At 43.1% G+C, this 139,980-nt stretch overlaps 2 protein-coding genes across 4 annotated transcripts; both read left to right on the plus strand.

Moving 5' to 3' along the window:
* Positions 1-66,634: 66,634 nt before the first annotated feature.
* agtr1a (angiotensin II receptor, type 1a) lies at positions 66,635-106,208 on the plus strand. 3 transcript variants are annotated; one of them, XR_012098436.1, is made up of 2 exons: positions 66,635-66,937; positions 70,714-71,769. XR_012098436.1 is itself a non-coding variant. In XM_073041553.1 (2 exons), exon 2 carries the CDS (start codon positions 101,740-101,742, stop codon positions 102,868-102,870), a length of 1,131 nt encoding a protein of 376 aa, XP_072897654.1. In that variant the 5' UTR covers positions 66,635-66,937; positions 101,722-101,739; the 3' UTR covers positions 102,871-106,208. The 3 variants fall into 3 exon arrangements, 2 of the variants coding, with proteins under 2 accessions (XP_072897654.1, XP_072897656.1); XM_073041553.1 differs by lacking the exon at positions 70,714-71,769 and adding an exon at positions 101,722-106,208; XM_073041555.1 differs by lacking the exons at positions 66,635-66,937; positions 70,714-71,769 and adding exons at positions 98,906-99,008; positions 101,722-106,208.
* Positions 106,209-109,970: 3,762 nt separating this feature from the next.
* LOC140725715 (carboxypeptidase B-like) lies at positions 109,971-130,295 on the plus strand. The gene is made up of 11 exons (XM_073041552.1): positions 109,971-110,116; positions 113,495-113,570; positions 113,661-113,785; positions 113,928-114,030; positions 116,026-116,127; positions 116,755-116,859; positions 119,505-119,615; positions 125,173-125,263; positions 126,441-126,643; positions 127,921-128,005; positions 130,075-130,295. Exons 1-11 carry the CDS (start codon positions 110,046-110,048, stop codon positions 130,260-130,262), a joined length of 1,260 nt encoding a protein of 419 aa, XP_072897653.1. The 5' UTR covers positions 109,971-110,045; the 3' UTR covers positions 130,263-130,295.
* The last annotated feature ends 9,685 nt before the right edge of the window (positions 130,296-139,980 follow it).

Genomic DNA, 139,980 nt, shown 5'->3' on the forward strand with positions numbered 1-139,980 from the left:
AACGCTGGTCTCAAATCTCTGCCGCCTTGCAGCTCTACCCGCTAATGGGGAGGGCTTCGGGAGTAAACCCCGAGGAAGAGTCCTGGCTGGTGTCCATAAGGCAGTTCAATGCTGACTGCCAACTTCTGCAACGCCGCTGGTGAAAAACTGTATCAGCCTCTGCCGTCTCTTTGGACTCATCAGCTGAGGGGAGAGGGGGAGCCTGCTGTGTGGGCAACAGCGTACTCTCCATGTCATACTCCCCTAGCATGTGTGTCAACAGTAGACGGCTAGATAGCTAGGATGCAGATCTGACCTATGGAGGCCTCCAAAAATGATTTGTAATGTACTGCATCTGCAAAATAACAAATTTCATGATATATACCAGTGATTTTAATCCTGATTCTGATTCATAACCTCTTGAACAAATTGAGATAAAACAGTGCCATTACCTCTTTTGATTGCGTAAGTACATGGAAAATTGAGAAGAAAATATACATTTTCATTAATAGCCCACTAAGTCAGTGTTACAAGGAACTAGAAGACCAAATTATAAGCAACAAACACAAAATGGTGGAAGAACTCAACAGGCCAAGCACATCTAGTGAAGGAAGTGGACAGATGACATTTTGGCTGACGCCCTTCATCGGGACAATTCCATTTCCAGCATCTGAAAAATAAATAAAAAGCTAGGCTAAACCTAAACAACACACATAAGGTGCTGGAGAGTCTCAACAAATTAGGTCGCTTCAGGGCAAGCCCAGAACAGCACCTGGTTATTTACCTCCATAGATGCTACTTGTCTGCTGAGTTCCTCCAACACTGTGTGTGTGTGTGTGTGTGTGTGTGTGTGTGTGTGTGTGTGTGTGTGTGTGTGTGTGTGTGTGTGTGTGTGTGTGTGTGTGTGTGTGTGTGTGTGTGTGTGTGTGTGTGTGTATCTGTTGTTCAAGATTTTCAGCATCTGTAGATTCTCTTGTGAAAACCAAGCTATACTCTGAATTATTTTAAAACAAGAACATCTGAACCAAGTCACATCAGGACTCAAACTCATTATATTCCAGATATTCCATTGCATCATAGTTTGCCTTGTTAATTTATTCTGTCATTTCCTGGTGGGGCCTCGTTAGTAATAGGCAGATAAAGGATGAGGTATTCTTTAGCAATGAGGCCCTCATTACTCTCAATTGGCCTTGATGAGCAGGCCCTGTCACTTGTGTGTCTGGCACAAGACTCTGAAAGCAGACACTCTGTTCTGAGACCTGCCGTGGGAGGGGGTTACCAGATGGACAGTGTTGTGGGTTCTGGAGATGATATTGTCCAGAAGCTTCTCTGAGAGCCAAGAATGGATCAAAACTCTTGTGCCATTTTAATAGATGTTGATAACAGTAAAACACATCAGTAAGTAACCAAATCTACCGGTAACCAGTTCACTCTATTGTAAGTAAGGAGGAAAGAGAAAACAAATAAAATAACAAAGAACTGAACAAGGAAAAGAACATACAACCTTGCCTCATGGTTCAGCTTTATACTGAAAACTACCTCAAGCTATAAGACCAGCCTCCAAGACAAGAACAGTCGGATGTATGCTGGCGTGACACAAGCTGCAGACACAGAAACTACAAAGATCGACAGAACCAGCGATTCTACAAATGACTGGAAATCCACTGAGCGTTTACAGAGAGACAGGTGATTAGACAATCATATAACCAAGCATAAAGAAAGTGCAATTACAAGAAGATGACAATTTAGGCCCTAATCCAAAATTGTCAAAGATTTAAGGAAAATGAAATGATGTATGTTTATGGAAAGGCAGAAGAAGCTCAGAGCAGACATGAGGTAAATGTTTTTTTCACTAGAAGATGGTGGAATCTCAATGCTCTGAGTGTTCGGGTGGTAGAAGTGAGCACGCTCACAACCTTATCTGTCTCCGTTGCTTCTCTCCGATTGAGGCATCGAGCAAGTTTGAAGTTGGTGAGGTCAAGAGCGGAGGATGGGCGTGCATTTGGTGCCATCTGCCTGTGTTTGACTGGCCTCCCTCTCCCTCTCGCTAGCTGCTGTCAGAGGAGAGAACAGGAACCTTGGGATTCACGTTACCATGATTGATCAGCGAGGCTGTGGACTTGTTTTGGGGGACTTTGAGGTTCATGTTGCATGTGTTTCTGGATTTTGGTTACTTTTTATTCGCTGCTTTTGAGCAGTTTGATCGGGGCAATCGATGCAGACTGGGGCGCTTCAGCAAAGCTTGTCCCTACGGCCTGCATTGGAAGTGAATAGCACGGGGCTGAGCTCAACTAAGCTGAATACCACTGGTTTTATGTTTGATATTCCATGTTCACCTGCTTTATGTTGTTTGCACAACTTGTTCGTTTTTTCACGTATTGGCTGCCTGATGTTTTCTTGAACGGGTTCCATGGCGTTTCCTTGACTTGTGGCTCCCTGCAGAAGGACGAAACTCAGACGTATATTCCAAATACATACTTTAATAATGAATGTCCTTGAATCTTTAAACGATCATTTAAAAGACGAGGGCATTGAAGGTTAAGGAGCAAGTGCTGGTATGTGGGATTAGTGTTGATGACAACCAAAGGTCTGCACGAACATAGTGGGATGAAGGGCTTGTTTCTGTGCTTTATGGGTCTAAAGTTACGCCTTTGTGTCCTCAAAGCTTCTTTGCAGAAGCACAACATCCTTACTGGCTGCTGAGAGTCTCTGACCCAATTCTTCCACTCAAGATGACACCAACCAACAATGATTCCTTGGGCAAAATTCTGGCTTAATTGAAAACTAAATAAACAAAAATATCCATGTTTACATGCAACGTGACTTTGATAGTTTGTAACATTCAAAGACCGCTGGCAAGTCATGGTTCAGTATTATTCAGCTTGCACAACAGCCCTCATGAAGAAGCTGCTTTTTAGTCTAACTATCTTGGCTTATATGATACTACTGGCATTGCAGTGAGACGTGCCTAGCACATCAGGCCGAACTGAGAGAGAGAATGAAAAACGTATCACGACAAAATAATAACTGGCTGCAGAAATTCCCATTCCTGACACAGAGAGAAAAAGAAGTTACCTGCCTTTGAAGAATTTAATATTAAGTTCAAACATATTTCAAAGTAAAAAGTTCAAAGCAAATTTATTATCAAATATGTAAAGTTATCATCTATTACCTTGATCTTTATTCACTCCCAAGCATTTACAGAAAAAAAGAAATACAATAGAATTTTTTGAAGAACTATACACAATTAGGCAGACTGACAAACAAGCAATGTGCAAAAGAAAAACTGTAAATAAAAATAATATTGGGAACATGAGTTGTAGAGAGTCTTTTGGTTGTAGAAGCAGTTCAAAGTAGTGGTGGGTGTCAAGAGCCTGAATGGTTGTAGATTAATAACTGTTCCTGAAGCTAGTGGTGTGGGACCTAGAGTTTCTGTATCATCTGCCTGATGGTAGTAGCAAATAGGGGACTTGGCCTGGGTGGTGGGGATCATTGATGATGCATGCTGCTTTCTTGTATATAGAAGTACAAAAGGCTAAAAAATGCCTTAAGGAGAAGATGAGATACTGTCCTTCAAACCAGCACCAGGCCTTGTTGCCACAGTGGAGGAGGCCACGGACAGGAAAGTCAGGGTGGGAGTGGGATAAAGAGTGGCCAACAGAACGGTCAGGGTCACACATGCAGACCGAACGTAGCTGCTCCACAATTTCCCCATCTGTCTGTGGTTTCTCTGCAGTCTAGAGGAAAGATGTAGACCTGACCTCACTCCTATTTTACTCTTCTTCCTCTTTCTGAGAAACCACAGACAGATCAGTGACCTGAAACAATAATTCTGTTTTTCTTCCTTCACCCAGCTGAGTGTTTCCAGTATTTCATTTTACACTTCCAGCAGCAGTCGATTTTTGACAAACATTTACTGGAAAGGAAGCCAGCTGGACAATTAAAGGTGATTTGTGTGCACTAAAGATGAGAAATTCACTGGACCGCTCTCTCTCTTTCACACACATAACAGCTGAGTAAACTCACTTGCTCACTCACTGCCAGTGAGGCTGGCTGGGGGCTACTCTCCCATGACTGCTCAATCTTCCATCCCTTTTGTTTGCGGTCATAAGAGCATAAGGCACAGGAGTGGAATTGGATATTCAGCCCCGCAGGTCTGATCCAACATTCGACCATACGAATTCAGTGTCTCTCTCAAACCCTTTGATGCACCATCAATAACTCTTGGAGACGGGAGGCAAAAGATAGGCTTTTATTAGCTGCAAACATGACCACGACATCTTGGAGACTGAGGGAGGAGCAGTGCCTCCAATCGCCTTTATACAGGGGTTTGTGGGAGAAGCCACAGGAGCAGTCAGCAGAGGGGGCGTGTCCAGACAGGTATACATATAGTTTACCACACCCTTCCTCCTGCCTTCTCCCCGTCACCTTTGAAACTCTTACTAATCAAGAACTTATCAATCTCCAGTTTAAGTACACCCAACAACTTGGCCACCGCATCCATCTGTGACAATAAATTCCACAGATTCATCACTCTCTGACTAAAGAATTTCCTCTTCATCTCTGTTCTAAAGGGATGTCCTATTCTGAGGCTGTGCCCCTCTGGAAACACCTCCCCCCCCCCCCCCCACCGCCCCTATTTAAATCATCCTCTCCCTGTCCAGGCCTTCAATATTCGATGTTTTAATGAGATCCTCCTGATTCTTCTTAAATCCAGCGAGTACAGACCCAGAGCCATCAAACATACGTGAGTGTGAAGCTCCCCCATGCACTAGGTTTGTTCATTTCCAACTTAGAAAAAGTTTGGGTTTCAAACAGTACTCAGGAATACATTGTGAATCTGCAGATGCTGGAAATAAATAAAAACACAAAATGCTGGCAGAACTCAGCAGGCCAGACAGCATCTATGGGAGGAGGTAGTGACGACGTTTCAGGCCGAAACCCTTCATCAGGAGTGAAGTAACATGGGATGGCCGAGGGGAGATAAGAAGTAGGGGGAGGGATAAAGTAGAGAGCTAGGAAGTGATAGGGTGGAGGGAAATGGGCTAGGGGGGGAAGGTGGAGAATTATGGGAAATAAAAGAGAAAGAAAGGTAGGGCTGGGGGGAGATTATAGTGAGGGGGGAAAGAGAAAGAGGCAGGGGTATCAACTCACAGACCTCCGTTGATACCCCTGACCCCCCCTTACCCCCATCCCTATCTACTATTTTAGTCTGGTTCTCTTTCTCTTTTCTCCCCCCTCACTATAATCTCCCCCCAGCCCTACCTTTCTTTCTTTTTTATTTCCCATAATTCTCCACCTTCCCCCCTAGCCCATTTCCCTCCAGCTTATCACTTCCCAGCTCTCTACTTCATCTCTCCCCCCACTTCTTATCCCCTCTCAACCATCCCATGTTACTTCACTCCTGATGAAGGGTTTCGGCCTGAAACGTCGTCACTACCTCCTCCCATAGATGCTGTCTGGCCTGCTGAGTTCTGCCAGCATTTTGTGTTTTTACTCAGGAATATATTCCCCAAAAGGAAAATATTTTTGTACAGGAAAGCAGATTTTAGTGGAATTGCAAAACTTTTTAGTGATTTTGACCAGTCACTAGCTAAGGAATATCTAGCTTCGGTCAGTATTAATATTCTTTGGTCTAACTTCCAAGGAGTCCTTTGAGCAGCAATTGACAAGTATGTCCCCTCTAAAATGAGCTCTTCCAGGTTCAACTTGCCATGGGTAAGCCAGTCCATTTGGCGTGCGATACGCAGAAAACAAATATTCTATAATAAAGCTTGGAAATCCGGTCATAGTGAAGACTGGCAAAAGGTCAGATCCTCACGCTGACTTATTGATAGAAACATCAGGAAAGCTCACCATCAGTATGTTAATGAGGTAATAGGTGAGAGCTTAAAGAGTGACAACACCAAACCCTTCTGGAGTTTTATTAAATCTACAAGGCAAGAAGTTTTTGGAATTTCTTCTCTCTCATCCGGGGGCCACGTTGTATCTCTTGCTGCAGACAAAGCACAAGCACTTAACCAGCAGTTTTGCTCTGTGTTCACAAGGGAAAACGTGAATGAACTCCCCACTTTAAATCCCAGCAAAATCCCAGACTTGCCAGATCTCATTATAACTGTAACAGGGGTTAAGAAACTTCTTGAGGAATTACAGCCTAAGAACGCACCAGGACCTACTCAAACACCAGCCATGATTCTGAAGAGTTGTGCTTCTCGTCTAACTCCTGTTTTGCAGAAGATATTCCAGAAGTCTATTGATACTGGGACATTACCGGACGATTGGTTGAAGGCGAATGTCGTTCCAATTCATAAGAAGGGCAAGCGCACAAATCCGGGAAATTACAGACCGGTTTCACTCACTTCCATCCCTTGTAAAATTCTTGAGCATATTATTCACCATCACATTATGGACCATCTAGACAGACACAATGTTCTTACTCACCACTAACATGGACTCCGACAGGGCAGATCTTGTGATATGCAACTTGATCAATGAATTAGCAAAGACCCTTGACAACAGAAGCCAAGCAGACTTGATCATACTCGACTACAGCAAGGCATTTGACAAGGTCCCCCACCAGAGATTGCTACATAAGCTTAAACATGTGGGCATTAACAATAGCCTTCTACATTGGTTAAACATGTTCCTTACAAACAGACAGCAACGTGTGCTTCTCGAGGGGGCAGAGTCCCCTGAATCACCAGTAACATCCAAAGTGCCGCAGGGGACCGTGTTGGGACCCTTACTTTTCTCATTTACATCAACAACTTGCCAAATATAGTCAAGCCCAAGGTCAGACTCTTTGCAGATGACTGCATAATCTACCGTGAGATAAAAAATGACTAAGATGCTCAGCTGCTGCAAAACGATATTGATTCATTATGTCAATGGGAGTCTCAATGGTAAATGTCCTTCAACTCATCCAAATGTTATGCTATGCATGTCAATCACAAAGTTAAACCAATCAACACGACATATAACATGAAAGGAAAGATTCTTGAACCAGTCACCCACCACCCATATCCTGGAGTTGAAATTAGCAAGGATCTTAGTTGGGCATGCCACATCAATCAGATTACAGCCAAAGCAAACAAAATGCTGGGTATCGTGCGAGGAAACCTCCACTCATGTGGCAAATCCGTCAAGGTCATGGCATACAAGACACTCGTCCGTCCAAAGCTTGAGTATTGCGCAGCCATACGGGACTCCATCAAGCTAACAATGAGAAGTTCATCGAAAAAATCCAACGCTGTTCTGCTTGCTTTGTGCTAAACAAATACAGCAGGAAATCCAGTGTCACCAACATGCTCTCTAACCTTCAATGGGAACCACTTGAAAACCGACATATTAAAGTACGGTTAATCTCCATTTTCAAAGAAGTACACAACAGCACTCCATCAAGCATCCAAATTCGTCACAGGGTCAGTTCAACTCAACGGCAAACTGGACCTCACATACTGGAAACCCCTTCGTTCAACAAGATTTACTACCAGTACTCCCTCCACCCAAGGTCAGCAAGAGAGTGGAGCCTTCTGCCCCCAGACCTGCGCAGTATTTCTGACATTCATATTTTTAAAGATAGACTCAATCAAATCAATTTAAGGGGTCTAGTCAAAAAAGCTCACTTTACAATTTAACTCTCACACCGTTCACACCGACTGCGTGTTGTAACAGCCATCCGGCAGTGCTGGCACAGTACCAAGCAGAAGAAGAAGAATATAGAATGCTTTTGTAACCAGGAGATTGCCTGTAATAATCATCAAGACAGCCACATGATGCTACAAATCAGCAATGAGAAAACTAAAGCAGTTTCCGTCTTCATCTTAGCGCAATCTTTCTCAAGGGTCACACGTCATCAAATGGCCCATATGTTCAAAGAATAAGATTATTGTCAGGCAGCTGAAGCAGCAATAAAAACTTGCTTGTAAATGGCACAGTGGCTGCTCCATAAACTCCTACAGAGCAAGAGATATTGTCACTGAAGTATAATTAGGATTAACACAGGGATTTAACTTGGTCATTTTGAATTTATTGTTGCTGGAATTGCTCATAACACAGAGATAAGTCAAAAGGCAACACAGAGACTCAATATGTTTTACAGTGCCAACTGTAAGATCAGGGTTCAATTCCCATTGCTGTCTATGTTCTCTCCATGATTGCAAGGGATTCCTCTGGGCGCTGCACATTCCAAAGATGTATGAGTTCGCACTAGTGAATTATGTCATGCTATGTTAGCTTGGAACTGTCGTGATACTTGCAGACTGCCCAGCATAATCCTCGCTGATTTGATTTGACACAAATGTCGCATTTTACTAGAAGCTTTGATGTGCATGTGACTAACAAAGCGAATCTTAATCTTAAAGTCCTTGAAAATATAGACTGTCAGCAGATCAGGCAGAATATGTGGGAGAGAAACGGAGTTAATCAAGTCTGAAGGCTCTTGATCAGAATGGCGACATTGTGCCCAGGAAGTACAGATTTGGACTGAAATAGAGCATGGGAAGGAAAGAAATAGAAAATAGAGAATACACTGCCCAGGTTCTCAGTGTAACCTGCATGGCATCATTGTAACCAATAAGGATGACAATGAACTTCTCCAAAATGTCAAGACAATGTTAAAAAGATTAGATGATTATGGACTCAGAGCATGATGCAACAAGTGTGGATTCTTTAAACCAAATATCATTTATTGTGGTCACACCATTGATGCATAAGTCTGCTGAGAAAATTCAAGCAGTGGTGGATACCCCAAGGCCAAAGGACATGTCATAGTTGTGATCCTTTTTTAGGATTTATCAATTACTGTAACAGGTTCCTGCCCAACCTGGCCACTGTGCTCCACCCCTTGAACTCATTAACACAGAATTGGAAGAAATGGCAATGGACAAAGCAGTCTGAGTTGGCCTTCCATGAGGCAAAGGAAATGATGGTGTCAGGCACTATAGGCCAAAAAGACCATAAGATATAGGAGAAGAATTAGGCCATTTGGCCCATTGCTTCTGCTCCACCATTTCATCATGGCTGATCCATTTTCCTCTCAGCCCCAATCTCCTGCTTCTTCCTGTATCCCTTCATGCCCTGACCAACCAAGGATCTATCAACCTCTGCCTTTAATATACATAAAGTCTTGGTGTCTACAGCTGCCTGCAGCAAAGAATTCCTTCAGATTCACCACCCTCTGGCTAAAGAAATTCCTCCTCATCTCCATTCTAAAAGGATATCCCTTTATCCTGAGGCTGTGTCCTCTGGTCTTAGACTCACCCACCACAGGAAACATCCTCCCCACATCGATTCCACCAAGGCCTTTCACCATTTGACAGGTTTCAATGAGGTCATCCCTCATTCTTCTAAATTCTAATGAGTACAGGCCCAGAGTCATCAAACGATCTTCACGTGACTAGCAATTTAATTCTGGAATCATTTTCAAGAACTTCCTTTGAACCCTCTCTAATTTCTAAGATAAGGGGGCCAAACCTGCTCACAATACTTCCCGTGAGGTCTCACCAATGCTTTATAGAGTCTCAGCATTACATCCTTGCCTTTATATTCCAGTCCTCTTGCAATGAATGCTAACGTTACATTTGCCTTCCTCACCACACACTCAACCTGCAAATTAGGGAATCCTGCACAAGGACACCCAAGTCTCTTTGCACCTCAGTTTTTTTTGTTATTTTCTCTCCATTTAGAAAAAAGTTAACAGTTTTATTTCTTCTAACATGACCATACACTTCCAAACTCTGTATTCCATCTGCCATTTCTTTGCCCATTCCCCTAATCTGTATAAGTTCTTCTGTAGCCTCTCTACTTCCTCAAACCTACCTGTACCTCCACTTATTTTCAGACCTTCCAGTTTCCAAGAAAATTCCGTCTAATTATGGTAACCACACACTTCATGCCCTGTGACACCTGGAACTTCTACCATACTGCTAGTGTCTCCCAGAGTGAAGTGTCATCAGCAAATTTAATTAGCAGATTGGAGCTTATTCAGTCCATTCGCCATTTTCTTGTACCCCATTAATACCTTTCCAGCATCATTTCCCAGTCGCCCTATCCATTCTAGCCTCACTTTTATACTTTATGTATCTGAAGAAACTTTTGTTATCCCCTTTAATATTATTAAATGGCTTGGTTTCATACTCTACCCTCTCAATGATTTTTTAGTTGCCTTCTCTTGGATTTTAAAGGCTTTCCAATCCTCTAACTTCTCACTAATTTTTGCTCTTTTCTATGCCCTCTCTTTGGCTTTTATGTTGGCTTTGACTTCTCTTGTTAGCCACAGTTGTGTCTCTTGCCTTTAGAATACTTCTCTCTCTTTGGGATGTATATATCCTGTGCCTTCCAAATTGCTTCAAGAAACTCCAGCCATTGCTGCTCTGCCGTCATCCCTGCCAGTGTTCTTTTCCAATTAATTCAAGCCAACTCCTCTCTCATGCACCTGTAATTCTTCTAACCCCACTGTAATACTGATACATCTGACTTTAGCTTCTCCTTCTCGGATTTCAGGATGAATTTGATCATATTGTGATCACACTCCCCTAAGTACTCTTTTACCTTAAGCCCTCTAATCAATTTTTGTTCATTACACAACACCCAATTCTGAACAGCTGATCCTCTAGTGGACTCAAGTTGCTCTAAAAAACCATCTTGTAGACATTCTAGAAAATTCCCCTCTTGAAATCCGGCACCAACCTAATTTTCCCAATATACCTGCATATTAAAATCCCCCATGACAATTATAACATTGTTTTTTGTATTTTATATATCCCATTGTAATTTGTAGGCCACATCCTTACTACAGTTTGGGGTTCTGTATACAGTTCCCATTAGGGTCTTTTTACCGGTGCAATTCCTTAGCTCTATCCACAATGATTCAACACCTTCTAACCTTATGTCACTTCTTCCTAATGATATGATTTCACCGAACAGTGCAACATCACCCCGCCTGCCTTCCTGCCTGTCCTTTTGATACAATATGCATCCTTGGACATTTAGCTCCCAGCTATAATCTTCTTGGACTACAGTTCAGCATTCATGATTACCTCACTTTTTAATATATATATCGTTTCTGTTTTTACATGATTTTTAATCTATTCAATATATGTATACTGTAACTGATTTATTTATTCATTATTATTATCACTTTATTTTATTTTCTTCTTCTTCTATATTATGTATTGCATTGAACTGCTGTTGCTAAGTTAACAAATTTCACGACACATGCCGGTGATAATAAACCTGATTCTGATTCCATAATTCCCTCCAGGCTCGACATGAAGCTCCGAGACCTCGGCTTTCTCCCTGCCTTGTGCAGCTGGATTCTGGACTTCCTGTCAGATGGTGGTAAGAGTGGGCTTCCTCACCTCTGCCCTTCTGACCCTCAACGCAAGTGCCCTTCAGGGCTGTGTCCTAAGCCCCCTCATTTACTCTCTGTTTACCCATGACTGTGTCGCCATGCACAGCTTCAATCTGCTAATTAACTTTGCTGACGACAGTACACTGATTGGCCTAATCTCAAATAATAATGAGGCAGCCTACAGAGAAAAAGTCATCACCCTGACAACCTCTCCCTCAATGTTGCAAACACAAAGGAGCTGGTTGGAGGAATGGAGACAGGCTAACCCCTACTGACATCAATGGTTCTGGGGTCAGAGTGTGAAAAGCTTCAAGTTCCTCAGCATACACACCACCAAGGATCTCACGTGGTCTGTACACACCGGCTGTGTGGTAAAGAAAGCAAAACAGCACCTCTTTCACCTCAGGCGGTTGAAGAAGTTTGGTATGGGCCCCTAGATCCTAAGAACTTTCTACAGGAGCACAATTAAGAGCATCCTGACTGGCTGTATCACTGCCTGGTATGGGAACTGTACCTCCCTCAATCACAGGACTCTGCAGAGAAGTGGTACAGACAGCCTAGCACATCTGTAGATGTGAACTTCCCACTATTCAGGACATTTACAAAGACAGGTGTGTAAAAAGGACCTGAAGGATCATTGGGGACCCCAGACACCCCAACCACAAACTGTTCCAGCTGATACCTTCCAGAAAATGGTACTACAGCATAAAAGCCAGAACCATCAGGCTCCAGGACAGCTTCTTCCATCAAACTGATTAATTTATGCTGATACAATTGTATTTCTATGTTATATTGACTGTCCTGTTGTACATACTATTTATTATAAATTACTATAAATTGCACATTGCACATTTAGACAGAGACGTAACATAATGATTTTTACTCCTCATGGATGTGAAGGATGTAAGAAATAAAGTCAGTTCAATTCAATTCAGCCATGATTCAGTGATGCTTACAACATCATAACTGCTAATCTGCAACTGTGCTGCAAGTTCATCTACCTTATTCAGTATATCACGTGCACATTCAGATACAACACCTTCAGTCCTGTTTTCAGCCTTTTCGATTTTGTCATGCCATTCTCAACCTTTTGTTTCCTAACTTTGTCTGAGGTCTTACTAACATCTGCCTCCACAACCTCTCCACTAACTGTTCTGGCACTCTGGTTCCCATCCCCCTGCGACTCTAGTTCTAACCTCACTGTGAAGCATTAACAAACCTTCCCACTACAATATTAGTCCCCTCTGGTTCAGGTACAAAACGTCCCTTCCATACAGGTCCCACATTCCCTGGAAGAGAGTCCCATGATCCAAGAATCTTAAGCCCTCCTCCAACACCAACTCCTTAGCCAAATAATAAACTGTATAATCTTCCTAATTCTGGCCTCACTAACGTGTGGCATGGTTAGACATCCTGAGCTCACAACCCTGGAGGTGCTACCCTTTAACATAGCATCTAACTCCCTGAACTGCCTATGAGGAGTGCCCCAAAGAATGAATGACAGTTAAAATGTTAGAACCCCAAAACTCCCCCCTCCCACGCACGAGCAGCAGTAAGGCAATGACCCCCCCCCCAGACCCCACCAGCAATAAAGCATCAGCACCCTCCACCGAGCACTCAAGCGTGCAGCAAAGCATCAATAAAGACACAGACTTACAGTACCCCAAAGACTACTCGTTCACCCAATAATTTGAGAAACCATAGGCTCTGTCTCTCTCCTTAATAAGGAAAAAAGAGATGTCCCCATTTCACAGCGAGAGGGGAGACATAAAAAACAACTTGCTGATTTACGATGTTAAAAGTTTGTTGCGTCACTTTTTCTGAGCTCTACGCCCAGAGAGTTGGCACCAAAAAAGGCGCGGATCTCTGGACACAATGCCCGGCAGCTAATCCGCTGCTCCCGATGTTCTGTATTCTGTGACGCTTCAGTCAGGGGCACTGGCCTAGAATCAACCTGTCATGTGGATAGTTAGAGGCTTTTTCCCAGGGCTGAAATGGTTGCCACAAGAGGACCCAGGTTTAAGGTGATGAGGAGTAGGTACAGAGGAGATGTCAGGGGTAAGTTTTTCACTCTGAGAGTGGTGAGTGCATAGAACGGGCTGCCGGCAACAGTGGTGGAGGAAGGTATGATAGGGTCTTTTAAGGGACTTTTGGATAGGTGCATGGAGCTTAGAAAAATAGAGGGCTATAGGTAAGCCTGGTAATTTCTAAGGTAGAGACATGTTCGGCATAAGTTTGTGGGCTGAAGGGCCTGTGTTGTGCTGTAGGTTTTCTATGTTTCTATGTCCCCAGAGCCATGAAATTCTGGAACCCTGAAGGTGCACTAGTCTTCGAGGCCACATCCCTGGGATATCAAAAAGCAGCCAGTGGTGAGGTCCTGAGAGCAGCTCCCATTCACGCAAAGAACCAAAGTCAATGAGTAACTTCAGCTCAGGGTCTTCAAAAGAACCTTGAAAAGGAATAAAAGAGATATCAAAGGTAAAGATAGAGCTGTTTCTGAAGGAGTTGCTGTTTAGCGCCATCTTGACTTGGCTCAGCCTCCAGTCATTGAGTGCCTTATGAAAAAAAGGGGTGGGGGGAGAAACTAAATAGACAAGCTCCTGTGCTTTTCTTTCAATTAGTTCTGGAGTTGCAAGTCGAATTGATGGGACTAGGCAGATTAATAGTTCAGCAAGGACTAGATGGACCAAAAGGCCTCTTTCTATTCTGCAGTGTTCTGTGACTCTATGACTCTAAATCAGGTCAGAGAATGAAAGAGGCTGCAAGTGCAGATGAGGAGTCATGGGGAGATCTGAGGAATAGGAGAGGCAATTCTACATATCAGCAAAGGAAAATATATTAACTAACAAGACGGAAGGGATTCCAAATTCAGTAAGCGGTAGGAGTGGAATTTCTTGCAGAAAGATCCGTGTTGTTTTTTTTGGTGGGGGCTGATGGGTAATGAGTGTTTGATTATCAATAGAAGGCCAGGTGCTCTCAGTAATGAGCTGTGTTTCAAAGGTTAATCGTATTTGGTAACTGAAGTGAGTTTCTCAATGTTCTCACAATGTGATTGTAATGTTTTTAATTCAATACTCTCTTCCCTATCGTGTGATTTAAGTGACTTATGCCGCAGCTGTTTGCCCTCGTGACTTGTTACTGGTAGCAGGTCTGCTCCCCTGTAATGTGATAAATCTGGAGAAGGATTTCACCGGCACTAATGTGAAAAGAAATGCTGCTTTTTCTCTTCCCTCCCTTTGTCGTTTTCTCCTTCTCTTCTCCAAATGGTGCAAATCTCCGCAGAGTGCACACACTGTGGGGTGGGGTGGTGTCATGACACAGACCGATGAAGTGGCAAGACAGGTTTAGTAAGCCTCTCAGCAGAGCAGATGGGACCAGGGCTGAGTTCAAAGGCAAGGAAACTCTACTATTCCTTCACCTGTCACTGTCTACGTCTCATATGGAATACTGTGTCCAGTTTGGGACAAATGGCTAAACATTTAATCAATGAATTGGGTTTTAACAAGTATCTTCAAGGAGGAATGTCAATGGGGATGCAGAGAAAGTAGACATGGAAGAACGTCAAGATTCGGGAGGGTTATGTATCGAGAGGAAATTACGATAATAGCAAGGTATGGAAAATTGAGGAGGTAGTGGAAGATCTAGCAATAAGAATGGGAGATTTTTAAAGTGAGGCATGACTGGACTGGGTCAGAGGGAAATGTGTGATGAATATTTCAGGACATAGCAGAGGTTCAGATGAGGCTGATTTATGTTAATAAGTTTGTAATGTATTGTACTGTTGCTGCAATTGATGGTTCTGGGCCTGTACTCACTGGAACTTAAAAAAGATGAGGGAGGAGCTCATTGAAACATACTTTAATTTTGAAAGGCCTATATAGAGGAAAGATAGAGAGGATATTTCAAGTAGTGGGAGAGTCGAGGATCAGAATGCAAAGATGTCCCTTTGGAACAGAGATGAAGAGCAATTTCTTTGGCCAGAAGGTGGTGAGTCTATGCAATTTCTTGCCACTGATGGTTGTGGGGGCCAAGTTATTGGGTGCATTCTAAGTGGAGGTTGATAGGTTCTTGATTAGTAGGGGTGTTTAAGGTTACAGGGAGAAGGCAGAAGGATATATCTGAGAGGGACTAATAAATCAGCCGTGATTGAAAGACAAAGCACACTGATTGCTGAATGGCCTAAAATCTGTCTAACCATCTCCTATGGTCTTATGGTCTAACCTATCATCCAAGGGGGCAGTGAGTTCAGCTGGAGAAAAGGGTTTCAGAAAAAACACACAAGATTTTTGAAAAAATTGACTCAAAGCATAAAACTGAGAAGTCTATATAGTAACTCCTGGTGACTGTTGAAATAAGTTTTAAAAAAAGCTCTTTAATTCTGAAGATTCTGCTGTTGACATGAATGTTTATTGATCAGTAAACACCTCTTTGTAAATTATACATAAACGTTCACCTGCTCACAGAACCACACAGCACTGACACAAGCTCTGAGCCCCACAAAGATTGGGCCAACCTTGAATTGCCAATAAAATTCATTTCAGCCTAGAAGACAACACCTTTTGTTTTAAGAGGACAGAGTGAAATATGGGAAAGCACTTTTTATAGAATTTCAGAAATTACAATACATGCCAAGGTGTGGGCTTCCAGATTAATTAAACACAATTTAACAACTAATGAAATTAATGTTACCATTCTTTTCATCTTTCAAAAAACCAAAACTACCTTCCATATGGAAATTGTACTTTAGAGCTTATGTAAAAGAACTAACAGTTTTAAATACTATAATTTATATTGTTGTCTGTTGAGTGGCGGGGTGGAGATATGTCTCTACCAAAAGAGGTATTTAGCAATCCTTACCTTCGCAGGTCTGAAAGTCACCCTTGTTAGGTGCCCCACCCCCCAAATCAGGGTCACGTGAAGCCATGGAGCAGGTGTTAGATGGTCGTATGAGCAGCTGGTACATATCTCAGGTCCTGGTTATGCAACACTGACACCAGGCAGACAATCTCTGAAGAAATGATAATGACTGGGGTCACTGTCTCATTTTATTTATTTACTAATTAATTTATCCATCGAGGTACAGCGCAGAACAAGCCCTTCCTGCCCTATGAGCAGCGCTGCCCAGTAATCCCCGACTTAATCCTGTCCTAATCACGGGACAATTTACAATGACCAATTACCCTACAAAACTGTTCGTCTTTGGAATGTGGGAGGAATCTCACGCAGTCACGGGGAGAACATACAAACTCAGAGGTGGGAATTGAACCCAGGTCGTTGGTAGTGTAAAGCGTTGTGCTAACCACTACACTAGTAAAGACACTGCCCAGGAGAAGACAATGGGAACCCACTTCAGTAGAAAAACTTGCCAAGAACAATCATGGCCATGGGACCAAGATCGCCTCTGTCATTCAACATAGCACATTCTGATGATGATGAATCCTATGTATGGTTAGATGACAAACCGGAACTTGCATATTTCAGTTCTACATTTGCTCTAATAAATAAAAGTCTCTATTCATTTACTGCCTTCCACTATCCCAGAACTTCGATGAGGTATATTACAAAGTAAGAAAATGTTAGTTCCTGCACAGCAAGATCTCATAATGGCAGTAGAGTACTTTTCAGTAAAATTGATGGATGCCTACCCAATAGTACCTTTCACATACCGCGATGAGGGCAGAATTCTCAATCTGGCTTTGACATTGGAATCATATGTCCTGCATACCACACAGCTGAGTTGGATCAGTAATGAGGCATTAATATGTAAAGATTTTAGATGAGAATTCAATTCAACTGTTGATCAGAACATGCACCATTTAAAATAAAGATACTGATTTTTTTTGTATTTATTCCTTTGTCAGTATCTGAGCTAAGGTACATGTGACAAGTTCGGATATTCTCATTGTTTTTTTGAGAGAGACAATTAACCCACCTACATGTGAGTGGATAGATAGGCCATTTTAGAGTCTAATTTGTAGTTGTATATAGACCAGAAGAGGTAAAGGAAACAGATTCCCTCCCTTGAAAGATGTTTCTGAACATTTTTAATGCAAACCCTCTGGCTTTTGTAATCACCGTTTCTCTGACTAGTTTGTTTCCGGATTATTTTCGACTAGGAATATGTTAGACTAGACTAGTTTCCAGAATATTTACTAAATTTAAATTTCACAGCTTCCGTGATTTAAATGCAGATTTCTGGATTATTCATACAGGTTTCTGAATTACTAGTCCCATATTTAATCAGTCCTCCTCTGCCATACCTTAACCCCATAATGTAACTACTAAACTGAATACTGATAGCAGACATACAGTTAAAACAGAAACCAAGATCGACATTTTATATCCTGAGTTATAGGGAAAGGTTGAATAGGTTAGGACTTTATTCCCTAGAGCACAGGAGAATAAGTGGAAATTTGACAGAGGTATACAAATTTATGAGAGGTATAGATAGAGTAAACGCAAGCAGATTCTTTTCCACTGAGATTATATGAGACTAGAACTTGAGGTCATTGGTTAAGGGTGAAAGGTGAAATATTTATGGGGAGTCTAAGGGGAAACTTCTTCACTCAGAAGGTGGTGTGAGCATGAATCAAAATTCCAGCAAAAGTAGTTGATACAGGTTTGATATCAACAGTTAAAGGAAGCTTGGATATGGACATGAGAGGGTGGGAGGGCAATGATCCAGGGGTGAGTCAGAAGAACGAGGCAGAATAATAACTTGGCATGGTCTAGATGGGCCAAAGGACCTGTTTCTGTGCTGTAGTGCTCTATTACTTTATGACCTCTTGTAATGCGAAGGAATGGTGTGGTATCCATGATCAGCAGGGTAGATTCTTGGCTAGAACAAGTAAATCACAAATTCTAAGATCAAAGTAAAAACTACAGATGCTAGAACTTTGAGATGAACACACAACATGCCGGATAAACTCAGCAGGCCTGAAGGACCCTAATGCATTGATTGTTTTTCTTTCTCCATTTTCCCACCATCTTTTATTACAGAGTTCCAAACTTATTTGTACAAGCCTCCAGGACAGGTTCATACCCTGCTCGTCATTGAGAGCACATTTCTGGATGTCACTCAGTGATTCAGACATCATTTGCTCGGTCACATCTGTACCACGCCAGATGATCTCCCCCTCTCCCACTCACCCGGATGCCAATCGCAGCGCACGTTGAACTGGAGTACCAGAACTCAGCAGCAAAGAAGAACAACCATTTCCCATATCTGCAGAGAAATTATAAATAACGCGGAACGGGAGTATCAAGGGACTGCAAGGCTAACAGTTACAAGAACACAGATGCTTTTAATGCATTTGAATGGGACATCTGGCCTAAAATCAACACAGGAAATGGGAACAGTGCACGGTCAGCAGGACATACTCAGTGACCGACCAATGGAAAACAAATCATATCTCCGAAAGGCTCCAGGGAATAAATTTGTTTTCTAAGTTTAACAATGCTCTGTTACACAACCTCCTACCCAATTTTTCAATAGTTTTAGTTAGTGGAATATATTCCATGAACTTGAACAACGTACCTTCAGTATATTACTTACTTACTGCCCAATACACCACAGGCAGTTAGGGCAGCAATGAAGGTCCTCCGTCTCTGTATAGAAGGATTCTTCATTGCTGTTTCTGTAACAACTGTTTTTTGACTAGTTAGTTGTTAGGCCTGGGCTGAACCCCCAAACCTGGAGAACCAAACCGGTGGACTACTCTTTTGACCGGTTTGGTATGGGTGACCCTACCAAGAGCCAAAGTACAAGGCCCTGACTCCAGCCAGCAACTCTCTCCAGGTCATTGAAGCACACACGCCTCCAAACCCTACGACAAGGTTGTGGTCCTCTTGGAGGTACCTCTGATTGTGTGGGTGTTATTTTTTATAAATATACCTTGTCAAATCAATTGGCTAAAAATACTTCAGTTAGTTCACTCGAAGGTACGCCTGTAAATGTTGAGAAGTCTCATGTGGAAAACAAAGTCTGGAACTGAGTTGTTGTGCTATACATGGGGATCGCCCAGAGAGTTGAGGAAATACGTAGATAAGCTTTGAAGTGTTGTGGGTGAAATGGTATCACAGGCTAATTATCCAGGTTTGTTCCAGAAGGTGTTAAAGGGAGACATTAAGTTCCACTTTTTAAAACTTCCGTTACAGGGATTTCAGTTCAATGTTTTCACAGCAACACAATTTATGAGAATTCAGTGCAAGCTGGGGAAGTAGAAGTTACACTAATCAGCCACTTCGATCACTTACTGCTGCCTCACAGTTTCAGTAAACAGAGTTCAATCCTGCTCTTGGGTGCTGTCTCTGTAAATTGTGTGCAATCTTTTCGTGGCTACTTGGAATTCTTCCGTGATGGTATTAGGGCCTAAAGCCCTAAACTCAGAAGAAGACTTTAAGTCCTATCTGATATAAATATCTACAGCTGCCCTCACTACAGTGAAGTTATAAATTATCCACCTACTCTTCAGGAACTTGCTTACTTCCCTGCGGTGAGGTCTAGCCGCCAATGCCCACTGCTTGAGTGGTGGGTCACCCCTCCCTACCAAGGAGGTGGTACGTCCAGCAAAGAAGTCGTTTAAACACTTTTTATTTTGTTTTTAACGATACACATTTAAATTTAGACAGATAGTTCTTAACAAATTTTTAATACTTACAGAGGGTTTTAATTTATAAAATATTTCTAATTTTAAAAAGATTTAAAAATTACAAAGGATTTCCAAATGTGGGTACAATTCTTACGAAATAAAATAATCTAACAAATTGCAGATGAATGAGTTGTCCATCGCAGAAACCAATGACTGAGGAATGGATTTTGTTCTTTCTGTCGTTTCTAACAATCCTCAATACTTTCTAATATTTAGACACTTTTGCTACTAAAAGACATCATCTGTATGTGATGCTTACCAGATGCTGGAACAAAGTAACTTACACAGGTAGTCTCAAAGATTCTGGAGACAATGGTGCAATTTACACAATGGTGCTGTAGTTACCTGATTTAAAGCAGGAAAATTAACACAGCCCCATTGTCTTGCATTTGGCTAATGCAGACAAGGAGTTTCGTGGTCACTTCACTTTGCAAACCATATCCGACAGCAGCCAGCCCAGACGTCCTTTTAAATTCTTGCAATTAACATTAAGAACTGAAGACTGGTTCTTGTTTACAAAAAGAAGCTGAGCAAGGAACATTTGTTAGAACTTAACTTTGTCACAAACAACTCTGACCCTTTGGAAAGGCCATGTTGCTGTACTGGAAAACTGAGGTGAGCAATAAGCCTCTGGGGCTCCGGGAAGTGAATATTCATCACATGGCTGGTTGTATTAGGGCTTGTTATGGCAATTGCTCAGCATGTGACCATTTGGAGTACTGTGCTCAATTCTGGTCGCCACACTACAGGAAGGATGTGGAAACCATAGAAAGAGTGCAGGGGAGATTTATAAAGATGATGCCTGGATTGGGGAGCATGCCTTATGAAAACAGGTTGAGTGAACTCGGCCTTTTCTCCTTGGAGCGAGGGAGGATGAGAGGTGACCTGATAGAGGTGTATAAGATGATGAGAGGCATTGTTCATGTGGATAGTCAGAGGCTTTTTCCCAGTGCTGAAATGTCTGCCACAAGAGGACACAGGTTTAAGGTGCTGGGGACTAGGTACAAATGAGACGTCAAGGGAAAGTTTTTTTATGCAGAGAGTGGTGAGTGCGTGAAATGGGCTGCCGGCAACGGTGGTGGAGGCGGATACTAAGGGTCTTTTAAGAGACTTTTGGATAGGTACATGGAGCTTAGAAAAATAGAGAGCTATGGGTAAGCCTAGTAATTTCTAAGGTAGGGACATGTTCCGCACAACTTTGTGGGCTGAAGGGCTCGTATTGTGCTGTAGGTTTTCTATGTAAGAATCAGAATCAGAATCAGGTTTATTATCACAGATATTTGACGTGAAATTTGTCAACTTAGCAGCAGCAGTTTGATGCAATACGTAATATAGAAGAAAAAAATAATAAATAAAATAATAATAAATAGGTAATTAAATAAATAAATTACAGTATATGTATATTGAATAGATTAAAAACATGCAAAAATCTGAAATACTGTGTATTAGAAAAAAGTGAGGTAGTGTTCACGGGTTCAATGTCCATTTAGGAAATGGATGGCAGAGGGGAAGAAGCTGTTCCTGAATCACTGAGTGTGTGCCTTCAGGCTTCTGTACCTCCTACCTGATGGTAACAGTGAGAAAAGGGCATGCCCTGGTTTCTGGAGGTCCTTAATAATAGATGCTGCCTTTCTGAGACACCGATCCCTGAAGATGTCCTAGGTACTTTATAGGCCAGTGTCCAAGATGGAGCTGACTAGATTTACAATCTTCTGCAGCTTCTTTCAGTCCTGTGCAGTAGACACTCCCCCCCCCCCATACCATACAGTGATGCAGCCTGTCAGAATGCTCTCCACAGTACATTAATAGAAGTTTTTGACTGTATTTGTTGACATGCCAAATCTCTTCAAACTCCTAATGAAGTATAGCTGCTGTCTTGCTTTCTTTATAACTATATCAATATGTTGGGACCAGGTTAAATCCTCAGAGATCTTGACCCCCAGGAACTTGAAACTGCTCACTCTCTCCACTTCTGATCCCTCTATGAGGATTGGTATGTGTTCCTTCATCTTACCCTTCCAGAAGTCTACAATCAGCTCTTTCATCTTAGTGACATTGAGTGCCAGCTAGTTGCTGCGACACCACTCCACTAGTTGGTATATCTCACTCCTGTACGCCCTCTCATCACCACCTGAGATTCCACCAACAATGGTTGTATCACCAGCAAATTTATAGATGGTACTTGAGCTGTGCCTAGCCACGCAGTCATGTGTATAGAGAGAGTAGAGCAGTGGGCTAAACACACACCCCTGAGGCTCACCAGTGTTGATCATCAGCGAGGAGGATGTTATCACCAATCTGTACAGATTGTGGTCTTCCGGTTAGGAAGCAGAGAATCCAATTGCAGATGGAGGGACAGAGGCCCAGGTTCTGCAACTTCTCAATCAGGATTGGGGAATGATGGTATTAAATGCCGAGCTATAGTCAATGAACAGCATCCTGACATACGTGTGTGGGTCAGGAAAACGAAGTGGGTTGTGGACACAGCTCAGCACATCCAGCCTCCCATCGATGGGCTTCATCTACACTTCTCACTGCCTCAGTAAAACCACCTGCATAATCAAAGACCCCACCCACCCCAGACATTTTCTCATCTCCCCCTCCCACTGAGCAGAAGATACAAAAGCCTGAAAGCACAAACTACCAGTTCCCTATGATTAGATGGACTTCTAACCTCACAATCTACCTAATTATGGTCTTGCACCTTTTTATTTACCTGAATTACACTTTCGCTGTAGCAGCTGCGCTTTGTTCACATTGTTATTGTTTTACCTTATTCTAACTCAATGCACTGTGTAATGATTTGATCTACATGAGCAAGACAAGCTTTTCACTGTATCTCCACAGCACCATAGGACTATAAGACATAGGAGCAGAATTAGGCCGTTCAGTCCATTGAGTCTGCTCTGCCATTCCATCATGGCTGATCCCGGATCCCACTCAACCCCATACAACCTGTCTTCTCACCATATCATATGATGGCCTGACCAATCAGGAAACAATCAACTTCCGCCTTAAATATACACCTGGACTTGGCCTCCACTGCAGTCTGTGGCAGAGCGTTCCACAGATTCACTACTCACTGGCTAAAAAAAATTTTCCTTACCTCGTTCTAAAAGGTCAACCCTCAGTTTTGAGGCTGTGCCCTCTAGTTCTGGATACCCCCACCATAGGAAACATCCTCTCCACATCCACCCTCTCTAGTCCCTTCAACATTCGGTAGGTTTCAAAAACATTCTCACACATTCTTCTAAACTCCAGTGAGTACAAGCCCAAAGCTGCCAAACGCTCCTCATATGTTAACCCCTTCATCACCAAAATCATCTTCATGAAGCCCTCTGGACTCTCTCCAATGATGACACATCCTTTCTGAGATATGCAACCCAAAACTGTAGACAATACTCCAAGTGCGGCCTGACTCGTGCCTTATAAAGGCTCAGAATTATCTCCTTGCTTTTATATTCTATTCCCCTTGAAATAATGGCTAACATTGCATTTGCCTTCTTTACCACAGCCTCAACCTGTGAATTGACCTTCTTGCACGAAGACTCCCAAGTCCCTCTGCACCTCTGATGTTTGAACCTTCTCCCCAGTTGGAAAATGTTCTGCACTTTTGTTCCTTTTATCACAATGTATTATTGATACGAAGTATATCCTTTGATGTTAAGTTCCCAACTATGGCTTTCTTGCAGCCACGACTGAGTGATGCGCACAATGTCATACTGTCCAATCTCTAATTGCGCGACGAGTTCATCCACTTCATTCTGAATGCTACACATACTTAAATGTAGCATCTTCAGTACTGCATTCTTTACCCTTTTTGAATTTTGCCACATTTGTACTCGATTGTTTGCTTGTCCTTACTTACATTAATTTTACATCCATTATCTACTTGTAAACCTGCTAACTCATCCTCAGCTCTATGTTACTCATTCCCATTCCCCTGCCATATTAGCTTAAACCACCCCCAACAGCTCTAGTAAACCTGCCTACAAGAATATTGGTCCCCTTCAGATTCATGTGTAATCCACCCTTTTTGTACAGGTCCCACCTGTCCGAGAAGAGGTCTCAATGATCCAGAAATCTGAATCCCAGCCCCTGCTTCAATTCTTCAGCCACACATTTATCTGCCATCTCATTCTATTCCTATCCTCACTGTCATGTGGCACAGGCAGTAATCCTAAGATTACTACCCTTGAGGTCCTGCTTCTAGGCTTCCTTCCTAACTCTCTGTATTCATTTTTCAGTACCTCCTCCCTTTTTCTACCTGTGTTGTTGGTACCAACTTCTACCACAACTTCTGGCTGCTCACCCTCCTTTTTCAGGATATTGTAGATGCATTCAGAAACTTCAGGGACCCTGGCACATGGGAGGCAAACTACCATCCATGTTTCCTTTTTGCATCCACAGTATCTGTCCGCCTGACTTCTGAGTCCCCTATTACTGCTACCATCCTCTTCAGTTCCCTAACCTTCTGAGTGCAGAGCCAGACTCAGGGCCAGAGGCACAGACACTGTTGCTTCCCCCAGGTAGGGCCACAACAGCACTCAAAATGGAGTATTATTGTTGAAGGGACGGCCACAAGGGTGCTCTCCACTATCTCCCTTCCCTCACCCATTTATCAGTCTCCTGTAACCTTGGGGTGACCATCTCCCTGTAGCTCCTGTCTCTCACTGCTTCACATTCCCTAACAAGTCAAAGGTTATCGAGCTGCAGCTCCAATTCCCTAACACAGCCTCTAAGGAAACAACGGATGCTGTGGTCAAATCAACACGTACAAGCAAGCTGGAGGAACTCAGCAGGTCGGGCAGCATCCGTGGAAATGAGCAGCCAACATTTCGGGCTGAGACCAGTCCTGACGAAGGGTCTCGGCCCGAAACGTTGACTGCTTGTTGTACGTGCTGACAGTCTCTAAGCAGCTGCATCTCAATGCACCCGGTGCAGATGCAGCCATCTGGGAGGCTGGAAGCCTCCTGGAAATCCAACACCTGACACCCAGAACAGAACACTGGCTCTGTAGACTTGCCATCTATTCTCTCAAGGGTTAAATAAGAAAAGAGAAATAAGAAATAAATAAGGAACTTACCTACTTACCTTGCCACTGCCTGTTCTTGCCGAAGCCTTGTTGAACCAAAGCCTCACTACTCTGACTAAAGACTACTCAAATGATGACCTCTCCCATAATGATCGCTTCGCTAGGCAGTATTTTTTCCTAGAGACTGGGTTTTTGAAGTGCTTCCCCTGTGGTGGGAGTGCACTGTTGTCTCTGCACGGTACTCCAATCAATGGCTCCTGTCGAAAATCTTCGTGCTTCTTAAAGCACTTTGTCAGACCTGCATGGGAACACTTCTGTTATGACCTGCACAGTACTCCAATCCCCAACTCCCATCAAAAATCTTCCTGCTTTTTCTTGGTACTTGCGACAATAATGAACCATACCAATACACCCAACTATGTCAAAGATAGTGACGTTAAGTTTACTCGCCAGTATTGATATCAAGTTGCAACTCCTCAAGTTCTACAAATTGAACTGATACTATTTACTTACAACCAATGTTGTTTTATGTCTATGTCCCTTTAATCTGTTTGCTCTAATTGTAGAGGAGAGGAGAATTCTAACCCATCATCCCAGGATGAATCATTGTCTGAAGTTCTGAGAAAATAAGAGATCAATCGTATAATTTACAGCATCTGCCAAGATCTGCCTTCCTTCTTAAATGGTAGAGCAATCGTGCTTTTAGTGTTGGTGCTTTTATTCCAGAGTGACTGGGTTGCTACACTGCTGCAAATGTCTGAAAAAAAATTATTGAGAGAGATCTCTGATATTTCCAATTCCTTTGCCACTTAAAATTTCTTCTTACTATTTTATATTTTTCTTTTGACTTACAATATATATCTTCTTGTACTCTGTATTCCTTTATGCAGAAACTAATAAAAATATTGAAAGAGAAAATTTATTCTGTGTTTGCTATGATCCAAACCTCCATCTCATTGGTTGAAGTAGTTTTCAACACTCAAAGTTCAAAGTAAGTTTATTGTCGAAGTGCATATGCTGTATTTCACTATTGAGATTCATTTTCTTGCAGGCATTTACAGGAATATAATGAAGTACAATAGAATTTATGAAACACTATGAGTAACAAAGATGACAAACTACAAACATGTAAAAGAAGATGAATCATGCAAATAATAAAAACATCTAAATAAATAATACTGAAAACATGAATTGTAGGATCCTTGAATGTGAGTCTACAGGTTGTGGAGTCAGTTCGGTGTTGGGATGAGTTAAGTGAGCAATGCTTGGTTCAGGACCCTGATGGCTGTAGGGTAATAACTGTTCCTGACCGTGGTGGTGTATCACTTCTTGATGTAGAAAGGTCAGCACAATGTTATGGGCTCAAGGGCCTGTGGTGTGCTGTCCTTTTCTATATACTATGTTCTAATAATCTAGAAGAATGTTATCTTAAGGGTGACATAGAAGTCCAGATCAGGACAGCTTTCAGATACAGAGCAAGAGAAACATTGCTGTTATAGTGAGGTCAAAAATATCTGTGAATGCAAAGCGTAGCACTAAGGCTGGATCTCAGAATGTGATGAGACACACTAGGTAGACATGAAACATCAGCTGTGTTTCTGATTTCACAGATGTTACCTGATCCTCCTGACTATTTCCAGCTTTTACTCTTCCCAGGTTTTCTGAGGTAGGTGTTAAAACACAACCCATTTCTCTAGACTACATTTTGAAGGGACAGCTGGACTTTATAATATCTACTACTGCAAAGAAAAAAAAATAGCTCTATTGATTCTTTATGATGTACTTTCAGATTTGCAAGACATTAAAGTATAAAGCACAGATGAATCAAAGCTCTGGATTACAATCCAAGCAATGCCTAATGACTATTGCTTGTACAAAGTCCATTTTTTCTCTGAAGGAACTTAGCAAAAATAATTTATCAGCTAATATCCTGATGACATCCTGTCATCAGCCTTTAAAATGCTTTAAAAATCAATACACTGAAATGTATCCACGTGTATTTAGAACTCAGAGTGAACCTGGACCAAGATCACTCATCACGTTGGATAAAAAGTGGAAAAAGTGCAGAGAAAATTTACCAGGACATTGCTGGGACTGGAGGACCTGAGTTATAAGGAAAGATGGAATAGGTTAGGACTTTATTCCTTGGAATGTGGAAGATTGAGAGGAGATTTGATAGATGTATACAGAAGTATGAAGGATATAGATAGGGTAAATTAAAGTAGGCTGTTTCTACTAAGGTTGGGTGGGACTACATCTAGAGATCATGGTTGAAGGGTGAAAGGGAAAAGTTTAAGGGGAACATGACAAGAACTTCACTAGAGGTCGTGAGAGTGCTCAGCAAGCTGTTAATGCAAGTGGTGCATGTGAGCTCAATTTCAACATTTAAGAAAAGTTTGGATGGGTACTTGGATGGAGGGCTATGGTCTGGTGCAGGTCGATAGGAATCGGCAGATTCAATGGCTCAGAATAGGCTAGATGGGCCAAATGGCCTGTTTCTGTGCGGTACTTTTTTGTGACTTTATGACTTCATTACTAAGAAAATCACTTCCCCACTGTGACCCACTCCTCCAGGAGCCCTTCCAGTATTTATCGTATCTTTCAGTAAGTGATTCAAGGCAATTGACTGTTAATTTAAATGTCTTCTGAGTTGTATGGAGTGGTATTCGGACAGGAATTTAAATTTGCCAGCATCTGGAAGGGTGCAAATGTGGCCTTAAAGTAATGGAGTGTGCTGTATGCATAGGACTGTAATCACACTTCATACATTTGTGGCTGAAGAATGGCTGTAGTTGGGAGCTGAATGTCCAAGGTTACACATTATATTTGAGGGATAGGAAGGTAGGGAGAGGGGGTGGTGTGGCTCTACTGGTAAAGAATGCCATTGAATCAGTAGAAAGATGTGACATAGTATCATAAGATGATGAATTGTTGTGGGCTGAGTTAAGAAACTGCAGGGGGTAAAAGGACATTGATGGCAGTTATATGCAGGCCTCCCAACAGTGGCTGGGAGGTGGACCACAGATTACAACAGGAAATAGAAAAGCCGAGTCAAAAGGGCAATGTTACGGTAGTCATGGGAGATTTTAACATGCAGTTTGATTGGGAAAACCAGGTTTGTAATGGATCTCAAGAGAGTGAGTTTGTTGAATGCCTATGAGGTGGCTTCTTAGAGCAGTTTGACATTGGTCAGCTACACTGGATTGGGTGTTATGTAATGAGACCGAGGCGATTAGGGAGCTTAAGGTAAAAGAACCCTTAGGAACCAGTGATCACAATATGATTGTGTTCAACTTGAAATTTGATAGGGAGAAAGTAAAGTCTGGTGTAGCAGTATTTCAGTGGAGTAAGGGAAATTACAGTGGTATGAGAGAGGAGTTGGCCGAAGTAAACTGGAAGGAGCTGCTGGCATTGATTTCAGCAGAGCAGCAATGGCATGCATTTCTGGGGAAAATGAGGAAGGTACAGGACATATGTATTCCAAAAGTGAAGAAATAGTCAAATGGTAAAATGGTACAACCATGGATGACAAGGGAAGTCCAAGTCATTGTAAAAGCAAAAGAAAGGGCATACAACAATGGAAATATTAGTGGGAAGATAGAGGATTGGGAAGTTTTTTAAAAACCTACAGAGAGCAACTAAAAAACCAATAGAAGGGAAAAGATGAAATATGAAAGCAAGCTAGCAAATAATAACAAAGTGGATAGTAAAAGCTATTTCAAGTATAAAAACAAAAGAGAAATGAGGGTGGAAATAGGACCGCTAGAAAATGAGGCAGGAGAAATAATAATGGGGAACAAGGAGATGGCTGATGAACTAAATTAGCATTTTGCATCAGCCTTCACTGTGGAGAACATTAGCAACATGCCTGATGTTGTAGTGTGTGGAGGAAGAGAAGTAGGTGCAGTTATTATTACAACAGAGAAGGTGTACAAAAAGCAGAAAGACCAAAAAGTACATAAGTAACCTGGACCAGACGAACTGCATCCTAGGGTTCTGAAAGAGGTAGTGTTAGAGATAGAGACACTAGAAATGATCCTTCAGAAATCATTGGACTCTGGCCTGGTGCTCCACTCTTTAAGAAAGGAGGAAGGCAGCAGAAAGGAAATTATAGACCAGTTAGCCTAATCTCAGCGGTTGGGAAGATGTTAGAGTCAATTGTTAAGGATGAGGTGATGGAGTACTTGGTGTCACAGGACAAGATAATACAAAGTCAGCATGGTTTCCTTCAGGGAAAATCCTGCCCAATGAACCTGTTGGAATTCTTTGAGGACATTACAAGTAGGATAGATAAAGGGGATGCAGTGGATGTTGTATATTTGGACTTTCAGAAGACCTTTGACAAGGTGCCACACATGAGATTGCTTACCAAGTTAAGAACCCATGGTATTACAGGAAAGTTACTAACATGGTTAGAGCATTGGCTGATTGGTAGGAGGCAGCGAGTGGGAAGAAATGGATCCTTTTCTGACTGGCTGCCAGTGACTAGTGATATTCTGCAGTGGTCAGTGTTGGGACCACTTCTTTTTATGCTGTATATAAATGATTTAGATGATGGAATAGATGGCTTTGTTGCCAAGTTTGCAGATGATACTAAGATTGGTGGAGGGGCAGGTAGTGTTGAGAAAACAGGCAGGATGCAGAAGGACTTGGACAGATTAGGAGACAGGGCAAGAAAGTGGCAAGTGAAATACAATGTTGGAAAAAGCATGGTCATGCACTTTGGTAGTAGAAATAAATGTACAGACTATATTCTAAACAGGGAGAAAATCCAGGAATCTGAGATGCAGAGGGACTTGGGAGTCCTTGTGCAGAACATCCTGAGTTGAGTCGGTGATGAGGAAGGCAAATGCCATGCTAGCATTCATTTCAAGAGGTCTAGAATACAAGAGCAAGGATGTGATGCTGAGGCTTTATAAGGCACTGGTGAGGCCTCACCTTGAGTATTGTGAACAGTTTTGGGGCCCCTCATCTTAGAAAAGATGTGCTGGCATTGGACAGGGTCCAGAGGAGGTTCACAGGGATGACTCCAGGAATTTAAGGTTTATCATTCAAGGAAAGTTTGATGGCTCTGGGTCTGTACTCATTAGAATTCAGAAGGATGGGGTGGGTGGGGGGGGAGGAATCTCATTGAAACCTTTTGAATGTTGAAAGGCCTAGACAGAGTAGATGTGGAAAGGATGTTTCCCATGGCGGGAGAGTCTAGGACATGAGGGCACAGCCTCAGGATAAAGGGGTGTCCGTTTAAAACAGATGCGGAGAAATTTCTTTAGCCAGAGGATGGCGAATTTATGGAATTTATTACCACAAGCAGCTGTGGAGGCCAGCTCGTTGGGTGCATTTAAGGCAGAGATTGATAGGTTCTTGATATGGCATCAAAGTTTAGGGGGAGAAGGCCGTAAACTGGGGTTGAGGAGGAGAAAACAAACAGATCAGCCATAATTGAATGGCGGAGTGGACTTGATGGGCCAGATGGCCTAATTCTGCTCCTATGTCTTATGGTCTTATACTTATTAGGAAATGAATGGAGAAGAGGCAGAGGGGTTTGAGATGGCGGGTTTGATAGGACAGCCAAAAGAAGGAGGCTGTGTCACTAATGCACAAGATTGCTTTATTCAAACCTGTTCAGTGTTATTTTCAATTATTCATTTTTCCACCTTCACATAATGGCCCTAATCTACTGATATGCTATGTTTTAATTTATGATGATATAAGGTATTGGCAATGAATAAGATCAAAACTCCCAACACTGCATTTACTCCACCCATAATTTTAGTCTCCTATTTGGGTGACAAGGTGGAGATAAGTTTCTACCAAAGAAGTTGTAAGGCACTTCTCTCCATTAGCCTGCAGGTCATCCTTGGATAGGATGTAGTACCTGCTTAGTTCTCACCCCCCCAAAAAAAAATCAAAGCCACATGAAGCCATGGGAGCAGGCGGTGGATGGTCACATGAGCAGCCGGTATATATCACAAGTCTGGTTATGCAACCACTGACACAGGGAAAAACAATCTCTGAAGAGTATTGATCATGACAGAGATCACCCATCTCGTAAAGACACTGCTCAGAAGAAGGCAATGGCAAATGACTTCTGTCGAAAAGTTTGCCTGGAAAGATCATGATCACCAATGATCAGATAACAAATGAATGATATTGTTAGGTGGGAGGGTTTCTTCAATGTGCTGTCTGCTTGATAAAACGCAGACTTGTCTGAGAGCCTGCATGCAATGTCAAAGAATGGAAGGAATCCAGCACCAACCTCTTTCAAGACTTTGCCCAGAGCGAGGAACCCATCCATTCTAACATGGTACCGAATGCACTCTAGACTGGCGTGCAGTTCCCAGACTGTACACAAGTAAGCTAGCAATTCTCTCAACTTTATATGTGCACTTCGGCGAACAGAATGAACTGCAAGTACTTAGAACACTCAGTGCCAGTGATATGAACAAACTGGCTCTTATTCCAAGCCCAAAACTTAAGAAATCAACTGCAACATAATGTTCCATTTCTTGAGCTCAGTTCCCTGAGTGATGAAGGCCAGCATGCCAAACTCCTTCATCACAATCCTGCCTACCTGTGAAGCCACTTTCAGCAAAACCACGATGACAATTAGTAGGCAATCACTCAGTAACAGCACTGATGAATTGCAGTTTAACGTCAAGGATAGATTGGTTTCATTTTCTTGATTTTACAATCAATATCCAATCTGAAAGTAGATTATTTCTCCAAATAGTGTCTGGAAGAGGTTTTTGCTGCTGAAACTATATTCAGTAGTGGTAGAATAAGTGTAATAACCTCAGCATTTGGCTCTGAGGTTTTTAAGAGCACCTGAATTAGTTAATTGTTATTTAACGAAAGTCATCAATCGTTTAGAGTTCCTTGGTGTTTTTTATTGATCGGCTCGTTCTTTGTAATGTGTTCTCTTGGTGCTCTCTGTTTCAGATTGTTAAATATATTTTGATAGGCTTGGGGATTCCCTTACCGGTATTAATTAAGCAGACACCCAATCACACTAATCACGGGATCCTGGTTTTGAGAATGTTACTTCTTGCACGTTCGCTCAGCTGAGCTGCCAATGTTCATTTGGAGTTATCATGAACTATTTCTTGTCGCCGTCTCTGCCTCACAGTCTGTCTTTTCCTCCGTACTTGGGTTCTGATATTGTCAGCACCCATTGTGACAATAAGAGTGGGTATTAGCTGAGATGTCAGTCTGCACTTCAGCAGTGCTGCTATAAAGTGAAGTTAATTTAATGACGATAGTGCGTAAACATCAGACGATACAAAGCAGAATGTTGTGACCTTAATCTGCTCTCAAAGGTTACACGAGCTTTGGGAAGATAATATCAGGTTTAATATAATCAGCATATGTCGTGGTGTTGGGTGTTTTGGGGGCTAGAATAACTTCACCAACTAACTTCAGCCACCAGACTTCAGATCTGAATATGGATTAAATTTAAAATGCAGCTTATTCTAGAGCTGTGAAAACAACAGTTGATGGAAGGACGAGACAAAGTTGGTCAACATTGTTTGGAGTGTGACTGCAGAGAGGGGTGTGTGAGAATTCTGTGTGGTTCAAAGAAAGAATTGTAGATCCATTGTAAATATAGAATTGTCTTTTGATCTTTAGCATATGATGTGAGGGTAATGTGTGGTTCAAAGAAAGCTTTGTAGATGCATTGTGAATATAGAATTGTCCTTTGATCTTAGAATATAAAATGTCATGTAGTGTTGGGTCAAATAGGCCTCTTCCTCCTAAAGGGTGTCAGTATGCTGTTGTGTCTCATTTTGTCGAACAACGTGACTACTTCATACTACCAGCTGCGTCTCCCCAGAAACTTTGTTCACGTCATATCATTTGATGGCTCATCTACGATACCTTCTTGCGACCCATCATGTGGCCGGTGATGTCAGTGGTCTAAGTGAGTGAGTATTTTTAAAGTAGCACTCACAATTAGACCCTATTTGCATTGGTGGCTGCGTGATCACGAGGTATCATGAACACAGCGGAAAACTGCACTGGTAGGTATAAAAGTAGTATCGTGTGTGTGCGTGTGTGTTTATAACTAAAAGCCTTATGTGTTAATTTGGTCAGATGGGGCTAGCAGGTGTGAAGGGTGGTTGTAGAAGGCCCACGATGCCAGTGGGGGGCATGTACAGTATACTCATTCCAGGAACTGTATTTTAACATACGCGTTTGAGAGTGTGCAAGTGCCTTGGCATAACAGTTAAATGCAGAGGAATACAACAGATATCATGAATTCAGTCGTACATAAGTGGCAGATTACAGAATATATGCTCTGCGATTGTAAGTGTAAACTGTTTAATTTGTATCCTTCATTTTAATTTTGCATAGTGTGGGAATTAGCATGGAAATATTTCCGGGAGAGGTTTGACCCAGGTATAAACATCAGATGGCACCAACTGAGGTCTAGCAATGTCAGATCGAGAACCCTAATGACCCAAGAGAGCCCTTGACTTTGATTACGCCAACCCATTAGCCCTCTACCCCCAGGGAGAAGCAGGGAGAATCCACAGCAGAGCCCTGTCTTTCCGGTTTGGCTGCTGACCGATCATAGAATTGGTGAAGTCAGACAAACAGCCAATGGCAGGCTCTGTTGCCAGTGGTAGCCACCCACAGATCGACACAAAAAATTTTTTAGGGGGCCAGCAAAGCGAAATGTTAGTCAGAATCTGAATCAAATTTATTATCACCAGCAGGTGTCATAAAATCTGTTAATTTAACAGCAGCAGTTTAATGCAAGGAAGAAGAAGAAGAAGAAAATCATAATAATAATAAATAAGTAAATCAATTACAGTATATGTATATTGAATAGATTAAAAATCATGCAAAAAAACAGAAATAATATATATTAAAAAAGTGAAGTAGAGTTCACAGGTTCAATGTCCATTTAGGAATTGGATGGCAGAGGGAAAGAAGCTGTTCCTGAATCGCTGAGTGTGTGCCTTCAGGCTTCTGTACCTCCTACCCGATGGTAACAGTGAGAAAAGGGCATGCCCTGGGTGCTGGAGGTCCTTAATAACGGATGCTGCCTTTCTGAAACACTGCTCCTTGAAGGTGTTCTGGGTACTTTATAGGCTAGTAGCCAAGATGGAGCCAACTAAATTTACAACCCTCTGCAGTTTCTTTCGGTCCTGTGCAGTAGACACCCCCCCCCCCCCCCCCCCCATACCAGACAGTGATGGAACCTGTCAGAATGCTCTCCACGGTACATCTATAGAAGTTTTTAAGTGTATTTGTTGACATACAAGATCTCTTCAAAATCATAGAAACATAGAAAACATACTGCACAATACAAGCCCTTCTGCCCACAGAGCTATGGCAAACATGTCCTTACCTTAGAAATTACCTAGGGTTACCCATACCCTCTAGTTTTCTAAGCTCTGTGTACCTATCCTGGAGATTTCTAGAAGACACTATTGTATCCGCCTCCACCATCATCATCGGCAGCCCATTCCACATACTTACCACTCTCTGCATAAAAAACATACCCCTGACATCTCCTCTGTACCTACTTCCAAGCACCTTAAAATTGTGCCCTCTCGTGCTAGCCATTTCAGCCCTGGGGAAAAGTCTCTGACTATCCACACGATCAATGCCTCTCATCATCTTATACACCTCTATCAGGTCACCTCTCATTCACTGTCGCTCCAAGAAGAAAAGGCCAAGTTCACTCAACCTATTCTCATAAGGCATGCTCCCCAATCCAGACAACATCCTTGTAAATCTCCTCTGCACCCATTCTATGGTTACCACATCCTTCCTGTAGTGAGGCAACCAGAACTGAGCACAGTACTCCAAGTGGGGTCTGACCAGGGTTCTATATAGCTGCAACATTACCTCTTGACTCCTAAACTCAATCCCATGATTGATGAAGGCCAATGCACTGGATGCCTTCTTAACCACAGAGTCAACGTGCGTAGCAGCTTTGAGTGTCCTGAACATTTGCCACATTTCTTCTGTACATCTCCCTGAGAACATTTGCTCCCAATTTATACTTCCAAGTTCATGCCTGATAGCCTCATATTTCCCCTTGCTCCAATTACACACATTCCTAACTTGTGTGTTCCTGTTCCTCTCCAATGCTTTAGTAAAGGAGATAGAATTGTGATCACTATCTCCAAAATGCTCTCCCACTGAGAGATCTGACACCTGACCAGATTTATTTCCCAATACCAGATCAAGTACAGCCTCTCCTCTTGTAGGCTTATCTACATATTGTGTCAAGAAACCTTCCTGAACACACCTAACAAACTCTATCCTATCTAAACCCCTTGCTCTAGGGAGATGCCAATCTATATATGGAAATTAAAATCTCTCACCACGACAACCCTGTTATTATTACACCTTACCAGAATCTGTCTCCCTGTCTGCTCCTCGATGTCCCTGTTACTATTGGGTGGCATATAATAAACACCCAGAAGAGTTATTGACCCCTTCCTGTTCCTAATTTCCACCCAGAGAGACTCCGTAGACAATCCCTCCACGATTGCATCGTTTTCTGCAGCTGTGACGCTATCTCTGATCAACAGTGCCATGCCCCACCTCTTCTGCCTCCCTCCCTGTCCTTTCTAAAATATCTAAAGCCTGGCACTCTAAGTAACCAGCCCAGCTCTGAGCCATTCAAGTCTCTGTAATGGCCACAACATCATAGCTCCAAGAACTGATCCCCGCTCTAAGCTCATCCGCTTTGTTCATGATACTCCTCCCATTAAAATAGACACATCTCAAACCATCAGTCTAACCAACCCTTCTCTCTCACCTGCCTATCCTCCCTCTCGCACCGTCTCCAAGCTTTCTCTATTTGTGAGCCAACTGCCTCTTCCTCCGTCTCTTCAGTTTGGTTCCCATCCCCCAGCAATTTTAGTTTAAACTCTCCCCAATATTGCTTTATTTGCCAGATTTGCCTCAGCAATTCTATTCGCCAGGATAATGGACCCCCTGGGATTCAAATGCAACCCGTCCTTTTTGTACAGGTCACACTTGCCCCAAAAGAGAAATCCAGAAATCTGAATCCCTGTCCCCTGCTCCAATCCCTCAGCCACGCATTGATCCTCCACATCACTCTCTTCCTATACTCACTGTCACGTGGCACAGGCAGTAATCCAAAGGTTACTACCTTTGTGGTCCTGCTTCTCAACCTCCTTCCTAACTCCCTGTAGTCTGATTTCAAGACCTCCTCCCTTTTCCTACTATGTTGTTGGTACCAATATGTACCACAACCTCTGGCTGTTCTCCCTCCCACTGCAGGATATCTTGAATGCGATCAGAAACATCTCAGACTCTGGCACCTGGGAGGCAAACTACCATCTGTATTTCTTTCCTGCATCCACAGAATCACCTGTCTGACCCCCTGACTATAGAGTCCCCCTGTCATTGCTGCCATCCTCTTCCTTTCCCTACCCTTCTGAGCCACAGGCCCAGACTCTTACTCCTAATGAAGTAAAGTCGCTGTCTTGCCTTCTTTATAACTGCATCGATATGTTGGGACCAGGTTAGGTACTCATAGATCTAGACACTCAAAAACTTGAAGCTGCTCACTCTCTCCACTTCTGATCCCTCTATGAAGATCGGTATGTGTTCCTTTGTCTTACATTCCAGAAGTCCACAATCAGCTCCTTCATCTTACTGACATTGAGTGCAAGGTTGTTGCTGCAACACCCCTCCACTAGTTGGCATATCTCACTCCTGTACATCCTCTCGTCTCCATCTGACATTCTACCAGTAATGGTTGCATCATCAACAGAGTTATAGATGGTATTTGAGCTATACCTAGCCGCTCAGAAATGGGTATATAGAGAGCAGAGCAGTGGGCTAACCACACACCCCTGAGGTGCGCCAGTGTTGATCGTCAGCGAGGAGGATATGTTATCACCAATCCGCACAGATTGTGGTCTCCCGGTTAGGGAGCAGAGAATCCAAATGCAGAGGGAGCTACAGAAGCCCCAGATTCTGTAACTTCTCAATCAGGATTGTGGGAATGATGGTGATAAATGCTGAGCTATGGTCAATGAACAGCATCCGGACATAGGTGTTTGTGTTGTCCAGGTGGTCTAAAGCCGTGTGGAGAGCCATGGAGATTGTATCTGCCGTTGATCTATTGTAGGCAACAAGCAAATTGCAATGGGTCCAGGTCCTTGCTGAGGCAGGAGTTCAGTCTGGTCATGACCAACCTCTCAAAGCATTTCATCACTGTAGAAGTGAGTGCATTTGGGCAATAGTCATTAAGGCAGCTCACATTATTCTTCTTAGGCACTGGTATAATTGACTGGAGAGGCGATTTACATTACCAGTGCAGGAGTGCAGAGAGAAGTCAGCCCCAGGTACTTGAGATTGAGGGAGTGCAGCTTCCTACAGATTTTCGGGTGTGCCCACACAATGGAGGTACTATCCTGGGAAGAGACACACTGAGAAAGGCAGGGATAGTGAACATGCAACCTGCAAAGCAGCAAACGTGGCTCACAGAGAGACAGCAGTCCCAAGCAGGGAGGAGAGACAGGGCGATGTGTGGGAATCGTGTCAGCAGGTCCCAAGCACAGTCAGGAACGGTTAGAAATAGTGCAGCTCCCTGAGGTGATTACAGTGAAGGCTCACCAGAAAGGGGATAGGCAGGAGCAGAAAGGGAACGAGTGGGCAGACATCAGTGTGAGAAGGGCAGTGGAAGAACAAGAAGCAACAGAAATTGCAAGTGTGCATACAGAAACTACAACTGCCAATTCAGTAAGATTACATGGAGATATGAAGGACCACTGTAACCAGGGTAGCACATTGAGGGTCCGAGCAAAACAACAGCAGCATGTTGCTGATCAGAGAGAGCCGGAGAGAAAGGAGATAATCCTCCCACAGCCAGGTGAGCAAGTCATGGTGAGGGTGCTTCCTGAAAAAGCAGGGTTTGCTCCCAGATATTACTTTTAACACGTGAGATTTGTGTCTGTGTGCAGACTCGGTGAGGCAGCTAGTGGAAACATTGGACTCAGGTTAAACCTTTTTGTTGCCCCCACAGACAGAGTGGAAAATCAACTGCACCCAGTAACAGGGTAACGTACTGCCTGAGTCAGTGGTGGAGGCAGATACATTAGTGAAGCTTAAGAGACTACTAGACAGGTATATGGAGGAATTTAAGGTGGGGGGTTATATGGGAGGCAGGGTTTGAGGGTCGGCACAACATTGTGGGCCGAAGGGCCTGTAATGTGCTGTACTATTCTATGCTCTATTCTATTCTAATTACAGAGAACCTAAGAGACAAACCAGGCCTGCCTACAGCTGATGGAAGCAGACCCCCAGCAAACAGAAAGGCACAGGATACAAGAGAGTGCTACAGAAGTCACGAGCAGCATGTTAGTGTGATGGTAATGCTACTCTGTAATGAAGGTTAGTTGCTGAAGGTTTATAGATGATTAGTTGTCTGGTATAGAATAGAAAAGATATTGGGGAAAATCGATGGGAAGGGATCTGAGCTACGGTAGGGACATCAAGTTGCACAGCTTCGATGGCATGGCAGACTGAGAAAGAGAAGGAACTGCACACGGCATCTGAAGGCAGTCACCCCAGCCTGAATGGGGAGAGACTACAAATAAGCCGAACCCCTTTCAGCAGTTGGGCCAGCGATCGACCGGACAGCTCGGAAGAGGGTGCCACCGGGAGAAGTCCTTGCAGTCATTCAGTTAGAGATCACCCCAGCCCCTTCCTGTATATCGATGAGAGGGCCTGTCAGCCTGATACATTTACTTTGCTGTTGCCCCTGGAAACAGAGAGTTTTATTTATCGGAGAATGAAGAGGCGAAGATGAAGAAAGTGATTAAACTGCAAACGGCTAGCAGGGAAGGAAGCAACAGGCATGTGAATGACAAAGCTACATTTTTAAAGACTGTTGTTTAAAGTTCTGGAACAATCTCTCCGAGTATCCTGTAGCTAGCTTTTAGGGAAAATAGGGTAGATATGGATGCAGATAAAGTAATTGAGGGATTCCATAGCAGGGTATTTCTGCTGCTCTGTTTGAGTAGATCCTCCTTAAGGTTGGCCTTTCCTGTGACAAATTCATTTTTGTCCAAGGGGACCAAGAGGAGAAACTGTCTGGGATTTTTTGTGGTTAAGACATAGAGCAAATAACCCCAGCAACTAACTTCAGCCACCAAATCAGATCTGAATATGGAATGAACAATGGGATTCCACAGCTGTGAAAACAGCAGTTGATTAAAGGATTAGATAATGTTGATTTACATTGTCTGCAGTGTTGGTACGAGGAGGATGTATGAGAGTTATGTGTGGCTCCAAGAAAGCATTGTAGCTACATTGTAAATATAGAATTGAACTTTGAGGGGCTGAGCGAAATGATGATGATGATGCTAACGACAACTCCTTTGCTTGCATCTTTGGAAACAGCTCTATTTCTGTCTTTGATATCTCTTTTTTTTCCTTTTCGAGGTTCCTTTGAAGACTCTAACCTGAAGCTACACGTTAACTTCGGTTCTTTGCAGAAATGGGACCCACTCTCAAGGCCTCACAACCAGCCGCTTTTCGATATCCCAAGGACGTGGCCTGGAAGACTAGCATACCTTCAGGATTCCGGATTTTCATAGTTCTGGAGACGGGCTGATTCAAGGCCAGTGCCCCTGACTGAGGCATCGCGGGAGAACACGGAACATTGGGAGCAACGGGTTAGCTGTTGTGGGCTCTCTGGGCACAGAGTTTGGAAAAAGCAACACAACAGACTTTTAACATCATAAATCAGCAAATTGCTTGTTACGTCTCCCCTCTCACTGTGAAACAGAGACACCCCTTTCTCCCTTATTACAGAGAGAGAGAAAGAGCCTGTGGTATGTCGAATTACCAGGTGAAGGAGTAGTCGTTGGGGTACTGCAACTCTGTGTCTTTATTGATGCTTTACTGCATGCTTGAGTTCTCAGTGGGGGGGGCACTGCTGCTTTTTTGCTGGTGGTGGGGGCTCATTGCTTTGCTGCTGCTTGTGCATGGGAAGGGGAGCTGGGGGGGTCTTTGTGGTTCTAACATTTAACTGTCATTCATTCTTTGGGGCACTCCTCTGTTTTCATGGATGTTTGCAAAGAAAAAGAATTTCAGGATGTATACTGTATACATTCCTCTGACATTAAATGTACCTATCGATCTTTGGCATATAAGATGTTATGTAGTGTTGGGTCGAGCAGGCCTTTCCTCCGAAAGAGTCCCAATATGATGCCTGCTGTGTCTCATTTGTTGAATAAAGAGACTACTTCATATCTACCAGCTACCTCTCTCCAGTGACTTTGTTAACACAGCAGTGATAGTTGTTGTATTTGCGGCATAAGCAATACATAATAATAGGAAAAAACCTGTGAATTACAGTAAAATAATTAAAATAGTTATACTAAATAGGTAGTGTAAAAATAAAAATGTGCTGAGGTAGTGTTCATGGGTTCAATGTTCATTCAGCAATCTGATGGCAGAGGGGAAGGAGCTGATCCTGAATCATCGTGTGTGTGTCTTTAGGCTCCTGTACCTTCTCCTGGTGGTAGCAATGAGAACAAGGCATGACCTGGGTGATGGGGGTCCTTAATGATGGATGCCACCTTTCCGAGGCATCGCTCCTTGAAAATGTCCCGGATACTACACAGGCTAGCGCCCGTGATGGAGCAAAGTTTACAACACTCTGCAGCTTACTTCAATCCTGTGCAGTAACCCCACCCCATACCAGATGGTGAAGCAACCAGTTAAAGCACTCTCCACACTGCTGATTATTTAGGAGCACTCTTAATTTGTAATGCCTTTGTCAAATCCAAGTTAATAAAATAAATGAAAATGAAACCAATTCAACTATAGAGAGGCTTTCATTTGAAACTAACACTCATGGTGTGAAATTGGATTTTATCTCCTAGTCATTACAATGAATACAGCTCTCTTTCCATCACACTGCTCTACAAGTTTTTCACTGTGCAATATATCCTGTGTTCATAGAACAGCTAATGAAATAATGGAAGTCAAAGGAGGACGCTGTATCGAGTGATAAACCAAATTCAATAGTCAGGCTATGTTTCTTTATTAACACCTAAGATGGAGTTTCAGGTGTTTGTCTAAAGATCTAGGCTGAGTTCATCCTAGACACAAGAGATTCTTTGGGTGCTTGAAATCTTGAGCAACACACACACACACACACACACACACACAAACACACACACACACACACACACACACACACACACACACACACAATGCTAGAGGAGTTCAGCAAGTTAGGCAGCATCTATGGAGGGAATAAACAGTCTGAGACTGTTCATCAGGACTAGGAAGTCCTTCTGGTCTCTGTCCACTTCCTTTCCAGCCCTAATGAAGTGTCTCATCCATAAGACCATTCAGCCCATCAGGTCTGCTCTGCTATCTGATCGTGGCTGATCTATTTTCTCTCTCAACCTCATTCTCCTGACTTCTCCCTACGAGTTCCACTTTACCCAATGACATGGCAATGAATTCCACAAATTCACCACCCTCTAGCTAACGAAGTTCCTCCTCATCTCTGCTGTAAAGAGACATCCCTCTATTCTGAAGCTATGGTCTCTCTTTCTAGACTACCTCACTAATGGAAACACCCTCGTCCAGTCCACTCTATCTTGACCATTCAATATTCGACAAGTTTCAATAAGATCCTTCCCCCTCATTCTTCTGAACTCCAGACAGTACAAGCCTAGATAGCACAGAATAATCAACTTTGACGTTCATTCCAAAATGTCAGCCATTTATTTCCCTCCATAGATGCTAATTGCTGAGTTCCTCCAGCATTTTGAGCGTTTTGCTCAGAATTAATCTTGTACACTAGCAGTGCTCCCTTTGCTGAGACTTTTAACCAAGCCCCCATCTCCCTTCTAAAGTGAATACAGTTTTTACAAGGACAAACAGTGAGTTCTCTCTCAATATTTTATTCAGGGATTAATAGACATTGATACCAAGGGAAGCAAACGTGTGTAATATGTAACTGGTGCAGTAATGTGATACTGCAAGATCAGATCTGAGATCATTGAGCAGAGGAGAACTGATAGTCAGAATGGCCAACTCCTCATTCAGCTTCCTACATTCACTTGTATCCATTTGCAAAGTTATTTAAAATTAAATTGTATGTGGCATGTTTTAAAAGGGAGAGAAAGTGAAGGGAAGGAAAAGAGAAGGAGAGTCAGCAACATGGATAGAGACAGACGCATAGGGAGAGAGAAAGAGATACAGATACAGAGAGTTAGAGATAGAGAGAGAGAGGGAGAGCGACAACATCGAAAAGCTATGAAATACAGGTCAAATCTGTCAGAAATGCCCAATTATTCAGGTATTTCTTTTCTCTACATAGTTCATGCATTATGTGTTATATAATGTAGATGATCATGGTTTTTCCTTGACCATGATTGTGCTTGGCAAATTTTTTGACAGAAATGATTTGCCATTGCCTTCATCTGGGCAGTGTCTTCACGAGACAGGTGACCCAACCATTATCAGTACTGTCCAGAGATTGTCTGCCTGGCATCAGTGGTCACATAACTGGGTCTTGTGATGTGCACCAGCCGTTCATATGACCATCCCACCACCTCCTCCCATGGCTTCACATGACTCTGACCAGGGGGCTAAGCAGACGCTACACCTTGCCTAAGGGTGACCTGCAGGCGAGTGGAGTGAAGGGGTGCCTTTACACATCCTTTGGGACAGACGCGTCCCCACCCTGCCGCCCTGTTTCTTAGACTGCCCTCAGGTTTTTATCAACCAGGTGACACATTCAAGAAATCTAGCCAACTAATAAAATGGGTCCTGTAAAAGCAATTTTGGAAGCGTTCATCACATCTGTTGTTATCATCATAAATTAATGCGTAGTGTATCAGTAAAATAGAGTAATTGTGTGAGGGTTGTAAAATCCATACTAAGAGTATGAAAAAAGGAATCTTGTGCATTAGTAGAAGTGAGGCAATAAATGGTGAAGATCTGAACCCCTCTGAGGTCTGCAGAGCATGAGACAATGTTGCTGCTCTCAGCTCTTATCGGTGTCACGCGTAACACAGAAGAAAGCAATCTGGTTCATTGAACTGAAGCCGACTACCCCATTGCCTCATTTCCTTCCCTACTTCAAATGCACATTCAAGTGTTGAGAGAGGACTACTGAGCCAGAATTCACTGGAAATTGCAAGCAGTTCGGTACCAAATTGTAATCTTTCTCAGTGTACATATCACTGAGATCTGGATTCCCACAGTAACTACTGCCTGTTCTTTGCCAGAACTTCATCACTGCACTTGAGAGTTCCGGCAGGAAATGTAATCTTGTGGCAGGAAATGTAAACTTGTGGCAATTTTCCAGAAATGCATCAAGGCTATTAGTAGTTTATATATTGTATTTAACTTATTTGTTTTAGGTGTTTTAATTTGTTATCAAAAATTAATAATAGTTTAAAACACATTTCATAGATCATTATTAGTTTCTAAATGTTCTTGATAGCTATGGACATTAAGAAACATTCTGGTTTTCCATGAGTTTGACAGCCAGATAAGCTGGGGATCAAAACTTGGCAGCCTGAAACAATATTTTTCACCTGCTTTGCAGCATAAACACATAAAGTGGTATTTTGCTGCACTTACCATGTTCTACTTTGTCATTTCGGATCAGGAAGACTTCAGGGAAACTTGTTGGCTTAACCTTTCTCTTATTGGAGATGGCCATTATCTGGAATTTGTGTGTGAATGTTACCCCACACTTATCAGACCATATCTGAAAGTTATCCAGGTATAGTTTCATGCAAGCATGTCTGCTTCATTCCCTGAATAATTGTAAATAAAATTTATTATTTCTTGCTCTAAAATTATCTTTGAAAGTACCTTTGTGCTAGTTCCCCCCCAAAATGTAATCAGAGCAAAATCCAAAAGCTTAGAATTTTAAATCCGATTTTGTACTGGTTAACATGGTTGGAATACAAGTCTCATTAGCCACCAAATATGCAGGACCGACCTCTTTGTTTCTGGCCGGATCAGCGCTCTTCATCCACAAGCTCTCTGGCGTGCAACAGCAAGGGATCAGGAGCTGGCAGTAAGGAGTGGTTATGCAAAAATGACAGGCAGATGCATATGTTAAAGGAACCTTGTCAACAAGTCCACTAGAGTGTTAACATGAAATGTGTGTGAATGGGAAGCATAAACCACAATCATTTGGCTAATGCCTATGGACCGAGCAATACAAAAATCACTAAACCAAAGCACTTTGGATACTGAAAATCTGAAATAAGAGCAGAAAGCAAGAAAAACCTGGCTGACCAAATAACATCTGTGGAGAAAGAGCAAGTTAGGGTTCAGGTTAATGACCTTTCATTGTGGTTCATAATCCACTTGATAACCTTCAGAAGATGGGACTTTGACTCCACAGTCTTTAAGGAGTTTCTACATTTTCCCCGTTATCACGTGGGTTTCCTCCAGGTACTCCAGTTTCCTCTCACAGTTCCTAGGTTAATTGGTCATTTAAACTGTCCTGTAGTTAGGCTAGGGTTAATTCGGGTGTTGCTGGGCTTGAAGGACCCGAAGGGCCTATTCTGTGCTGTACTTCAATAAATGAATTCAAAAAGTAAATAAATGGAATGATTACACTGGATGTTAATACCCTCTAAATAATTGTTGTAATGTTACATCTGAAACATTTACTACAACTCTTCAGAAGGATTAAACTCCCCAAAGCTCTCAAAGGCCAAATATCTTCACACATAAAACAGAGAGCAAGAGAAATTTTTCTGAAATTCGATTTTTGCCCTTGGATAGTCGTGTTGATCATTTTAATTAGATCGAGTTAAATGCTCATCGGGTGGCTGTTGCCTTGGTTCCTTGGCTTCAATCAAGAGAATTACAATTTTTACACTCAACAGATATTTTAAGGATTTTTATAACGTTCTGTTTATTCCACTTGTGAAGATAAAGAGAAGAAAGGCACCAAAGCCCATTACATCCACACATTACATTACACACACACACCAGCCATCAAAACAACACAAGCTTCAAGGTGGATACCTTGAATAGAGGCAGGTTCAGGTTGTTATAGGTTGATTGAAAATGGTGGCAATGATCTAGCAAAGGTTCTTCACTGCATATAAAAGCATTATGATTTAGTCACAAGACTGACATAAGACATTTTTCAGGATAACCCATCGCCCTACAAACTGACTGAAATCCAATCATTGCTGTAAAGCTGGAATAAACAGTCATCCTTTTAGGATGAGATACTTCATTAGTACTTGAAAGAAGATGGGCGGTGGTGGGGTGAGCTAGAATAAGACGGGAAGAGAGAACGAGGCTGGCAGGTAAGAGGTGAGACCAGAAGAGAGGAAGGTGGACGGGAAGGGAGAGGGGGAGATGAAGTAAGGAGCTGGGAAGTGATAGGTGGAAGAGGTAGAGGGCTGGTGAAGAAGGAATCTGATGGAAGAGGACAGTGGACCATGAAAGAAAAGGAAGGAGGAGGGGGAACCAGAGGAAGGTGATGGGCATGTGAGGAGAGGAAAGGTGAGAGGGAAATGAGAATGGGAAATAGTAAAAAAAAGAAGAGAGGGAGGGGATGAAATTACTGCAATTTAAAGAAACCGATATTCAGGGCATCAGGTTAGAGGCTACAAGCTACTCTATCTTTGAACAATAATAACCATATAATCTATTTTTGAGCTAGGGATAAAATACTAGATAAAATTAGAGCACTAGAGAAAACTCACAATAAACACAAGTATTTCTGTAGATGCTGGAAATGTTGAGCAACACACACAAAATGCTAGTAAATGCACCTTATTATTTGTTAATTTTTTGTGATAATATTTGATGTGTTGTGTGTGTGAGTTATATAGTATGTACTGTGTTGTTCACCTACCTCCAAGAGGACCACAAACTTGTCTTAGGGTTTGGAGGCTTGCGTGCCTCAGTGACCCAGAGAGCTATGTTGGTTGGAGTCAGGGCCTTGTGCTTTGGCTGTTGATAGGGTCAAGCGTGCCAAAAAGGTCAAAGGGTAGAGGCCAGACTAATAATAGCCCACAGGTCCTCCAGGTTTTGGGGTTCCGATCAAGGCTAACGACCCTGCCTGGTAAAACAAAATTGTTACAGAAACAGCAGGGAACATTCCTTCTATATCCAAGTGTGATGGTAGTCCTGAATCTCTATCTGGGGCTTGCATGACTGACAATAATGCAAACCAGGAGAAAGCTACTAACATGATGAAGGAAGTCCTGAGCACTACCAGATATGGAGGACTTTCATTAGTGCTCTAAATACCAGTGCCATAATGGGCAGTAAGTAAGTAGGTAAGTTGTTCGCCTCGGTCCAGAGGAATGTTGCTGCATTTAGTGGCCAACCTGTGTACAGTTAAAAACAATAAATTGATCTTGAACTTGAACTTGAGTCAAACGATCTGCTTCTGTACCCAAGAATGGATATGAAAATCTAACGAAGTGTCAGATGGGTGCCTATCTAGAGAACCCTGAAGTAATGGTATACAATCAGCAAATCGAACATCAATGGGTAAAATGAGTGAAAGCCAGCAATACTGTAAATAGATCTTTAGAGGGAGACCTTGAATATAAGCCAGAAAGGGCATAATGCCCAATCTGGTCAAACTCACGCTGGGAAATAAACAAAGGACATATTGAACCCATCTTAGTAATTAAATATACTGGCCAAGAAAATGATTGGAACTGAAATATAGACTTGCTTCAAATTATTGCTCAATAGTAACTTATTTACTCAGCAACAATGAAGTTTGATGTATCAGTATGTTAGCCCTGTCCTCCCCATACTGCTGTGAAATATATCACTACAGACATGGTGCATTCAGGAGAAAAACAATACAAAAATATCACAGGAACTTCACAAAAACTATGTCTTTGCTGGTTTACTTTGTCAACTAATAAGTTCCAAAGTCAGCAGAGTTCTAATCAAGTGAATCAACTATGTGTAATTGATCTTTTTTAGCTCTGGATTATCACAGTTGTCCACTAATGATCTCAAAAACATGACCTGGATTGCGTAGGCTGCCTGTTTTAACCGGAGTTTTGCTTTGACATGAAGGGGAATTTAATAGGAAATGAAATTTGTGACATTTGTTTACTGAGAAAAATATGATTGAACATCAACTTGATCAAGCCAACTTGAAACGTTAGTAAAATGGAGATGTAAATGACTGAGAATAGGTGATTAATGAGGCAAGTACAAAGTGTCAATGTGTGGGTAGATTTTCATTCAAAGGAGTATGACAACTTTATTTATAAGATGGAGGCATTGCTGGAAAGTTCAGCTCTCGATGTCTGTCCTTAATTGCTCTTGTTAAAATCAAAATGAGCTCTTTCTGGAAACACTGCTCACCTTGTCACAGGGTTAAAGGAGTGTGTGTGTGTGTGTGTGTGTGTGTGTGTGTGTGTGTGTGTGTGTGTGTGTGTGTGTGTGTGTGTGTGTGTGTGTGTGTGTGTGTGTGTGTGTGTGTGTGTGTGTGTGTGTGTGAGAGAGAAAGAGAGAGAGAGAGAGAAAGGGGCTTCCCCTGCTGTTGTTGCTTTGTTGCTTGTGTTCTGAGCTATTCTGCCGAGCATTGTGGGTATGCTACGTTGGCGCTGGAATGTGTGGTGACACTTGTAAGCTGCCCCCAGCTCACTCGTGGGTGTATTAGTTGTTAAGGCAAATGACACATCCACTGTACGTTTTGGTGTAGATGTGATAAATAAACTTGAATCTTATCCCACACTGTGTTTGGGTAGAAACTTCCAGAATGTAAACCCAACATGGACGAGTATTGAAAATCTCCTTCCATGAAACCACCTTGCAGGAGGAGTCTGCAGTATTCTGTTCACAGCCTGTTGCCTTTGTCTTTTTTGGTGACAGAGAATTCAGGTTTGGGGGTGCTGAGTAACTTAAGGGCACTTTGTAAATGGTGCACACTGCAGACATGGTGGTAGGGACAGTGAATGCATTGGTGAAGGCAAGCCTTACAAGCAGGCTGCTTTGTCCTGGATGGTGAGTGCAGTACCCCGGATAATGCTAAGGTTTATGGGTGTCTGGCACTTCTGCGCAGGCACGTGGATGTCAATGAGCTAGACCAGTGGGAAGAATTTTAAAAGAGAGCTTTTTTCCTTCAGCGGTTTGTTCAAGGCACGACAGTGCAGGCACGTGGACGTCAGCAAGTTAGACTGGCAGGAATAATTTTAAAAGAAGACAGCTTTATAGAACAGGCACCGGAGGAGCGGGCATCAGGGTAGAGGGAGTCAGAGTAGGGGGGCTTTGGCTCAAAGGGGCTTCAGCGATAATGGGTCGAGCTGACGTAAGTTACTTGTGAAGAATAGGAATAGGAAGTGTATCTGTGATGCCGGTGTTCTGTACTGGGTGTCGAATGTGGGATGTCCGGGAGATTCCCAGCCTGGTCAGGCCAGGTGTTTTGAACTGCAGCTCATTAATGACCAAGTTAGGGAGCTGGAGATGTAACTCGATGACATTTGTCTGATCAGCGTTAGTGAGGTGTTGACAGAGAGGATCAAGAGGCAAGTAGTCACACCAGGACCTTGGGAGACAGATAAGTGGGCAACAGTCAGGCTAGGGAAGGACAAGCGTCAGATACTAGTGGGTGCCCCTGTGGCTGTCCCCCTTAACAATAAGTACTCTTGTTTGAGTACTGTTGCGGGGGACGGCCTACCTGGGGGGAGCAACAGTGGCTGCACCTCTGGCACAGAGTGCTCAGAAATGCACAGAGTGGCTCAGAAGGGTAGGGAAAGGAAGAGGATGGCAGCAGTGAGAGGGGACTCTATAGTCAGGAGGTCAGACAGGCGATTCTGTGGATAAAGGAAAGAAAAACGGATGATAATTTGCCTCCCAGGTACCAGGGTCCAGGATGTTTCTGATTGCATCCATGATATCCTGAACTGGGAATATGAACAGCTAGAATTAGGAAGGAAGTTGAAAGGCAGGACCACAAGGTAGTAATCTCAGGATGTTGAGGCCATTACAGAGACTTGGATGGCTCAAGGACAGGCATGGCTACTTAAAGTGTCAGGCTTTAGATGTTTCAGAAAGGACAGGGAGGGGGGCAAAAGAGTTGGGGGTGTGGCACTGTTGATCACAGATAGTGTCACAGCTGCAGAAAAGGAGGAAGACATGGAGGGATTATCTACTGAGTCTCTGTGGGTGGAAGTTAGAAACAGGAAGGGGTCAATAACTCAACTGGGTGTTTTTTATAGGCTGCCCAGTAGTAACAGGGATATCAAGGAGCAGATAGGGAGACAGATACTGAAAAAGTGCAATAATAACAGGGCGGTCATGATGGGAGATTTTAATTTCCCCGATATTGATTGGCATCTCCCTCATTCAAGGGGTTTAGATGGGGTGGAGTTTGTTAGGTGTCTGTCACGAAGAAACTCAACCCAGTGGCATAGAAACCCCACCACCAACTAGCATTTTGGCGCACACCAATGCATGCTCGCTACAGCGTAGAGTGACGCAGAAGTGAAAATCAGGGTTACGGCGCAGGCTGCGGCATAGCCCGTACGCACAAGTATAAATCAGCCTTTAATGTGAGCGAGAATCTAAGACAGATATGAGGGGAATATTTCTCTCAGAAGTTTATAAGTCTTTGGAGCTGTCTTCCTCGAGGAACAGGAAAGGCAGAATCACAAAATCATGGACTTACAGAGCATAGGAACAGGCTCTTCAGCCGACTTGTTCATGTTGACCATTTTAGGGCCAGTGTAGACAGATACTTAATGAGAAGGGGTGGAAGATTTCCAAGGGTGGATAAGACTGCAAAGTTGATATTACAACCATTGCAGCTACAATCTTATAAAATCGACACGCAGGCCTGAGTAGCCTGTGGCCTGGCAATGCCAGGTCAGGAGAGAAAAATTGCTGCTTTCACCTTTTACCTTTATCAGTACTCGGATGAGGAAATATTTATCTAAACATAATGCATCAAGTTCATCACATTAATTTCAGTCAGAGAAATGCAGCTCTCCCTAATCTCACCTTCACACTTGCATCGCAGCCAGGGATCAAGGGCATCATTCATTGGAAGAAGTCTTCAGATAACTTTTGCTCCAAGATAAATGAGGTTACAGACGGAAATATTTAGATTAGATAAAACAGCAAAAAGATAGATGCAAAGTTTCAATGACCTTGGACCCCAAGAAATTGTGAAATTATGAAGCAAGAGCCAAAGCAGAGCAGGAAGGAATAAAGTTGTTCAGGCAAAATAAACATGGAATTCAATAAATCATGAGCTAGTATCAATCTCTCTGTCTCTCTCTCTCACACATACACACACAAATAAACTGTCTCTATTTCTCTCACTCTCTCTCTCTTTCTAGTCCCACTCCCTCTCTCACCATCCCTCTCCCTCTTTCTCTCTCCTTTCCCTCTCCCCCTCCCTCGTTTTTCTCTCCCTCTCTTCCTACCTCTGTCACCCTCTCTCTCACTCTCTCTCTCACTACCTCTCTCGCCCTCTCCCTCTTTCTCTCTCTTCCTCTGCCTTTATCTCCCTCCCTCTCCCTCTCTCTCCATCTCCCTCTTTCTCTCTCTCTCCCTTCCCTCCCTCTCTCACACATTCTTTCCTTTTTCTATCTCTCTCCCTCTCTCTCTCTCTCTCTCTCTCTCTCTCTCTCTCTCTCTCTCTCTCTCTCTCTCTCTCTCTCTCTCTCTCTCTCTCTCTCTTCCTTCCTCTCCCTCTCTCTCTCCCTTGCTCCCCTTCCTTCTCCCTCTCTTTCTACCTCTCCCACTTTTATCCAAAATCTGGCACATTCTACAAGACATTCAAAATCAAATATTTTTAAGAATCAACAAAACACTGAAAATACTTTAAAAATGAAGAAAAATGCAATTAAAGAGTTCAAAACCTGAATTACACTTCATTACATGCAATCATTATTGCAGAACATCCCAGACACTGTGTTTTTTATAATATTCATTCAAGGAACATTGTCTTTGCAAGCTGAACCAGCATTTAGCATTCTGTCTTCAATTGTCCTCGAAGAGGTGGTGTTGAGCTGTCTTCTTGCACTGCTATGGTCCTTATGTTGTGGGTATGGTTTGGTGGTCTGTGGCCTGAACATGACTATCCTCTGGTCCATAGTGCTCTCCATCTCTCCAGGGTGGCACAGTAATGTAGAGGGCAGGTTCATAGCACCAGAGATCACCAATTGGAGTTCAATTGCTGCCTCTACCTGAAAGGAATTCATATGTACACCCCGTGACCATGTGGGTTTCGTTCTGGTGCTCCGTTTTTATTCTCATACTCAAAAGACATATGGTTAGGGTTAGTGAGTTGTAAGCATACTGGCACCAGAAGCATGGTAACACATACCGGTTGCCCAGCACAATCCTTGCAGATTTCATTTACCATAAAAAATGCATTTCACTGTGTCTTTTCATGCTTCAATGTACATGTGACAAATAAAGCTAATCTTTGCAATCTGTATCTCCTGACGAAAGTGGCCATCTGAAGTCATAAGAAGTGTTGACCATATTCGAACACCTTCACACTCCTGACTCAGCAGTTAAAAAACCTGCTGCTTGACATTCTTAATTGTATTTTTTTTACTTTAAAATTATTGAAGAACATTGAAATACACAGGCAGACTTAAGGTTGAAACATTAAATTCAATCAGATTAAAACATTTCTCCTAGAACTGCCAAAGTTTTCGCCCTCCCATTGGAAATCCATGGATTCCAAGCAGATGCAGCCCACAGGTCCCGCAGCCGATGCTCTGCTGAGTGAAAGTTTCTGCTACAGTGTGGCCTCAGATCTGCCAAGTTACTGACAAATCTATCTAACCTCAATTAATTAAGAACACGGCAAGCAGCCCCTTATCTTTGTGCTTCATGACTGCGCCCGCTTATTGGAATGAAAAATAGCCTTGTTTATCCCGGCATAGGGTCAGTAAGTAGATTCCCCACAGTACATGTGGAGTTATTGCAACACACTCACTCCCCTCTGTGAACAAGGAATCTAATGTTGGAGTGCAATCAGGACAAGGCAGTATGGTCCCAGTAACTTTGTTGCAATGAACGAGGCGAACCCAAATGCAGAACACAGGCACAGAGATTGAGTAAGGATGCAGACGTGGGCATGAGCGTTGAACAGCAAACAGGAGAGAGTGCAGGAAAGCAGGAGGCAGGCAGAACTTATCTTGACATGGAGCGTAGAAAGGGAAATGGCAGACAGAACTTTTCTTAGCACGGAGAGACAGAGTTTCACAGGTAAACCTTGGTACTGGAGTTGAACTTAGAAAACATATCTTGACTCGGAGAGACTGAGTTGTGCAGGTAAATCTCGGTCCCGAAGCAAAACTTAGAACACACAATCCTAAGCGGCCAGGAAACATTGATTACCATACTGGCAAAACTAACAATCTGGCAACTAGTGGGTGCAAAGCCAGGGTTCTTTTACTGCAAGTCTTGAAAACCAGATGTGCCACATTCAAAGGAAATTAGGAGAGAATGAAGAATTAACGGTCGGAACTGTGGCACAATCAAAGGGAAATAGGAGAAAATGTGGAATTAACGGTTGGGACAGTGACAAACATAGGTTTGGTTTGCTTTTGCTCAGCTCTGCATAGACCTGTAGCAATTCCTCACAGATTCCAGCCAAGTGTATTTTGATTTATGCAACACACACAAAATACTGGAAGAACCCAACAGGCCAGGCAGCATCTGTGGAAAAGAGAAAACAGTCAACATTTCACGTCGAAACCCCTCATCAGAGCTGAAAAGAAAAGATGAGAAGTTAGAGCAAGGAGGTGGGGGGAAGGGGAGGAAGAAGTGCGAGGTGGTAGGTAATAGGTGAAACTGGGATATGGGGAGGGGTGAAGCAAAGAACTGGGAAGCTGATAGGTGAAGGAAATAAAGGGCTGAAACAGGGGAATCTGACAGGAGAAGGTAGAAGACCATGGAAGATAAGGAAAGGGGAGAAACACCACAGGGAGCTGATAGACAAATAAGGAAATAAGGTGAGAGATGGAAATAGGAATATTGCGGGAAAGCAATCAGGAACTGGCACCACCCAAGCCATGCTCTTTTTTCACTATAGGACCAGAATTAGGCCATTTGTCTCATCTTATCTTTGCTCCTCATGATTTTATGGTCTTATAGATGTTTATAAAAGCACAAGAGGTAAGATTACAAGGGGAACTGTGTGACAACTTTTCTACACAGTGTGGTGGGTAAATGGAATCACCTGCCAGAGGAGGCGGTCGAGGCAGATAATGTTCAAGAACATTCAGACAAGTACATGAATAGAAAAGCTTGAGGAGGAAATGGGCCAAACACAGACAAAAGGGATTAAGTAGATAGGCACCTTGGCCAGCATGGATGAGTCAGGTTGAAGGGCCTGTTTCTGTGCTGTATAACTATGAATAATTTTCCAGTATCATCCCTTGACTTCTTTAATACACAAACAATCTATTAATATCTGTTTTAAATGAACTCAATGACAAAATCTCCACCATCCTCTGGAACAGAAAATTTCAAACTTGCTCCACCAGCTAAATGGGGAAATTTCTCTTCAAACCTCAAAAGTTTAAAGTAAATATATTATCTAAGTATATATATGTCATCATATACAACCCTGAGATTTTTTTTCTTGCAGGCATACTCAATAAATCCGTAATAGAAAAAAACTATAATAGAATCAGTGAAAGATCACACCAACTTGAGCATTCGGTCAGAGTGCAAAAGACAACAAACTGCAAATACAAAAAGGAAGAAATAATAATAACAAATAAACAAGCAATAAATATTGCAAAGATGGGATGCAGAGACCTTGAAAGTAAATGCATAAGTTGTGGGAACCATTCAATGATGGGGCAAGTGAAGTTGAGTGCAGTTATCCCCGTTGGTTCAAGAGTCTAATGGTTGAGGGGTAATAACTGTTCCTGAACCTTCTTCCTGGTGGGCAGAAGTGAAAAGAGAGCACGCTGAGGGTACCTGATGATGGATGCTGCTTTCCTGCAACAGTGCTTCATGTAGGTGTGCTCAGTGGTGGGGAGGGATTTATCTGTGATAACTGGACCATACCCATTACTTTTTGCTGGATTCTCCATTCAAGGACATTTCTGATTCCACACCAGTGTTGGAGTGATTTTTGGGTTTGGCACATTTACATTCAGCAAACGACTCCAGCCACCAATCTTCAAATCTGAATGTAAATTGTAGATTTAATTTAAATTAACAATAGGTTCCTAAAGGCCATGAAGCACAGACCAGACAATGTTGATTAAAGTTAATTTAGATGTCTGACGTGTGGGTGCGAAACAGGAGGGGTGAAGTTTGTGCATAGTTTCAAAGAAAACATTGCAAATATGGAATTGTCCTTTGAGGTATAACACATAAAATACCGAGCCCATGCTGGGCCAGTGAAATCTTCCACAAAAGGGAGGGATGACCCAGTCTTCCTGAGATTGAAGAAGGAAGGCCTGAGTTCAGCCCACCAGAAAGTTTTAGATTTAGGGATAGCGGACCTACTCTGCGATAGTTTCACGGGTCAGTGAGATAGACCAAAGAAAGTACAAGTGAAATCATAAAGTGGCTATGGTGGATGCAGTTGCTGTGACATCACAGAGGGCTTGTTTTGTGTGCCGGAAACCAGGGCATGAAGCACGGGACTGCTGGCAGAGATGTGGGAGGGTGAAGGAGTTGATATGGATTGGAGACAGTGTCCAAAAAAGAGGAAAGAGAAACAAGTGAAAGTCACAGCAATCTCTCACCCCATCAGTGCCCAGTCTAACCAATCTGACTGTCAACAGATTATAGAGCTGGTGAAGATGACTTCTAAAATAGAAAATGATGTGGTGGCGACCACCACTTCCAGCAGTGGTGACCTGGGGATGTACACAACAGCAATGTTAGGGGGCCAGCAATGCAATATGTTAGATGACACAGGGGCATCAGTACCGATAACTGACATACCCTTGCCAACAACCCGACAGGCTCTTTATATTATGGGTACAGGAAGAAAAACAGTGAAAGCAGAAAGAAACAGAACAAATACTCAAACTTGCCAGGGACAGCTTCCAGTGTATATCTGGGTCCGTCCAAATAATGAGGTTACTATCCTTAGAACTGGCATCCTAAGGGAAGCAAGGCCTGTTAAAGATTCAGGAAAGGGAGAAATCATATGGACAAGCCAGGGGCAGTGAATGCATACAACCACAGAGAACACAACATAACCAGCACAGACACACTGACAACTGTGCACAAGTCAGTAATGATGCCTAGGGACACCGGAATGAAGCCCACAAGCACCATCCTAACAGAGGGGGAGGCGCACGAGTGCCAAACGGAAATAAAACTGGAAGAAGATGGAGAGGAAGCAGAGGAAATTTTTATAGATGGATTCCAGAGGTACATAGACAGGATGCTAGGGACTGAGTGGGCCATGGTGAAGGAAACAGGTGAAGAATTAGCTTCAGGTGCACTGCCAGGGGCTGCTCAGTTCAGGTGGCGGAACTGGTGACCCTGATAGAGGCAACTGCGCTGCAGTAAACGCAAGCGAGTATTTATAAACACAGACAGCCGAGCTGCCTTCAGGGTGGTGCGTGGTTATCTGGTGGCATGGGCACAGTACCAATTTGTAACCTCAACAGGGGCAGGTATTCAGCACGGGCACCTGATACAAGAACTGCTGGAAGCAGTGAGTCTGCCCGCATAGGTGGTAAGGAGCAGAAATGAAATGAGTGGGCAGATATCAGTACGAAGAAGGTAGCAGATGAACAAGGGGCAATTGAAATTGCAAGTATGCAGGAAGAAATGACTGAGGCCAGTTTAGTTAAATTATATGACGAGGCGGAGGCAGAGGAGGAGATGGAGGAGACAGGGAGCAAAGGAGGGACCAGATGGAAGCTGGACAAATGGGGAGGATGGAGTTGTGGTGGCCCCACTATGTATTAGGCAGATACTACTGAAGTTATATCATGGGGTGCTGCATCAGGGAAGGCAGAGCAGGATCACGATACTCCGCCGGCACTAGTGGTGGCCAACGATGGACGGGGATGTTGAGAAATTCTGCCACCATTGTATTATTTGTGCCCAGCATAACCCTGGCAAGGGTAGAAAGCTACAGCTGGCAAATCATCCACTGTGGAGGGGACACTGGGAGAACATCCAGATGGACTTCACGGGACCCCTGCCAAAAAGCAGGGGGAGGAGCTACTGTCTACTCTGGATCGCTTCACCTGGGGGGTAGAGGCTTTCCCAGCAAAGGATTGCGCTGCAAGCACGCTGCATGGATTCTACCTCAGGAAATCCTACCAAGGTGGGGAATCCCAGACCAGGTGGACTCGGATCAGGGAGCACATTTCACAGGGAAAGTGACGGAGGAAATGTGCCGACTGTTAGGGTTTCGACAACGGTTCCACGCACCCTACCACCCTCAGAGTTCAGGTATTTTAGAACCAAACAATCAGGAATGGCTTAGCCGAAGCTACAGCTGGGACGGGAAAGACATGGGTTGATATAACCCGTACAATTCACCTTTGTGTTGCTCCCACAGGCAGATCAATGGATAAAGTGTACCCAGTAGCCTTGTAATTACAGAGAGCATAAGAGATGAACACCAGCCATGACCAGAGGTGATGGAAACGCACCCACAGCAAACACGAAGAAGACACCGAGAGTGTGACAGAAACCAGTGAATATCATGTTAAGGTGGCGATTGATAACGGTACTCTGTAATGAAGGCTGGTTGTGGAAGGTAGATGATTAGTTGAATAGCATAGAACAGAAAATATATTGGGGAAAATTGATGGGGAAGGATTAAGGTTAAAGCAGAGACAGCAGGTTCCACAACTTCGATGGCATGGCAAACTGAGGAAGATTGCACACGACATCTAAAGGCAGTCACCCTGCCAGAATAGGGAGTGAATGAGCTGGGCCTCTTCAGCAGTCCGGCCGGCGATCGACTGGACAGCTTATAAGGGGAGGAGTCCTTACAGTCATTCAAATAGAGCCTAAACAACACCTTCCTGTACATTGAAGATACCCATTAATATATTCTCCACTACACACCTACTGTATTGTAGTACACTTCTGTCCTAAATGGTTTAACCCCTTAATCTGGGACTGGGACTCTCAACAGGAACATTCACTCTAGCCTGTTGAATCTTACTTTGTCTCCGTCAGTTCCAATGAGATAACATAGAGTCTTAGAATTGGACAGTCAAACAGCATGGGGACAAACCCTTCAATTTAAATTGTCCATGTGGTCCAATTTGCCTATTTCAGTTACACACACAAAATGCTGGAGGAACTCAGCAGGCCAGGGAGCATCTATGGAAGAGTATTGTTGATGTTTTGGGCCTTTCATCAGAAATGGAGGTAAAAAAGATGAGGAGTCAAACTTAGAAGGAGGGGGGGAGGGGAGGGAGAAACACAAGGTGATAGGTAAAAGGGGGAGGGGTGAAGTAAAGAGCTGGGAAGTTGATTTGTGGAAGAGTTACATGGCTGGAGAAGGGGGAACCTGACAGAAGAGGACAGAAGGCCATGGAGAAAAGAAAAAGAAGAGCACCAGAGGGAGGTGATGGGCAGGTAAGGAGATAAGGTGAGAGAGGGGAAAGGTGATGGGGAATGGTGAATTGGGGGTGGGGGACATTACCAGATGTGAGAGAAATCAATGGAGGCTACCCAGACAGAATATAAGGTGTTGCTCCTCCAACCTGAGTGTGGCCTCATCGCGACAATAGATGAAGCCATGGGCTGATTCTTCCTCCCCTCCTCCCACCTTCTAACTCGGACTCCTCATCTTTTTTCTCCAGTCCTGATTAAGGGTCTCGGCCCAAAACATCGACTGTACTCTTTTCCGTAGACACTGCCTAGCCTGCTGTGTTTCTCCAGCACTTTGAGTGCGTTGCTTGGAGTTCCAGCATCTGCAGATTTTCTTTTGCCTATTTCTTACTCCCAGTTGCTCACATTTGACCCACATCCCTCCAAACCAGAGGTTCCCAACCTTTCTTATACCACGAACTAATACCATTAAGCAAGTGATCCGTGGTCACTAAGTTGGGAAACCCTGCTCTAAACCATTCCAATCCATGTACCAATCAAAATGTCTTTTTAATTTAAATATTCATCTCAGCTCTAAAGAATACTCACTTTCACCTCATTCCTCTCTTTAATGTCTCTTTTTCTCCTTTTCAACGTGGCAGGGGTTCTATCAAGGTCGTGATCTGCACTGGCACTCAAACTGTTTATTTTTATGGCAGATAAGTCCCTGCTCCTGGAACTCTCTGGCTGTTTTCCAACACTCCCCTGGCACGGCTTGGAAGATGGCTCCTCTGGGATGCAGCCCAGCACGTCCCTGTGGAGAACCAATTCCAGGCCAGTGTTGCTGCCTGAGGTTTTTGCAGGAGAAGGAACATCAGGATTTCGCTAGGGCAGAGGTCTCTGTAATTGAGCAATCGCATTCTCTCTCTCTCACTGGTAGGGAGAGTTCGCTGCCAATTCTCAAGCCATAAAATCTTGGAATAAAAAGCTGCGCAGCAGACTGTGATATTGTAATAACGACTGTTAGTCAGCCCTTTCATTGTGAAATGGGTGACTTCTGTCTGTCCCTTGTTAGTGAGAAATGTTAAACTGTCAGGTAAACAATATTTTTTGTTGACTGCAAATCATGGTCTCTCTTTGGGTGCTTTGCTATTGGTGTTGGTGGGCGATGATGCTTTTTTGCTGAAACGGGTGGGGGGAGCGGGGATGTTAACACATTGTTGCTTTTCTCTGGCTTATGTGGGGAGGGGGAGAGGGGGCTCTGGGGTTCTAATGTTTTTCTGTCATTCTTTCTTTCCAGATTCTTCTGTTCTTTGGGAATGCCTGCGAAGTAGGTCAGGTTGTGTATTGTATACGTTCTCTGATAATAAACGGAACCATTTGAACCATTCAGCCAATCAACCACCTCTGGAACCAGTCTGGTGAAGCCTTCATGCAGCCATTCTATATCACTCGGTGAGGTACGTTGGCCTGATGTGAGACTCCAGAATCTCTATTCTGAACTTGAAATGCAATTTTCGCATCTACGCATAGAGTAATACAGGCCTCTCATCCATTGAGTCTACGTCGACCATCAAGCTCCCGTCGACATTACTCCCATATTCCAGCTCAGGGTGGAGGATGGGCATTTGGGATGTCACTGGGAATGCTCCTAAGCCCCGTCTAATCAGAGGAACGAGCAGCTAATATCACAAGTTCTCTGGAACAGTCACACAAGGGAGCTGGAGGAGCTTAGCTAGTCCAGGACTAACATATGGAGGGAAATGGACCGTCAATGTTTCAAGTTGAGACCCTTCATCTGGACTCAAAGGCGTGGTGGGTTAGAATACAGAGAAGCCTGTCAGTTCTTGCCCCACCTTTTCCCTCCACCTTGTCATACTCACTGCCTCCCCTTTACCCTTCTGTCCAGACAAAGTACCTTGACTTGAAACATTGACTATCCATTTGCCTCCATAGTTGCTGCCTAGTCCACTGAGCTCTTCCAATATTTTGTGTGGTAATCAACAGCTCCCTCCCTCTTTGCCTCATAGCTCACGTTCTGCTGCATTTGTGGAAGAGTCTGTAGTTTCACGTTGGGCTGATAAGGTACTGCAGAACCTCAAAGTTGAAATGAATCATTCTCCATCGCAATGAACAACCTCAGAAGACAATATAAATCATGCTGATTTATTATCTCCATTCTCCTGCCTCTTCCCAATAACCTTTGACACCTTTACTAATCAAGATTGGGATGCCACAGTTAGTGGTTAGTGCGACACTATTACAGCTGGGGGGCGCTGGAGTTCAGAGTTCAATTCCGGCATCCTCTGTAAGCAAGTTTGCAGATTCTTTCCCCTCTGCCCCTGGATTTCCTCCGGGTGCGCTGGTCTCCTCCCGCTGTTCAAAGACACCAGTAAGTAGGTTGATCAGTCATTGTAAATTGTCCTGTAATTAAGCCAGGGTTAAATCAGTGGTTGCTTGGCAGCATGGCTTGAAGGCCCCAAAGGTACTGTTCAGATGTATCTCCAAATTAACCTCCACTTTAAACATACCGTAAGACTCAGCCTCCACAGACAGCATCTGTGACAATGAATTCCACAGATACACCATTGAATTGAATTGACTTTATTTCTTACATCCTTCACATACATGAGGAGTAAAAATCTTTATGTTACGTCTCAACCTAAATGTGCAATGTGTAATCATTGTAATTCATAGTAATTTATAATAAATAGAACAGTCAATGTAATATAGAGACAACTCAAATCAGAGTGAGTTCATCAGTCTGACAGCCTGGTGGAAGAAGCTGTCCCGGAGCCTGTTGGTCCCGGCTTTTATGCTGCAGTACCACTTCCTGGATGGTAGCCGCTGGAATAGATTGTGGTTGGGATGACTTGGGTCCCCAATGATGCTACAAGTCCTTTCTACATACCTGTCCTTGTAAATGTCCTGAATCATGCGAAGTCTATGACTACAGATAAGTTGGGCTGTCAGCACCACACTCTGCAGAATCCTGCGATTAAGGGAGGTACAGTTCCCATACCAGGCAGTGATACAGCCAGTCAGGATGCTCTCACTTGTGCCCCTGTAGAAAGTTCTTAGCATCTGGAGGCCCATACCAAACTTCCTCAACTGTCTGAGGTGAAAGAAGCACTGTTGTGCCTTTTTCACCACACAGCTGGTGTGCACAGACCACGTGAGGCCCTCAGTGATGTGGATGCCAAGGAGCTTGAAGCTATTTACCCTCTCAACCTCAGATCCATTGATGTCAATAGGGGTTAGCCCATCTCCATTCCTCCTGTAATCCACAACCAGCTCCTTTGTTTTTGCGACATTAAGGGAGAGGTTGTTCTCTTGACACCACAGTGTCAGAGGGAGTGTGGCCAGGAATTAATTGTTCTGGGAAGGTCCAGAGGTAATGAGGACATGGAGTGGGATTCTCCCATGCAATGGAGCTGAGGTGAGACAGTTTAGCACATCCTGATGAGTTTTCAAACCAACACTCACCATCTGAAAGTAGAACAGAAACAAAAAGAAAGAGGATTAAATAGTCTTAATGGAAATGCAAGAGACAGATTTCGAATCAAGTTCATAAGACAAGATATATTTGAATCTTGAGCAGAAAAAGATGCTGTTGCAGCAACTCAATGGTTCAAGCAGCATACATGGAGGGAAATAGTCAACATTTCGAGTCAAAACCCTTCATCTTGGTAGATGAAGGGACTTGACCCAAAATGTCAACTTTCCATTTCCCTCTATGAATGCTGCCTAACCCACTGAATTCCTCCGACAGCTAGATTTTTAAACAGTCTTAAACCAGGCATAAACATAAAATAAACATAGATTTAAGAATAAAAGATATAAAAAACAAAAATACTAAAATACTAACTCATGTGAAAGTTTAGCAAAAAGTTTCTCTCCCTCAGGGATAAGTGGATTTTATTTAAATGATTTAATCTTGACCCATAGTTTGGCCCTAGACATAATCCTTTCCGGGCTGAAGATGTTGATTGACGTAACAATTATGGCAACATTAATAGATATTAAGATCGTTATGCATCAGCTTTGACTTTCAAAATTGAGGATAATTCAATCTTAATGCGCAATTTTACCACATCCTCTAAAAGAACAGGGAGGTTAAGGATGAGCTTCTATTTTGCAAGACTAATGACAGTAGTTCATGGCAATTTACGTGACAGCTCTTCCTCACTGCCAGTTACTGGGAGATTTATACTTTAATGATGACAAGTACCATTAAAGTCAATATTATATTGGCAAAAAATTCTGGATCTACAACAATTAAATCGTAACTGGTTGAAAGTTTCCTTTGGGCTTGAAGTATGTCCCCCTTGAATAAATAAAGCATAGCCATGCATGGGTTGTGATTTGAAATTGTGCTGAATTGGAATCAAAATCAAATTCATTATCAGAGACTTGTACAACATGTAATTTACTGTTCTGTGGCTGCAAAAAAACTGCAAATAACATCACAAAAAAGTATAAAAATATGCCAATAGTGTAAAGAAACAGGAATAATGAGGTGGTGTTCATGGATTCATGGACCTTTCAGAGATCTGATGGTGCAGGGGAAGAAGCCGCTCCTGAATTGTTGACTGTGGGTCTTCAGGCTCCAACAACTTCTCCTCAATGTTGGTAACATGAAGAGGGCGTGTCCTGGATGGTGACCGCCTTTAGCTCCTGAGAAGCTGCTTCTTGACAATGTCCTCGATGGCAGAGAGGGTTATGCTCATGAAAGAGCTCTCTGAAAATTGTTGCAATCTAGCATTGCTCTGCTTCAGCAAGGCCTTAATATTACTTAAACCAAGGACTTTGTATTTCAACCTTTGTGCTGTATTTCAATAAACAATAAACGATCATAGAACATAGAACTTTACAGAACAGTACAGGCCCTTTGGCCCACAATGTTGGGCCAACCTTTAAACCTACTTGAAGATCAATCTAACCCTTCTCTCCTACATAGCTCTCCAGGACTCTATCGTGCATGCCCAAATCTAAGAGATTTTTCAATGCCTCTCATGTATCTGAAACAGGTGCTTCATCTCCCCATCATCAATCACCGACCTTCACTAATCTTATTTTCCTGTTGTACCCTCAACATTTGTCCACACCACCATTTCCCTCTCCTCACATCTGAGGACATTTACAATGGCCATTTAACCTAAAGCCAGCATGGTTTAGAGAGATAGGGGGAAACTGAAGCACCCTGTGAAACCAAGCTAAGTTTTTTGTTAACATAGAGAGTGATGGTGCATTAAACATCCTGGGTTGGTGGAAGAATTAGATACCTAAGGGCATTTGTGACACTCTAAGATAGGCAGATGAATGATAAAAAAGTGGAGGGCTATGTAGGAGGGAAGGATTGGATTGATCTTCAAGTAGATTAAAAAGTCTACATAACATTGTGAGCCACAGGGTCTGTATTGTGCTGTAATGTTCCAAAGGGAAACCATTCAAACTCCACAAAGACCATACAGGAGATCTGTACCGAACAGAGGTGGCCAGGACTGAGGTAACACTGCCTATCGTCACAGACACAGCTGGTAGCTGAAACGTATTGCACAAATTTTGCAGTGACATTAGCAACTTAAATTGCTTGCTGAGATGTTCGAAAGGGATGGAGCAAATGTGTGGACTTGAGAGCAAAGAGGATTTGAGAAGATGAAGGGCGGGGCTGGATGCCATGTGGCTGGTGGTTTGGGTAGATGCGGGGTGGGCAGTAAGATGAGGTAAAGCAGAGGATATTCAGAGGGAGGGTTGGGGGGGGACCTGCAACTAAAAAGCAAAATCAGATGTCCTCTGGGGGAGCAAAGTCAGTGCTGCTGGAGGTTCTCAGCAACTGTGGAGAGAAATGTATAGCCAATGTTTTAGGTCAAGACCTTTCTTATGGACTGAGGAGGGTTGGAAGGGCACTGTGGTGAACTACATATACCTGTCTGGACATGCCCCCCCCCCACCCCCCGCTGACTGCTCCTTTGGCTCCTCCCACGGACCCCGGTATAAAGGCGATTGGAGGCACAGCCCCGGCCTCAGTCTCCAGGATGTTGTGTGGTGGTCAATTGCTGCTTGTTCTTTCTTCCAGCTAATAAAAGCCTATATTTCGCCTCACGTCTCCGAGAATTATTGATGGTGCATCAGGCACAGATTTTCATCACATACCCAAGTGTGATGTTGATTTTGGGAATCATCTCCTCACTACAGAAACTACTCCCTGTCTAAGTTTGACTGACCATTTTGCTCTGATTGCATTGGTGCAATGCAAATATTTTAAGCAAACAGTGGGAATAATAATTCCTTCTCACATTGGCAGGATATGATTAACTGGGATTGGTGTTTTGTCTCCAGCTATTCACAACTTAATGATTAGGCTGATGTCACATTTCCAGGTTTGATGTCAGTTTCACACTGGGTGGGATTTGTGAATACAGAGGAGGTTGTGAAGTGATGTTTCAGGGAGATAAAAGGAATGACTAAGTAAGAACATGGCAGATTAAACCGTGTGTAGAAAAAAGATGAGATCATCCATTTCAGTGCACATTAAAGCAGTAAAGCAGAATAATCGGAACATTGTGAGAGTTTGGGCCAGTGTCCAAAGATGTACTTGCGTGATGTCATTGAAAGCCGACATCTGGATAAAGTAAACAAGTAGGAGGGAAAATGATACAGATGAGAAATTCTGCAGATGCTGGAAATCCAAAGGAACACACACAAAATGCTGGAAGAACTCAGCAGGTCAGGCAGCATCTATGAAAATGAATAAATAGTTGACGTTTTGAGCCAAGACCCTTCTCCTGAACTGGAAAGGTGGGGGGGGGGGGGGATGCCGCAATAAAAAGGTGGGGCAGGGGGAAGAACAATAGCTAGAAGGTGATAGGTGAAGACAGGTCGGTAGGCAAAGTTAAGGACCGAAGGGGAAGGAATCTAATAAAAGAGGGAAGTGGATTATGGGCGAAAGGGAAGGAGGAGGAGACCCAGGTGATAGACAGATGAGAAGAGGTAAAATAAGAGGGAAAATAATGTCTTACTGTTTAACCATATAACCATATAACAATCACAGCACGGAAACAGGCCATTCCGGCCCTCCTAGTCTGTGCCGAACTCTTAATCTCACCTAGTCCCACCTACCCGCACTCAGCCCATAACCCTCCACTCCTTTCCTGTCCATATACCTATCCAATTTTACCTTAAATGACACAACTGAACTGGCCTCTACTACTTCTACAGGAAGACCATTTTAGTGCAAGACCATTTGATTAAAGGATGAGGGAAGATTTATTACAATTGTATAGAGATTTGGTGAGACCACACCAGGAACAGTATGTACCGTTTTAGTTGCCTTACCTGAGAAAGGATGTACTAATCCCAGTGGAAATGCAACAACGGTTCACTGGACTGGTACAAGGATGATAGATTTGCCACATGAGGAGAGACTGAGGAGACTGGGTTGCTTTCTTTGGAGTTCAGAGGAATGAGACGACATCTCATTGGGCGCCATAGTAGAGTAGTGGTTAGTGCAACATTATTACAGCACAAGGTTCAGAGTTCAGAGTTCAATTCCATTGCCATCTGTAAGGACTCTGTATGTCCTCCTGTGACCAAGCGAGTTTTCTCCACATGCTCTGGTTTCCTCCCACAGTCACGCTGTATCTCAATAAATAAAAATAAATAAATAAGATTAACATGCTCGACACATGGAGGATGTTTCCCTGGATGAGGAGTTCAGGATCAAAGGACACAGTCTGAGAATATGAGTTAGGCTGTTTTGTCAGGAGATGAGCAGAAATTTCTTCGCTCACCTTGGGAATGCTCCACCTTGCAGAGCTGTGCAAGCTCAGTGCTTCTGCTCATTCAGTCAGAGACTGGCAAATTTCTGGGCATGAAGGGAACAAAGGAATGTCAGGATAGTGCAGTAAAATCTCTTTGAAGTGGAAGATCAGCCATGTTAGTAACTAGTGGAGCAGGCTTGAATATAGTGGGTACAGGCCCAGAGCCATCAAACACTAGGTTGTGTTGGTTGTTAACCAAATGACCACTGTATATTTTGATGTACATTTGCTAAATAAATGAATCTGAATCTGATTGAGGCATGAACACCTTTCAAGGAGATCTACATTATCCAGGACAAAGAAACCCAATGAATTGGCATCACATTAAACCCCCTTAGCACTCATTCCCTCTACCATGGGAGCACAGTGAATGAAATGTGTACCAACAGCAAAATGCCATGCAGGTTGTTTTGACAACACTGTTCAACCCTTTGTCTTATATTATCAAGGAGGACAAGGACTTTAGGCACATGGGAACATCACCAATTGCAGGTTCACCTTCATCACCCTGACCTGGACAAACTTCATTGTCGCTGGGTCTAAATACCCCACCAAAAACACTGTGGGAGCATGTTCACGAGAAGGAATGCAGAAAGTTCAAGAAATTGACTCACCTCCACCATCTGACAGGCCATTGGGAATGGGCTATAAACGTTGATCTTGCCAATGACGCACAGATCCCAAAAGTGAACTGAAGAATAACATTCATATCTTTGAGGACCTTTCTCAAGTCAACTCTTCCTCAGTGCCAGTAGCATTACACTGATGTGTATTTAGCTATGTCATATATGTATTTTATGCCAACCTGTACATCTATTGGATTACTTTTATCTTCTAATATTATTTTATGTACTGTATGTGAAATATGTACTGTGTTTTGTACCTTGGTCCCAGAGTATGTTGTTTCGTTTAGCTGTATAAATGTGTGTGCCTGAATGACAATAAACTTCAACTTAAACTCAATTTCACCAGGTTAAAAGGCGCAACCTATATGGAAGTGGTCTTATTACAAGAAAGTAAAAAAAGAATAATATTAATTATAAAATATTCAAGATTTATCAAATTAATAAGATTATTTCAATATGTAATTGCCATTACATTATTATGCAAAATAAACATAGAAACTGGGTGCAGTTGAAAACAATTGGTAACTAAATAGTTAAGGTAGATTATTTCTAGAGTGCATAAGACCCTGGTTTGTGCTCATTTCCGTGACCAACTAGAACTTAATTAGTGACGCAGAAGATGATTATAAGCAAACAAGGAACAAGAGTCACAGTGCAGATCACTAGAGCCCAAAGCTTTACAGCAAATAGAAAAAAAACAGACAGCAATAAACGTCCCTCAGGAAATTGGGCTGTAAATCTCTCACAGCTTCCAAGAGGCAGTTTCAAATTCTGTCGCTCGCGGTTCAGCAAGGAGAAGCTCATCCTGACCCGCATCTGAGAGCATCCATATCTTCCCCAAGTGGATGTCAGACTGAGCAGAAAACCTGCCATTCCTCAGGGCACCTGCCCACAGAAATGCCTATACCCTGCTCAGGCAAAAGAGTTGGCACCCAGTCAGACTGAGAACCCCAGCACTGGCCGAACAACAGGTAAGCAGGTCGTTGTTCTTCATTTGAAGGACCCTTGGTTTTATTTACCCATTGACCTTATAGAGAAGCTGCCAGAGTGAGTGTCAGTAACGTTATCCCTTTTTTCCTGGTTCCTGTTCATATTTTTCTGCCACATTTGATTTTGGTGGAAATCTGTGCCCTCTCTGCTCAAGTCAGGTCAAATTTACTGTCATTTAAGTATATAATCGTATATAACATATATAGCCACATAATATATAGAAACAAGACAACGTTTCTCTGAACCAGGGTGTTGCAATGTTGACCATTTAGAGTTGTGTAAAGTTATGAGCTTGAGTGGCAGAGATAGGGTGGATGCACACAGTCCTTTGCCCAGGGAAATAGAATCAAAAGCTGTAGGACATAGATTTAAATGGGAGGAGAAAGACTTACAGACAATCTAAGGAGCAAATTCTTTATGCAGAAGATGCATGAAGAGGTTAAGAGGAATTTTTTTAGCCAGAGAGTAGTAAATCCGTGGATATATTTAAAGCGGAAGTTGATAGTTTCCTGATTGGTCAGGGCATCAAGGGATATGGCAAGAAGGCAGGTTGATACGGTTGAGTGGGATCCAGGATCAGCCATGATGGAATGGTGGAGCAGACTCGATGGGCTGAATGGCCTAATTCTTCTCCTATGTCTTATGGTCTAATGGGACTGAGCTGCCTGAGAAACTGAGTGAAGCAGTCACAATTACAACATTTAAAAGGCACTAGTACAGCTACAGGCTCATGATTTGGTAAGGGAAGTGGGACTAACTGGTCAGCATAGGCAAGTTGTACCAAATGGCCTGTTTCCATGCTGAATTGCTTCATGGCTTTACTAAGTTACTTTTGTTCAGGCTTAACCTTCATTGATCTATTGTGTGTACAGATTGGCTCAATATGAAGGAATTACTGTCACACCTGTTTGAGGATCTGTAAGTTTTATTTATTAAAGTTATATTTTTGTACTTATCTTTAATTTTATTACTGGTGTGTGCACAATGAAGAATAGATTAATATTTAAAATGCCAAAGATAAAATCAGTACAATCGCTAAAGAAAATTAAGGTACATTTCTAGAATATCTTCCTCACTGTACTAAAGCCACAAAGGGTTGCAGTGTGGTACCTTCTATAAACCAGCAAACTGTATCACTCATTTGGGAGAACTTAGACCATAAGATATAGGAGCAGAATTACACTGCTCAGCCGATTGTATCTGCTCTGCCATTTGATCGTGGCTGATCTATTTTCCCTCTCAAACCCATTCTCCTGCTTCCCCCCCGTAACTTTTGACACCCTGACTAATTAAGAACCTTCGCCCACCGCTATAAATATATCCAAAGACTTGGTCTCCACGGCCATCTGAGGCAATGAGTTCCAGATTCATAATCCTCTGACTAAAGAAATTCTTCCTCATCTCAATTCTAAAGGGACACCCCTCTATTCTGAGGCTGTGCCCTCTGATTCTAAACTCTCCCCGAGAGGTCCTTGTCTCTCATAGAAAGGAAACGTCCTCCTCACGTCCACTCTAACTAGGCCTTTCAATATTTGATAGGTTTCAATGAGATCACCCCTCATTCTTCGAAACATGAGCGAGTGCAGGCTCTGAGCCGTCAAAAAATGCTCTAGGAATAGATAGAGGCAAGATGCTGAGAATAATTCTCCACCCACCTGGGTCAGACTTCCTTTAAAAGATAGCATCTCTCTAGCCATGTAGTAGACGGTAATTTTCGTACTGCTCTGGAGTGTCAGCTTAGGTTTTACCACTGCAGAAGGAATGAAACAGAAATTAAATTTCTTGTCCCAGAGTCAAGATAGCACCCTGGCTAAACCACAGCTGATAAATCTATTGTGTGCATAACTCAGTGGTATACTGTAATTATAATCAGAAGCACGGAAAAGCACAAACGGTGAGTTTTCACTTTTCACACTGTGTCTAGACAGTTGTACAGGCATTCTTGAAATAAGAATCTCAGGATGTGAATTGGACACAGGTAAAAATGGCATGTCAGAAATTGTAGAAATTCTCAGAAAGGCTAACTTCCCTTCACCAGAGCTGATTGTAAAACATAGACTGTATAGGGTTCCCAAACTTGGCAAGGTCATCAAAGGACAAGAACAAGAACAGCATGACATCTTTATAGAGGAAGTGTACCCAGGATTTTAAACTAACTTACGTCAATGATTTGAGAGTCAATGGGCTTTAGCACAAGCACGTCATACTCCTTGGGGTGATTTTCTTCCATGTCCTCTACCAGAACAAGTGCTATATTTCCCTTAAGGTTTAAGGCTTTGTGAATACATTTAATGCTTTTTGACTGTTTACAGAAAAATATCATTGACATGTGTGAAAGAAAAATCCTGTAAGAATAGGTCTTGTAAAAATCTAACAAAAAAAATCTGCTAAAAAACCTTCAGTAAACTCCACTATCTACAGACTCACTTTCAAGGACTCTACAACTCATGTTCTCAGTATTACCGGTAGCTACTTTTTTAAAATTTATTTTTGGTACAATTTGTGCTTTTTTGCACATTAGATACTTGTCAGTCTTTGTTATGTACAGTTTTCATCAGTTCTATTGTATTTCTTTATTTTCCTGTAAATGCTTGCAAGAAAATTAATCTCAGGGTACGATATGGTGACATATGTGTACTGTACTTTCAACTTTGAAATAGTGACTATTTAAAAACACTATTAGACATATATTAGATTAATACAGTAATAACTTTCAAAGAACAAAAATGTCTCTCACTTAAGAAGGAAGGACACTTAGATTGCCAAATTGACAGCCTCCATTGTGTAAGTATTACCAAAGTATTATCACTTAGAGTGCTAATCTAAAATTCACCATCACAAACAACAAGATATTTCCCAAGTAAGTCTTTTAGAGTGTCATATTAACATAGTGGGTTAGCATAATGCTTTATGGTGGCATCTGTAAGATGGGGGTTCAATTCCCACCGTGGTCTGTAAGGAGTTGGTATATTGTCCCCGTGACTGTGTGGCTTTTCTCCAGGTGCCCTGGTTTCCTCCCACAGTTCAAAGGGGTACGGGTTATGGTTAATAAATTGTGGCATGCTATCTTGGTGCCGGAAGCACGCTGGCGTCTGCAGCAGCACATCTCAGCCTGTGTTGGTCATTGACGCAAAGCAACGCTTTTCACTATACGTTTCGATGTACATGTGACGAATAAAGCCAAGATTAATATTAATCTTTTTATTGTTATTCTGGTTGATGAATATCAGCAAGGATGCATGAGAACAATCCTATGAAATATCCTTGTGGGATCTTTGAGATTTAGCTCAGAAAAGACAGAGCCTCTGTTTAATTTTCCACCTAGAACAGAGCAGCAATTTCCCTCACTATTGCAGTAACATGGCAGCCTTGATCTTGTGCCCATGCCACAAAATCCCTGAATCACATGAAGACTCAAATTTTGATGGAGGCTATTCAGCCATTTTAGCTCAATGAGAGTAGATAGTTCTAGTCTGCCACCCTCTCCCTGTGGCCCCAAAAGTTCCTTTAAGGTACTTACCCAGCAGCCATTTTAACACCATGATTTAATCTATCTTCACTTTACACCTGTACATAAAATCATCTCTTCATATCACTCTGGGTTCCTTACCCAGCCAATTTCATTGTTAAATGCCAGGAAGAATGTGGTTCACCTGCCTCAGTGACTATCATCTAGAAGCATTTTGTTCCACTGTGATGAAGTGTTTTGAGAGGTTGTTGAAGAAATATAATAAGCAACTTGGATATGCTCCAACAGATCCAAGGCTGATGCCATCTCATTGACTCTTCACTCAACCCTGGAACATCTGGACAGCAAAGATAGATACATCTGGATGCTCCTTATCTACTACAGCTCAGCATTCAATACCATCATTCCCTCAAAATTAATCAACGAACTTCAAGACCTTGGCCTCAATACCCCTTTGTACAATTGGATCCTTGATTTCCTCACTTGCAGACCCCAGTCAGCTTGGATTGGCAACAACATCTCCTCCATAATCTCCAAAAACAAGGCTGCATGCTTAGCCCCCTTCTCTACTCACTTTACACTTATGACTGTGCAGCTAAGCACAGCTCCAATGCCATATTTAAGTTTGTTGATGATGCTATTGCTGTTGGCCAAATCAAAGGTGGTGACAAATCAGCACATAGGAGAGAGATTGAAAACCTGGTGCCATAGCAACCACCTCCCAGTCAATGTCACCCCAGACCTCTGGTTTCCTCCTCCTAAAGTCAATAATCAGCCCCTTGGTCCTGAAAGGGTCAGAAATATTAAATTCCTAAGGTTTATTCATTTCAGAAAAACTGTCCTGGACAAAGCACTACAGCTCCTCTACTTCCTTGCAAAGATGTTGGCAAACTTCTATAGATCTGTGGTGGAGAGTATATTGGCTAGTTGCATCACGGCCTGGTATGGAAACACCAATGCTCTTGAATGGAAACTACTATAAAAAGTAATGGATATGGCCCAGTCCATCACGGGTAAAGCTTCCCCACCACTGAGCACATCTACATGGAGAGATGAGCAGGAAAGCATCATCAGGGACCCCCACCACCCAGGACATGCTCTCTTCTCACTGACGTCATCAGGAAGAAGGCACAGAAGCCTCAGCACTCACACCACCAGGTTCGGGAAGAGTTATTCTCTCCAAGCATCAGGCTCTTGAACCAGTGGGATAACTTCACATACGTCATCACTGAACTGTTCCCATAATTTATGGACTCACTTTCAAGGATTCTTCATCTCATGTCCTCAATATTTATTTCTTATTTACTTCTTACTATTATTATACTGCTACTCTATACTATATTATCACCCTATAACTACATTACTATATTATTACTATAGTAATAATTTATTATTATTATACTTTTTTTCTTTTGATTTACACAGTTTGTTGTCTTTTGCACGTTGGTTGCTTGTCCGTCCTGTTGGGTGCAGCCTTTCATTGATTCTATTATGGTTCTATGATTTACGAGGAAAACAGATCTCACGGCTGTATATGATAAAATACATCTACTTCGATAATAAATTTACTTTGTACTTTATGCTTTTTTTGCCTCCACCAATGGGAACAGTCTCTCTCCATCCACTGGGTGCAATTTATACGTTTTTTTGTGTGCCGGGGGGGTGGAAGTTGAGGTTTGATGTTCTCATGGCTCACACGATTCGTTTTTCTGAGTGTGGGGGTGGGGAGTCATTGCAATTTGTAAGTTTTATTGTGCTCGGGAGAGGTTGATGTTTTTCTTTGAATGACCTCCATGGTTTTCTTTGTTTTGTAGCCATCTGGAGAAGACGAATCTCAGAGCTGTAAGCATACTTTGATAATAACAGGTCGGCTGGTGGCGCAGTGACATCAGCGCTGGACTCCGGAACGGAGGTTCCCGGGTTCGAATCCAGTCGGGCCATTCCAGAGTACACTTTCCATCCGTGCCGGGTTGAGTGTTGAGCTCGCAACTCGACCTCAATAAAACAAAAAGAAAAATACTGCGAAATGTCTGTGTGAGGAGTGGCGCGCCACACAGTCTTTCGTTCCACGCCTCGTAAGGCGTGAAAATGCTCTACGCTGGTCTCTCAGGCCTGAGTCACCATCTTCATCATCATCATCGATAAGAAATGAACCTTTGAATACAGTTACAGAGTAGTGCAGATCGGCAGTGCAGATAGACAATAAGGTGTGAGCCATGACATGGTGGACTCTACAAGAGGTCACTTCAACAGTCTTTTAACGGCAAGACAGAAGTTATCCTTGAGCCAGATGGTACGTGCTTTCAGGTTTAAGCACTTCACACCCATTGGAGTTGGGAGAAAAGAGAGTGTCTGGGGTGGAACAGCCTGGATTGCAGAGTACAGACAGCTCTGTTATAATGTGAGTAGTTCCAGGTCATAATTAGTTATTATGTGATTGACAGATTAGGGAACGCTATTTGCATTCTGTAGGCTGCTTTGGTTATTATCTGCAATCTGGAGGAACTCTACAGCTCCGGCAGCAGCCATGGACGGTAATAACAGTCGATGATCTGGGCCGACGCCCCTCATCAGGACTAGTACAAAAGGGATGTAACAAGATCACTCCACGGATGACTGGCTAAGTCCTAATGAAGGGTCTCACTCAACATTCCCAGCATCTTCAGAATCTTTTGTGTCATCGGTCATTACAGAGCCGTAGTCAGGAAAATCTGCGCCATAAGGGCAACGCCTGCTTTGTCTGCTAGAAGGTGACTTTCTATAAAACAGGATTTCCCATTGCAGCAGAACTACCCATATCATGCACGAGGAGAAGTTGCAAAACTTGGATTGATCTTTCAGGAAAGATAAGGACAACCTAATCAAAGTATATAAAGTTATGAAGGGCATAGATACAGTGGATAGGCAGTCTTATTCCCAGGATAGAACTGACAAAACTACGGGTTAAGGAAAAAAGGGGAAAGTTGAAAGAATAATAAGAAAGAAAGAATTATTTTAACACTGCCTCAAATGCACTGCCAGGGGAACTGGTGGGAAAGATTCAACAGCAACATTTAAGAGGCACTTGGACAGACATACTGTAGGGCCAGGCAGGGAATAAAGGGAACTAGATCACTTGCAGCCAGATGTGCAGTTTAAATGAGCATCATGTACAGCACAGACATAATGAGCCAAAGGAATCGCAAGTTTGTGGTGACATATATATACTCTGATAATAAACTTTACTTTGAACTTTGAGAGTGAAAGTACTCCGGGACAGACCAAGTGGACTGATTGTGTTGTAGATAATTCTGAGCGCTTCTCACTAACCATACAATCTGCTGTGCCAACCCTTGCAATTTCAACCTCATTTATAACAACGTATTCAAAGTGCATTTAATATCAAAGAATGTATCAGTGACACAACCTCGAGAGCTGTTTCCTCACAGGCAGTCATACAGCAAGGAACCTGAAAGAACCCAATTAAAAATAATAAAGACCAACCCCCAATGCGCACAGAGAAAGAGAGAAAATAAACAAATGCGAACCATGGAAGCTAGTAACAACAGCATTCTGAACCCAGCTGAGTCCTTAGACCCACATCCCTGGAGCAGCCCGTAGTAGGCCCAAAGCCTCGGTGCTCAGTTCCTCATATTACAGACATCCCACCTCTCCTGGAAGATCCGGGAGTCTCCCGCATATTGATAGCGGCTCCCTGATGCCCGCAAATCATATACAATATCCCGGAAGTCGATTTTTTTTGAGAGGGAGATGGAGAGGGAGAGGGAGAGGAAGAGCGAGAGGGAGCATCCTGATTGGTCTCTCTTCGTGCTAAGTAGACCTATCAGTTTTCTCTGTGGGCAGTCTTTACAGTCGACCTCTCTCTTTCTTTCATTGTCCATCAGTTCAGTTTAGTGTCCTGCAGCGCCATGGCAGAGTGTTCCAAAAATATATATAAAACGTACTTCACCCCAGACTACATTAAACTGTACCCCTGCCTAATAGGGGTCAAAAATAATGACAGTGTTGCTCGCTGCACTGTTTGCAACAGTGACTTTTCTATTGCCCGTGGTGGGTTAAATGACTGTAAAAGACATGTTGAAGTGAGTTTAACAGGTGTCATTTGTTCATTAGCATAGCTAACGTTATTTAAACTAACTGGCTAGCTGCTAAGGAGCTACTCCATTGATGTCCTACGTGATGAGGCCAAACTCCCTGTAGACTTGCTTAAAGTTGTAATAGAATAAAAAAATGACTCCATGATAATATAAGTACATATTTTAATGTCACATTTTCTGCATATACCCAACTTGGTTTACAAATTAGACAAAATCACTAAACGAAGTATTACATACACCCTTGGAGGTCAGCCGGGGGGGGTGGATATGGGGTTGCGGGGGGCGGTGGTACTACCTCCCTGAAATGAGTTTTTGCAGGGTAGGATGTCTGCTATTAGCGGGGCAAATTTCTACCAAGTCCGCAGGCATGAAGCACAGCAGCCAGGGCCAGTCTCATAACCTTAGCATTGCGGAAGAGAGGAGCCCCCACTCTCACCAGGCCGGTGTTTAAATTGTCTGAATCTTGCACCAGGACCCAGGCCTCGTTGCGGCAAATTGCTCTGGGAGATTCTGGTCAGTGTTCACAATGTGGCGGGACGGTCCTAGGTGCTGACGCTCTGCAGTGTGGACAGTGTGTTTCTTATACAAAAACCTTCATAGACAAAGAGGGACCTCATTGAAACTTTCAAAATTCTTACATGGCATGCGACCCTGGATGCAGGGAGAATAGTTCTCCTGGATGAGAACTGTAGAACCAAGTCTCAAAATGGAAAGAAACCCATGTAGACCTGAGATGAGAATTACTTACTTCACTTGGTGGTGAATCTTTGGAACTTTCGGCTTGGGAGAACTGAGTTTATTCAAAACAGTGGCAGATAGCGATAAACACAAGAGATTCGACAGATGCTGGAAATCCAGAGTAACACACACAAAATGCTGGAGGAACTCTGTAGGTCAGGCAACATCTAAGGCGAGTGTAATACATGGAACTATTTCTTCCAGAGCAATGACCACCCCCCCCCCACCCTTAGAACTACGTATTGATCTGTTGTATACACATTGTCATTGTTCTCTCTGTCTCTCTCACTGCAATGTGAATACACCAGTTAAAGCCATCTCTCGCGTCCATACTTTTATTTAATATGTAGTTGTGCACAGACACAACAAACTAGCTACGAGTACGAACCTGAATGTCAGAAAGTAATGTTAATTGCACCGACAGTTACAGCCCGATTATGGGACTAAACAGCGAGAGTTAGTACAGAGAAGGTCATCACAGACACTAACAAAGGCATGAGCACAGCACAGTAATAGAGAAAGGCATGCTGAATTTAAGTGAGAATAATGTGGCAATGGCTTCAGTCGGGAAAGTTGACAAAATTGATAGTGTTAATAAAGGCTGAATATATTAAGACGGATGAACTGTATTGTAACGCAAACAATGCGGAGGAGCAAAAGAAAGCCCTTACACTCCTTAGCTTAATGGACCCAAGAAAGTACAGTCTCTTAAGCAACCTGAAAAGCCAGCAAGCAAGACGTTTGATGAAACTGTTACAATTTTACAAAATCACTTGAGCCCTAAACTGTTGGCAATAGCTGAGAGATTTAGATTTTACAAAAAGAACCAGTCAAAAGATACAAGTTTTTCTGAATACACTGCAGAACTGTGCAAACTTTCCCAGTACTGTAACTTTAGAGATGGGCTTTCTGATGCATTAAGGAACAGGCTTGTATGTGGCTTGTATAGTCAAAGTACTCAAACGAGGCTACTGGCAGAAAGATAGCTAATTTTAGAATGGGCATTCCGCTAGATTCTGCAGTAAAGGGTGCAGCAGAAAAAAGCTATTATAATTTGAAGTGCACAAAATGTCCCTGCACGGCACAAAAAACCAAAAGCCAATGTGGCAAGTCCTCCCATCATGCAAATGACTGTTGGTTCAAAGAAAAAATCTGCAGGAAGTGTCACAGACAAGGTCACATGGAGAGAGTGGGCAAGGCAGACAAAAAGCACAATCGAGTGAAAAGTCCCAAACACAAAACTAAGCAATGCATAAAGTTACCGAATGTAAAACAGAATCAGACAACATAGAGTCTGACAGAGGTGAACTGTCATGCCTAGAACTGCACAGTATAACTGAAGCAGATCACAGCAGATTGCAACATCATCTGGATCACAACAGATGTGTTCAGTGTAAAACCGAAAATGGAGCTAGATACAGGATCAGCTTTGTCCATAATTCCAGAGGCTGACTACAACAAACTGTTTTCTAAGATACCATTAGAGAAGACTTCAGCGATGCTAAAGACTTACACAGGCAAAAAAGTGTCTCCCAGAGGCAACGGAAAGTAAATGTGGCATATGGAGGCCAAACACAACAGTCAGAGCTTTATGTAGTGAAAAGTGGAGAGATAGCACTTTTCAGATATAAATGCCTGAGAAAAATTCTACTAGACTGCCACTCAGTCAAAGGTCTCAATGTGGCATCAACGGGCAACTGCAGCCCAAACAGTAGCACGAGCCAGAGGCTGAGAAGGTGTTTGTAAAGGGAATAGGTAAACAGAGCAAAGACTTGGCAAAAAGCTGTTCGGGAAAATGCACCCCCACAGGCGCCATTGCACCTCTGGGAGTGGCCATCTACACACTGGAAGGGTACATAGTGAGTTTGCTGGCCCATTCATGGACTCCATGTTCCTGATTGCTGTGGATGAGGTTATACCAATGAAGTCGACCACCTCAGCAAAGACTGTCCCCACTCTGAGGACTATCTTCACCAGAAATGGCTTACCTGAACAAATTGCGAGTGACAACAGACCACAATACATGTCAAAATAACTCCAACTGTTTACGAAGAAGAAACGGCATCGGACATTTCAAGTCAGCTCCTCACCGCCCAAACAACGATTGGGATAGCTGAAAGGTTTATCCGAGCATTCAACAAATCCATTAAAGCGATGGAGAAGGAGCACAAGGTGGACAACTTCCTCTTTGTGTATCTGAACTCTGTTCATGCATTATCTCAGATCTCGCATAGACCTCCTGAAACCAGATCCACGTAGGAAAATGCAGAATAAGCAGTTCAGCCAGTTGCCAAGTGAAGCAGCAAGGAGCTTTTAGACCGGGCAGGAAATCCTAGCATATGATTACCAAGAAGACAAGTGGACACCCGGTAGGATAGCACCAAGTACTGGACCACTGATGTACATAGTGGATGCTGGAGATGAGACATGGAGACGTCATGTGGACCAGATGCTGGATGCTCAACTAAAGAACACACCTGAGTCGACTGCATCCACCATGACACGTTACAGCCACCGGACTTACCTCTCAGAGATGATGTCACTGACAACATCTTGACACCGGAAACCAACAACGTTGTCTTCGACAAGATACCTACCAAACTCAGTGCTACTCCACAGATCCAGAGGCGCAAGGAGAATGTTATCATCGACAAGACACCTACCAATACCAATGCCACTCCATAGGTCCGGAGGCACTAACCTGAAAGAGATGGTGCAATACCCAAAAGACTGCATCTTTAGAATTGTAAAGTTAGTGATAGACTGCTACTGTGAAAGCACGTTTATTTGGATATGGGTTAATGAAAGGGAAATTGAATGTTCTGTACATATGCAGTCTTATGTTGCATTAATCTAAAGAGGGAAGATGTGTAATGCATGGATCTATTTTTTTAGAGCAATGACTCCCCTCCCAAGACCAAGACCAAGGAGATGGTGGTGGACTTTAGGAGATCTAGGCCTCATATGGAGCCAGTGATCATTAATGGAGAATGTGTGGAGCAGGTTAAGACCTACAAGTATCTGGGAGTACAGTTAGACGAGAAGCTAGACTGGACTGCCAACACAGATGCCTTGTGCAGGAAGGCACAGAGTCGACTGTACTTCCTAAGAAGGTTGGCGTCATTCAATGTCTGTAGTGAGATGCTGAAGATGTTCTATAGGTCAGTTGTGGAGAGTGCCCTCTTCTTTGTGGTGGCGTGTTGGGAAGCATTAAGAAGAGGGACGCCTCACATCTTAATAAGCTGGTAAGGAAGGCGGGCTCTGTCGTGGGCAAAGTAATGGAGAGTTTAACATCGGTAGCTGAGCGAAGGGCGCTGAGTAGGCTACGGTCAATTATGGATAACTCTGAACATCCTCTACATAGCACCATCCAGAGACAGAGAAGCAGTTTCAGCGACAGGTTACTATCGATGCAATGCTCCTCAGACAGGATAAAGAGGTCAATACTCCCCAATGCCATTAGGCTTTACAATTCTACCGCCAGGACTTAAGAACTTTTTAAAAGCTATTATTAATGCTTTTTGAGATAGTGATTTAGATGCATATCATATTTTTTTACTGAGTTAAGTATTGTATGTAATTAGTTTTGCTACAACAAGTGTATGGGACATTGGAAAAAAGTTGAAATTCCCCATGGGGATGAATAAAGTATCTATCTATCTATCTATCTATCTATCTCCCGTTAGCACTACGTACTGATCTGTTGTCTGCGTGTGCACTGTTGTCTACATTTGCGCATTGTTCCCTCTCTCTCCCTCACCGCAAAGTAAACACACCAGTTAAAAGCCATCTCCCGTGTGAGTGCCTTTATTTAATATATATATGTACACAACAGGGAGGAGTAAAGAGACTGCACTTTGGGCCGAGACCCTTCATTAGATCCTGATGGAGGGTCTCGGCCTGAAACATCGACTTGTTATTCCGCTCTGTAGAGGCTGCCTGGCCTGCTGAGTTTCTCCAGGATTAGATAGATTTCCGGATGTTAAGGAAATGAAGGGATATGGGGATAATGGCGGACAATTGAGGTAGAAAATTAACTATGATCATGATGAATGGCAGTGGCAGCCTGAAGGGCTTCACGGCCTACTCCTGCACTTAACGTATTTGTTAATGATGCTTTTGTTGTCATGTATGAGCCTGGTTACCCTGGAAACACAATTGCAGGTTGCATGAACTCAAACGCATTAGTGTCAAAATCAACAGCATGTCCAAAACCAATACAACTCATTAATATAATAATATATATGGGAAAGGTTTCACTGCTGATGCAGTGGTTTCTCTGTAGCTGCAGTGTGTTCGGGTTATGTCTGGAGATAACGAGGGCTTTGGAATGTGCGGTGTCCAAGGAGGCAAGGTTCTTCTTTCTTGTGTGCCCAAGAGGGAGGAATTTGCAGGCTTTTGTTCGGTAGAAGATGGAGAGAGAAGGTTGTAGACTGCAGGACTGAGTGGACATGGGCTCGGGAATCAACGACTCCCAGGGGAAATCAATGGAGAACAAACTGCCAGGAAAACCGTGAGCTCCAACATGCACATTAGATGGTTTCATTAAAATGGGCCCTTTTCTTTTTATCTTCTTCACTAACCCTCTAGTCAAATTAAGAATTATAAAGCTAAATTGTTTAATTGCATATGGTGTACTGTTTGTTATTTCGTGATACTGCTTTGTAACAGTGGAAAACATCATGCAGTATCCACACAACGAGATTTCACAAGTTTGACAGGCTGGAGAGAGTCTTCCCCTAGACTAACACCGTCGACCAAACCTAGGGTTATGCGGTCTACTCCGCACTTAGCATATTTGTTAAAGATGCTTTCGTTACCATGTATGAGCCTGGTTACCCTGGAAACACCATTTGGCCAGAAGACAATCGCTGGTATGAAGACCAATTGCAGGTTGTGTGAACTCGAATGGATTAGCGTCAAAAGCAGCAGCACGTCCAAAAACAATACAACTCATTAATATAATAACAGTTATGAGCCAAAAAAAGTCAAGAACATTGAAATTAAAGCATGCCCATGTTTTTAAAATTGCCAATCACTTTGTGCTTGTTTATTCATAAGAGAAGAAACAATAATCTGGAAAACGTTATTTTCATTCAATTAAATTTTGCAAAACGTTGCTGTTCTTCTCCTAATCACCAGGCATCGGGTGCCTGTGGCAACTTATCAGAAAGATTACGACACTGTGAAATGACTCAGGGGATCATAGATCAATTCTGTATCATCCCACACCCACTTTACACTCATCCCACTTCGTTCTTCCTGCATTCCCATCAATTCACGGCACAGTAGCCTCGTGGTTAGCCATCGGGGTTCAATTCCAGCTGCTGTCTCTAGGGAGTTTGAGTGTTCTTACTGTGACCACGTGGGTTTCCTACAGGTATTCCGGTTTTCTCAGCGTTAGGGTTAGCGTTAGTGAGCTGTGGACAGGCCTGCGTTGGTGCCGGAAAGCAGGCTGCTCCCAGCACATTCCTTGGACTGTGTCAGTCATTGGCTCAAACGAAGCATTGCAATGGACGTGTGACAAAGATTAGATTGCCCAATGTCACGTTGCAAGCTGATCTTTGATCTTTAACTCCCCCCACCCCCAAATTCTACCACTTACCAATGCTCTTGGGGCAACCTGCAGCGTTCAGCTCACCCACGAACATGCAGATCATTGAGGTGTGGAAGGAAAGTGGAGTATCCGAAAGAAACGCACGCAGTCTCAGAGAGAGTTAAAACTCCGCGCAGAGAACACTGGAGGTGAGGATTGAACAGCAGTTGTTGGAGCCATTTACTTTGGAGGAAACAAAACCAAATCCTGAAGAGACAGAAAAATAAATTTTTTTATAACTGAAGGGAATACTCAGCTGGTTGGACAGCATCTGTGGTGAGAGACCCAGAGTTAACAATGAGAACCATCCATCAAACTTTGATAGGCAGAGAGTTAAAGAGAGGTCATAGGAATTACAGAAGGAGAAGAAAAAAGTCCTGATGAAGGGTCTCAGGCCAAAATGTCAACACTTTAATTCCTTTCCCATAGACGCTGTCTGACCTGCTCAGTTCCTCCAGCATTGTGTGTGTGTTATTCAGGATTTCCAGCATTTTTTAAATTTCTTGCATTTATGAAGAAAACAAAAGAGTATGAAAAGGTGAAAGACAGGTGTAAACAACAAAAGGAATGATTTCATGGAGCAAATGTGACAACCAAAATCTAAATGGTTAAATTGGTTTAGTATTGCCACATGCACTGAGGTTAAAAGAAAAGCTTTGTTTTGCATGCCATACTTATGTGATAAGTTCTTCAGGCCTGCGTAGGGTGCCAGAGAGCGTTGGGCTCTTGGGCTGTTACAGCACCTGAAATGGTTAATTGTTGTTCAATGAGAGTTGTTAAGTGTTTAGAGTTCATTGTGTTCTTCTCGAGCAACTCACTCCTTGTAATGTGGTCCCCTGATGCTTTCTGTTTAAGCTTGTTAAGCTTATTTTGCTAGGCTGAGGGATTTAGTGTTACTTGTATTATTTAAGCGGATGCCCCATTAGCGCTAATCACAAGGTCCTACCTTTGAGAATGTTGCTTCTCGCGGTGTTGCTCAGCCGAGCCACAGATGTTCTTTTGGGATTACTATGAATAAAATCTGGTCGCCATCTCTACATTAGAGTCTGTCTTTCCTCCGCACTTGGGTTCTGATATTGCCAGCACGCATCGTGACAACGTATAGATCATTTCATCACACGGGTGCATCAAAATAATACTGTACAAGGGAAAAGCAATACAGAACGCAGAATATACAGTAGTGTTCCAAGTATACATAAATTTAAGTAGCAGAACCAGAATCTGATCTGGAAGTGTGTGTCACTTCCAACTGGAAAATGCCATGTTGTTGCTCATGCTTGCTTTGAGCTCCATTACGTAAAACAATAAGAAAGCGAAGCTAGACGTGGTCATTCATTGGGTGTGCTGGGTCGCACCCTTCACTGTGTGTTTCACTGAGCATGTGATAGATAAATCTGAAGAGGACGTTTCCTATAGTGGAGGAGTTTAGGACCAGAGGGCGCAACCTCAGGATTGTGGGGCATCTACTTAGAACAGAGATAAGGAGGTACTTCTTTAGCCAGAGGGTGGTGAATCTGTGGAATTCATTGCCGGACAGCTGTGGAGGCCAAGTCATTGGGTGTATTTAAAGCAGAGGTTGATAGGTTCTTGATTAGTCAGGGTGTCAAAGGTTATGGGGAGAAGGCAGGAGAATGGTACTGAGGCGGGTAATAAATCAGCCTTGACGGAATGGCACAGTAGACACAATGGGCCAAATGGCCTAATTCTGTTCCTTTGTCTTATGGTCTTACGGTCGCAGACCCCCTGGCTTCCACAGCCATTCAGTACTCTATTATCCCTAAAGTAACCCTTGCCTCACCTTGTCAGACAGATTTCTTTTGTCCTATTCTTCCCCCCACCAGTCACTTGGGAATTTCAAACTAATTTATGTTCTCTCTTACCCCAGACAAGAAAGACAAAAAAGGTCTTTGACCTGAAATGTCTTCTTTTCCGCAGATGCTGTCAGACACGCTGTGTGTTTCTAGCATTCATTGTTATTGTTGGGAAAGTCAGGTTGTCTGGTTGTTCTCGAACAAGGTTTACATCATGATCAAGGATCCTGGGATTATACAGGCTACATACAGTGTTAGTGATGAATTGGCCCTCAGTTTATCTCACCTGCCTTCACTCTTAACCAATGAAGCCGAATAGTTAATAATTTGAGTTCATAGTTCGTTGTTCATGATGACTGATGAGATCAGTAGAGCTGCTGCTTCACAGTGCCAGATATTCCAGTTCAACCCATAACATCATAAGATACAGGAGCAGAATTAGGCCATTTGGCCCATCGAGCCTGTTCCACCATTTCATCATGGCTGATCTATTTCCCTCTCAGCCTCAATCTCCCACCTTCTCCCACTAACCCTTCATGCCCTGACTGACAAAAATCTATCAATCTCTGCCTTAAATACACTCAATAACTTAGCCTCCACAGCCATGAAATCCACAGTTTCTCCACTCTCTGGCTGAAGAAATTCCTCCTCATTTCTGTTCTAAATGGTTGTCCCTCTATTCTGAGGCTGTCCTCTCTGATCCTGGACTCCCCAAATATAGGAAACATCTTCTCAACATCCACTCTATCAAGGCCTTTCAACATTTGATAGGCTTCACTGAGATTCCCCCCTCATTCCTCTGAATTCCAGGGAGTACAGCCCCAGAACCATCAATTGTACCTCATATGGCAAACCTTTCATTACCACAATCATTTTGGTGAATGTCCTCTGAACCTTCCCCAATGTCAGCACATCCTTTCTTAGATAAGAGCCCAGAAACTGCTCACAATACTCCAAGTGAGGCCTCGCCAGTGCCTTATAAAACCTCAACATTACATCCTTGCTTTTACACCCTGCCCACACGTTCTCCCCGTGAAACCCACGCATTTCCTTCAGATGCTCTGGTCTCTTCCCACATGCCGAAGACGTGTGGATTGGAAAGTTAATCGATTACTGTAAATTAGCCCTAGTGTGCGGAGTGGAAGAGTCTGGGGGAGGTTGATAAGAATATGGGGAGGATAAAATGGGGTTAGTACAGATGGCCAGCATAGTGGCAGTGGTTTGAAGGGCACTGCAGGTATCCATGACCATATGATGCTGGCATTCAGCCGGGCCTTTGACGCCGAGCTCTGTGGTGATCGGCTTGATCTGAGTTACTCAGTAATTCTCGCTATCCCCTCCCCTAACCCCTCAACCCCTTCCCCAACCTCTCCCCATCCCTTCCCTGATCCTCTTCATTCCCCGATCCTACCTATTTCCCTTAATACCTCCACTCACAAAACTACCCCTGCTCTTCAGACCTCCTTCACAACTGTGAAGAAAAGACGTGCGGGATTTTTATTTTTCCCTCTGCCGTTACCTGGTGCTTGAATGAAAGTCAATTTCGGCTGCTCATCAGTTTCTGCTGGCTGGTGGTTGCCGTTGGAATGGAAACGCTGGAAAATCTCAGCAGGCCAGGCAGCACCTATGGAAAAAGGAACAGTCAATGTTTCAGGTCGAAGACCCTCCATCGGGCCAATTCTGATTTTCCAGCCCCTTCTGCTTTTATTTCAGGTTTCCAGCCAGTGCGCTCAGTTTGATTTTCAGTCACAGCGCTGGGAGCAGCCTGACACCTGGTGACGGATCCGGTGTACTGCAGGAACATGAAGTTCCGTACAGTCCGGGGAGAGTGGAAACTTATCAACTTCGTCAGCAGCTTCTAAATGAACTCAGGCAGTGTATATACGGCAAGGTTCTGGTGGAGAAGCTCATCTGTTTTAGTGAGCCATGCACAAAGTTTGTACCTTGGTGGATTTTACAATTGATCTGAATTTGAATTGTGCGGCGGGGTAGCAGTGGTTAGCTTTACCCAATTACAGTGCCAATGATCAGTGCTCAGGGTTCAACTCCCACCCCTGTCTGTTAGGAGATTTTACGTTCTCTCTGTGACTGGGTCGATTTCCTCCAGGTGCTCTGGTTTCCTCCCACATTCCACAATAATACGGGTTAGTTTGAAAGTACAACGTTGGCAGATAGATGCAGATGCCCTCAGCACATATCCAGACTGTGGTGGTTGTTGATGCAAAACAACACATTTCACCGTGTTTCGATGTATATGTGACAAAACTGATCTGCAGTATCTTTCTTTATGTTTACTGTTGACAATAACCCCGCATTCTGCAATATTAAGAATTAAGTGTTCTACTGGAGGAAAAGGGTGTTAAACAAAACTCCATTTGAGGGGCTGGTTGCAACCCAGTATAAATATCCCTCCATTAGGTTCTAATACTTTGTTTTTACTGATGAAAAAGAAATAATATAAATAGAGATAGTATCTCAAGTTTTTTCTTCCTTTAATTTAAATAATAGAGTGCAGAAAAGATTCACAAGGGTGTTCAAAGTTCAAAGTAAATGTATTTTGTTATCAAAGTGCATATATGTCACTGTTTGCAACCCTGATGTTCATTTTCTTGTGGTGTAGTCAATAAATCTAATAACCAAAATGGAATCAATGCAAGACTGCACCAACAGGGAGGACAACCAGTATGCATAGAACAGCAAACTGTGCAAATACCAAAAGAAAGAAAATAAATAAGTAATAAGAATAAATAAATAAGCAATAAATATCGAGAGCATGAGGTGAAATTGAGTCCATAGGTTGCGGGAACACTTCAGTGATGAGGCAAGTGAAGTTGAGTGAAGTTATCCCCTTTGGTTCAGGAGCCTGATGGTTGAGGGGTTCCCGAACATGGTGGTGTGAGTCCTGAGGCTCCTGTACTTTCTTCCTGATGGCGGCAGCGAGATGTGGTCAGAGTCCTTGATGATGGCGGCTGCTTTCCTGTGTCATCACTCTGCGTAGACGTGCTCTATGGTGGGGATCGCTTTACCCGGCATGCATTGGGCCTATTCCACTACTTTTTTATAGGATTTTCTGTTCAAGGGCATTGGTTTTTCCATACCAGGCTGTGCTGTAGCCAGTCAGTATACTTTCCAACACACGTCTGTAAAGCTTGTCAAAATTTTAGATGTCATGCCGAATCTTCGCAAACTCCTGAGGAAGTAGAGGTGCTGCCGTGATTTTTTTCATAACTGCACTTAGCGGTCCTCTGAAATAATAACACCGTGGAATTCAAAGTTGCCAAACCCCCAGTGAGGACCATCTCATGCGTCTCCCACTTGCTCCTCCTGAAATCAATAATCAGCTCTTTGGTCATACTGACATCGAGTGAGAGCTTCTTGTTGTGTCATCACTCAGCAGATTTTCATTGTCCCTCCTATATGCTGATTCATCACCACCTTTGATTCAGCCTACGACCTCATCCTGTTGCCAGGACTTGGGGCTAAGTTATAGGGAACAGTTGTTCAGGTTACGACTTTATACTTTGAAGTGTAGGAAACTCAGAGGTGATCTTACAGAGATGTATAAAAATCACAAGCAGCATAGATAAGTTGAGTGGGCTCAGTCTTTTCCCAGGGCTGGGGAATCAAGAACTAGGGTGCATTAGTTTAAAGTGAGAGAGGAAAGACTTAATAAGAACAAAATTTTATTTACACCAAGAGTGGTAGGTATGTGGAATGAGCTGCCAGAGGAGGTGGGTGAGGCAGGTACAATGATAACTTTTATAAAACAGTTGGACAGATACATGGATAGGAAAGGTTTAGATGTATAAGGGTCAAACCCTGGCAAAAGAGATTAACTTTGTTCAGCATGGTCCAGTTGGGCTGAAGTGCCTGTTTCTATGCTGTATAACTCTTTGACTCTATAAACACACTCTGCAGGAAAATCATGCTTATAACTTAAGAAAAGTCGCATTCATATAGCTCCTTTCACAACCCCACAAAAGCTTTGAAGTCAACTCATTGAACTCACCATTCTGATATGAATGATGTAATAGCCAACACAGTCATGACATGTACCACAAACAGCAATGAGCAGTAGATAATCTGTTTGCTGGTGACAGTAAGTCGGAACAGAACTCATGATCTTCTGTACAATGCCATATAGTGTCTATTATGCCCTTTGCAAAGCCAGACTGGGCTTCAGTTCGAGGAGTCCTGAGATCTAACAGCTTCTTCATTATCATTCTGTATTTCGATGCTCATATTTCTGGGGGAAAGACTTATATTTCAGAGACAAGTATACGAGCACCTGGTCTTACCTTGTAGCAAACCCAACAGCTTAAAAACTAAACACATACAGTAGGCACTCAATTTTCATTTGTATTTCATGCATAATTGGAAATTATGCCAGTGATCAGTTTCACACACTAATTGACATCCAAAATTTACCTTAACATGGCTGATGTTACCGCTGCATCAGTCACCCAATTAAATTAATTGTAGATATAAAAGCTGAAGAGGTTGGAAGAACACAGCAAGTCATGCCATATCTGTAGGCAGAGAAACAGTTAATGTTTTATAAGACCATAACCCATATGACCTAGAGATGCTAATATCTGGCTCATCCTCTAGTCCAGGGGTCCCCAACATCTTTATGCCATGGACCCCTGGCATTAACTGAGGGGTCCATGGACCCCAGGTAGGGAACCCCTGCTAGTCACTAGTTCATCGTCATTAAATACATCAAGACGGTAAAAAAGGGGCTGTCCTTACGAACTCTCAAGAATGAGACACAAGTGCACTTGCTGAAATGTGGTGGAGGAAGCAGCTGGAGGAACTCAGAGGGTCGAGCTGCATCTGTGCAGGGTAAAGGAATTGTCCATGTTTCATTCCCAATAAGACCATAAGACATAGGAGCAAAATTAGCCCATTCGGCTACATCTTTATTCAAACATGGCTGATTTATTGTACATCTCAATCCCTTTTTCTTGCCTTCTCCCTTTAACCTTTGACATCTTTACTAATCAAGACCCTATCCATCTCCTCTTTAAATAATTCCACACATTCACTGCCCGCTGGCTAAAGAAATTCCTCATCTCTATTCTAAAGGGATGCCCTTGTATTCTGAGGCTGTGCCCTTCAGTCCAGTTCCTTGGGTATTGAGGGGGAATTGTCAACTCTCAAACTCTGAACACAGAAAGCTTTAAAATACCGCTTTCCGTTTCTGCTCCAAGAAGCAGGCGAATAGAGTTGAGAGGGATTGTAAATCAGCCATGATGGAATGGCGGAGCAGACTTGAGATGATTAGCCTAATTCTGCTCCTATGTCTTATGGTCTTATGTTCTGATCTCTGTCCAAGTCCCTCTCGAGCTTACAGTAATGCCTCCAACCCTCCTTCACCATTTCCCATCTCCTTGTCCCTCTCTCGCCCATTGCCTCCCTCTGGTGCTCCTCCCCGCCCCTTTCTTATTTCTTCCATGGCCTTCTGTCTCTTTCACCGATCAACTTCCTAGCTTGTTGCTTCACCCCCCCCTTCCAAATTTCACCTATTGCCTGGTGTTTTTCTCTCTCCCCTACCCCCACCGTTAAAATCTACTTCTCAGCTTTTTCTCTCCAGTCCTGCCAAAAGGTTTCGGCCCAAAACGTCGACTGTTCTTTATTTCCATGGATGCTGCCTGGCCTGCTGTGTTCCTGCAGCATTTTGTGTGTGTATAAACAGGTGACATTTTGGGCCAAGGTACTCCCGATGAAGAGAGTCTTATAAATACTCTTATAAATGCTGAATATCAGCTTGGAAAGCAGGGTCAAACACTTAGGGCCGAGACAAATAGAAATTTTGTTATGCAGAGTATTGTGAATCTTTGGCATTTCCTGACTCAGAGAGTTGTGTAGCCTCTATCACAGGGAATATCCAAGGCCAATAACAATAAATTAGGAATTGGATGCTGAAAGCGGGACCTGAGCTTTACGTTCAGCCGTGGTTTTAGTGGGGCAGATTCCTACCTCTGTGAATCTATTTTTGATTCTGTTGGTGGACCTCGAAAGGTAGCTGAAGTTCCCCAACCATATCACAGCCACCACCCTGCGACCCAACATTGTCCTTGTGTCTGAGTCTACCAAGCGCGTGGTGAGGCTGGAGCCGACAGTCCCATGGGAAGATCGCTTGGACGAGGCCTTTAAGAGGAAGCTCTCCAAGTACGCAGGACTGGTCAGCAACTGCCAGCAGGCTGGATGGAGAGCGAGGTGTCTCCCAGTGGAAGGTGGATGTAGGGGATTCGCAGCCTGCTCCTTAGCCAGAGCCTTCAGCAATTTGGGCATCGAGGGAGAGAGGAAGAGGAGAGCCATCCACAGTACCACTGATGCGGCAGAGAGGGCCTCAAGGTGGCTGTGGCTCAAGAGAGGGGAGCCATGGAGTCATGTGTAGCTAGCCATCTGGACACAAGCTGGGGTCTGATCAGCCCCGGCTGGGTCACCTGGAGGAGGGTGTATGATGTTGAAAGACCCAAAACACCCGATGATTCCAGGAACATCACTGAAGATGTGTCCAGAGGCGTCAGTAGATGTATGTGCACAGATGCTCTCAATATGACAGCTCCAGAGAGTTAATCACTTATTTGCTGCCGTAGTTCCTACAATGGGCCCTGTACTTTAAAAGGACCAGCAGTTCTGAAGTAATTTCTCACCAACAATATGAAAAAAGGCAGTTCCCTTACTGGTCTCTGTAACTAATCTGTAGCATGCACAACAGGAAGAATGCACATGACAGGGTTTATTCCATTCTGCAGTGTTGCACTCACTAGGCCGAGTGGCATGGGAGACTATCAAGTCAAGATTCATTTGCTGAATGTTCATATTGGCATTACAATTTACACTGAATAAACACTGGAAGATCCAACTCAATGTCTTTTAGTTTCCGCTTCATGTAAGGCAAAAGGCCAGAAATATCCGTGCAGGATAGATAGCAGGAATTTGATAGTTAGGTTGCCTCCTCCTGTTAAAACTGATAACGATTGTAATAACTACTAGTTAAATATACTGTAACATCCAAAGTGGCTTCATCGTGGTGTACAGGATTGTCGGAAGCAAAAGCAACAGGAGTATTCAGTACATCACATCAAACTTCTATTTTGCTAAAGACCTTTTTCAGAGAATCTATCATTAATCGTTAGGAAACACATGTGATTAGTTTATCAGGCTGCCTTGGATATTGGGAGCCATTTATAAGTGAACTATTAAGTTAAAACATTATTTTTTTCCCACACCTTACTTTCATCCTAAATAACTACAAATTGCTTTGAGCATGAGATGTGCTCAGCTGCTTTCCATCGAGATTTTCACACTTCAGCTCGAATGATGTATCAGGAGCCCTTGAGAACACATCACCTTTGAACACTGAACAAGCAGCTTTCCTTTACTCATCCCCAGTGAAGTGGCACATTTGTGGAAAGCCTTCACGTTCCTGACACATTGAACTTCCCAGATACAGCAAATAGCAGAATGATCTCTGAGTGAAATGCCTCAGACAGACGGAAAACACATTAAAGGCTGTAGAGTCTTTGCAAGTGGCATCATCCATCACATCCACAAGAGGTCAAGGGACCGTTGGGAAATGATGCCCCGTGTTCATCGGCCACATCAAATCTACCACTGAGAAATGACTAAAAGTTCAATGACGGTGTGTAACATTTTCATATGAAATGTATTTTCAGTCAGGCCACTAAGGGTGAGATAGTTTTGTGAAAATGCAAAATCTATCAGCAAGCATCTTGCTTTATAAAGTTTAAAACTGAAAATCAAAGGGGTACAGATGCTGGAGATCTGAAATTAATAAAGAACATTTCAAAATACTCAGCAGGGCACAGCATTACTTGTTCTCAACTTTTCCAAAACCCGCAATACCTTTTTCCTGTAGGAGTCAATGCATCCAAACATACTTTGAGGAAAATGATGTCTCTATTAGAAAAAGAAAATGACAGAGCCACCAGAAACAGAGAAAGGGAAAGAAGATTCGGATGGTGTGCTGGGCAAAAAGGCCTCTGTGACTGTACCTCCCTGTCCCAGAGTGTGACTGTACCTCCCTGTCTCAGAGTGTGACTGTACCTCCCTGTCCCAGAGTGTGACTGTACCTCCCAGCCCCAGAGGGTGACTGTACCTCCCTGTCTCAGAGTGTGACTGTACCTCCCAGCCCCAGAGTGTGACTGTACCTCCCTGTCTCCGAGTGTGACTGTACCTCCCTGTCCCAGAGTGTGACTGGACCACCCAGCCCCAGAGTGTGACTGTACCTCCCTGTCTCAGAGTGTGACTGTACCTCCCTGTCTCAGAGTGTGACTGTACCTCCCTGTCCCACAGTGTGACTGTACCTCCCTGTCTCAGAGTGTGACTGTACCTCCCTGTCCCAGAGTGTGACTGTACCTCCCAGCCCCAGAGGGTGACTGTACCTCCCTGTCTCAGAGTGTGACTGTACCTCCCAGCCCCAGAGTGTGACTGTACCTCCCTGTCTCCGAGTGTGACTGTACCTCCCTGTCCCAGAGTGTGACTGGACCACCCAGCCCCAGAGTGTGACTGTACCTCCCTGTCTCAGAGTGTGACTGTACCTCCCTGTCTCAGAGTGTGACTGTACCTCCCTGTCCCACAGTGTGACTGTACCTCCCTGTCTCAGAGTGTGACTGTACCACCCAGCCCCAGAGTGTGACTGTACCTCCCAGCCCAGAGTGTGACTGTACCTCCCTGTCTCAGAGTGTGACTGTACCTCCCTGTCCCAGAGTGTGACTGTACCTCCCAGCCCCAGAGTGTGACTGTACCTCCCTGTCCCAGAGTGTGACTGTACCTCCCAGCCCCAGAGTGTGACTGTACCTCCCTGTCCCAGAGTGTGACTGTACCTCCCAGCCCCAGAGTGTGACTGTACCTCCCTGTCTCAGAGTGTGACTGTACCTCCCTGTCTCAGAGTGTGACTGTACCACCCAGCCCCAGAGTGTGACTGTACCTCCCAGCCCCAGAGTGTGACTGTACCTCCCTGTCTCAGAGTGTGACTGTACCTCCCTGTCCCAGAGTGTGACTGTACCTCCCAGCCCCAGAGTGTGCAAGGACAGAGTGTGATTTACTGGTCCAGACAGTGCAAGGGTGAGAAGTGTGTGACTGTACTTTTTTCCATAGATGCTGCCTGACCTGCTGAGTTCCTCCAGCACTTTATGTGTGTTGCTTGGATCTCCAGCATCTGCAGATGTTCTCTTCTTCACCCCACAAAGTTGTTTTGAACTAATTAACTTGATGATACAGGCAGTCCCCGAGTTACGAACGTCTGACTTACGGACAACTCGTACTTACGAACCGAAGAAGGAGACTGCCGTCCGCCATTTTAAGTCGTTACCGTTGACACTGTGTTGAGTGTTCAACTTTGTATTTGGCTTAAATTTTTCTTAGTAAGATTAACCCTGACACCACCTCCACCACCCCCCCCACCCCCCGCCCCATTCCGGTCGGATGGTGGCGCAGTGAGATCAGTGCTGGGCTCAAGAACGGCGGTTTGATCCAGTGACAGCCCGCTCCCGTGCCGGGTTGACGTCGATCCAGTGACTCCCGTACCATCCGTGCTGGGTTGATGTCGAGCTCACAACTTGACCTCCTAAAAAAAAAACCCAGCCACCTCCAGTTTAAATTCCCACGTGGAATATTGTGGAGGATCAAATACCCAAACCCAGCACAGCCCCCACTTGTCCCATTTAGCCTGTCTCAGTGCGGTGGTCCTTTGGACCCGGCGGACCCCGGGACCCGCCGCCCGCAGTGTTTCTGTTCCGTTGACGGGAAGTGATCGCGATTGAAAATAAAGTGGAAATAATAAAGCATTTGGAAAGAGGGGAAACACCATCGGTCATTGGAAAAGCGTTAGGCTACAGTCAGTCAACGATCAGAACAATTTTAAAGGATAACAGATAAAGTGAGAATAATGGAGCATGTGAAACGCCCTGCCCCGATGAAAGCTACAATTATTACTATGCAACACAGTGTTTTAATTATTGGAATACATACGTTTCTTAAGTGTTTTATATGCATAGAAAGGTAAAATATATACTATATACTAAGACAAACGTTTGATGAACTGATGCTAAATAATACCGGATGTACTTGTTCCGACTTACGTACAAATCGGACTTAAAGACGGACTTAGGAACAGAACTCATACGTAACCTGTGGACTGCCTGTACCTGGTGAAAGTAATCCCTGCTGCCAGCACGTAGGCCGCATCACTCTATTCCCCACACGTTCATCTTCAGCCTCACAGCCCTTCTACTGTACCTGGCTCTGGCTGTGCTTTCCAGTCTTCCATTACTCACTGTGTTCAAAGAACCTGGCTCCCACCTCCTCTTTCAACTTTTCCCCGCTCACCTTAAACGCATGCTCTCTGGTGCTAGACATCTCAGCCCTGAGGAAAGGATGCCAGCCTATTTATTCCTCGAACAGGTCACCCCTCAGACTCCGGCAGCCCCTGTTTACCCGGCCTCTCCACATTGCTCATTCTCTCACATCGACACAGCATCCAGGCAAACATCTTCTGCAGCTCCTCCAGAACTTCCACAGCCTTCCTTTTAGGGGAACAACTAAATGCAGTACTCATGATGGGCCCTAACCAGGGTTTTACTAATGCCTGACTCTTCAAAGTTCAAATTTCAAAGTAAATTTATTGTCAAAGTATGTATGTGTCTGCACATACTACCCTGAGATTCATTATCTTGTGGGCATTTACAGTAGAATAAAGAAATACAATAGAATCAATGAAAAGAAAGACTGGAAAGCAACCAATGTGCAAAAGAAGACAAACAGTGCAAATAAAATAATAACGAAATACAGTATTCTGCAAAAGTCTTAGGCATATCTATATATAGCTAGGGCGTCTAAGGCTTTTGCACAGTACTGTAGTGATTTTACGTATTGAACTGTACTGCTGCCGCAAAGAAAGAAAAAGCAAACTCCATGACATGTGTGAGTGATAATAAACCTGATTCTGATACGGGTCTCCATTGCAGACTGAGAGTGGGAAGGGGGCAGGGAGAGGGGATTCATGATTGTGAAAAGGGGAAGGGAGAAGGGAGGGAACTGGAAGCACCAGAGAGACATTCTGTAATGAACAATAAACCAATTGTTTGGAATCAGATCACCTCATCTGGTGTCTCAGGGCTGGGTGAGTCTGCACCCACCGCCCCGTTCCATGTTGACATATACTGCACTGTGCAGATGTCTTATTGGCTTATGCACCCTAGCTATATACGAGGAGTGATTGATAAGTTTGTGGCCTAGGGTAGAAGGAGATGAGTTATCCAGCTCTCGTTACATGCACATGTAGTTCAACTCTTCAAGTGATTATGCAGCAAGTTTGAAGTTAATAAGTCATCGGGGTGATTGATAAGTTCATGGCCTAGGGTAGAAGGAGATGAGTTATCCACTTCAAACTTTCTGCATAATCACTCAAAGAGTTGAACTGCGTGTGCATTTAACGAGAGCTGTATAACTCATCTCCTTCTACCTTAGGCCACAAACTTATCAATCACCCCTGCTGTGGAGGTCCAAGATCTGTATGCTTCACGACTGCTGGACTAAGTGTGTAAATGTAGGAGGGGACTATGTTGAAAAATAAATGTGCTAGGTTTTCTAAAATCGACTCCTTCTACCTTAGGCCATGAACCTATCAATCATCTCTCTCACAGATATATATATATATATACACACACACACACACCCCTAAGACTTTTACATGGTACTGTAGATAGATAAATAATTAATAAATAAATACACAAATAGCTAGCTAGTTAAATAAATAAATAATACTGAGAACATGTATTGTAGAGTCATTGAAAGTTATTCCATAGGTTGTGAAATTATCCATGCTGGTTCAGAAGCCTGATGGTTGAAAAGGTGAGGGGTTGATGCTGGGACACGGTACCACAACCAGTTAAAGCAAGTGTTCTGTATGCCCACTTGTTGGGGTCCGGTCCGGAGCCCGCCTTCCTGGTCTTGCTCCGGTCCGTGAGCTCCAGGCTCCGGGCCTTGCAGCCAGCCCTCCTGTCACACAGAGCCATTGGATCATATTGGCTTAGGAGGTACACCTGTTGCCTATTAGGGGGCAGGTGTTTATAAGGGGCTCAGGGTCTGAGCCTCGTTTTGGGGTCGTCCTACTCCGAAGCTGGTTTAACCCGCTCTGTACCTGGACCGCCAGCTCTGAATCCTGTCTGTATCCTGTTCAGCCCTGGTTGCCACCCTGCTCGGAATCCTGTTCTGCCCTGGTTGCTGGACTGTTCTGTATATGCTCTATCCGGTTGGTCTTGTTCCCCTGCTTCTCTCCTGTGCGTTGGTCCCGCTGTTACGCCTTATTCTCCTTGCTTGCGCTGCCATGCTGTCGGTTACCTTTCCCAATTTACCAGTGATTCACGGTAGTCCTGCTGTTCACCCTGGACCCAGCTTCTTTCTGATCCCTTGCCTCTCGTCCCTTGCCTCCAGTCCGGCCAGACTGCCGCTGCCCGGCGGGGGTTCTGCCGCTTCCTATCCGTTACCTCCATCGGACAGGTCCGGCCGGATTGCCACTGGCCAGCAGGGGTTTCTGCCCTTTCCACCTATTGCTCCCTAAGGGTTGTGCCCTGCACCTGCCCAGGTGTCTGCAACTGGCCCAGGCCTCTGTGTTTTCCGCCTGGGAGGTGACCCTGCCCGGGATCCATGCAGCCCGCCATGAGGAATCCTCCTGCCTCGTCCGAACTCTGGGATCCTCCCGCCTCGTCCAAACCTGCCTTACCCCTCACATGCCATGGCATCCCCATCCTGTCCTACCCCTAGTACTTCAGTGTCTGCGTCCTGCATTTGGGTCCAATCCTGCCCCCGTTCCTGACACCACTGTACAGCTTGTCACAGAGGACAGTGCATGACTTAAAGTACCATCCAGACTCAGAGTGTCTAAGGACCCGCTGTACTGTCTAATGCAAAAATGTGTAAGGGCAGGGAGTGACCAATTGCATTACCCAGTCCCAGAGCGGCCAGGCTAAAGAACATCATTGTGCTCCAGTTATATATAATCTTGGAGGTAAAATGTACTTCGCGGAGTCAGTGAGCAGTTGAATCCTGTCATTTTTAGTGACTCATTATTGGGGATTGTAACAGCACCACCGCTCAGACATTTCAACCTTTTGGACGCATTCAGTCCATTTCTGACACCACAATTTCTCATGATAACTAGGAGACAATCAGACCTTGTTCAGGAAACTTTGGGCTGTTGTTTGCTGATGAGTTCAACCTTTCAAATTCATAATCTTGCAATCAGTGCTATTGTATTCACCTAATGCCAGTAGATATGCCCTCTGCAGAGAGAGATCGAAACAGAAGAATGGAGACATCAGGAAAATGGATTGCATTCTGATGATCAGTTGACAGGCACTTGTGCAGGGTTGGTTTCTGATGTTCCTTTACATAAAGAAATTCTTTAAAACAAAACAATGAATGGTGAATTTAACTGTGCTGCAAATCAGATATCCCTTGTGGATAAAAGGAAAATATCACTTATTTTCATTTCAGCTTTATGTTTTGCTTTGACTTATGGAGATATGACATTCTGTGGTTTGTTTTAATGGGTCACTTGCGGGAAGGAATTTATGTTCTCCACATGGCACAAGAGTGATCAATAAATTATGACATCAGGCTTGAACAAAAATTCCCAAGATAGCCCAAGCACTACCCTGCCATTAATTGTACGCCCTTGGCCCAATTCATCAATCCTGAGGCCAGATTGATGGGTGTATTTGTTCCAACAATTCAACCTTGCATTCTGTTGGAGCAACCCTGTAATGTAGCATGGTTCAAAGTGAGAAGGTGTTGTTTCTTAGCTGCACAGCTGTGGGTCTGAACCCTGAACTGTTCGTCACTCAGTATTTCACATATTAATTTCAGCAAACAACATGCGTCCGAGGCCTCCACCATTCACAATCTGCTGCTAGTATCTGCTCGGGGTGAAGATTTATCCCCCAGACATATCAAGAACTGATGCAGACTTCACCAGCGTTAGATTTTTCAGAATGAAAACAGTTTGCATTTATTTCTTTAACGTGACACGAAGTCTGAAATACCCCTATGTTAAATCAGAGAATTAATAATCAGAAGATCAAAGTTCGAAGTAAATTTATTATCAAAGTATGTACATGTCACCATATACTACCCAGAGATCCATTTCTTGCTGGTATTCACACTAAATACAAAGAAGCACAACAGAATCAATGAAAAGCCACACATGGCAAGGATGGATAAGCAACCAAAGTGCAAACGCAAATCAGAAGAAGGGAAAAATACTAATAAATAAACAATAGATATCGAGAACATGAGTTGTAGAGTAATGAAAAGTGAGTCTATAGGTTATGAAACCAGTTCAGTGATGAGGTGAGAGAAGTTATCCTCTTTGGTTCAAGAGCCTGATGATTGTCCATTTAGAACAGAGATGCAGAGAAATTACTTTAGTCAGAGGGTGATAAATCTGTGGAACTTGTTGCCACCAGTGGCTGTGGAGGACAAGTCATTGGGTGCATTTAAGGCAGAGGTAGATAGGTTCTTGATTAGCCAGGGCATCAAAGGGTATGGGGAGAAAGCAGGGGAGTGGGGATAACTGAAAGAATTGCATCAGCCCATGATTGAATGGCGGAGCAGACTCAATGGGCTGAATGGCCTACTTCTGCTCCTATATCTTAGGTCTTATGGTCTTATGATTGAAGGGTGGTAACTGTTCTGAAACTTGGTGGGGTGGGACTTGAGGCTTCTGCACCTGCTTCGTGATGGCAGCAGTAAGGAGAGAGCGTGGCCTGGGTGGTGGCAGGCCCTGATGATGGGTGGAGGCAGTCCCTGATGACGGGTGGTGGCAGTCCCTGATGACGGGTGGTGGCAGGCCCTGATGACGGGTGGTGGCAGTCCCTGATGACGGGTGGTGCTTTCCTGCGACGGTGTTTTGTGTAGATGTGCTCAGCGTTGGGGAGGGCTTTACCTGTGATGGACTGGGGTGTACTTTTTGTGGGATTCTTTGTTCACGGGCATTAGTGTTCCCATACTAGGTATGATGCAACCAGGCAGTATATTCTCCACCACACATCAAGAGAAGTTTGTCAAAGTTTTAGATAATGTGCCAAATCTGCGTAAGCCCCCAGGAAAGTAGAGGCACTGCCATGTCTTCTTTGTAATGCCACTTACTCAATGGACCCAGATATATCCTCTGAAGTGATAATGCCGAGGAATTTAGAGTTGCTGACTCTCTTCACCTCTGATCTCCTGAGCTGATTCTGAACTTCAGAAAGAGTAAGTTGAAGAAACACAAACCAATCCTCATAGAGGGATCAGAAGTGGAGAGAGAGAAAGCAGTTTCAAATTCCTGGGTGTCAATACCCCAGAGGATCGAACCTGGTCCCAACATATTGATGGAGCTATAAAGAAGGCAAGACAGCAGTTATATTCCATTAGGAGTTTGAGGAGATTTGGTTTGTCACCTAAAACACTCGAGAACTTTTACAGCTGAAATGTTGAAAGCATTCTGACTGGCTGCATTACTATCTCGTATGGGGTTGGTGGAGTGGCTACTGCACAGGTTACTATTAGCAAGGGGGTACAGAAGCCTGAAGTCACACACTCAGCAATTCAGGAACAGCTTCTTTTCCTCAACACATGTCAGCGATATTAAACCTGATTCTGACTCTACTGGCTCATGGACCACCGGCTTCTTTCCTCCTGTAGCCAATAATCAGCTCTTTTGTCTTGCTGACATTGAGCGAGAGGTTGTTGTGGTGGCCCCACTCAAACAGATTTTCAATCCCCCTCCTAAAAGCTGATTTATCACCACCTTTGATTCGGCCTCGACAGTGGTGTGGTCAGCAAACTTAAACACGTAATCGGAGCTGTATTTAGCCTCGCAGTCATAGGTAGAAGGCGGGCAGGACAAGGAACTAAGCACAGCACGCAGCCTTGTGGAGCACCAGTGCTGATGGTGGTTGTGGAGGAGACGTTGTTGCTGATCTGAACTGAACTAAAATGAGCAATTTAGGGCCAGAGTTGCATAGTGTTAAATTACTGGACTAGCAACCAGCATTCTGAATCATTGAACTCTAGACTAAATGTTCAAATACCATCTGGAGTGGCTGTAAAGTTGTTTTTTGTTAAATAGTGACTCGGATATAAGATGTTCTTACTATGCCTGGATGAGGTGGTTGACTCTTAAGACACGCAGAGACATTCACGGCTTGTGAGTAAAGGAACACAGGCCCAGATCATCTTCTTGAAAGACCAGTCTGGTTTATTTCATGTCCTCCTTGTATTGCAGTGACCAGGACTGCACACAATCCTCTAGCTGTGACCAAGGTAGGGTGTACAACACTTCAGCATGACCTCTGTTCTGGTTCAAAAGAAGGCAAGTAGCTTATGTCATAAACTTGAGAAATCCTGCAGATTCTGGAAATCCAAAACAACACACATGCACAAAATGCTTGAGGAACTCAGCAGATCAGGCAGCATCTGTGGAAAAGAGTGAACAGTCCACGTTTCAGGGTGAGCCCAAGACTGAAGAGGAAGGGGAAAGATGGCAGAATGAAAAGGCGGGGGAAGGAAAGTAGGGTAGCTAGAAGGTGATTGGTGAACTGGAGAGGAAGGAACATGATAGGAGAGGAGAGTGGACCATATGAGAAAGGGAACAAGGGACCCAAGGGGAGGTGATAGGCAGGTGAGAAGAGGTAAGAGGCCAGATAGGGGAACTGGAAAGGAGAGGAGGGGGAGGGAATTTTTTTAACTGGAAGGAAAAATCAATATTCATACCATCAGGCTGGAGGATACCCAGATGGAATATGTTTGTTCCTCCACCCTGAGGGTGGCCTCATCTTGGCACAAGAGGAGGCCATGGATGGACATGCCAGAACTGGAATGGGAATGGGAATTAAAAAGTTGAACCACTAGGAAACTCTGCTTTTGGCGGATGGAGCAGATGGTGCTCGGTGAAGCAGTCCCCCAATTTACGACGGGTCTCACCAGTGTAGAGGAGGCTGCATCGGGAACACCAAACACAATAGACAGCCCACTGCAGAGTCGCAGGTGAAATGTTGCTTCACCTGGAAGGACTGTTTGGGGCCCTGAATGGAGGTGAGGGAGGAGGTGAATGGGCAGGTGTGGCACTTTGGCTCCTGCGCTTTCTCAACAACCTAATCCATCTGTCAGCATACTCTTCAAGGTCAACTCTACCTTTACGTTACCTGGTATCCCACCAATTCGTTTTATTCTCCAGTTTCGATGGTGGCGTTTCATCTAGGGTTTCCGCAGGTTATATCTTTTCGGGATGAATGGCAAGGTCGCCACATTACCAAAAACATGTGATCCTTCTAATTGGAGCCGTGTAGAAATACGGAGGTTTCGTTCTACCCTTGGGTGAAATTGCCAGGACCTGTTTGGATAGAGGCTTCACATCCTGGCCAACCCTGTTTTCCACTGAAGTGTATGGACAGTCAGAACCTTAGACCTTGAGGTGCAGCTCAGACAGACTTCAAAGGGTGCAGGCAATGGAGATGTGGACAGTGATGGCGTAACAGACCAGATAGGATGAAGCAGGAATGGGATGGAGCAAATGCACAACTTACCCAAGGGAGGCACAGCAGTAGTGACAGCAGTGACTGGAAGAGGGCCGAGCAATATGAAGTGATGCAAGCTGACGAGCCAGCGCACCAGCCAAGTTAGAGGGAATGCCGTGGGGCAAGAGGATAGCAGGCAGTGGGGAGAAGGGCAGAGGGGCCAGGATGATCTGGAGTGGCCCTGACAAATTGGGCACAAGATGGATACGAATCAGATCTGGAAGGGTGATGTTGGAGTAGAGATCAAACGGACTGGAAAGGCACCTGGTTGATGGAGCTCAGGCAGCATAGAGAGGACCTGAGAGTGTGGTGTTAGAGCGGACCTGAAAGTTTGAGGGACCAGTGCACTGTGTAGGGTGAAGCTGGAGCTGGGATGCACAGACTGAGGGGACAACGAATCCAGGAGTACACAACAGTAATTGTCCACAGGCAGAAGCAGGGTGACTGCAAGTGGACCTGGCAGAGTGAAACAGAAACGATGAGGGCAAGTAGGGTTAACATAGAACAGTACATCACAGTGCAGGTCCTTCAGTCCACAGTGCTGAGCCGACTTTTTAAACCTTCTCCAAGATCAGTTTCACCTTTCCCTCCTGCATAGCCCTTCACCTTTCTTTCATCCATGTGCCTATCCAAGAGTTTCTTAAATGTCCCTCATATATCTGCCCCTCCCACCACTCATGGCAGGGTGTTCCATACACCCGCTATTCTCTGTGTAAAGAATCCACCTAAAATTATGTATGCCCTCTCATATCAGCCATTTGCTCACTGGAAAAAGGTGCTGGCTGTCCACTCTGTCAGTATTGCCTCTTATCATATAATCTACAGTGCAGTGTAGATAATCACTATGGGGGCATAAACGTGGCAGGCTGAGGGACCTGGTTAAGTGATGATTAAAAAGGGAAAAAATGTAGGTGGTGAAGGCCATCTTTCTTCGTATGTCCTTACAAGACAATCTCATTCTGCAACTCAGTCTCCCTATATTCCCAGCATCTTGGCCTAGATTCTTCTCCCTGTCTGCATACCATGGGTAATTTACAATGGCCAATTAACCCACCAGCTTGCTCCTCTCAGGATGAAGCCAGAGCACCAGGTTAAAGCCCATGCAATCATAGATGTAAGATGCATGTTCCACACAGGAGAACTCCAGAGGCTGAGATTAAACCCAGGTAGCTGGAGATGTGAGACAGTAACTCTACTAACTACACCACTATGTCACCCCTTGAGCCTGATATGTATTTAATAAGATCATTCCATAGTCAGAAGGAATTAATTGGGCTGTGCACTTGATTACTAACTTGCATAGTTCAGTACAATGTTGTGGGCCAACAGGCCTATTCCTATCTGTACTGTTCTATGCTTATCATGTCAGGTCTCCTCCCTCACCATCTGTCACTGCCTTTAGGGAAACAGTCAGTGTAGTTTTCCAATTTCTTAAAGACTTATTTTTTCTCTGTCTGCAGATCCTGAGTGGTGTGCGGATGATGGAAAGTACCAGTGTCCTTCACAACTTGATCTCTGAGGAGGAAATGGGAGAAAGCACGTCCAAGGATTCACTGGGGAATATCTCAGTGGAGACCAATTCTACCAGCTGCACCATAGGGGGAAGGCATGACTATATCTTCCTTATGATCCCCATCATATACACCATCATCTTTGTTGTGGGAGTACTGGGAAACAGCATGGTGATGATAGTTATTTATTGCTACCTGAAATTGACAACAGTTGCCAATATTTTCCTGCTGAACCTTGCCCTGGCTGACCTGATCTTTGTGATCACCTTGCCCTTCTGGGCAGCCTACACAGCTATGAGGTACCACTGGACTTTCGGAAACTTCCTGTGCAAGACCAGCGCCACTGTCGTGCTGCTGAACATGAACGCCAGCATCTTCCTCATCACCTGCCTGAGCATGGACCGCTACCTCGCCATTGTGCACCCCATGAAGGCGAGGACCAGGCGCACCCTGGTCCACGCTTGGGTCGCCTGCATCGGGGTCTGGTTCCTTGCTGGCTTTGCCAGCCTGCCCGCCACATTCTTCCGCAGCACGTCCCACTACGACAGCTGGAATCGAACTATTTGCGCTTTCAATTACCCGAAGGACCACAAGAAGCAGTGGATATTTGGCATGGCACTACTGAAGACCCTCCTGGGGTTTCTAATCCCACTCTTCATCATCCTGATTTGCTATTCCCTAATCATCAAGAGCTTGGTGCAGACGTACCAGATTAGACGAAACAAGCCAACAAGCAACGAAGCGTTTAAGCTCATCATTGCCGTCGTCGTGTCATTCGTTTTGTGCTGGCTTCCATTCCAAGTCTTCACATTCTTGGACGTGCTCTCCCGCTTGGGGATCATCAAGAACTGCCGCATCCCTGAAATTGTCGACACCTCGATCCCCTTCACCATCTGCATGGCTTACTTCAACAGTTGCCTCAACCCCATCCTCTATGGCTTTGTGGGCCACAACTTCAGAGAGAAGCTCTTCCTGTTCCTGAGGTGCATACCTCCCGAGATCAAGCCCCACCCGAGTCTGTCAACGAAACTGAGCTCATTGTCGTACCGAACCATCGAATCGCTGACAAAGCAAATGGACATCTCGAGTGCAGTGTAAGCTATCTTTCTAGTTTGCCAGCATTCCCACGCATGTTTAAATTTCATCACAGATCTTCGGTGAGCTTGGACTGATTGCAAAGCATCACAGTGCTTCGCAATAGAAAACTGTGGTTCTGTCCCTAGATTCACACTTGTATATAAAACTTCGGCAAGTGAAAACAGGAGCCTCTTCAACTTGAACTTGAGCAGCTTGAGCAAGGAGAAGCAGGAATGTATGTAGCCCACAAAGCAAGATGATATGAAATTCCCGAGTTCAGAGCTGTTGCAGGTTCAAGTCCACCAGAATGGATTAGACCATATTTTCAAATGAGGTTTTATGACGGGAAAATGGATGTTTGTTCTCTTTGAAACAGCACCTCTCAGAACCTGACCTCCATCACGGCAATGGAGGAAACATCAGTCACGTGAAACGCTCAGCTCCTGCTAGTTTGCTTCCAAGTCACACACAGACTTGGAAATCCCCATTCCTGATGAAGGGTCTCGGCCCGAAACGCTGGCTACTCTTTTCTCACGGATGCTGCCTGACCTGCTGAGTTCTTCCAGCGTCGTGTACGTATTCTTTGATCCACAGCATCTGCAGTTGTATTTTTGTGTTCAGACTTGGAAACGTGCTCCTTTTCCTTTATCATCACCGGTTCTAAATTCTGGGACTCCCTTTGAAAGAGGACTGTGGCAGAACGTTTGTCAGAAGTTCAAGCAGGAATTTGCTACCAACTTCTCAAGGGCAATTGGGTTCCAAATGCCCTCAGCTCTAAAGTATATAAATTGTCCTATCTATCTAGATGAATGATAATTCTGTCAGACCTCCACCAGCTCCACTTTACTGAGACTCAAGTTCATGGAATGAAGCAGGGTTCACCCAACCAATATGATGGCAGGATTCCAATATTGATTCCTTGGTGCTAATCAGCAGAACCATCACAGTCTCCAACCTGGGACAATGCTTCATTCAGTCTATTCTTCTCACAGCACCATTTCAACAGAAAGGACAGTTTCTGCTCCTGAATTGCTGGCAACCACATAGGAAGAACCAACCTGGTCTGCGCTTCATCCTAATGATCATTCATAGGTCTTGAGATTGCATCACTGAGCAGATGGTGAAATGGGATTACAAGTGTCCTGTCCTCTGATTTCTCCAAAGTATGTTGCTATCACAGACTAAAACTCGGTGAGGAAAGGTATAGAGCTTCATCACCATTTTCCAACTAGAAGAGCACATAGAGAGAAAGCTGGGTATGAGATTATGACTTGGGTTTTGATGTTCCTTTAGTTTGCTTTGAAGCTCATCACAACCAGTGACAATTAATGTATACTTACACTACACCTTTAACAATATATTGACATTGCAGTTTGATTCTCAGGTGAACTGGTAGAACACTACACTGCATAAGGTGTATTTTTACTTATTTTCTTACCACATACAAGTAGATGGAAACCAGTAAACCCATTAATTTCGTACCAGCCCTCAAAGCACGCAATCTATTCTCTGATATATACCCGTCAGCTCTCCCTCGTTTTCCAACAACTCACTCACTATGAGGTCAATTTCCAGCTGCCAACTAACCTGCCAACTTACCTATCCCTGGAATGCGGGAGAAAACCGGAGCAAATGAGGGACAACACTTCGTGCAGTGTACTCAATGGTTTGGATGGCTTTACTTGTAAGTGCATTTTCAAAACTGATGACTGAGCTTGGCTAATATGCATTATAAGAGACCATTCAGCCCACTTCTCTGAGCCTGCATGCTCAAAAGATACATGTTTGTGCAATTCAAACCTAGTATCCCATGGCACTCAAAGAATATCATTCTTCACAGAAATCAGAGGAAAATTGGATCAGGGTTGCCGAAGGCATCAGGTTTTCTCTTCTTTCTTCCCTTTGATTTCTTGGCTGGTCTCATCCTTCCCCTTTCCTCCCCTTTCCTGCAAAACCCACCCCTCACCCCCACACACCCGCATACCTTGCTCTGTCGCGCAAGGGAAGTTCATATCCAGGGTCGGAGAGCTTTCATGTGCAGGTCAGGTCTCCGAGCCACAGTCTTTGGGAGTCAATCCCAGTGAAGAACTAATAGTGTGCTCAGTTCTGGTCACCTCATGATATGAAGGATATGGATGCTTTACACAGGAAACGGGAGATTTACCAGGATGGTGCTTGGATTAGAAAGCATGTTTTATAAGGATAGCTGGGGGATTTTCTCTTTGGACTGAAGGAGAATTGAGAGGTGACTTTACAGAGGTGTACAAGATGTTAAGAGGGATAGAATGAGTAGACAGCCAGAGACTTTTTTCCATGGTGGAACTGACTAAAACAAATACAATGGGTATGATTTTTAGATGATTGGAGGAAAGTATAAGGAGGATGAGAGATGAAGGGTTTTTTTTCTACACAGTGAGTGGTGGGTGCATGGAACCTACTGTTAGGGATGGCAGTGGAGACAGATACATTAAGAACTCCTAGATAGGCACATGGATGATAGAAAAATGGAGGGCTATTTGGGAGGGAAGATTTAGATTGGTCTTAGAGTAAATTAAAATGCCAGCACAACATTATGGGCCAAAGGGCTTGTAATAGAACACCAAATATTGCAGCAGTGTGACAGGACTTCCAGTCCACCATATCTCTGATCGCCATGAGACTAAATTAAACTCATCCCATCTACCTGCACATGATCCCTGTTTGTTCACATTACTGTCTTATCTGCTTCCACCACTTCCCCTGGGAAAGCTTGTTCCAGGCACCTTCCACTCTTCCTGTAGAAATGTGAGAAATCTCCTTTACGCTTTCCCTTTCTCTCTTTAAAGCTGTGCCCGCTGGTGTTTGATGTTTCCACCCTATGAAGAGGACTGACTTTCCGCGTATAACACTTGCATGACCAGTGACTGTGAATAAGTGATAAAGAAAACAAGATTTGCATGTGATACTGTCAATCACTGTATTTATAAGGGGAAAAAACAGGGTCAAATGTGGACCATTTGCCTACTCAGTCCCGCTTTGCCATTTACTACTGATCATCCAGCTCAATGCTATATTCCCACTCTCTTCCCTTGCAGCTGGATGCCCTTCACATTGTTAGAACATGTCGATGTGTTTACTCTAAAGACTCTGTGTTTGGGAATTCCTCCCAAAAAACTTTAAAGGAAGACTTACAGCATGTAATTTTATGATCTTCACCCCATGAAACTTTTTTTTCACTACAGCACTGCCTGCCATTTTGTAAGCTTTCAGCTGTTGGCATTGTACAGTGTCGGAGTATTTGATCATTTCTCATGTCTGGTTCGATTTGGTATTGCCTTTTGTAAGCATACGGCTTGTAAATAAAATATTCCTTCAATTATCACCATTTATATTGAATAAAGCTATTTCAATGTGCTATGACAGTGGGATGCCTCCATTTTTGAGTAATGTGCCACATATCGGTGGAAAGACCTTGCACAAATCCACCAAATGTCATAACTTATTCAATGACACAGCGTACTTGAGACAGTGAAATCCTCCCTGAAGGGAAAACCTGACATCGCCGTAGCATTCAAGTGCAGAGAGAGCTCCCGCAGCCAGAAATGAGATGAATGAACATATCATCTAACATTGTCAATGTAAATATCAGAGCGGGAAACCCAGAGAGCACCCTTCTGTGTGTCAGCTATGTAGAAGATCATGCACTCAATTCCATTCAAGCATATAGAGCTGGGCTGATACTTCTCTACATGGATTGGCCGCGGATTCTTTTACCCTGGAGCATGAGTGGCTGAGGGTAACCTAAAAGTGGTTTATAAAATCATGAGGGGCAGAGTTAAGGTCAGTGGCCCCACCTCCTGGGCTAGGGGAATCTAAAAGTAGAGGGCACAGGTTAAATGTGAGAGGGGAAAGACTTAAGAGGGATCTGAGGGGCAACTTTTTCACTCAGAGAGTGGTGGGCACACAGGCGATCTGCCAGCGGAAGCAGTGTGGCCGGGTACAGTTACAACGTTTAGACAGGTACATGGATAGGAATGGGTCAGAGGGACATCGATCGAGGAAATTGTCATGTTTCGTAACTTTGAAACATTAAACTAATTCAATGGAAGACATGGGAGTCTGAAATGTGAGTTTACTTTAAGTGAGGCTCACACACATCATGTGGTAGTGTGGTGAATTATGAAATCACATCTTTTTACAAATAACCCATAATGAATTATTTAAATGAACAGGAATGCTTAATCAAACAATATATTTAGAAGATTACTCAAATATTACTGAAATATTAAAAACACAACAGAAGTTGTGCAGGCAGGTACAGTTGCAAAGTTTAGACAGGTACAGAGATAGGAATGGGTTAGAGGGGTATGGATCGAAGAAGAGGAGGAGAACGGTACAGTTGCAAAGTCTAGACAGGTACAGAGATAGGAATGGGTTAGAGGGGTATGGATCGAAGAAGAGGAGGAGAACGGTACAGTTGCAAAGTTTGGACAGATACAGAGATAGGAATGGGTTAGAGGGGTATGGATCGAAGAAGAGGAGGAGAACGGTACAGTTGCAAAGTCTAGACAGGTACAGAGATAGGAATGGGTTAGAGGGGTATGGATCGAAGAAGAGGAGGAGAACGGTACAGTTGCAAAGTCTAGACAGGTACAGAGATAGGAATGGGTTAGAGGGGTATGGATCGAAGAAGAGGAGGAGAACGGTACAGTTGCAAAGTTTGGACAGATACAGAGATAGGAATGGGTTAGAGGGGTATGGATCGAAGAAGAGGAGGAGAACGGTACAGTTGCAAAGTTTGGACAGATACAGAGATAGGAATGGGTTAGAGGGGTATGGATCGAAGAAGAGGAGGAGAACGGTACAGTTGCAAAGTCTAGACAGGTACAGAGATAGGAATGGGTTAGAGGGGTATGGATCGAAGAAGAGGAGGAGAACGGTACAGTTGCAAAGTTTAGACAGGTACAGAGATAGGAATGGGTTAGAGGGGTATGGATCGAAGAAGAGGAGGAGAACGGTACAGTTGCAAAGTCTAGACAGGTACAGAGATAGGAATGGGTTAGAGGGGTATGGATCGAAGAAGAGGAGGAGAACGGTACAGTTGCAAAGTTTGGACAGATACAGAGATAGGAATGGGTTAGAGGGGTATGGATCGAAGAAGAGGAGGAGAACGGTACAGTTGCAAAGTTTGGACAGATACAGAGATAGGAATGGGTTAGAGGGGTATGGATCGAAGAAGAGGAGGAGAACGGTACAGTTGCAAAGTCTAGACAGGTACAGAGATAGGAATGGGTTAGAGGGGTATGGATCGAAGAAGAGGAGGAGAACGGTACAGTTGCAAAGTTTAGACAGGTACAGAGATAGGAATGGGTTAGAGGGGTATGGATCGAAGAAGAGGAGGAGAACGGTACAGTTGCAAAGTCTAGACAGGTACAGAGATAGGAATGGGTTAGAGGGGTATGGATCGAAGAAGAGGAGGAGAACGGTACAGTTGCAAAGTTTGGACAGATACAGAGATGGGAATGTGTTAGTGGCATACGGGGGAAATGGGACTAGTTCAACCAGACAGCTTGATCAGCATGAATGAGTTGGGCTAAAGGACCAGTGTCCATGCTGTATAACTCTATCCAGTACCAAGGAAACACTGCAATATTGAAGTTGCCATATTTCAGATGAAGCATTCAGCACCGTACAGACTCTACTTTGAAAAGAAGTGGCTGACTTAAACCTTGCGTTCCAATCCATAGTTTTGCCCCTCACACTAGTGACTGCAGATGCTGGAATCAGGGGCAACAATCAAGTTACTGTAGGAACTCAGTGGGTTGAGCAGCATTTGTTGGAGGTAGGAATTGTTGGCATAGACCTAATGCAAGGTTTGGATCCAAAAGGCAGCAGTTCCTTCCCTCCCACAGATGCTGTTTGGCCTGCTGAGCTTCTCCAGCTGATCATTTGTTGATCTGCACATTATCTCGTTCCTGTTTGTGGAAATTTGCTGAGCCACATGATCTACAATACATTTCAGGGATGATTGTGTTCTCTAGCTGGGATCGATGTCCTCCAACTTCTCAGAACTTCAATAAATTACAAGAATCATTGAGACATAAACCAATATAAACAGGACTTTGGGCCCAAATCTTCCATGCTAGCCAAGTTGGCTGCCTCAGCTAATCTCACCTGCCTGTAGTTGGCCCCTGTCCCTCCACGTACATATACAAGTGCCTTTTAAAGGTCATAATCGTACCGACACATACCACTTACTCTGGCAACTTTTTCCATATACTCCCCACCCCTCTGTGTGGAAAAACACTAACCAGGGTAAAATTTACAGCTTACCTCCACGATTACCCAGATTTTATACTGTCAGATTCACACCCACTCCCACCCCTTCTGCAGTTTTCTAAGCTTCTTTTATGTCCTTCATACTTTGATGAATGGTCTTTGACCTGAACCCTTAACTCCATTTCTCTCCAGATGCAGCCTGATCTGAAGAGTTTTTTCAGCATGTCCTGTTCCTCTTTATGATCTCCATCATCTGCAGTTTTTTTAAAATGTTTGTACTTCTATTGTAATTTTGCTGCATGTGTGTGTGTGTGTGTGTGTGTGTGTGTATGCGTGTGCGTGCGTGTGCGTGCGTGTGTGTGTGTGTGTGTGTGTGTGTTTTCAAAGTTCAAAGTACATTCATCATTGTGCGTATTCAATATACGACCTTGGGATTCGCCTTCTTGCAGACAGCCACAAACAAAGAAACACCATGGAACCCATTTAAAGGAAACCTCCGCACAACAAGACCATCAGACATACGATAAAAGAAAAAATTAGGCAAGCAGCGAAAAGCAAACAAATAGGACACAATACATTAAACCGCAGAGTCCCCAAAAGTGACTCCACAGCCACAAGTCACGAGTGTGTGTGTTTGTGTATGTAGTTTCTTGAAATAAGAATTTTTCATAATATCTCCTTGGAGCAAAAACAACATGTTTGATTTCAACCTTGTTTGTGTGAAATAGCCACCCAGTCAGAAGCTGATAAAATATTATTGGTAGTAGTGCCATTTTCAATCTCATTATGAAGATTAGAGATATTAATTCTCAAGGTCATGAAAGTCATAATTTCCACTGTGTCAGCAAATAAAGAGGAAGGACTGAAAGCAGTTGAGTGCAACTGTGCAATCCCGGCATATAAAAAGGTATCTTCGATTGAATTGACTTGTCAGAAGGATGAAGCTTCTTTGTCTCCTTGGGCTGGTTACAGCCGTCCTGGCTGGTCCTGGTATACAAAGGTTCGATGGGTAAGTCGCCTCTCTCTTGGACATTGCCTCATTACACAGGTCTAAAGGGTTCAAAACCTTAGTTGTGAACATTCCCATTGCTACCCTCTACTGAAAGAGGGTTAGAGTGCAGCAGCACGCACAAATTCTGGAGAAACTCAACAGGTCAGGCAGCGTCTATGGAGAGCAATCAACAGTTAAGACCCTTCGTCAAAACTGGAAAGGAAGGGGGAAGAACTCAGAAAGGTCTCAGCTAAAAAGCACTGACTGTTTATTCCTCTCCATAGATGCTACCTGACCTGCTGCTTTTCTCCAGCAGTTTGTGTGTGGATTTCTAGCATATGCAGAATAGAACATTGAATATTACAGCACAGAACAAGCTCTTATTGTGCAAATTTTTAACTTGCTCTAAGATCAACTTAACCATTCCCTTCTACATAATCCTCCATTTTTCCAACATCCATGTGACTATTTAAGAGTTTCTTAAATGCTCCAAATATAAGACCATAAGCCATAAGCTTGAGGAGAAGAATTAGGCCATTTGACCCATCCAATCTGATCTACCATTTCATCATGGCTGATCCAATTTTCTTCTCTGGCTCATTCTTCTGCCTTCTTCCTGCATCCCTTCATCCACTGACCAACCAAGAATCTATCAACCTCCACCTTAAATATACATAAAGACTTGGCCTTAGCAGTTGCCTGTGGCAAAGTATTCCACAGATTCATCACTCTCTAGCTAAAGAAATTCCTCCCCATCTCCATTCCAAAAGGATGCCCTCCTATTCTGAGGCTGTGTCCTCTGGTCAGACTCTCCCACTAGAGGAAACATCCTCTCCACATCCACTCTGTCAATTTGATAGGTTTCAATGAGAACACCCCTCATTCTTCTGAATTCTAATGAATACAGGCCCTTAGCCATCTTACACTTGTCATATGACAAGGCATTGAATCACAGAAGCATTTTTGGGAACCTCCTTTGAACCCTCTCCAGTTTCAGCACATCCTATCTGAGATAAGGGGCCCAAAACTGCTCATAATACTCCAAGTGAGGCTTCATTAGAGTTTCATAAAGTGTCAACATTACCTCCTTGCTTTTATATTTTAGTCCTCTTGAAATAAATGCTAGCACCACATTTGCCTTTCTCACCACAGACGCAACCTGTGAACTAACCTTTAGGGATTCCTACACAAGGACTCACAAGTCCCTTTGCAGCTCAGTATTTTTTTGTATTTTCTCTCCATTTAGAAAATAGTCAAACCTTTCATTTCTTCTACTGAAGTGCACGACCGTACACTTTCCAACACTGTATTCCATTTGCCACTTCTATGCCCATTCCTCTAATCTGTCTAAGTCTTTCTGTAGCCTCTCTACTTCCTCAAAACTACCTGCCCCTCCACCTTTCTTCATATCGTCTGCAAACTTTGCAACGAAGTCTTCAATTACATCATCCAAATCACTGACATATAATGTAAAATGTATCAGTCCCAACACAGACTCCTGTAGAACAACAGTAGTCACTGGCAGCCAACCAGAAAAGCTCCCTTTATTCCCACTCTGCCTCCTGCCAATCAGCCACTGTTTTATACATGCTAGAATCTTTCCTGTAATATCTGCATTCTTGCTTGTTAAGCAGCCTCATGTGTGGCACGTTTTAAAGGCCTTCTGAAAATCCAAGTACACAACATCAAATGATTCTTCTTTGTCTATCCTGCTTGTTATTTCTTCAAAGAATTACAATGGATTAGTCAGGCAAGATTTTCCCTTGAGGAAATCATGCTGAATATGGCCTATTTTATCAAGTGCCTTGAAGTACCCTGAGACCTCATCCTTAATAATCATCTCCAACATCTTCCTAACCATTGAGGACAAACTAACTGGCCTATAATTTCCTTTCTTCTGCCTCACTCCCTCTTGAAGTGTGGAATGACATTGCAATTTTCCAATCTTCCAGAACCATTCCAGAATCTAGTGATCTTCCACAATCTCTTCAGCCACCTTTTTATGAACTTTGGGGTGTACACTATCTGGTCCATGTGAGTTACCTACCTTCAGACCTTTCTGTTTCCTAAGAAACTTCTTTCTAGTAATGGTAACTTCACCCACTTCATGACCCCAACACCTGGAACTTCCACTATACTACTAGTTTCTTCAACGGAGAAGGCTGATGCAAAATACTTATTCATTTCGTCTGCCATCTCATTGTTCTCCATTACTATCTCTCCCGCATCATTTTCCAGTGGTCTGATATCCACTCTCAACTCTCTTTTACACATTATGCATCTGAAAAAACTTCTGGTATCCTCTTTAATATTATTGGCTAGCTTACTTTTGTATTCCATCTTTACCTTCTGAATGACATTTTTTGTTGCCTTCTGTTGGTTTTTAAAAGCTCAGTTACAGATTGGCAGGTATGATGTTGTAGGCATCACTAAGTCATGGCTGAAAGAAGATTATAGCTAGGAGCTTAGTGTCCAAGGATACACATTGTATCAGGAAGGGCAGGAAGCCAGAGGGGGTGGCATTGGTCTATTGGTAAAAAAAATTAAATTAGATCATTAGAAAGAGGTGACAAAGGGTTGGAAGGTGTTGAACCATTGTGGATAGACCTAATGAACTGGAAGGGGAAAGAGACCCTGATGGGAGTTGTGCACAGACCGCCAAACAGTCATAAAAATGTGATCTATAAATTACAATGGGAGATTAAAAAATGCATACCGAAAGGGCAAAACCACAATTGTCATGAAGGACTTCAATATGCAGGTAGATTGGGAAAATCAGGTTAGTGTTGGATTCCAGGAGGAGATAATTCTAGAGCGTCTATGAGATATCTTTCTAGAACACCTTTGTTGTTGTGTCCACAAGTGAGATAGCTATTCTGGATTGGGTGTTGTGCAATGAACCAGAATTGATTATGAAGCTTAAGGTAACAGAACCCTTCTGGGCAAGTGAGGGCATATTATAGAGCAAAAATTAGTGGGAGGTTAGAGTGTGCAACCTGGGTCACCAAAACTAGAGAACGAGTCAGAGCACTGGATCACTTGGTATGTGGACGTTGTCCTATAGTGAGAGCTTGAGCATGATTGGCTCATAATCTCAGGAAGAAGTTTAAGTTTGAGACATTTAAGATTCTGAGTGTTATGAACAGGGTAGACATTGAGAGGCCATTTCCTCAGGGTGGAGTTGTTCTTGGGTAAGGAGTCAACAAATCAAGAAAGGACTTCTGAGAACTTCTTTTATTTAGAGAGGATTGAATCACTACTGCAGAAGCCAGTAGATGCCAGGAATATTCATGGCCCAAGGCTAGTGAATGTGGGGACCAAGTGATTAGAGAGGACAAAACTGCTCCTAACTCCATGGCTCTTGTTCATTGCTCATCCTCTGCCTCTTTTGCAAAGCGAGAAGGTGTTTCGCCTGAAACCACGGAGTGAAAGGGAAGTGGATATTGTGAGAAGCCTGGCTGACCTCACAACGGTAGGACAAATTCTAAACTTCTCCGTAAGAGCTCCTTCGCAGAAAGTGATCAAGAGACCTCAGACTCTCCATTTCTCACACTCTTTGCAGATTGACTTATGGAAACCAGATTCCTTCGACCAAGTGTACGCTGAGACTACTGTGGATTTCCGGGTGAGCGCTGGGGATGTTCCAGGGGTTCAAAAGCTTCTGAAGAAGAGTGGATTAAAACATGAGTATGTTCTCTTGTCCAGCCAATGTTTCTGTTCATGAGGTATGTCAAAGTCCTTCTGCTGAAACCAGTCACAATTATAACAACTTAATTTTCTTTCTCTTCCCTGAACCACTCCACTCACCTTTCCCACCACCCAATTCCAGAGTTTTAATTGATGACGTTCAAGTAATGATCGAGCGGCAACTTGATAACAAGGAGCGTTCAGCTACTAAACACAGTTACGTGAAGTACAATGACTTGGATACGGTGCGTACTGGTTCACTAGAAAACGTTGGGGTACCAAAGAGCTGGATAAACGGTGTTGTACACAGTAAAACAAGAACAGCTGGGACACCTCAGCTGGTTAGAATCAGAATCAGTTTTCATATCATTGACATATGTCATGTGAAAGAAACTGTTCCTAAAACATTGAGTGTGTGTTTACCTCCCTGATGGTAGCAGTATGAAGGGGGCATGCCATGGGTGATGGGGCCCTTAGTGCAGCCTTTCTGAGGCATCATCTTTTGAAGATGTCCTCGATGCCGGGGATGCTAGTTCCCATGATGGAGCTGACTGAGCTTGCGATCTTTGTCAGCTTTTTCTGATCCTGTGCAGTGGCTCCGTCCTGCCCCCCCCCCCCCCCCACCCTCCACCATACTAGATGGTGATGCAACAAGTTGGAATACTCTTCACGGTACATCTGTAAACATTTGTCCGAGTGTTTGGTGACATACAAATTCTTCTCGAACTGCTAATGAAGTATAGCCAATTGCAGCTTATTGGAGCAGCAACAGGAGGAAAGAATTCTCAACATCTTGGGCCAGACTCTAGACCAGTCTGACAATGCCAACTGTTCTTTAACCTCCACGAATGCCGCCTGACCTCCTGAATTCCTCCAGCAATTTGTGTTTTTTTTTGCTCCAGATTCCAGGTTTTGTGTCTTGGGTGTAATACATATAGCATATTTGAGAAAAAGTACATGGAACCATAGACCTGTCAGCTTAACATCAGGAAACAGATTCCCCACTGATATAGAAAAAGGAGCAAATCCAGAAAACAAACGTACAATGATGATTAGCATAATGTTCAACAGGGAATGTCCTAGTATAGATGTGCGATTTTGGTAGGCAAAATAAAATGGTCTCATATTTTTGGAAAATCTTATTTAAAATAGAGAAACAAAGGGCTCTTGAATTACAAACAGATAAATCACTAACAGCAATACCTCAATGGAGTAACCTATAAAAGAAAGCGAAGCAAACACCAGAGTGTGCGACTGTGGGGACGGAAGCAAAGCGTAAAGGCAAAGCATGCCAATAGTGCACAAAGCCTTATTTGTCACCTGTACCTCAAAACATACAGTGAAATGCGTCAAAGCAAATCAGCACATCAGATCTTGCTGCACATCCCGCAAGTGTTACCGTGCTTCTGGCACCAACATAGCACGTCCACAACCCACCCGCCCCAACTGCGTGTCTTTGGAATGAGGGCAGAAGCGCCCACGCTCGTGGGGAGAACGTGCAAACTCCTTACAGACAGCGCTGGGAACTGAACCCCAATCACACAGCTGCCTCTGCAAATATATTACCGTAACTACAGCCATATGGGGAGTAGGCAAGAGAATTGCTCCAGCAGAGGGCGGTTACAGCCTAATCCAACAAAACGGAGAAAGGGAAGATCTGAATTTAAGTTCCAATGCACCCAAGACTAATCTGATTTTATTGGAAATTACAGCCCAGCGGAATGCCTTAAAGCAAACAATTTCTGTGGGCATGGTCATCACTGCACTTCTGCATTATAAATGTGAAGCCCCGATTTAGATGAATGACATTAAACCTTGGGACTGAACACGGAACATAGAAATTTACAGCACGTTACAGGCCTTTTGGCCCACAATGTATGCTGACCATATACCCTACTCTAGAAACTGCCTAGAATTTCCCTAGCACGTAGCCCTCTCTAAGCTCCATGTACCTAATTGAATTAGTGATGGACAAAGGTATTGTGTTGGGAAACTAGAAAAGGCAGATTCCTATTCTCTCCCATCTACACGATGGGGAGAGTTAACACACATCTGTGTTCAAATCACTGGCATAGAACTTGACTCCCCAACCTCCAGAGAGCAGATTGTTACCACTGAGTGACAGTTAACCCTTTAGAAACATTCTCAAAGGGCACTTGGGATGCTGGGCTTTGTGTTTTGCGATTAAGAGCCAAATGTTGATTTCAAATTTTTAAAAGTTCTAATTTACTCTGAAATAGATCAATGAATGGATTGCAGGCACGGTTGCCAGAAATACGAACCTGATGGCTCTTGAAGAAATTGGAACCAGCTATGAAGGACGACCGATCAATGTCATAAAGGTAGATGGAATTAGTTCAATGAACTTTTTCTGGTGAGGATGGTCTATGCAGGTGCTACAGAGATAAAATCTACTCCCAAAGGTGGGAGGGGGGGAAATATTTGTTGTCTCTAATCATTCCTTGTTCTCTTTGGTTGTCTTTTGGAGTTTCCTTTGTCCCCATTGGTTAGCCTGCTTTATTCCCACTGGTTAGCTTTCTGATTCTTCTTTGTCTCCATTGTTTTTTGGCACCTCCTTTATCCCTATTGGTTAGCTATCTTTACCCCAGCTGGTTAGGCTGATGAGACTCGTTTGTTCACATTGGCTGAGAAATATATACTTTACAAATGTAGAGAAAAAAAATATCAGTGAATTCATATGTTTCATCTGGAGAAGTTAACCAGGGTATTTAATCTGATCCAGAAAACCTGAAATATCATCAGAATCAGAATAAGGTTTAATATCAATGGCATATGTCATGAAATTTATTGTCTTTGCAGCAGCACTACAAAGCAATATGAAATTTAATAAAACCATAAAGTCAGAAATTGTAGAGTGAGGAACGGGACATTCTTGCCACCCAGCTCCTTGGGTGATACATTTCTGTAGTGCGAAAAGAAATAACTGTCTATTTCATTCCTTGCAAAAGATCAGCAAGAAAACAGGTCAAACTAAACCAGCGATCTTTATGGATTGTGGAATACATGCTCGAGAGTGGATTTCTCCAGCATTTTGCCAGTGGTTTGTGAAGGAGGTTAGTATCGAAATTTAAAGGTACAAATTCTAATACAGATCGTTAAACATTATATGATTTAAATTTATAGTACAACTATTAGTCTGCTAGCTTATGAAAATGTAGTATTAATGCATCAGTACCTCAGAGTAACATAGCTAACCAAACCACTAGAGCTGTCACCAGACAACAGGATTCAGTTCGATATGTTTGTTGAAGGGCTTGTCCTTTCAGTGCAATTTATTCCACAGCTCCTTAATCAGGTTATGAACAAAACATGTCCCAAAAAAAAAAAAAAAGGATCTGGCCACATAATATCAGAGCACAGACGTGCAACCTTACACCATGGGATCGGTGAGTCTCTACTCAAACCCTGCACTGGGGTGGGAAATCAGTGAGTCCGTACTCAGACCGTACATGGTAGGGTGAGTGAGTTCCTACTCAGACCCTGCACTGAAATGTTGGTGAGCCTGATCCCCCAAAATCTGGATACAGATCAATTCCATCCACAATTCCACATCAAATGAAGCAGCCCACACCCTCATGCAGCCCGACCGACACTACACGCAGGTAGTCTGGTAATTGCCAATCTCCTTTGTGCCACAAGGTGATCGTCTTCAACAAGAATGAACCTAATCATCTACTCTTGACCTTCAGAGACATTACCATTGCCAATTCTCAAATCATTTATATCCTGGTGTTCACAAGACACTCAATGCAATAAACTATGGAAATACAGTGTCCACAAGGGCAGGCCAGAGCTGGGAGTCCTACGAACATATGACCATAAGATATAGGAGCAGAATTGGGCCATTTGGTCCACCGAGTCGTGTCCTCCATTTTATCATGGCTGGTCTATTTTCCCTCTCAGTCTTGAACTCCTGCCTTCTCCCATTTGCCTTCATGCCCTGACCAATCAAGAAGCTATCAACCTCTGCCTTAAAAATACTGTACATAAAGACTTGGCCTCCACAACTGCCGATGGTAATGAATTCCACAAATTCACAACTCTGCTCTGAAAGACTGATGCCTCAAGGCCTTCCACCATATACAAGTAATAGGAGTGTGTCTGAACACTCTCCACTTATTTGGATGAGTCGAGTCATAAACTACCACAGAGTTGAAATAGGTTCTTTGGCCTGTCTTTTCCATGCCAAACTGATCTTCTGCCTTGTCCCATCTACCCGCACCTGGACTATAACCACCCACAAGACCCTCCCATCCATGTACCAATCCAAACCTCTCTTAAACTCCAACATCATGCAGGACAAAGCAGACCCTCCATCCACCAGCCTAAAATAGTTACTCCCTCCACCACAAGTGACTGCGGTGTGAACAATCTACAAAATAGACTGCAGTTCTTCCCCCAGGCCACTTCAACAGCCCTTCTCAAACATGTGACCTCTGTCACCTTGAAGCTCAAAAGTTCAAAGTTCAAAGTACACTTATTATCAAAGTATGTTTTCATTATGCATCCTTGAGATTCGTCTCCTAACAGGCAGCCACAAAACAAAGGTACTCCTAGAGAAACCTATCAAAAAAGATCATCAAACACCCAATGTGCAGAAAGAGAAAGAAAGCAAACAATGCAAGCAACTAGCAAATAGTATTCTGAACTGAACCCCAGAAAGACAGCCTGCCCATAGGCCCTGAGATCAACACAGCGAGCTGAACCGGCCCATCCCTCGCCTTGGTCCCCGACACCCCGACCTCGTTAGCCACCAGCCAGAAGTCACTGAGATTCACCAGTGCCAGCTTAGCCTCAGGGACATGAACAGCAGGCACATGGGAAAACTTACACTTTTCCTCGCAGGTCATGCACCACCGTAAATTGGAAATATAATGTTGTTTCTTCATTGGCAGTGGGTCTAAATCCTGGACGCATCGTAGGAGTAATTTCATCAGAAGGACTGCAGCAGTTCAAGAAGATTGCTCAGCACCATCTTTTCAAGGGCAATTGTGGATGGTTAATAAATACTGGCTGCCAATATGAATATACACATAAGACCATAAGATATAGGAGCAGAATTAGGCCATTTGGCCCATCAACTCTGCTCCACCATTACATCATGACTGATCCATTTTTCCTCTCAGCCCCAATCTCCTGCCATCACTCCGCATCCCTTCCTGACCTGACCAATTATCTATCAACCTCTGTCTTAAATCTACATAAAGACTTTGCCTCCACAGCTGCCTGTGGTAAATAATTCCACAGATTCACCACTCTTTGGCTAAAGAAATTCCTTCACATCTGCATACCAAAACGATGTCCCTCTATTCTGAGGCTGTGTCCTTTGGTCCTTGATTCTCCCACTATCGGAAACATCCTCTATCAAGGAAATAAATTACTTGCTCAGACCTTGCACAGTTAGTACCCATACATTGCATGGGATAGCACAAACTTTAGAACTGCAATTTATGTATGTATGTTTATCTATTAATTGGAATAATTGTTTTGTATCATCTTAAAATCAACACCTTTTTTAAACTTCAGAATTGCTCTTATTTGTAAAAGGCAAAACTTCCATCTTACTAAAAGCCAATTATTTCTTGCAAAAGATATTGAGCTTCTAGAATAAAGATTTTATTTATCAAGATTGGGCATTTTAGTATTAACACTCTGCTCAGTGTGCTTGATGGATGATGGACATGTCCATCTTCTCTAGACAATCAACAATTATGGATCAGATCCCACAATCACCCACATCCTGGACACCATGGACATCTTCATCGTCCCAGTGATTAATGTTGACGGTTATTCCTACACCTGGTCCACTGTAAGTACAGTAACAATGTTAAAGTTACAAGATGTTTTATATAGTTGGCTTCACCTACTCTGCTAGTCGGATATGTTGGAGCATGGATGTCATGGTTCTGTGGTCAATGGCAGTCCTTTCTCAGCCATCACTTGGGGTTCTGAGGTGACCGGTGAGGACTGCAAGCTGGGGAGTGGGTGGGCTGATTATAGGATGGTGCACCTCTTCTGATGTTGGTACTGGGGTTCTGAATGCTCCGGACTTGAGGATCTCTGTATTATCCCAACTGTTTCCTCTCCATATTGAATAGTCATGGGCCAAGAATTCCCCTGGTATGGTATATGGGGCTACTGTATAATTTAGTCACAATTTCCTCTATCTTTTGTCATGGCAGGGCTTGGAAGAGAGTATCTGCTATGGGAGTTTGGGCCTATGCATGTGACTAATATGGCCTCCTGAGTGAGCAGTGTGAGTGGAAGAGAGGCCTCAAAGCTGTTAGGTTAACAAACGTACACACACACACACACACACACAAACACACTCGCACTCAACTCGAGACAGTTTCAGATAAAAGTTTTTTTTTATGCGAGGCATCGTTAAGATAGATAGAGTCTTTTTCCCAAAGTGGAAATGTTAATTCTCAGAGACCATAGGTTTGACATGAGAAGGCTAACATTTAAAGGGAACTTGAGGTGCACGGAATCAGGGCAGGACAGTAGCGTAGTGGTTAGCGTAACACTTTGCAGTGCCAATGACTCAGGTTCAATTCTGCCGTGGGCTGTAAGGAATTTGTATTTTCACTCTGTGCCCGTGTGGGTTTCCTCTGGGTGCTCTGATTTTCTCCTACATTCCGAAAATGTACTGGTTAGTATTATTAAGTTGCAGGCATGTCATGTTGGTGCCAGATGCACGGCTACACTTAAAAGAATAAGACCATAAGATATAGGAGCAACATTAGGATATTTGGTGTGCCATTTCATCATGGCTGATCCATTTTCCCTCTTAGCCTCAGTCTCCTGCTATCCACCCCATATCCCTTCCATGTCCTGACCATTCAAGAATCTGTCAACCACTGCCTTAAATATACATACAGACTTGACCTCCACAGTGGCCTGTGGCAACAAATTCCACAGATTCACCACTCTCTGGCTAAAGAAATTCCCTCTCATTTCCATTCTAAAAGATCACCCCTCTATTCTGAGGCTGTCCCTCTGGTCTCAGACTCTCCCACCATAGGAAACATCCTCACCACATTTACTCTATCAAGGCCTTTCACCAATTGATAGGTTTCAATTAGGTCATCCTTAATTCTCCTGAATTCCAATGAATACAGGCCCAGAGCCATCAGACAATCTTCATATGACAAGCCATTCAATCATGGACCAATTTTCGTGAGCCTCCTTTGAATCCTCTTCAGTTTCAGCCACATCCTTTCCAAGGTAAGGGGCATAAAAAATGCTCACAATACTCCAAGTGAGACCTCACCAGTCTTCTATAATGTCTTAACATTACATCTTTGCTTTTAATTCTAGTCCTCTAGTAATTAATGCTAACATAGCATTTGGCTTCCTCACCACAGACTCAACCTGCAAATTAACATCTGGGGAATCGTGAACAAGGATTCCAAAGTCCCTTTGCACCTCAGATTATTTTGTATTTTCTCTCCATTTAGAGCAGGGGTTTCAAACTCATTTTAGGTCACGGGCCGGATTGAGCAAAATGCAGCTTCATGCGGGCCGGATCAGTCGGACGCGTGCGAACGCAGCTTTCGTTGCCTCCGTTTTTTCAGCCTGCTCTCACGTGTCTCAGTCTCTGCTATAACTACAAAGTGTTTCACTTTACAAATTCCATTTCTTATGAAGAAGACTGCCGAGCAAGACTGCCGAATAAACACTAAAAACCCTGAAAACCTGGTACCTGAATAAACTCAGCATTAGCCATATCATACGCCATAGGCGCTTCGATTACTGGGGCCAGCTTTAACAGTAATTAGATATTATCTCACGGGCCAAAGATAATTCCATCGTGGGCCGGATTTGGCCCGCGGGCCTTGAGTTTGACATATATGATTTAGAAAATCATCAACCCTTTCACTTCTTTTACCAAAGTGCATGACCATACACTTCTCGACACTGTATTCCATTAGCTGTTCCTTTGCCCATTCTCCTAACCGTCTAAACAGCATCAGTGCTAGTGATGTAAAAAGAATAAATAAACTTATCAAAAAGGGTGGACCCATCCTTGGCTACAACCCGGACTCTTTTGAGTTAGTGGAGAGGAGGTCACTAAACTGTTATCCGTTATGGACAATCTGGCACATCCTCTCCATGACCTACTGAATAAGCAGCAGAACACCCTTTCGAAGGTTCATTCAGATCTGCTGTCACAAGCATCATTTTAGAAAATCTTTCCTACTAAATGCAATAAGCATATACAACAGTTCATCTCTGTGCGATAAAAGAACACACATCATTGTACAATAGATTCTGTTTTTCTATTTTGTACATTACTACACAGTATGGCACATTGGTGAATTATTACTGTGTATATTATAGTCTATACTTTATTATTAGTTAATATTATTATTACATTTATTATTATTGCTAAGTGTGATTTTAAATGATGCTGCTATAACAAAATAATTTGCCACTCAGGATCAATAAAGTACTTATTATTATTATTATTATTATTATTATTATTATTATTATTGTTATGTTCTTCTGTGGCCTCTCTACTTACTCAGAACTGTGTGCCACTCCACCTATCTTCGTATTGTTTGCAAGTTTTGCAAAGTGATCAATTCTATCATCCAAATCATTGACATATAACGCAAAAAGAATTGGTCCCAACACAGACCCTGTGGACAGCACTAGAAACCAGCAGCCTACCACATAAAACACCCTTTATTTCCACTCTGTGCCTCCTGCCATTCAGCCACTGCCTTATCCATGCTAGAACCTTTCCTGTAAAACCATGGGCTCATAGCTTGTTAAGCAGCCTCATGTGGGGCACCTTGTCAAAGACCTTCTGAAAATCCAAGTACACATCATCAACCAATTCTTTTGTCCATCCTAGTTGTTACTTCTTCAAAGAAATCCAACAGATATGTCAGGAAAGATTTTCTCTTGAGGAAACCATGCCAACTTTATCATGTGCCTCCAAGTAACCTGAGACCTCATCCTCACTAATTGACTCCCAACATCTTCCCAACCACTTCTCTTTGTGAAGAGTGAAGTGACATAAGCAACTTTCCAGCCTTCCAGAACCAATCCAGAATCTACTGATTCTTAAAAATCATTACTAATGCCTCCACAATCTCTACAGCCACCTAGGGTGTACACCATCTGATCCAGGTGACTCATTTAACTTCAGACCTTTCAGTTTCCCAAGAACCTTCTCCCTATTAATGGTAACTTCACTCACTTCATGACCCTGACACTTGGGTTCCTTCCAACACATCCTCGAACTGCATTAGTTATTGATGCAAGTGACACATTTCACCGTATTTTTCAGTGTTCCCGTGTACACGTAAAGAATAAAGCTAATCTGAAATCTTACATTGTTTTTTACACAGAAAGTAGTAAAATTATATCTTAAGAAGTTTTTCTCACAGAGGGTAGGAAGACTGACAGAGCAGGTGGTGGAAGCAGATGCGATAGCATTGTCTAGGAAGCATTTAGGCAGGCATGGGAACAGGCAGGAAAGAGATGGATATTGATCGTGTGTAAGCAAGTGGGAGTAGTTTAACCTGGCATTATGTTGGGCACAGATATAGTGGGCCGAAAACCTTGTTCCTCTGCTGTACTGCTCTATGTTTGATGTTCTAAAAAAAAATGCATATGCACAGATGCCCAACTTCACAGACAACACACACATACAGAAGCACACACACAAAGCCAGAATGGACACACTTACACATTTATCTAGAGGCCAGTACATACACGCACGCACAATTAAGTAGGGAAAGATGTACATACAGACAAGCACATACACACGTTCACACTCACACATACACACACACACACACACACACACACGCACATCATATCCAGAACAGGCCCTTTGTCATTGCTACCATTGGGAAGGAGGTACAGGAGCCTGAAGGCACACACTCAACAACACAGGAACAGATTCTTCCGTCTGCCGTCCGATCTCTGAATAGACTGCAAATCCATGAACACTGCCTCACCACCATTTTATTTCTAATTTTGCACTACTTACTTAATTTAACTATTTAATATATAAATACACTGCAATTCATAGTTTATTCCTATTAATATGCATTGCAATGCTGCAAAGAATACAAATTTGCTGACATATGCCTGTGATATAAAATCGGACTCTGATTCTGAACTGACTCTTGAACGTTATATAAGTGCACACGTACATTCACACGCAATAAGCAGCACTTAGCTAGATACCGGTGCAAACACATCCACCCACACAAACACAGACACATTTAAATAAATACAGCGTGTTTCACAGGATTCTTCACGCAGCACATGAGGGAACTATCTCTTTACGTCAGAGCTACCACTGGCCTTTGCAAACCAACCATGTTCTTCCCTGTCTGATGAAAACTATCAAGCAAAGTTTCACACCATCTGTTAGCTGTGTATATGCCAGCCATCGTGTGATAGAGCACTACAGCACAATGGAAGACCCTTCAGCCCATCCAGGCCATGCCAAACTATTATTCTGCCCAAACAGGAGAAAACCTACAGATGCTGGAAATCCAAAGCAACACACAGAAAAGGGCGGAGGAACTCAGCAGGTCAGGTGGCATCCATGGAAATGAATAGATAGTCGATGTCTCAGGCCAGGACCCTTCCTCAGGGTTATTCTGCCTAGTCTCATTCAACCTAAACTTGGTCCATAGCACTTTATGCCTCTCCCATCCATGTATTTATCCAAATTTAAATGTTAAAATTGAACCCTCATCCACCATTTCTGCTGTCAGCTCATTCCACACTCTCACCACCCTCTGAGTGAAGAAGTTTCCCTTCATTTCCCCAAAGCATTTCATCCTTCACCGCTAAACAATGACCCGTCATTCTAGTCTCACAGACCACAAAACGCCTGCTTGCATTTTCCCCATCCACAGTAAACCCCTCATAATTCTGTAAACCTCTATCAAATCTCCCTTCATTCAATCTTTCTCAAAAAATCAGCAGCATCCTCGCAAATCTTCTCTGCACTCTTCTAATCTTATTGATATACTTCCTGCAGGTAGAGGACCAGAATTGCACAAAATTTCACTTTTGAAGGCTTCCCAGATACTAATCATCTCTTAGCCAGGAAACAACCTGTAAACAATCCATTCTTGCCACAACCTTTCTGATGCCATCAATATTGGCCTTTCTCCAGTTTAGAATCACAACCTGAGGACCAGACCTATCCTTCTCCATGGTTAAGATAGATCCTGGGGAAGTCCCATTGGAATCAAGTGGCACAGAAAGAGGCCATCCATGCCGGATCAGGGATAGAGAATCACTAACCTGCAAATTCCTCTTCAGCAATTGTCATGAATGATGGTGGAAAGTCTCATTCCTAACTTCCGGCTATTTGCTATCTAAAGAATCGCTTATGGAGAAAAACCCGATCGAATGTTGCTGGCAGCAGGTGCCGAGGAGTTGACCCCAATAGAAACTGGAATGCTGGATGGTGCAGTAAGTAATTTGCAAGCTGTTATTATGTTGTTTGAGGAGAAGGGTTGGGTGTGAAGGGATGTAGGGTTGAGGGGTTTTCTCAGACATACAGTATATCCAAAAGATAAATTTCCTTGCCCTTTCTTTGCAAGAAATTTAAAATCGGATGTATGGGTGTTGAGTTTCATCCCGAGTAAACACATGCCTTATTGTCCATAAATACATTCTCCGACAATATGAAGAATTCGTTTAGCACCTTTAAGGCAGTAAAATATCTCAAGAGTCATCAAACACACAGAGATAGATTGAAGCAACCATTCGGTTTGTGTAAGAGACTAAGTCTTGAAGAAAGCTTTAAGAAAGGAGAAATGGAAAGGTTTTAGTGTTTACTAAGGATTTTCAGAATTCTGGGCACACACACTGAAGATATAGTTGATACTTGTGGAGTGATTATAATCAGGGACAATAAAACTGGAGAAGACCAGGACTGTAGGTATGGAATAGAGGGCAGTGCTCATTTTGAGAACATATATTAATGGAATAATTCTGCTTATTTTGATTCTTCAGCAGTGAATGGCAATGAATAACTGAATAGATCTGTGAGAAGGTTCACCTGGACCTTCTGCAACAGATTTTGTGGAAGTCATCGAGCACTGCAGCACAGAAACAGGTCTCATACACACACGCTCTCTCTCTCACACGCACACACACGCACACACACACACACACACTCTCTCTCACACACACACACACACACACACACACGCACACACACGCACACGCGCACACGCACACACATGCACGCGCACACGCACACACGCAAACACACACACACGCACGCACACACACAAACACACACACACACGCACACACGCACACGCACACACACACGCACACACGCACACGCGCACACGCACACACGCACACACACAAACACACACACACACACACACGCAATACTCATAAACAAATCACAATACACACAGATATGCCCACGGACGTTGACACACAAACATGCACATCTACACCCACAGGCACACAGACAAACATACCCACCTGTACAGACACCTACCTACACATAGATATGCTCAGACACGTACACACACAAAAATATACAAACACATATATATACACCTCCAGAGAGACAGACAAACACACACACACACACACCTTACTATTGTCCCGTTGTGTCCGACAGCTATTGGTGCCTCAAAGAACCCCTGTTCAGAGACATACTGTGGCCCTTATGTAGAATCTGAGAAGTCGGTCAAGGCTGTTGCAGACTTCATCCGCCACCACAAGCAGAACATCAAGGCTTACCTGACCATCCACTCGTACTCTCAGATGTGTCTCTTCCCATACTCTTACACCTATGACCTAGCTGCAAATCACAATGAACTGGTAAGTGCCCCGGCACATACACATCGCTGACAGTGTGCGACAATGTTTGCCACAAATCTAAACTCTCCGCGTGATATTTAGTAAACGGGGAGCAACAAGTTCTGAATGTGGAAGGTGTTCTTTGATCCCCTCCCTCCGCCCAGCCCTACCCAGTTACCAAAAAGCAGTCACTTCCTCATCACTTTGAAACCAGATGTCCGTACATCTCATGCTACCATTCAATAGCACTGAGGAAAAAGTGATAGTCAGACAGTGAGTTGTGTTGTGGCAGCACTGCAGTGCAACACGTAAGAATCACAATTATTTACACTAAATAAGTAAATAATTTAAATAAACAAATAAAGGAAAAATAGTGAGTTAGCATTCATGGATCATTCGAAAATCTGATGGCAGAGAGGAAGAAGTTGTTCATAAAATTGAATGTAGATCCTCACTCTCCTGCAACTCCTACTTGATGGTAGTAATGAGAAGAGAAAATTTTCCAGACAGTGAGGGTCCTCGGTGATGGATACCACCTTCTTGAGACACCACCTTTGGAAGATCTCCTCAATGTAGAGAAGTTTGTACCCGCGAAGAAGGTGGCTGAGTCTACAACATTCTGCAGCTTTTTTGACCTTGTGCATTGAGGCCTACATATCAAACTGTGGTGCATCCAGTCAAGATGCTCTCCAGACTATATACGTAAAAAATTGCCAGAGTATTTGGTGACATACCAAACCTCCTCATGAAGTACAGCAGCTACCATGCCTTCTTCATCATTGCATCTATATGTTGGGCCCAGAACGGATCCTCTGAGATGTTGCATTTGAAGTTGCTTAGCCTTTCCACCGCTGTACACTCAAAGAGGAATGATGAGGAGGCTGGATTGTTCGATATGCTCAGCTGCATCCACATGTAAAAGTATCATTTTGTAAATTTGTCTATAACTTGCCTGACGGCAAGATCCACTGGTCACAGTTTTGCCCTGGCAGGCATCAGTCCCCTTCCCACATCGGAACACCGATCAACGCTAATTCCTTAGTATAGGGCCAGGCTCTTGGAATTGTCATGCAGGCGAAACACAAACTGAAGGGTCCTTCTCATGTGTACAACCTCTGTAAGACACTACACAAGCAATGGTTCCTTGTAAGCTGTGGCAATGCCAAGAATATCCTCCAGTATGAGAACACTTCATTATTACTCTCTCTGGTGGACGAAGTAAGTCCCTTAATAACTGTGTCTTTTTACTTCATAACTGACAAGAAATAATCATCTCTTATTGCTGTTCTGTACTCCAGAATGAGATGGCCAAAGAAGCAACCACCCGCCTGAGGAGCCTCTACGGTACAGTGTACACCTATGGCCCTGGAGCAACCACCATTTGTAAGCTTTTCAATTTCATCCAATAGTTGATAAAACTTTGGAAGTTTGTAGATGTTTATAAAATAATGAGAAACTTGGTAGGGCACAAAACTAGAGTCTTTTCCCAGGGGAGAAATGTTGAATACTGAAGGACATTTCATGGTGGCGAGAGGGATGTGCACTGCAAGATTTATGTTTTACCACAGGGAGAAACAGGTTAGCAGGGGTGGTGGTGGAAACAGATACAACAGTGGCATTCAAGAGGCTTTTAGACAGTCACATGAATACCATAAGGCCAAAGGATACAGGAGCAGAATGAGGCCATTTGGCCCATCCAGTCTGCTCCAGCATTTCATCCTGGCCCCAATCTCCTATCTTCTCCCCGAATCCCTTCCTGCCCTGACCAATCAATAATCTTTCAACCTCTGCCTTAAACGTACATAAAGACTTGGCCGCCACAGCTGCCTGTGGCAAAGAATTCAACAGATTCACCGGTCTCTGGCTAAAGAAATACCCCTCATCTCCATTCTAAAAGGATGCCCCTCTATGGGTTTTCTATGCTTCTATTCCGAGGCTGTGTCCTCTGGTCTTAAACCCTCCCACCATAGGAAACATCCTCTCTACATCCACTCTATCGAGACCTTTCACTATTTAACTAGGTTTGAATGAGGTCAAACTCATTCTTTGGAATTCTAGTGAATACAGGCCCAGATGCATCAAACACTCTTCATATGATGAGCCACTCAATCCTGGAATCATTTTCGTGAACCTCCTTTGAACCTGTTCAGTTTCAGCCACATCCTTTCTAAGATGAGGGACCCAAAACTGCTCACAATACTCCAAGTGAGGACTCCCCAGTGCTTCATAAAGTCTCAACATTACACACTTGCTTTTATTTTCTACACAGGGAATGGAGAGACACAGATCATGCACTAGTTTAATTTGGCATCATGTACAGGAAAGGGCCTGTTCCAGTACCGTACAGTTTATAGGGCTCAGGTGGCACAGTAGTGTATTGGTTAGCACAACATTTTACAATACAGTTGACCCAGGTTCAATTCCCAACACTGCCTGTAAGGAGTTCACACATTCTCACTGAAGGTTTCCTCCAGGTGCTCTGGGTTCCTCCCATAGTCCAAAGATGTACCGGTTGGTAGGCTAATTGGTCATTGTGAATTGTCCCGTGATTAGACTAGGAATAATTTGGGGGATTGCTGGATGGCGTGGCACTGTATCTCGATAAATAAGTAAATATATTCCATGCTCATTAACGATTGTTGCTTACAATGATTGGTTGTATGTACAAAGTGATGCTAAGTGAGGCATCTGTAGTGGTGGGGAGGGGTTGCTGGGGTGTGTTAATGGGTGGAGGCATTGATCAGCCTGATGGCTTGGGAGAAGTAACTGTTTATGACCGAGAATGTTGCAGCTCGGTTAAACTGTTTAGAGTACAACTGGATTATTGTGTTCAATTCTGCTCACCTCTTTCGAAGAAGAAAGAGTACAGATGATGCTGCCTGGAATGCATAGCATGTCTTATGAGGACAGGTTGAATGAAATAGTGCTTTTCTCTTTGGAGCAAAGGAGGTCAAGAGGTGACTTGATAGAGGTGTACAAGATGATAAGAGAAATAGATCAAATGGACAATCCCAGGATGGAAATGGTTAATGTGAGGGCACATAATGTTAAGGTGATGGAGGAAATTATAGGAAGGATGTCAGAGGTTATTTTATTTACAGAGTGATGGGTGCATGGAACATGCTGTCTGGGTTGTGGTCGAGACAGATAGATGAGGGACATTCAAGAGACTCTTAGCACATAGATGAAAGAAAAAACTGGAGAGTTATGTGAAAGGGAAGGGTTAGGTTGACCTTAGGGTAGGGCTTCACAATCTTTTTTATGCCATGGGCCTCTACCATTATCTGAGAAGTCGATGAGTCCCAGGCTGGGAACAACTGCCTCAGAATAAATTAAAGGTTTGGCACAACATTGTGGGCTGAAGGACATGCTCTCTGCTGTAGTGTTCTATGTCCTATGTTCGAACCCAATGCAACGCAGTGATAATATTTTAATATTATCTATGTTTACAGATCCTGCAGCTGGTGGTTCAGATGACTGGGCCTATGATCTGGGCATAAAGTACTCCTTCACCTTTGAACTCCGTGACACTGGTGCACATGGTTTCCTGTTACCCGAATCTCAAATCAAACCTACCTGTGAAGAAACAATGTTAGCCATTAAGTACATTGCTAACTATGTCAGCAACAACTTGTATTGAAAGGCTAATTAAAATAAATGCATGTTACAACTATTCATCTATTATTCTTACTACAAGCTACAGTAGGTCAATGTTATTGTCAACAGTTCTGGTCATCACTTTATAGGAGAAACATTAGACAGGGTGCAGCGGAAATTGGTTTAGATGTTGCCTGGATTGTAGCTCTGAAGAATGGCATGTGTCATGAAATTTGTGAACTTGGCAGCAGCAGTCCAATGCAATACATAATATAGATGAGAAAAAGTATAAGTAAATAAATAATTAATAAATAAATTACAGCATGTGTATATTGAATAGATTAAGATCATGCAAAAACAAAAATGATATATATTTTTAAAAGTGACATCGTGTTCATGGGTTTAATATCCATTTAGGAATCGGATGGCAGAGGGGAAGAATCTGTTCCTGAATCACTGAGTGTGTGCCTTCAGGCTTCTGTATCTCCTACCTGATGGTAACAGTGAGAAAAGGGCATGCCCTGGGTGCTGGGGGTCCTTAATAATGGACATTGCCTTTCTGAGACACCGCTCCCTGAAGATGTCCTGGGTACTTTGTAGGCTAGTACCCAAGATGGAGCTGACTAGATTTACAACCCTCTGCAGCTTCTTTCAGTCCTGTGCACTAGCAACCCCTCCCCCACCCCCATGCCAGACAGTGATGCAGCCTGTCAGAATGCTCTCCATGGTACATCTATAGAAGTTTTTGAGTGTATTTGTTGACAAAACAAATCTTTTCAAACTCCTAATGAAGTATAGTCGCTGAATTGCCTTCTTTATAACTGCATCGGTATATTGGGACTAGGTTAGGTCCTCACAGATCTTGACACACAGGAACTTGAAACTACTCATTGTCTCCACTTCTGATCCCTCTATAAGGATTGGTATGTGTTCCTTCATCTCACCCTTCCTGAAGTCCATAATCAGCTCTTTCATGTTACTGTCATTGAGTGCCAGGTTGTTGCTGCGACACCACTCCACTAGTTGGCATATCTCGCTCCTGTACGCCCTCTCATCACCATCTGAAGTTCCACCAACAATGGTTGCATCATCAGCAAATTATATAGATGGTATTTGAGCTATGCCTAGCCACACAGTCATGGGTATAGAGAGAGTAGAGCAGTGGGCTAAGCACACACACCTAAGATGCAACAGTTTTGCTCATCAGCGAGGAGGAGATGTTATCACCAATCTGCACAGACTGTGGTCTTCCGGTTAGGAATTCGAGGATCCAATTGCAGAGGGAGGTACAGAGGCCCAGGTTCTGTGACCTATCAATCAGTATTGTGGGCATGATGGTGGGAATGAACAAGACATAATCCAGCCTCATTCTCTCCAGAGAAAACAAACACAACCTGTCTAATCTCCCTCCAAACTACATGCCTCCATTCCAGGTACCATCTTATTGAATCAAGGATCAACTTTATTCGCCATGAACTTTTACATGTATTAGGAATTTGCTGAGGTGTAATGAGGCAACATACAAGAAAAAAACAATGTTCCACAGTTACAAAGAATTAAAAAAAATTAAAGTTTGAAGTATGTATATGGAGTAAAATGAACAAAAATAGATTGAATACCAGCATGTATTTGCAATGCTAACATCATTATAAAAAGTGGTTTAAAGTTTTTACAATTTAGTGCAGTGACTGAGATAACAGATAGAGGGGTTTGGGGTACTACCTAAAATGGTTGATCAGATTAACTATCCGAAGGAAGAAACTTTTAAGATGGCAAGAAGTTTTTGTTTTCTAGGTCTATAGAGTTTTTGGAAGAGACGGTTTGCAGGGTGGGTAGCGTCCACAATATGTTTTCCTACCCGCTTCTTTGATATGGAGACATACAACTCCTGCACTGATGGTACCTAATTTCTTGTTCTGCTGACCTGACAGTTTACTTTTGTTTTTGTATATTGTGAGAGGGCACTGCACTGAACCAGACAGTAATGGCTGATGAAAGGAAGCTCTCTATGACAGCAGTGTAGAATTGCATCAGCATGTTTTGGGGAAATGGAATTTTACCAACTGCTGCAATGTCCTCTAAACACCTACCATGCAATCACACCCTTCCTATAGTAGGACATAACTGTGCACAGTAGTGACCTGATACTGATTTATAATGGTGCTATATACTATTCCAACTTGACTCTGTGCCCCAGCCTATGAAAGCAAGCATGCAAAATACATTCTTCAGCAGTCTGTCTACCTCTGATGCTATTCTTAAAGGAAGTATGTAGTTGAATCCCAACATTTTGTGAGGAGAATGAATTTCAGTTTGTATACTGTATACATACTTGGACATTAAATATACCTTTGAACCTTTATCAACAGTCCTTAGTGCCCTGTCAATTCACATCTCTATTTGACTTAAATCTTCCCTTGAGGGGCTTAAAGTAATTTGGTGGAAGGTTTATAGGGGTGTTGAGGTAATATCTTTCTCATGGTAAGGTCTGGAGCACACTGCCTGGAAGAGTAGTGGATACAGAACACCCATGGCATTTAAAGTGTGTCTGGAAGCAGAGATGAAGGGTTGGGAAGCATAGGGCCACAGACCAAGAACTGGAACCCTACTGGACACTGAAAGGACAAGACAGAGGGGATGAAGAGTGGGCATTTCCATTAGTAGAGAATCTAGGATCCGAGGATGCAATCTCAAAATACAGAGTCGTCCCTTTTAAACTTAGACAAGGAGGAATTATTTCAGCTAGAGGATGTTGAATCTGTGGAATTTGTTGCTGTGGAGGCCAAGTCATCGGGAGTACTTAAAACGGAAATTGTTCGGCTCTTGATTGGTAGGTAAGGAGATTAATGGTTACAGGGAAGTGGGGAATGGGGTTAAAATATCAATCATTACTGAATGATGCGTTTAATTACCTAAATCTGCTCCTATATCTTAATGGAATTTGGGAGGTTAGCTTCCTTCTGTTTTATAAAGTTTCTCTCTGTCTATAGCACTTTAGTACCATGCAATATTGCAGAAGAACAGAGCAGCATCATTGTATTTTTTAATTTATTCAGTGGTTATGGATTTACCTACTCTAGCTGTCTTGGAGAAGGTGGCAAAGAGCACCTTACTGAAGAGCTTTATAAAGTTTTTGAGACCTTCTGAGCTTATAAAAAGTGATATGTGAATGTAAGTCTTTCTAATAAAAGTTTCCTGGAGTTTGGATTCAATGTCAGAATAGAACTTCCTTTAGTTTTTGCTTCAAATGATATTGGGTTGATATTTCTTCCATGGGGATTTCTCCTTTCTCAAAATGTGGGATTATTCTGAATTGCAAGGCTCACAAGAGATTACCTAATCTCCTCTATGGACCAAGTGCAAAGGGGCTGAAAAGGTGCATTTGCCAAAATGAGGAGAGATTGACTAGAATAAATCTATATCCCCCAGAGTTTAGAGGAATGAGATGTGATCTCATTTAAATGCATAAAACTCTTAACATGCTAGGCAGGGTGAATGCAAGTCATTCAGGACATGGTGAATATTTTGACTGCTTATTCAAACCTAAGGACAATACATCACAGATCGTAGAGGGGACAAGCAAAATAGGGACTGTACAGGAAAGTTGCACAGAATGGGAAGATCCAGATGTCCTGCTCTTGTTCTTCTTACATAAGTCTTTACACCCTTTACTGTTGCTTGTTTTGTTATTTCCATGTTGGAAAAACTTTTGTTTTGCATGCCATCCAGAAAAATAATACCATCCATAACTCTTAGGTTTTCTGGTGGTTGACAAACATCTTTAAGATGTATTGCTGCCACCTTCTGAATTGGAGTGTGGGTCAGGATATCCAAATCCTATATATTCATATTAACATCAAATTCTATAAAAAGATTTGTATTCTTAATGAACTGCACTACATATTTAAATCAATAATCCCATGATACTTTTTGCAAAATATTGTTAATGTTAAATTGTATTTTATTCCATGATAACATGAAACCTTGCCAGTGCATACACAACCTTTTCTTGTTAATTACAATATTCACACTTCCCACTATTGTGCTTCTTCATTAAAAACAATGCACTATTTAATCCTGTTGTCCCAAACCTCATTCTCAATATTATCACTTCCTTCCTCCTGCACTCATTAGCCATCCCACTTCTTTCTGGATATTATAAAGATGTCTTCCTGTTCTCTCTTTATCCCATTGTTTTCTTCACATCTTGTTGATTTCACTTTTAATAATGTTTTTCATTTCTCTATACGATAATTTATTTGAATGTCCATTCTGCTAGTCTAGTTGCCTCCTTTGCTAATTTATCCACTTCCCTTTAATACCATCATATACTGGAATCCACATAAAACATATACAGAGTCCCATCATTTTCAATCTATATAAGGTTTGTATTACCTCACACATAATGTCTGGTCTTGTCTCTGAATGCAAATCCTTTAGTCTCCTGACTGTTTGTTTGACTCAGAGAATATTACAACTTTCAACATACATAATTACATCAAGGTAAATAAAACAGAATAAAGAATACAGTGAACATGAGAAAGTCTGCTGATGCTGGAATTCTAAAGCAACACACACAAAATGCTGGAGGAACTCAGCAAGTCAGTCAGCGTCCATAGAAATGAATAGATAGTCAATGCTTTGGACCAAGACCCTTCTTCAGGACTTAAGGTGTTGCAGTTACAGAGAAAGTATAATGCAGCTAGATCAATTGATATAAATTTAGTTTATTTTTGTGAGATGTAGTGAAAAATGTTGTTTTGCATGACGTTGACATATTACACATTACACCTCAGTGCATCAAAGTAGGCAAGGAAAAAACAATTATAGAGTGCAGAATACAGGGTTACAGTTGCAGACTAGGTACAGTGTAGGTAGACTATAAAGTGCAAGGGCAAGATGAGGTTGATTGTAAGGTCAAGTGATTGTAAGGTAAGATTGTATGGTAAGATCAACCTTACCATACAACAGGTCGATTCAACAGTCTTATAGCAGCAGGATAGAAGTTGCCCATGAGCCTGCTGGTATGTACATTTGTACCTTCTGCCTCATAGGAGAAGGAAAGTAAAGTCCAAGGATCTTGACACAAATTGGGAGATCCGAAGTTCAAGTTCTAGCAATTTTGCAATCCTTGCTTGTCTTAACAGTTTTAAGGAACTCAATGTGGTAGATGTAAAGAATTTCATGGATTGTTTCAAAGAACATCAGGAGTTCTGGACAATAATTTAAAGTTCAAAGAAATGTTATTATCAAAATATGTATATGTCACCAAGCACAACCTTGAGATTCATTTTCTTGCAGGCATACTCAATAAATCCTATAATAGAATAGTAACCATAACAGAATCAATGAAAGACAACACCAACTTGCGTGTTTGACCAGTGTGCAAAAGACAACAAACTGTGCAAACACAAAAGGAAATAAATAATAATAAATAAATAAGCAATAAATATTGAGAATCTGAGATAAACAGTTTTTGAAAGTGAGTTCATAGGTTGTGGGAATATTTCAGTGATGGGGCAAGTGAAGTTATCCCTCTGGTTTGGGAGCTTGATGGCTGAGGGGTAAAAACTGAGTCTGAAACTGGTGGTGTGAGTCCTGAGATTCCTGTACCTTCTTCCTGGTGGCAGCAGTGAGAGGAGACCATGTCCTACGTGGTGTGGGCCCCTGACATTGGATGCTGCCTTCCTGCGATAACGTTTCATGTAAATGTGCTGAATGGTAGGGAGGGTTTTACCATGATGGACTGGACCATACCCAACAATTTTAATAAGATTTTCCATTCAAGGGTATTGGTGCATCCATACCAATGCCCTTAATGCATCCATAGTCAACATACTCTCCACTACACATCTACAAAAGTTGGTTGAAAGTTTAGATGTCATGCAGAATCTTCACAAACTCCAATGGAAGTAGAGGCGCTGCCGTGCTTTCTTGTAAATTGCACTTAAATGGCAGGACAAGGACAGGTCCTCCGAAATAATAACACTGAGGTATTCAAAGTTGCTGATGCTCTCCACCTCTGATCCCCTGATGAGAACTGTCTCATTAACCTCTGGTTTCCTCCTCCTGAAGTCAATATTCAGCTCCTTGATCTTGCTGACATTGAGTAAGAGATTGTTGTTAAGTCATCACTGTCAGATTTTAATTAACTTTAATCAACAAATTATTATCAACAAGTATCAAATCTTCATCCTCAATTTTCTGTAGATAATTGAAATATGAGCATTTGACTTGACCCATAGAACAATTTAAATTTGGCATTTTAACAGAATTTACAGGAATAGTGTCAAATTTATCTTCCCACAGCATATGTTTTTACATGGAAGTTTGCCAAAGACCAATCACCATCCTTTATGTTGTAAAGGGCCCCTTCCTCCTGGCACTTCCAGCTTAACAGCTTGGCTGTGTGCCAGTTCTGATTGCCAAATATACAGTCATAAAGCTATAGAAACGTATAGCACAACGTTTGAAGTATTCTCTTGGTGGCAAACTCTCAGGGGTTTGACTTTCTGAATTGGTTTGAGCTTAACTTTTCCAAGTTTCTCGAACCACACTTCTAATTTTGATCTCTAGTTTTCAGTGGAGATCCTGCACCAAAGGTCAGTCCAAATTATTTTTCGTGTCACATGGTGGTGCATATTTGATAATCTCCTTAAAAAAAGTATGCTCTTAATCAGGTTGTACACGCAAGTCTTACTTTAACAAAGAAGGTGAAATCCCTTGCTCTTTTTGACATTGACTTCCAGTGCAGCTGCTTTACAGAAAGCTGTTAGTATATTAATGTTTCTGACCAGTCTGTCAGAGCAGTCTCTCAGGATGGACACATCATTGTCAAAAGCTAGTGACGTGCATCTCGTTGGGTTTTCTTCTATTGTACTCTTCTTCCACTCTTTAAGGGTAAAAATAAGAGGCAGAAGAGGTTCCAATGAGATGTTAAATAAGATTTAAGGGAGAGTGTCATCTCTCTTTACACCTTTCTTAATATTTGTCCATTCTGTTTTTCTTCATATCCTTGCTAATCACGAAGTACCAATTTATAGTATGCTAAACCATTTACCAGTATTTGGCCATAATCTACTGTGCCTTGAGTCTAGATACTTCTTCAATCTTGTGAGAGTAACTTTCTCCTCATCATTGTCATGGAGTTATACAACAAGGCAATAGACCCTTTGTTCCAATTAATCCATGCTGACTAATGTGCCTTGCTGAGCTAATCCCATTTGACAGTATTAGGCCCATCTCCCTCTAAGCCTTTGCCAGCCAAGAACCTTTTAAACAACTTTTAAATGTTGTAATTATGACTCTACCAAAGAAGGTGTAGTACCTGCTTCATCCACCAATAGGGTCACATGAAGCCATCGGAGCGGATGGTGGATGGTTGTAAGAGCAGCTGGTGCATACTGGTTATGTGACCACTGAAACCAGGCAAACTATCTCTGAAGAGTATTGGTAATGGCTGTGGTCATCTGTCTTGTAAAGACACTGACCAGGAGAAGGCAATGGCAAACCAATTCTGCAGAAAAATTTGCCAAGAAAAGTCATGGTCATGGAACGACCACATCACATAACAAACAAACAAATTGTATATGCTTTGACTACCTACTCTGGCAGGTCATCCCTGTACCCACCAATGTCTGGGTAAAACTTTTGACTCTCAGGTCCTCTTTAATCCATTCTCCTCTCACTTGAAGCTATGGCGGGGTTCAATGGAGCTTACAATCAAATTTAGTGGCAGATTAGAAGAATCAATAATTGTTGCAAAAAATGGGTACAAAGTTCAAAGTAAATTTATTATCAAAATACATATATTACCATCTGCTACCCTGAGATTTATTTTCTTGCAGGCACTTACAAGAAAATAAAGAAATATCATTGAATTTATGAAAGCTATAAATAACAAAGACTGACAAAAAATTAATATGCAAAAGAAAACAAACTGAAAAATTAAAAAAGTAAATAAATACTATTTATAAAATGAACTGTAGAGTCCCTGAATGTGAGTTTGTAAGTTATGGAGTCAACTCTGCATTGAGGTCAGTGAAGTTATCCAAGCTAGTTCAGGAGCCTGATGATTGTAGGGTAATAACTGTTCCTGAAACTGGTGATGTGGGATCTAAGGCTTCAATGGTCAATATCATCGTCATTATGTGCCATGATTTATGGTGTAGGTGATCATGCTCTATCCATGACCATGATTGTTCTAGGCAAATTTTTCTACAAAAGTGGCTTGCCATTGCCTTCAACTCAATGGTGTCTTTATAAGATGGGTGACCCCAGCCATTATCAATACACTTCAGAGATTGTCTGTTTGGCATGAGTGCTCACATAACCAGCAATTTTGATATGCAGCTCATACGACCGTCCACCACCTGTTCCCATGGCTTCACGTATCCCTGGCTGGTGGCTAGGCAGATGCTACGCCTTCCCAAGGGTGACCTGAAGACTAGTGGAGAGAAGAAGTTCCTGATTCTTCCTTTGATAGAGATGTATCTCCACTCCACTTAATGGTAGTAATGTGAAGAGAGCAGGGTCCTAATGATGGATGCTGCTTTTTCTGGCAGTATTTTTGTAAATATGCTCAATGTTAGGGAGAGCTTTGCCTGCAATGTACTGGGTTGTTTTCACTACTTTCTGTAGACTTCCAATTCCTGGGCACTGGCATTTCCATACCAGACCATGATGCTCTCCAAGCAGTCAGGATTCTCTCCACTGTGTATCAGAGTTTGTCAGAGTTTTTATGACATGCTGAATCTAGCAAACTTATTAAAAAAAAAGTCAAGGCATTTCCATGTCTTCTATGTGATGGCTGGTATGTGCTGATCCTCTGATATGGTAATGCCAAGGAATTTAAAGCTAATTGACCCTTTCCATCTCTAATGAGGACATGCTCATGGATCTTCAGCTTCTTCTTCCTGTAGTCCACAGTCAGCTCTGTGGTTTTGCTAATGATGAGTGAGAGGCTGTTGTTATGGCACCTTTTAATCTGAATTTCGTTCCCCCGATATGCCAATTCGTCACTACCTTTGATTTGGACAACAACAGTGGTGTCATTTGCAAATTTAAATATGGAATTGGAGCTGTACTTTGACACCCAATCATAGGTATAAAGCAGGTAGAGCAGGTGTCTAAGCATGCAACCTTGTGGTGCAGCTGTATGATGGTGATTGTAGAAGAGAGGTTGTTGCCAATCCGTACTGACTGGCATCTGCAAAGTGAGGAACTCAAGGATCCGTTTTCACTGAGGACTGGGTCTATGAGCTTATTGTTTAGCTTTGATGGGATGATAGTGTTGAATACTGAGCTGTAGTCAATGAAAAGCAGTCTAACATATGGATCTTCATTGTCCAGATGTTTCAGAGCTGAGTGAAGAGCCAATGCATCTACTGTTGACCTGTTGTGACAGTAGGCAAATTGGAGTAGATTCAAGTCTCTCTAAGATATGCTTCATCACCAATCTCTCAAAGAATTTCATCACAGTGAATGTAAGTGCTCCTGGATGATGGTCATTGAGGCAGATTACCATGTTCTTCTTGGACACCGGTGTATTTGAAGCCTGCTTGAAGGAGGTGAGTACCTCAGTTTGACAAAGTGCAACATTAAAGATGTCAGTAAATTGTCATTTAAAAAAAAATTCAATAGGTATATGGACAGGAAAGGAATGGAGAGTTATGGGCTGAGTGAAGATAGGTGGGACTAGGTGAGAGTAAGTGTTCAGCATGGACTAGAAGGGCCAAGATGGCCTCTTTCCGTGCTGTAAT

The sequence above is a fragment of the Hemitrygon akajei genome, chromosome 3, assembly GCF_048418815.1.
Source record: "Hemitrygon akajei chromosome 3, sHemAka1.3, whole genome shotgun sequence".
Lineage (NCBI taxonomy): Eukaryota > Metazoa > Chordata > Chondrichthyes > Myliobatiformes > Dasyatidae > Hemitrygon > Hemitrygon akajei.

Excerpts from the sequence above, each read along its gene's own strand:
- agtr1a (XM_073041553.1), top strand. The coding sequence starts at position 101,740 with ATGATGGAAAGTACCAGTGTCCTTCACAACTTGATCTCTGAGGAGGAA.
- LOC140725715 (XM_073041552.1), top strand. The coding sequence starts at position 110,046 with ATGAAGCTTCTTTGTCTCCTTGGGCTGGTTACAGCCGTCCTGGCTGGT. Across the intron at positions 110,117-113,494 it reads GGTATACAAAGGTTCGATGG|CGAGAAGGTGTTTCGCCTGA; the intron begins GTAAGTCGCCTC and ends TCTTTTGCAAAG. Across the intron at positions 119,616-125,172 it reads ATTCCTACACCTGGTCCACT|AATCGCTTATGGAGAAAAAC; the intron begins GTAAGTACAGTA and ends TGCTATCTAAAG.